At 46.1% G+C, this 137,389-nt stretch overlaps 6 protein-coding genes and 1 pseudogene across 11 annotated transcripts in view; 5 read left to right on the top strand and 2 right to left on the bottom strand.

The window, feature by feature from the left end:
- CDC42EP5 (CDC42 effector protein 5) overlaps positions 1-1,593 on the bottom strand; it is a 5,153-nt gene extending 3,560 nt beyond the window's left edge. The window contains exons 1-2 of one of the 4 annotated variants that reach the window (XM_086690677.1): positions 1,182-1,593; positions 795-952 (exon numbers count right to left, since the gene is read on the bottom strand). The gene's annotated coding sequence lies outside the window, so the exon portion shown is untranslated. The remainder of the gene's footprint in view (positions 1-794; positions 953-1,181) is intronic. The other 3 variants (XM_086690675.1, XM_086690676.1, XM_086690674.1) reach the window with 3 other exon arrangements.
- Positions 1,594-23,228: 21,635 nt separating this feature from the next.
- LOC112850916 (leukocyte immunoglobulin-like receptor subfamily B member 3) lies at positions 23,229-35,182 on the top strand. Of its 2 annotated transcripts, XM_086690681.1 has the most exons (14): positions 23,229-27,344; positions 27,445-29,536; positions 29,694-29,729; positions 29,912-30,196; positions 30,344-30,646; positions 30,871-31,167; positions 31,383-31,685; positions 32,003-32,053; positions 32,972-33,088; positions 33,419-33,461; positions 33,539-33,576; positions 33,761-33,813; positions 34,582-34,737; positions 34,816-35,182. In XM_086690681.1, the coding sequence occupies exons 2-14, from the start codon at positions 29,503-29,505 to the stop codon at positions 34,960-34,962; spliced, it is 1,863 nt and encodes a 620-aa protein (XP_086546807.1). In that variant the 5' UTR covers positions 23,229-27,344; positions 27,445-29,502; the 3' UTR covers positions 34,963-35,182. The 2 variants fall into 2 exon arrangements, with proteins under 2 accessions (XP_086546807.1, XP_086546808.1); XM_086690682.1 differs by lacking the exon at positions 23,229-27,344 and having other exon boundaries at positions 29,410-29,536; positions 33,758-33,813.
- Positions 35,183-43,917: 8,735 nt separating this feature from the next.
- Positions 43,918-55,489, top strand: LOC147573844 (leukocyte immunoglobulin-like receptor subfamily A member 6). Of its 2 annotated transcripts, XM_086690678.1 has the most exons (8): positions 43,918-47,400; positions 47,558-47,593; positions 47,782-48,066; positions 48,216-48,518; positions 48,743-49,039; positions 49,255-49,557; positions 54,526-54,576; positions 54,722-55,489. In XM_086690678.1, exons 1-8 carry the CDS (start codon positions 47,259-47,261, stop codon positions 54,865-54,867), a joined length of 1,563 nt encoding a protein of 520 aa, XP_086546804.1. In that variant the 5' UTR covers positions 43,918-47,258; the 3' UTR covers positions 54,868-55,489. The 2 variants fall into 2 exon arrangements, with proteins under 2 accessions (XP_086546804.1, XP_086546805.1); XM_086690679.1 differs by lacking the exon at positions 47,558-47,593.
- On the top strand, positions 49,609-51,982 carry LOC147573845 (leukocyte immunoglobulin-like receptor subfamily A member 6; annotated as a pseudogene).
- Positions 55,471-83,204, top strand: LOC112851134 (leukocyte immunoglobulin-like receptor subfamily A member 1). Its single transcript, XM_086688677.1, is given in 13 exon segments — positions 55,471-55,594; positions 59,302-59,424; positions 59,622-59,654; positions 60,428-60,718; positions 61,974-62,103; positions 62,105-62,253; positions 63,802-64,033; positions 74,577-74,614; positions 75,029-75,064; positions 77,976-78,260; positions 80,091-80,378; positions 82,783-82,953; positions 82,956-83,204. Coding segments are annotated over 12 exon segments (1,797 nt in total). The 5' UTR covers positions 55,471-55,594; positions 59,302-59,333; the 3' UTR covers positions 83,009-83,204.
- A 976-nt stretch (positions 83,205-84,180) lies between these two features.
- NCR1 (natural cytotoxicity triggering receptor 1) lies at positions 84,181-92,263 on the top strand. The gene is given in 9 exon segments (XM_025914678.2): positions 84,181-87,478; positions 87,562-87,597; positions 87,781-88,065; positions 89,833-90,111; positions 90,376-90,426; positions 91,627-91,674; positions 91,792-91,916; positions 91,919-91,967; positions 91,970-92,263. Coding segments are annotated over 9 exon segments (951 nt in total). The 5' UTR covers positions 84,181-87,444; the 3' UTR covers positions 92,014-92,263.
- Positions 92,264-104,378: 12,115 nt separating this feature from the next.
- Positions 104,379-119,123, bottom strand: LOC112850919 (NACHT, LRR and PYD domains-containing protein 2-like). Its single transcript, XM_086688678.1, is given in 8 exon segments — positions 104,379-104,775; positions 107,987-108,087; positions 108,089-108,155; positions 110,438-110,617; positions 110,936-111,106; positions 112,827-112,994; positions 115,552-115,722; positions 117,670-119,123. Coding segments are annotated over 8 exon segments (2,694 nt in total). The 5' UTR covers positions 119,109-119,123.
- Positions 119,124-137,389: the final 18,266 nt, after the last annotated feature.

The following is a 137,389-nucleotide window of genomic DNA, read 5'->3' on the forward strand; positions in this document are numbered from 1 at the left end:
GGCCACCCTGTTGCCCACAGACCCCTTTGGATGGGGCGGGTGGGTGTGTTATCCCCATGGAAAAAACAACGTCCGGAGATGCTCTAAAGTCCCGGGATTTCCTGCACCCTTGACCATATCTGTTTGCTTTGCTTTTTTTTTTTTTTTTTTTTTTTTTTCCATTCCAGACTGAGCGCAATGAATTAGAAATCATTTTCGAGCGCGGTCTCTTGGTGCTAGCTCTGAGGGCCTCGGGTAAGTGGCTCCAGCCTCGGTGTCCTCTTAAATAGAAGGCTCTAGTCTCCTTCTAGCAGAGCTGAGTGCTCGACACAATGAGATCATGCTCGGAAAAACTCCGTCAGCCGGCCAAGGCTCGTACAGAGCGCTGTTGTTTGGCCGAGTGCTGGCGCAAGGGTGGGAGCCCGGGGGCCCTGGCCCCGCGACTCGGCTGGGCCGCCCTCCTCCCGTCCCGCTGCGCCCCTGCAGGGCCGCAGCTGCAGCTGCAGGAGAGGACGGCACAGCTGGTTCACCTCCGTCCCCTCCAGCCCCAGCCCCGCCAAGACGGAAATAACCGCCCGCTCCAGACCCGGCCCGACCGGTTCTCGGCTCTGGGGGAGAGGTGGCCAGGCGGGTGGGGCCGAGGCGGGGCCGGGTCCGCGGGTGGGAGACACCTCCCCCCCCCTCCCACGCCTTGGGCTCGCCGCGCTTGCTGGGGCCACGTGGCTGCCGCCTGCGGTCCCTTCCCGCGTCTTGTCCCGCGTGCCCCCCGGACCTGAGCCGGGGCCCCGGGACCCCGGCTCCCCGCTGCCCCTTACCTCGTGGCCCTCGCGGAGTGGGGCAGGCGCGCTCTCGGGCTCCGACTGGGACGCCCCTCTCCTTGGTTCGGAGCCCGCCTCTGCCTCCGAGTCCCAAGTCCGCTCCTTCTTCCTTTTCCCTCCGGGCGGATCACACCTGGCAAAGTGTCATGCGGGACCTGGAGGGGGGGGTCCAGGACCCAGGCGTCCTCCTCCTCAGGACCCCTCCTCTCTCAGGTTCCAGGGGTCCTGCCTCCTACCTCTCTTACTCCTCAGACCCAGGAGTCCCAGGTCCCCCCCCCCCCCCCCCCCGGACCCTGGGGTCCAGGCCGCCGACCCTCCCTGCCTCAGACCCAAGGAGTCCGGGCCCCCACCCCTGGCAGGCCCTGGCCTCCGGTCCCTTCTTACCTGCACCGGGGACCGAAGTGTCAGCCCCTCTCGGGGGGCCATGGTAGGAGCCCAAACGGGCCGCGAAGTCACTGCCCAGTCCAGCCCAGTCCCTCTGGGGCAGAGAGGGTTAAGGCCCAGGCCCCTCCCCGCCTTCCTTATCCCCCAAAAGTTTTGCCTCTAGGATTTAAAGGACTAGAAAGCGGTGGTGGAAAAGCAGAGGCCTCCGGGCTGAGTGTGGGGGCGGGCCTGGGCCGGACCGGGTGCGCACAGAGGACACGCAGAAGGGGTGGGGGGATGGACAGGGCGCGCCCCCCTCCCAGCCCAGCCCCTCCTCCTGCCCAGCTTGGAATTTCCTGAAACTGGGGAAGTCTGGCTGTTTAGAAGAGTAATTTCTTCCAGATTGCAGCTGTTGGAGGAGTGTCTGTGGTGTGTGTGTGTGTGTGTGTGTGTGTGTGTGTGTAGAGGGAGGGCAGGAGAGAGGGAGGGAGAGGGAGGGAGAGGGAAAGAGAATGTGAGAGAATGAAACAGACAAGGTCCCTGAGCCCGCAGGAGCAGCTCTGACCCTGCTTTGGAGAGTTTCCTGGGCGAATGTCCCTGCCTGACACTGCTCACGGAAAGATCATTCCATGACTCTGAGCATTTGCACCTTTTGGTGACAAGAGGAGTCTCAGATTTGAATGTTGGGAAGATCCCCCCCCCCCAGGAGGCACGAGGGAGGGCCTTCCCAGGAGAGTGGAGTCCCCAGAGAGGAGGCTGGTTGGGAGGAGGCCCAGGGAGGAGGCTGTCTTAGTTGTGAGCTGGGGCTGGCGAAGAGAGTCAATGTCACAGGTAACAAGGAAGTGAAGCTTGAACAAAGCCTCCAAGGAGGGGCCGGTTGTAGAGCCGAGGAGAAGAGGAAGAGCTGGGGCTGGCGAAGAGAGTCAATGTCACAGGTAACAAGGAAGTGAAGCTTGAACAAAGCCTCCAAGGAGGGGCCGGTTGTAGAGCCGAGGAGAAGAGGAAGAGCACTCAGAGCAGGCTGGGAGCCCAGGTGAGCAGAGGAGGACCACAGGCAAAGAGCACTCTCTAAAATGCAGAGATCAGCTCAAAAGCCACTGGGAGCTTAGATTTTTGTCCTGGAGCCTGGGGTACTGAAGGGGTACCCCAGGATAGGATAGCAGGGTTGGATCCAGGGATTAGAAAGTTCCTGGAGGGTGGGCGCCGGGTGGCTCAGTCCGTTGAGCATCCCTCTTTGGCTCAGGTCATGATCTCACAGTTTGTGAGTTTGAGCCCGGCGGCGTGCTGACAGCTCACAGCCTGCTTGGGATTCTCTCTCCCTCTCTCTCTGTCTTTCCCAATTTTTATGCTCTCTCTCTCAAAAGAAATAAACTTAAAAATAAATAAAATAAAATTGCAGTCCTTAAAGCTCCCCGTCCCTTTGCCCTGCTTAAAAAAAATGAAAGAAAGAAAGAAGAAAGTTCCCTCTGGGATTCACAAGAGGAATGCTGCATTTCAAATCCAGCATTTTAGGGTGGATTTAGGGTGGATGGGGGGGGGGGGTTTACACAAAACTCAGTAACCAAGATAAATAATATAATTAAATATAGATTTTTAGCAAACACTTTTATTGGCGTTAAATCCACACCACATTAAAGGAACTATTTAAAAGTGATGTCTGGTACATCCCCAGTGTTATACAACCGCCACCTCTGTCCAGCTCCAAACCATTTTCATCACCCTCTAAAGGAAGCCCCTTATCCCTAAGCCAGTCCCTCCCTATTTCCCCACCTGCAGCTCCTACAGCCACCAGTCTGCTTTCTGTCTCTCTGGATTTGCTTGTTCAGGACGTCTCACAGACACTGAATCCTATGCTGTGTGGCCTTCTGTGTTCCACTTCTCTCACTGAGCATAGTGTCCTCAAGGTTCATCCACGCTGTAGCATGTGTTGGTGCTTAATTCATTTTATGGCTGAATGATATTCCATGGCACAGATAGACCACATTTTGCCTAAAATAAAGAACATTTTAATGCCCTATTTTGAAAATGGATGTATAAAATGAACAAAAAAAAAATCAAAACTTCAAAGAAAGACAGGATCAGGCTGGTGGAAAGCTTTTTTTGGGGTCCTGGGACAAAAGGAAAAAAATCAGTCACTCTGATCCCATCTTCATTTAAGATTTTGATATTTTGTTCATCACGGATGTGTTACTGATCCTTTTTGTTGCATTTATTCGTTTGTTGTGTTACAGCGTTGGTCAATCTTGGTTACTGAATCTTTGATGTTTCCTTAATTTTTTTTTTTTTTTTTTTTTTGGCAGTGTCCTTTTCCCGGCCCTGGCCAGGAAGCTGTGAGGCCGGGTGCAGGGACCCTGGAGAGGGACCTGAGTTGGAGCCAGGGCCACAAGAATGGAGAGGAAATTACAACGCAAAGGGATTCAGGCAGGTTCACTTGGACTTGAGAACCAAGAGGGATTTGCAGGAGAGAGAGAAGCAAGGATGGGAGTATTGTTTTTCCATTGATGGTGGAAAGAACCTCCACAACCTATATGGTTGACAACCACCGCATTCTTTTACTCCACGGTGTCTGTAGTTCAGAGTCCGGGTGGGTCCTTAGGCCTCTCAGGGCTGAAATCAAGATGTCGATATTGCGATCTTCTTCCAAGCTCTTCCAAGGTATTGGCTGAATTCAGTTCCTTGTGGCCACAGGACTGAGGTTCCTGGCTCTGACTAGCTGTCAGCTGGGGCCTGGTCTGCTCCTAGAAGCTGTCTGCCTCCTCATGCTTTCCATGAAGCTCCCCATGGCGGCAGTGAGTGGAATCCCTCTTAGGCTTCAAATCTCTTGGATTCCCCATTCTCTCCATCTCTCTCCTGCCTCTGGCCACAGAAAGTTCTCTGCTTCTAAGGGCTCATGTGATTAGATGGGCCTACCTGGGTAACACAGGTGTATCAGTCAGGGTTCTCCAGGGAACCAGGACATATCCTACGTGTATATACATACACACACGTACTAAGATATACAGGGATATGTGAGATGGAGATTGGATTGGAGAAGGTCATCAAAACCTTACTAGTCAAAGTTTATTTCTCTCTCTACAAATAGGATGTGTTCATGTATTGTTGTGTAACTAAAAATTACATTGAAAACAAAATAGTAGCAAATGTATCCAAACCAAACAAAGAAGATATATAAGATACCTACATAGTTAAGATATATATAAAATATTAATTTCTACTGATTACTAGGGAATACGGTTAACAAATCATATATATATATGATTAGTTGCAATATATATATGATTAGTTACAATATATATATATATATTAGTTGCATATATATATGATTAGTTACAATATATATGATTATTTACTATATATATATATATATATATATATATATATATATATATACACACACACCATATATATATGATTTGTTGCAAGGAATTGGGTTTTGTGCTTGTAGGGCTGGCAGGACACAAATCCACAGGACTGACTGGAAGCTCTGTCGGTCAGGAGAAGATGGAGCAGAATTCCTTTTCCCTCAGAGAAACCTTTATTTTGCTCAACTGATTGGATGAGACCCCTCCCCCCGCCATGTTCTCTCCTTTACTTAGAGTAAAGTGACTGTAGACATTTAACCACATCTACAAAATGTTTCCATAGCAACACCTGGGTTAGTGTTTGACTAAATAACCAGGTGCTGTAGACTGGCCAAGTGGACACAAGATTCACCATCACACCAGGATAATCTATTTTAAGGTCTGTAAGTTACTTTAATCGTATCTGCAAAGTCCCTTTGCTCTGTGATCAACATATTCGTGAGTTTCGGGCATTCATGCCTGGACATCTTGAGAAGTGCATTTTGTCTACCTCAACAACTCTCAGAAAGCAGGTCCTGGGGGATGATGAGGCCACCATCAAGGTGGAGAACAGGGCGTGGGAGTGAGACAGGCTGGGGGTTGTACCCAGGAAAGCAGGAAGCAAGGTGAGTTTATGGGCCACTGACCTGCACAGTCGCTTGGGGCCCTGTGCTCAGAAGTGCTGTGCACTTGGTTTAATGATCTCCTGTGACTATCTTGAAATTATTAACAATCTTGAACAAGGGACCCCACATTTTCATTTGCAATGCACCCCCCTACCCCAATTGTGTAGCTGGTTCTGGGGTGAAGTGCAGGAAGAGCAGAGGCTTGGGACAAAGCATCCGAGAAGTGTGACATTGGAGGGCTAGCAAGAAGGAAAGAAACTTGCTTGGACAAGGTCCTGGCAGCAGCCAGAGAAAGAGGGGGAGAGAGATGGGATCCAGATGCTCAGGGAAGTCAAACAGTCTCTCACCGCAGTCTCAAAAGCAGGCCAACGTGATAAGAAGATTCACTGGATTCAGTAACAACCCAGAGACCTGATAATGGCCTGGGTGAGCAGCTGGGGGGCTGGCAACGGAAGCCAGATTGCCCTGGGTGGGGGAGGAGGCAGAGAGGAGGTGCATACCCCAGGAGTCTGGCAGTGACAGGAACGGGGGAGAGATAAGAGTCAGATAGGGGTCAGAAAAAGAGTATTGTTTCTTTGGTTGCTTTGGGTACATTTGCTACTATTTTGTTTTGTTGTTAATGTAATTTTTAGTTACATGAACAATACATGAACACATCTGTTTGTAAAGATCGAGAAATAGACCTCAACTAATAAGGTTTCGATGGCATTCTCCAATCCAGTCTCCATCTTGTGTATCCCCTGAAATTAATTTGGGGTGTACACCTCCCAAATCGTCTGGGTTCTTGCAAACACATAGACCATCATTTTCCACCTTCGTCCTATGCCATTTGGAGCCAGATCATTCTTTGTCACGGGTGGGCTGTCCTGTGCATGTGGGATGCGCAGCCCCATCCCCTAGCCCCCACCCACTGGATACCAGTAGCACCCCTGCCTCCCCTCAAATGTCCCCTGTAGGGGTGATATTGCCTCTTGTTGAGTACTGCTGATCGAGATGGTGCTCAAAGAAAACACTGAAAAGAATTTTTTTAACGTTTATTTATTTTTGAGAGACAGAGGATGAGTGGGGGAGGGGGAGAGAGAGAGAGACAGACAGACAGACAGACAGAATATGAAGCAGGCTCCAGGTTCTGAGCTGTCAGCACAGAGCCTGACGTGGGGCTTGAACTCATGAACTGCAAGATCATGACCTGAGCTGAAATCATGAGTCAGAGGCTTAACCGGCTGAACCACCAGTCGCCTCTATTTTTTTTGTTTTTAAAAGTAATCTCTATGCCCAATGTGGGGCTTGAACTCATGACCTGGAGATTAAGCATCTCATGCTTTACTGACTGAGCCAGGCAAGTGCCCCTACATACATATTTCAAAAGGAGGCTTGAGCTTATTTCCGCATTTTGAAAATGATGTACAACAACAACGATAATAATAATAACAGCAGCTAACATCTATCGAGTGCTTAGAATCTTCTGGAAACTGCTCTAAGCCCTCTGTGTATGTAACCTCATTTAATTCTTGCAATAGAATTGTGTGTTTGGTGGGTGGTGGAGGTTGATATTATTATCCTCATATTACAAATAAGGAAACTGAGGCACACAACAGAAAGGTGTTTTAAAATTCATTTTAAAATTCATTTTAATTTTTAGGTAACTTAGCTAATGCAGCTGTTAAGGTGTGCAGGTGGTATTTTAATTCAGGCAGGCTGACCCTGACAGGGAAGGAGTGATGAAAAATACAAGAGAGGGTATGTTCTACGATGGAGAGGACCCCCAGGAGCAAGGAAGACAGGGATCTGTCCAACAGAACTTTCTGGAATGATGGGAATGTCCTGTTATCTGCTTTATACAATATGGTAGCCACATGTGGCTGCTGAGCTCTTGAAATGTGGCTAGTGGAACCAAAGAACTGAAATTTAAAATTTACTTAATTTTACTTAATTAAAAAAATGTTAATGTCTATTTTTGAGAGGGGGGAGGGGCAGAGAGAGAGGGAGATGCAGAATTTGAAAGCAGGCTCCAGGCTCTGAGCAGCACATGAGGAAATGGAGGCCAGGGGAGTCAGAGGCCATAAGGGTGCAGTGGCCAATGCACGAGCTATGGGGGTTTCTCCACCAGCTCAGGGATGTGAACAGGGGAGGTTGAGGTGCAGGGTAGCCCAAGGTCAGGTTTTGCCACCAGAAGGGATTTCCAGCACCCAAAAGGACTTTGAAACACCCCCATCTAGGTTCAGAGGGAGAGGAGAGAGGCCCAGAGAGGAGAGACAGAGAGAGAATGAGAGAGACAGAGACAGAGACAGAGAGACAGAAGCACACATAAAGAGAAAGAGAGAAATCTATATCAGAGAGAAGAGGCCCCAGAAAGATGGAGACAGAGAGGGAGGCAGAAGAGAGGGGGTGAGGACCATGCCAGCAGAGGGAGCCCCAGGAGAAACCATGGCACCAGGAGTGGTCTGCAACCAGTCTGCCTGCTTCCCAGGACAGCCTTGTTCTGTCTCTGGAGTGCCCTGTCATGAGTCTCAGCTCCTTCCTCCTTCCCACTGAGCCATCTCCCAGTGCCTGTATCTCCCATGCAACTAAGACCATGTACAATTCCTTACTCCTCTGCCCCACCCAGGGAAAGGTCCTGGGATTCCACTGCAGGAGCAACTCTTCTGGTATCAGTGGAACATCTGAGGCAGGAGGGAAGGGCCAAACTCCTGGCCAAGTACTCTGAGCCTCTGGAGTGGTAGAGGGGATTCCTCAGATCCTTCCTGCCTTGGTGCTAAATGTGAGCAGGTGGGATTGTGGTAAAAGCCCATTCACTGGCATCATACAGGCTTGGCTCACTGGCATCATACAGGCTTGGCTTTGGGCCCCATTTCCACCAACTCTTGCCCGAGTGACCCCATGCTGGTCACTTTCAGCTCTTGGCCTCAGTGTCTTTACCTGTATCAGTTGTCAGCGGTTCTAACAGTAATCTATCAAAGAGCATCCATCATTCCTGAACACAGGCAGTTTATCAGGCTGTGTCTAGGCACATAATGACTAGGGTGATGATGATGATGATGATGATGATGATGATGATGGTAATAACAACTCTCATTCCTGCATGAGAGCTAACTCTATGTCAGGCACCTTACTCCACACACCACATATAAAACTGTTTAGTTTCTTACCAAAACCCTGTGAAATAGATCCTAGCATCATCCTCATTGTATACATGACAACACAGAGGCATGGGGGTGACTCTCCCTAAGTCATGTAGTTAATGAGACAGACCTACGGTCAAATCCCAGGCTACCCGGCTCCAGATCTTTCCCACTTAGCTGAACTTCTTGTCTCCTGTGAAAGCAGAGTATAACAATCTCTGACCATCAGTCAATCTTCTGAACATTCCTGCGAAGCAGGCACCCATCTTACAGAAAAGCAGAGGGAGCCTCAGAGAGGTGAAATGATATTCCCAAGGACACAGCTAGCAAGAGGCAGCTCTACGTTTTGAACCCAGTTTGCTGTACCCCCAAGTCTGTTATCCTTTGGCCATGCTCAAAAGTCGGTACCCTGAACTTGGTCTGGTAAGGGATCTTCTGCGGTAATGAGCTTGAGGTAACATTAATGCTGAGTGTGGGGCTAACATTCTGAGCTTCTGAATTCTGTCTCTGTTCAGGATGCACGGATTGCCAAGGGGGTCTGAGTTAATGTCAAATACTGACATCCCCCTGTATTTTTGCAACTTACTCTTAAGTTCTGACTGAATATTTTTATTTGACTCCTGCGTGGAGACTATATAGGAGGACCAAAGATAGGGGCTCAGTAAGCCAAGCTTGCCAACCGAGGTATCAGAATATGGCAAATTTGTGCCCCCCGCCCCATAGACTGGCCATGGTGCTGAAACGTGCCCAATAGGGAAGTCCCGATCAGCACCATGGACAGCAAAGACAGAACCCACCCACTGGAGGTTGGGTCCTGATGGGTGAAATAGGGAGGATGCTTATACACAGGTCCAGGGTGCTGGGGACACCCAAAGAAGGAGACAGAAATTTGCAGGAGAGAGGGAAGCTCAACATGTAGATGCGGATCACATTGACCACAGAATGCTGTCGTCTGGGGAACATAATTTCTACTCTACACTGGGGCAGGCAGAGAGACAGCAATAAAGAAAGTACTCTGGACTTTGGTCGTAATGTTGTCTTTTCTGGATACGTGTACAATCTGAGTACATGCACCCATAAAGTGTCAAGGCTGTTCTGCCTGCTTTACAAACAAACATTAATTACATCATAGCTGTTTCTTCCTGTTGCAAGAAAGTTCATATAGTATAGAATTGACCATTAACCATTTAAAAGTGTACAATTCGGTGGCATTTGTGCAGCTGTCACCTCTAATTAGTTTCAGGGTGTTTTCATCATCTCAAAAGGAAGCCCTGTTCCCACTGTTATCAGTCAGAGTTTGTCCCAGAAACAGAACCAAATAAGATGTGTGTATATATATAAACAGCTTTATTATAAGGAATTGGCTTATGCCATTATGGAGGCTAGTAATTCCACAATGTGAAGGGTGGACTGGCGGGCTGGAGACTCAGGAAGTCTGATGTTCAGGTCCAAAGGCTGTCCGCTGGCAAAATTCCTTCTTGCTCAGAGGAGATCAGTTTTTGTTCTATTAACTGATTGGATGAGACCCACTCACATTATGGAGAGCAACCTGCTTTACTCAAAGTTCATCAAATAATTTTTTTTTATTTCAAGTTTTTATTTAAATTTTAGTTAGATAACATATATGGTAAAATTGGTTTCAGGAGTGGAATTCAGTGACTCATCACTTCCATACAACACCCAGAGCTCATCAAAAGTACCCTCCTTAATCCCCATCACTCATCCAGCCCATCTCCCACCCACCTCCATCTATTAACCCTCAGTTTCTTCTCTACTGTTAAGAGTCTCTTATGGTCTGCTTCCCTCTCTCATTGCCCCCCTTCCCCTATGTTCATCTGTTTTGTTTCTTAAATTCCACATATGAGTGAAATCATATGGTATTTGTCTCTCTCTCACTGACATATTTTACTTAGCATAATGCTTTCTAGCTCCACCCATGTTGTTGCAAATGGCAAGATTTCATTCTTTTTGATGGCTGAGTAATATTCCATTGGGTATATACACCACATTTTCTTTATCCATTCATCATTCGATGGAAAATTACCAAATAAATGTTAAAGCATCCAAAAACACCCTCACAGAAACATCCAGAATAATGTTTTACTACACATCCGACCATGGGCCCAGCTAAGTTGACACACAAAATTAACTATCACAAAGTCCTTTGTCAACTTGCCACCCATATGCATCTCAAACTATAATTAATCTCCAGATAAACATGATGATGGGGTCATACTTCCACCAGGTATGATGCAACCACCCTTCATACAGCTGGAAACACACCAACCCTTTCCTCAGAATAGGATCAAAGTCCTTGGGTGATATTCACTCTTTTCCTTGTATCTCATAACTCATTACTATGGCGTAAAGTTGATAGTACTTAAATAAATACAATGATATAAACTAATACATTTTATGTTAGATGTTAAGAGACAGGAGAGGGAAGAAAACAGAAAACAAAGATACGTATAAAGATATAATATAATATAATAATATAACTTAAAATTAGGAGGAAATGCTGATGACAATTGCAGGCTTCATGTCTGTAACTGGTCCCGTGGTCATACCTGGTATCTATAACTACCTTTTCCACCACCCATTCCATATTTTCTTTGTCCTGGGTAAACACCTCAACTGGTTGTGGTTCTTTGCCTGGTATGATGATTCAAATCTACCCTGCTGAAGGGACTGGGCTGTTTAGTAGTCCTGTCTGGATTAAATTGTTGTGATTTCTCATTGATCTTATTCACAGGGCAGGTGGAACTAAGAGACACCCTAAGGGATCTGCTGTGTTCCAGACATACTCTTTCTCACCTCTGTCACAACAGAGCAGCAATCCAGTCTCCCGTTGGTAATCAATAATTCCTTTCTGTGCCTGTGGATTCAGAGTAAGGAGGAGCCCAAAGTGGCCTGGAGGCATTCTTCGCTTCCAGGTCAATAGAATCATGGTCGCATCTCCTAGTGGACACATTTGGAATAAGAGCTTTAGGCCAGCAAAGCGTTAAGGTCACAGGAAGGAAAGCATAAGGCAGGAAGGAACAGTTTAGCTAGTGTGTCACTAGGAATAATAGTGTCATTCCCATTTGTAGCCCTCGATTGCTGGAGTCTTGAATCCTGGCTACTGGAGAAACAGAACCATACATTAGACACTGATTCAGAGCATATACAGCGTCCTGGAAAACAATGCCTCAGCCCTGTGATGTATTGCCATTTAGCTGATGCCGTAGCTGAATCTTCAAAGGCCTTTCCAGCATTCTATCAAGCCAGATGCTTCAGGATGGTGGGGAACGTGGTAAGACCAGTGAATTCCTTTTTTTCCTCTTTATTGCACAGCTTTTTACTATTGCTGGAGTTAATAGTCTTTTTTTTTTTTTTTTTAGTAATTTATTGTCATGTTAGCTAACATACAGTGTACACAATGTAGTCTTGGCTTTGGGAGTAGATTCCCGTGATTCATCACATACATACAACACCCACTGCTCATCCCAACAAGTGCCCTCCTCAATGCCCATCTCCCATTTTCTCCACCCCAAGCCCCCACCCTCATAAACCCTCAGTTTGTTCTCTGTACTTAAGAGTCTCTTATGGTTTCCCTCCCTCTCTGTTTTTATCTTATTTTTCCTTCCCTTCTCCTATGGTCCTCGAGCACGAGGCCATTGCCACACCTCTTTGACTGTGAAGTGAGTTCCTTGGTCAGATGCAAGGATAGCATGATAGAAGTCAAGACATTCTGTAAGTCCACCAATGGTAGTTTCGACAGAAGCATTGTGTGCATGGAAGGCAAATTTGAATCCAGAGTAAGGCTCTACTGAAGTAAGGACAAAATACAGCCCCTTCCATGATGGGAGAGTCTCAGTGCAATCATCTTGCCACCAGGTGGCTGGCTGATCACCCTGAGGAATGATTCCCTATCAGTGTTGGTCTCTGCTGCTGGCAGATTGGGCACTCAGCAATGACCAAAACCAGGTCAGCTTTATTGAGTGTCAGTCCCTGTTCCTGAGCCCATGCACAACCCTCATTCCTGCCACTGTGGCCACTTTGTTCATGCACCCAATGACAGGGGTGGCTGGGGAAAGAGGCTGACTGGTATCCACAGAATGGGGCATCCCATCCACGTGATTATCAAAATTCTCCTCCACTGAGGTCACTCTTTTGTGAGCATTCAGATGGGACACAATTATCTTCATGGTCTTTTTTCTTTGCCCCTACTTCTTCCCTAGGCTTCTTTGTCACCAATTTCCTAACTGTGTTGCTTCCAAGTGCCCGACCATCCAGCCAAACCATTGGCCACAGCCCACGAATTGGTATATAATCCTATTTCTGGTCATTTCCCTTTCCAAGCACAGTAGACAACCACGTGCACTGCTCAAAATTCTGTCCACTGGGAGGATTTCCTTCACCATGTCCTTCAGGGGTGTCCCAGGGAGGGGCTACAGTGGTGCAGCATCCACTTTCAGGTGCTGCACGCATATTGTGCAAGACCATCGTTAAACATGTCCAAGCTTTCCCGTCCTCTGTAAGCTGATCATACGGAGCGCCCCACGAGCATAAGTGCAGGCTGTGAGACAGATAGTGTAGCAGGAGTGGAGACCGTGTGCATCTGGGCCACTTCTTCATGTAACTTGCTCTGCCTGTGGGGCCGCTGGACCTCTCTCTCTCTTCATCTTTCTCTCAATTGATCCATCACTGCCAATAGCTATGAATAGCCTTCAGTAATCTGAATATCCCACACGTGTTTTTCTGAGATCATGTCGAACCCCCATGCAGACACTGTCTCTGTATTTACAGTTGAAATGATAATCACTTCCCAGCAAGGAGGTGACCTTGCTAAGTGTCCCAAGCTTAAAAAAATTTTCTTTTAAATGTTTATTTGTTTTTGAAAGAGAGAGAGAGAGACAGAGACAGAGTGTGACTGGGAAAGGGGCAGAGAGAGAGACATACACAGAATCCAAATTGGGCTCCAGGCTCTCAGCTGTCAACACAGACCCCAATGCGGGGCTTAAACTTGTGAACTGTGAGATCATGACCTGAGCCGAAGTTGGATGCTTAACCAACTGAGCCACCCAGGCACCCCTCTCATTGTGGTTTGATTTGTATTTCCCGGATGATGAGTGATATTGAGCATTTTTTTCATATGTTGGTTGGTCATCTGGATGTCTTCTTTGGAGAAGTGTCTATTCATGTCTTTTGCCCATTTCTTCAGTGGACTATTTGTTTTTTGGGTGTTGAGTTTGGTAAGTTCTCTATAGATTTTGGATACTAACCCTTTATCTGATATGTCATTTGCAAATATCTTCTCCCATTCTGTCTGTTGCCTTTCAGTTTTGCTGATTGTTTCCTTCGCTCTGCAGAAGCTTTTTATTTTGACGAGGTCCCAGTAGTTCCTTTTTGCTTTTGTTTCCCTTGCCTCCGGAGACATGTTGAGTAAGAAGTTGCTGCGGCATAAGAAAGTGGTCCAGGTTCATTCTTCTGCATGTCGCTGTCCAGTTTTCCCAGCACCACTTGCTGAAGAGACTGTCTTTTTCCATTGGATATTCTTTCCTGCTTTGTCAAAATTAGTTGGCCATATACTTGTGGGTCCATTTCTGGGCTCTCCATTCCGTTCCATTGATCTATGTGTCTGTTTTTTGTGCCAGTACCATACTGTCTTTGATGATTACAGCTTTGTAATACATCTTGAAGTCCAGAATTGTGATGCCTCCAGGTTTGGTTTTCTTTTTCAACATTCCTTTGGCCATTCAGAGTCTTTTCTAGTTCCATACAAATTTTAGGATTGTTTGTTCTAGCTCTGTGAAGAATGATGGTGTTATTTTGATAGGGATTGCATTGAATATGTAGATTGCTTGGGATAGTATTGGCATTTTAACAATATTTGTTCTTCCTATCCAGGAGCATGGAATCTTTTTCCATTTTTTTGTGTCTTCTTCAATTTCTTTCATTAGCTTTCTATAGTTTTCAGTGTATAGATTTTTCACTCTTTGGTTGGATTTATTCCTAGGTATTTTATGGTTTTTGGTGCAATTGTAAATGGTATCGATGCCTTGATTTCTCTTTCTGTTGCTTCATTACTGGTTTATAGGAATGCAACCAATTTCTGTGCGTTGATTTTATATCCTGCAACATTGCTGAATTCATGGATCCATTCTAGCAGGGTTTGTGTGTGTGTGTGTGTGTGTGTGTGTGTGTAATCTTTTGGCTTTTCCATAAAGAGTATCATGTCATCTGCAAAGAGTGAAAGTTTGACTTCCTCCTGGCTGATTTGGATGCCTTTTATTTCTTTGTGTTGTCTGATTGCAGAGGCTAAGACTTCCAATACTATGCTGAATAACAGTGGTGAGAGCGGACATCCCTGTCTTGTTCCTGATCCCAGGGGGGAAAGCTCTCAGTTTTTCCCCATTGAGGAAGATATTAGCAGTGGGTCTTTCCTATATGGCTTTTATGATCTTGAGGTATGATCCTTCTTTCTTGAGGGTTTTTTTTTTTTTATCAAGAAAGGATGCTGTATTTTGTCAAATGCTTTCTCTGCATCTATTGAGAGGATCATATGGTTCTTGTCCTTTCTTTTATTGATGTGATGAATCACATTGATTGTTTTGCGGATATTGAACCAGTCCTGCATCTGACGTATAAATCCCACTTGGTTGTGGTGAATAATTTTTTTAATGTATTGTTGGACCCAGTTGGCTAATATCTTGTTGAGGATTTTTGCATCCATGTTTATCAGGGAAACTGGTCTATAGTTCTCCTTTTTAGTGGGGTCTCTGTCTGGTTTTGGAATCAAGGTAATTCTGGCTTCATAGAAAGACTTTGGAAGTTTTCCTTCCATTTCTATTTTTTTTTGAGCAGCTTCTAGACAATAGGTGTTAACTCTTCCTTAAATGTTTGGTAGAATTACCCTGGAAAGCCATCTGGCTCTGGACTCTTGTTTTTTGGGAGATTTCTGATTACTAATTCGATTTCTTTCCTGGTTATGGGTCTGTTCAAATTTTCTGTTTCTTCCTGTTTCAGTTTTGGTAGTTTATATGTTTCTAGGAATTTGTCCATTTTTTCCAGATTGCCCATTTTATTGGCGTATAATTGCTCATAATATTCTCTCATTACTGTTTTTATTTCTGCTGTGTTGGTTGTGATCTCTCCTCTTTCATTCTTGATTTTATTTATTTGGGTCCTTCCTTTTTTCTTTTTGATCAAACTAGCTAGGGATTTATCAATTTTCTTAATTATTTCAAAGACCTAGCTTCTGGTTTCATTGATCTGTTCTACTGTTGTTGTTGGTTTTTTTAATAGCATTGATTTCTGCTCTGATCTTTATTATTTCCTGTCTTCTGCCTGTGTTGGGCTTTATTTTCTGTACTTTCTCCAGCTCTTTAAGGTGTAAGGTTAGGTTGTGTATCTGAGACCTTTCTTCATTCTTTAGGAAGGCCTGGATTGCTATATATTTCACTCATGACTGCCTTTGCAGAGGTTTTGGGCTGTAGTGTTATCATTTTCATTGGCTTCTATGTGCTTTTTAATTTCCTCTTTAACTTCTTGGTTATCCCATTCATTCTTTAGTAAGATGGTCATTAGTCTCCAAGTATTTGTTATCTTTCCACATTTTTTCTTGTGGTTGATTTCAAGTTTCATAGCATTGTGGTCTGAAAATATGCATGGTATAATCTCGATCTTTTTGTACTTGTCGAGGGCTTATTTGTATGTGATCAATTTGGAGACTGTTCCGTATGCACTGGAGAAGAATGTGTATTCCGTTGCTTTAGGATGAAATGTTCTGAATATATCTGTTAAGTCCATCCAGTCCAGTGTGTCTTTCAAAGCCATTGTTTCCTTGTTGATTTTCTGTTTAGATGATCTGTCCATTTCTGTAAGTGGGATGTTGAAGCCCTCTACCATTATGGTATTATTATCAATGAGTTTCTTTATGTTTGTGATCAGTTGATTTATATATTTGGGTGCTGTCACATTTGGAGCATAAATGTTTAAAATTGATAGATCTTCTTGGTGGACAGACCCCTGAATTATAATATCAAAAATATAATTTTTTGTCAAATTGGTTTCCAGTGCTTACCCAACAGGTGCTCTCCTCAATGCCCATCACCCACTTTCCCCTCTCCCTCATCCCGCATCAACCCTGTTTGTTCTCAGTATTTTTTTAATGTTTATTTTTGAGAGAGAGAGAGAGAGAGACCATGAGCAGGGGAGGAACAGAGAGAGAGGGAGACACAGAATCTGAAGCAGGCTCCAGGCTCTGAGCTGTTAGCACAGAGCCCTATGCGGGGCTCAAACTCACAGACCGCGAGATCATGACCTGAGCTGAAGTTGGATGCTTAACCGACTGAGACACCCAGGTGCCCCTGTTCCCAGTATTTAAGAGTCTCTTATGGTTTGCCTCCCTCCCTCTCTGTAACTTTTTTCCCCTACCCCTACCCCTTCCCCATGGTCTTCTGTTAAGTTTCTCAGGATCCACATATGAGTGAAAACATATGGTATCTGTCTTTCTCTGCCTGACTTATTTCACTTAGCATAATACCCCCCAGTACCATCCACGTTGCTGCAAATGGCCAGATTTCATTCTTTCTCATTGCGAAGTAGTATTCCACTGTATATATAAACCACATCTTCTTTATCCATTTGTCAGTTGATGGGCATTTAGGTTCTTTCCATAATTTGGCTATTGTTGAAAGTGCTGCTGTAAACATTGGGGTACAGTGGAGGTTCTTCAAAACAAATTTTTTCTTGGCAACGAGAAAGAATGAAATCTGGCCATTTGCAGCAACGTGGATGGAACTGGGGGGTATTATGCTAAGTGAAATAAGTCAGGTAGAGGAAGGCAGATACCATATGTTTTCACTCATGTGGATCCTGAGAAACTTAACGGAAGACCATGGTGGAGGGGAAGAGGAAAAAAAAGTTACAGGGAGGGAGGGAGGCATAAGAGACTCTTAAGTACTGAGGACAAACTGAGGGTTGATGGGGGGTGAGGGAGAGGGGAAAGTGGGTGATGGGCACTGAGGAGGGCACCTATTGGGATGAGCACTGGGTGTTGTATGGAAACCAATTTGACAATAAATTACATTTAATATTAAAAAAAGGGGCGCCTGGGTGGCGCAGTCGGTTAAGCGGCCGACTTCAGCCAGGTCACGATCTCGCGGTCCGTGAGTTCGAGCCCCGCGTCGGGCTCTGGGCTGATGGCTCAGAGCCTGGAGCCGGCTTCCGATTCTGTGTCTCCCTCTCTCTCTGCCCCTCCCCCGTTCATGCTCTGTCTCTCTCTGTCCCTCTCTGTCCCAAAAATAAATAAACGTTGAAAAAAAAAATTAAAAAAAAATAAAGAAAAAAAGAAAAGAAAAAAGGAAAATGTTTGAAAATTTTAAGAAATGAATACAATGAAAGAGAATAAAATGAAATGATGGAAGTAAAAAAATAGAATTTGAAAAATTTACAAAAAAGTAAAAAACATAGTAGAAAAAAATTAAAGAAAAATATTTTTAGTAGAAGTGGAAAATAAAAATAAATTTTTTCTCTTTCTGTATTGAAGAATAAGAAAAGAAAAAAAATTGAATAGATGGACCAGCAAACAGACTGAAGTACGATTGAAATTACATCAGTTTCCCCTAGAAGTTGAACTATGAAGCACTTTGTAGTCCATAAACTAAGCAGGTGGAGAGACTCGTGTTGTTCCTGAAGAGCGCGGTTGGCAGTTGGGCAGGGCTTCGTGTAATGGCTCGGTTCTCCACTAGATGGCGCTGCTTAGCTTACTGGGGTAGATGTTGCGGCGCACCTAGGCGTGTGTGCGCATGCGCGGAGGGGCAAAAATGGCGTCACCCAGGTAGCGGGTCTCTTGTATCAGAACTCTGTTCTCTCCGGCCAGCAATGGCGCACTCATCCTCTGTGTCCGGCTTCGGTCCACTCCCCGCTTCCACACTGTCCGTGAGCAAGCTGTCAGGTTGCCAGGCAGCTCCTCCCTCCTGAATTTTATCTCAGACGCGGCTGTTTCCCGCCGGTCACTTCTGAGGGACTGCGTCTTTGTCCCCCCTCAGACCTTCTGCGGGAGGGTCTCACCTGCCGGCCGCCCCAGGAACGTTCTCGAGACTGTGCTGCTGCCAACGCCCATAGACCGCAGCCGGGTGCCAGCCCGCCCCAGAAAAAGTTCATGGGGGCATGTAGCAGCAGTGTTTCAGGGATTCTGGAAAATCACAACTCACATCTGGCGCCAGGCTTCACCCCCCAACGGCCCTGTTCCAGCACCAGCGAATGTGGTTGTTCTCCAGGATCCGCTGGGACCTTTGCCCGTGGGGATTCCTCCCAGAAGGGGAACCGCCTCCCGTGTGGCCCGAGGTCCTCACTCTGCTCCTGGGGATTCGCCCCTCCCATCAGAGCTCCACCAGGTATGCAGCTGCGGAGCTTTGGACTCTGCGCTCCCCCTGTTTACAGAGTTTAATGGAATTTAAACCCTCTCCTTCTCCTTTCTCCCTTTTTTGTTCAGTCCCTTGCATACACTTTCTTTTCTCTCCAGCCGCTTTCGGGCGTTGGGGGTGGGGGGATGCTTCCTGTACTCTCCCCCGACTCCGTCCTCTCTCTACAAGCACAAACAGCTCCCTGCCCTCGGTGACTTTCTCCCCCAGTTCAGCTCTCCGCGCCATGTACCTGCTGAATTCTGTGATTCAGGCTGTGCAGATTGTTGTGTTAATCCTCGGATCAGTTTTCTAGGTGTGCAGGATGGTTCAGTGTTGATCTGGCTGTATTTCAGGGTTGCACAAAAACCTTCCATGCTGTTCCGCCATCTTGCCGTCCTCCTCCCCCCCCCCCCCCCCCAACTTCACAAGAGACACTTCAGGATAGAGAACAAACAGAGTTGATGGAGGGAAGTGGGTGGGGGATGGGCTAGGTGGGTAATGGGTACTGAGGAGGGCACTTGTGATGAGCTTTCTTCTTCCTCTTAACGTCACTTAATTCCTATAATATCAATTTATGCTTGGCATTTAGCTGTAACTTAAATAATTTTCCCTCATCACCTTCAATCTGGAATCCATAAAACAGGTTATCTCTTTACCTTATGTTGTCCTGTTGCTTTAAAACTTTCCACCATGGGACTAATCCTGGTTCCTACATTAGACTTATTTGTGTAATTGTTTTATTAATTGGGCTTTCTCAGTGACACCAGATCTTCCATGAGGGCAGAGAATATATCCACTTTACTCAACATTATCTCTTCATTTGGTGGCTGTGGGTTGACATGTTTCGCTATTTCTGAAATGGACAGGAGTAAGACTTACTGAATGGTGAATGGGTGAATAGATCAGTAAGAAGACGTCTTGGGCTAGTTATGGTGAGGAATCTTGAGCAATTAGAGAAGCAGTCATGTCACTGGGGGGAGAAACCTCATGGAATTTTCTAGTTCTTGAATTAGTGTTAGTGATTCTAAAAGCAGCGCCTAAGGCAAATATGTTAGTGCAGGTAGTTTCTTTGGCATCAAGGATGATGGGGCACCTGAATGGCTTAGTCAGTTAAACGTACAACTTCAGCTCAGGTCATGATCTCATGGTTCGTGGGTTCGAGCCCCATGTCAGTCCCTGTGCTGATAGCTCAGAGCCTGGAACCTGCTTCAGGTTCTGTGTCTCCCTCTCACACACACTCTCTTTCTCTCTCTCAAAAAAATAAACAAACATTTAAAAATAATAAAAATAAGTAAAGAAAGAATGAGATGGGGCCTCCTGCCTCAGCATGTTATTGGGTTCTATCAGCTCTTAAAGAAACTTTCACAGGGGCACCTGGCTGGCTCAGGTGGAGGAGCATGTGACTCTCAATCTTGAGGTCATGAGTTTGAGCCCCACGTTGGGTGTAGAGATTACTTAAAAAAAAGAAAGAGAGAGAAAGAAAGCACGTATTCCTATCATTTCTTACTATTTTGTACTGTTGGATTCCTATTTTGCAACATCACTGTCCAGATTAGACATATATTTACAATTCTTGCATTTCCACAAATTTTTCATTGCATTCTATGAGCCCGGAAACCAGGCTGGTTGCCAACAAAAACCAAGGGGGTGGGTATTAAAACACTTAGAATGGACTCTAGCCATTTTTTCTTGTTTTTTTTTTTTTTTTTTACTGAAATTTTTTGCATTGCAAGACCTTGCCCTCACATGAATTATGGTGGTTCTACTCTGGTGGGGATATCAAGTGGAAAACAGAGTTGGAAAGGTGGGATGAGCCAGTTTTTTGAAGAATTTGAGGAGCAGGGAGAATTTGAGTGCGTAATTCTTAGGGAATTGGACAGCAAGGATGTGGGTGAGGAGGGCAAGATATTGAGCAAGAGTGCACAGCTAGAAGTGAAGTGACCTGGAAAGCCCTAGAGACCCAATGGTGAAAGTCACCCAGCAGTAAAAAATATCAAATGTGTTAGCTGTTATGAAATTAATTTGTAGGAACCAACAGCTTTCATACACACCAATAAATCCCAACTTTACCCTAAAGACCAATGACAGTGAGATAAGAAAATTCTAAGGAATGGATGTTTTACGCCATGTGCATAACTTGAAGCACACACAAATATATACCTTTCAGACATTTCTGAATGGTACCAAAAATTGACTTGCACAAAGAGAGACGTGCCTTTATCACTGGATGGAATGACTGGGCGTGGTAAGGGTTTGAGTTCTCTGTAAGCAAATTTATAAATGTGACTGAGTCCCCAAAATATACCCAGGAGCTCTCCTCAAACTAAGCAAGTTGATACGAAAGTTCACACAGATAAACGAAAACGGAAGAAGAGCTAGGAAAAAAGCAAAGTGCAGGCATGGACGTAGGAGTGGGCTGGCTCAACCAAAGTGACCACGTGATTAAAACAAGTTGCTGTCGACACAGTAATAGACAGAAAAAAGCAACATGATATAAAGTTCAGATGTAGACTCCAGGGCATATGGAAATTTAGTATGTGATAGATACTAACGAGATGGTATATCAACTCACTGGGGCAAAGATGGGATTGGGCAGAAAGGAATGAAATTAGACCCATAGGTCGCACGGTACACAGATAAAACTCCAGATAAAACAGAGATCTAAATGCAAACTAGGCGGCACCTGGGTGTCTCAGTCGATGAAGCATCAGACTCTTGATTTCTGTTCCGGTCATGATTCCAGGGTCGTGTGGGCTGCACGCTGACAGCACAGAGCCTGCTTGGGATTCTCTCTCTCCCTCTCTGCCTCTCCCATGCTCACGTACTTTCTCTCACTCTCTCTCTCTCTCTCTCTTTCAAAATAAATAACAAACATAAAAAAAAAACCCTAAACATAAAATAGGTGAACAAATGACCCACAAAAGCATGTGAAGTAAACATGACTTTCAAGATGTAATTCAGTTATATGCCAATTCTCAATAAAGCTGAGAAAAATAAAAAAGAAATATTAAAAAAAATAAAATATAACTCAAAATGCAGATGTAGTGCCAAGAAAATAATGGAAATAGAACTACATAAAAATAAACTTATCTTAGGGCACCTGGGTGGCTCAGTAGGTTAAGTGTCTGACTTCGGCTCAGGTCATGATCTCACGGCTTGTGGGTTCAAGCCCCGCATCGGGCTCTGTGCTGACAGCTCAGAGGCTGGAGCCTGCTTCAGATTCTGTGTCTCCCTCTCTCTCTTCCCCTCCCCTGCTTGTGCTCCATCTCTGTCTCTCTCAAAAATAAATAAACATTAAGAAAACTTTTTAATTAAAATAAACTTCTTTTCATGACACAAAAAATAAGAAAAAGTCAAAACATAGGTGGAAAATCAAATATCTATAACATATATCAAAGATTCTGCGTATATTTATATGTATATGCATACACATGTATATGAACATTATAGATATAGATGTCAATTATTGAAGAAAAATAGACACATGGCAAACTATGTGAATAGGAAATTAATAAAAAAGATTAAAATGGCACTTACTATGATGAGCACTGGGTAATGTATAGTAGTGTTGAATCACTATATTGTATACCTGAGACTAGTATAACACTGTATGTTAACTATTATGGAATTTTTTAAAATACCAAAATAAAAATAAAAATAACTTAAAAATAATAAATAATAAAAATAAATATTCAGGATATTTCACAACAACAAAAGGAATAATCCAATGCCTGTGAAAATGAACACTCTTTTACAGCACAAAAATTAAAAAAAAAAAGAAAATGGCACTTTAACACAAAAGTCTGTTCAGATTTACTTCTATAAAAAATGCAAATTTAAACTAAGCCGAAATGTTATTTTTTTCTATTTGGCAAAAAATAGAAACTTGCCAAGTTGGTTTTACAAATCTGAGAAGGAACAGAAATGCTTTCATATTGTTGGTAGGAATGCAAAATTGAACCCAGACCCTCAAAGTTCTATATCTTTGGGAAATAACAATTTCCTTAAAATAAAGGGATTGCTTTTTTGTGGAAAAAGAAATTGGACAGTTCACATTTAGGGGAAATTGTCATTATTTACCAAAACACCATATGCAAATTACGCTTTTGCCCAGGAAATGCCCTCCAAAATATGAGAAGATATATCCCAAGGTTACTAATTGAAGCATTATTTGTACTGGTGAACTAGTGGGAAATCAAGCTAGATAAACTGAAAAGGTAAAAGACAACAGAAAATTATCTTCTTTTTTTTTTTTAGAGTATAGTTGACCCAGAACGTTACATTAGTGTCTGGTGCACAAGAGAGTGATTCAACTCCTCTGTATGATAGGCTGTGTTCATCACAAGTGTAGCTGCCCTCTGTCACCACATGATGCCATCACAACATCATTGACCAGATTCCCTACGTTGTACCTTTTATTCTATGACTTACTTGTTCCACAGCTGGAAGCCTGTGCCTCCCTCTCCCCTTCACCCCTTTTGCCCACCCCCCACCCCCATTCCCTTCCCCTCTGGCAACCACCAGTTTGTTTTCTGTATTTATAGATCTGATTCTGCTTTTTGTCTGTTTGCTTATTCATTTCTTTTGGGTTGTGTTTTTTTTTTTGATTCTGCATATACGTGAAAGCATATGGCATTTGGCTTTCTCTATCTGACTTATTTTACTTTGCACAATACACTCTAGGTCCAACCATGTTGTGGCAAATGGTAAGATTTCATCCTTTTCATGGCTGAGTAACATCCCATTGTGTGTATCTGTCTATGTACACATCACAGCTTCCTTATCCATGATTGGGTTGCTTCCATATCTTGGCCTTTGTAGATAATGCTGCAGTAAACATAGGGATGAATATGTCTTTTCAAATTAGTGTTTTTATTTTCTTTGGGCAGATACCCAGGAGCGGAATCACTGGATCATATGGTAATTCTATTTTAACTTTTTGAGGAACCTCCATACTGTTTTTCACGTGACTGCACGAGTTTGCCTTCCCACCAACAGTGCGTGAGGATTCCTTTTTCTCTGCATCATCGCCAACGTTTGTTGTTTCTTGTGTTGTTGATTTTAGCCATTCTGACAGGTGTGAGGTGGTATCTCATTGTGGTTTGGATCTGTGTTTCCCTGATGATGAGTGACATGGAGCATTTTTTCATGTGTCGGTTGGCCATCTGGATGTCGTCTTTGGAAAAGTGTCTACCCATGTCTTCTGCCCATTTTAATCAGATTATTTGTGTTTTTGGTGTTGAATTGTGTAAATTCTTTTTTTTCCCCAATATATGAAATTTATTGTCAGATTGGTTTCCATACAACACCCAGTGCTCATCCCAAAAGGTGCCCTCCTCAATACCCATCACCTGCCCTCCCCTCCCTCCCACCCCCCATCAGCCCTCAGTTTGTTTATATATCTTGGATATTAACCCTTTATCAGACACATTATTTGCAAATATCTTTTCCCATTCAGTAGGTTGCCTTTTTATTTTGTTGATGGTTTCTTTTGCTATGAGAGCTTGTTACTGTGATGTGGTCCCAACAATTTAATTTTCCTCTTGCCTGAGGAGACATAGCTAGAAAAATGTTGTTATGGCCAATTTTAGAGAAATGACTGCTTGCGTTCTCTTCTAGGATTTTTATGGTTTCAGGTCTCACAATGAGGTCTTTAATTCATTTTGAGTGTATTTTTGTGCATGGTGTTAAGAAAGTGGTCCAATTTCACCCTTTTGCAAGAAAGTTATCTTTACATAAAGCGGATTTTAGGGTGAACTATTAAATGAAAAGAACATACTAGTAAAGAGAAGAAAAAATGGCGCTGTAAGAACATCAGATATCAATATGAAGATATGGGGGAATCAGAAAGCCCAGATGCCGCTGCTTATTGTAGAATATTAGGAGGGGCCCCTGGGTGGCTCAGTCCATTAAGTGGCCGACTCTTGATTTTGACTCAGGTCATGATCTCATGCATGGTTCATGAGTTCAAGCCCCACATGAGGCTCTGTGCTGACAGTGTAGAACCTGCTTGGGTTCCTCTCTCTCCCTCTCTCTCTCTCTCTCTCTCTCACTCACTGCCCCTACCCTGCTTGGGCTCTCTCTCAAAAATAAATAAATACACATTTTTAAAAAGAAAGAAATACCAGGAGCTCCAGCTATGTTTCATAGGCATTTGAAAACAGTGAAATCCACAATATTATTTATATAAAAATGAATACCTCTGGGAGAAGAGAAGGCATTTGCTTCAGCGTGATGGTCAGTGGCTGACAGAATCAACTGGTGGAAATTTCATGGTGGAACGTGATAGGTACCTAGTCTCAAACTAGCTCCCCACAAATCAGTGACTGATTACAAAGGGCTAATGGCAGCTTCACTGTGGACAAACCTGGGGGGTGCCAAAGTTAAGCAAGTTCCGAAAGCAAAAATCCCCACTAAGAGAAAATGAGGACAATGTCGCTGGAGTGGTACTCCACCCCAAAATGTACAGCCCGAATCTAAATGTGAGGTGCCGTCGGACAAACTAATTCTTTTGTATGCACCATGGTTTCTTCCTCTGCAGAGCCTACCCCTCCTCATCAGCCCTCAGTCTTCTCCACTCACCACCCCAGCCATGACCAGCAGCTGCGAGGAAAGGTACTCAACGTCTACCACCAAAGTGCAGGGGGAGCCGGTCACCTGGGCAGGAACCACAAACCTTCTGACTGTCCAGCTCCGAACCTGGCTCCGGGCACTCTTCACTTGGTGGCACATTTGGACAGCGCCTGCAATGCACAACTGTGTGCTTATGACAGGTAGAAATGGTTACCTGAGAAAGGAGAAGTCCACATCACATTTGGGACCACTATAGGGACTGACAAATGGGGAAATAGCTGTTCTGCTTCCTGTAAAATTTCAGTGTCAAAATGTGGACAGAGGTGGAGGGTAATGATGCCTACTCATGCACCCTCTTGCTCAGCGTGGCCTTCCAGGCTCTGTCCCCTGGCCCCTCCACACAGCCCGGGGCCGGCAGGAAAGTCACTGAGGTTGTGAAACTCACTGCTGTACTCTGTGGGGAAGGAAAGTGAGTCATATTTATGATATCACTTTGTACTTTTAGAACGAGCCTTGAATTCCACTTTATTTATTTATTTTTTTAACATTTTTATTTATTTTTAAGAGACCCAGAGAGACAGAGCATGAACAGGGGGAGTGCAGACAGAAAGGGAGACATAGAATCCAAAGCAGGGTCCAGGCTCCGAGCTGTCAGCACAGAGCCTGACGTGGGGCTCGAACCCACAAACCGTGAGATCATGACCTGAGCCGAAGTCAGACGCTTAACTGACTGAGCCACCCAGGCGCCCCCTTGAATTCTACTTTAAAATTCCCCTCAAATTTATCTTCTTGGTGGTGTGTTACCAATTTACTATTCATTCACAAATAGTCTTAAACTAAGCATTGGCGATCAACTAAGCAAATATTATCCAAGCATTAATAATGTGTTTGCTGTATAAATGTTCACTTATTATCTTTCACGTGCTGGAGCACAGTGTGAGGTCTGCTGATGATTCAGCACTGAGAAGATGTGGCTTAGAATTCCGTGGCGGGGGTGGGGTGGGGCGCCTGCGTGGCTCAGTCGGTTAAGCATCCGCTTCGGCTCAGGTCACGATCTCACAGTCCACAGTCTGTGGGTTTGAGCCTTGCATCAGGCTCTGTGCTGACAGCTCGGAGCCTGGACCCTGCTTTGGATTCTGTGACTCCCTCTCTCTGACTCTCCTCTACTCGTGCTCTGTCTCTCTCTCTCAAAAATAAATAAAGATTACCAAAAATTTAAAAACCAAGATTTCCATGGGGCAATTTGTTGCTGAATTCCTTTTGTTTGTCTACAGAGTCATTATAACAAATTCTGAGATGCACCCCCTACCCTGTCAGGGACAATTATTTACGAGGCAGGGAGAGACAATCTATGTGTGAATAGCATAAAACCGGTTTGAAGTGCAAAAGTAGTCACTTCCATGAAAGTCCTAGACACCAGGTGAGATTATATTGGATCTGTAGGTGAAGGGGAGCCTAGCGGGGAGGGATTCAGGAGACGGTTAGGCCGAGATAGGAGTGGAGACTCACCAAGAGAGGCAGATTCAGATCTGGTATCTACCCTGAAATGGGAAGTAACAGAGTAAGAATTTCTGCATAGGAGAAATGGGGATGAAGAGCTCTTTCCAGGAGAATCTGTTTCTCCAGAGAGGAGGAAGTTAGGACCCGCGCCTCATGCACATTCACGTTTTGGAACGTGTGTTGGAAGTTGAGAGCGGACGGTATCTCCATGCCCTGTGTGCAGGCTTTTCAGTTTCTGAGCGTTTTGTCTCCCCTCACTTACGAACAATGCCATTGCCTTCTTTACTGGTAAAATAGTAACCTCTAGTCTCCTGCGGATTTTTTTTTTTTTCCTAAAAATACGTTGTTGACCTTACCATTTGGTTATAAATATTCAATTACTTCTGGAGACCCCCAAACTACTGATGTCTGAGTGGGCCAGTGAGAGTAAAGGCATAAAGAGGAGGTGTGATTAGTGGGTCCCTGAACCCACCCTTGTAGTTAGTTTTCTAGTTCTGGAATCTTTAGGCGGCACAGATATCCTCAACAGCGGGCAGTGGTTTTCTGACACGTGGAGTAAGAGATTTGGCAAAGGAAAGGCCATGTGGGAGGCTCTGGAAACACGTCTCCCTACCGAAATAGTGGAACGAAGGTAATTCTGCACTCTTTAAAAAAAAATATTTATTTATTTTTGGGGGGAAAGCACAAGCGGGGGAGGGGCAGAGGATCTGAAGCGGGCTCTGTGCTGACAGGCTGACAGCAGTGAGCCCAACATGGGGCTCGAACTCATGAACTGCGAGATCATGACCTGAGCTGAAATCCGACGCTCAACCACCTGAGCCACCCAGGGACCCCAGTAATTCTGCACTCTTGAAGAGATTGCACAGATTTGCACCGCTATCGAGGACTCAAAAAGATACAGAGGTAGGTGTCTCAGACATCCCCACTCAACTTGCCTACTTGGTTTTCAGGGAAGGCACAGACGGGCCTTGGAGAAGCAGGCTCTTGTGTGTCAGGTCATTCCAGTTTCCACTTCTACTCCATCTGAAGGCCCATAGAAAAAAACCACCAATCCCCTTGGCACCTGCTGTGCAGCTCCTGATTGGTGGGTTTATTTTCTTGGCTCTTTCTGTAAAAGCCATCAGGTTCAGTATGCGGTTAGCCATCAGGGCCAGTTATACGCTGTCACTGTCCACATTCGGGGCCACGTTATGTCTCCAGCCCTGTGTTATCAAGGCTGTGGGGACTGTGACTGCCCCTGCATTGCACAAGATATCACACAGGAACGCACCGTGCTGATTGGATCTGTGAAACAGGAAGTAGCAACTCTTCTAGGTGCTTTGTAAGAGTGTGGGAAAGAAATCTCCCCAAATCTCAGGTTCCTGCTGCCTCGGTGAAATCTCTAGGAGCACAGCTGCCTGAGGCATGTTGAGATACCCCACCCAAGGTGAAGACTCATTGCTCCGTCTCATCCTCCTGCTAAGGAGACAAAAATTCACTCCCTAGTGGGCCAACTTGGGAACGTGGAGACAACATACAGCTCCCTGGGCTTGCGACCTCCACCCACTTACTGCGTGTCTTGAGAGGCTGTTGGCTTTGAGTGGTGAGAAACAAGAGAAACCCTTGCAGTGGGCCCTGGCCTGAGTTGCATGACTCAAGACATGCAGTGGGGTTTGGAGCACCTGTGGCAGATGAGGTCAACATCCTTCAGCAGAGAACTATATGGATGAAAGAGGGCATAGATATTAGAGATTTTGGAACCACACTATGCCATTTCTGTAGAGAACTAGTCTCCTTTGTGAAAGACCTTCTGGGGTGCTCCTGGACTCCAGTAGACACAGAATGTCTGGACATGAGTCATCATAAAGGTCCTAATGAGTGAAAGAAGGAGGCAGGGGGTCAGAGCCAAAGAAGTGACCCCAGAGCAGGTGGAGTGATGTGATGTCCTGAAGATGGCAGGGAAGATGTGAATGGATTCACTCCTGGGGCCTCTAGAAGGAACACAGTCTGGGGCACCTGGGTGGCACAGTCGGTTGGGCATCTGACTTTGGCTCAGGTCATGACTCACAGCTCGTGAGTTCAGGTCCCACGTCGCGTTCTGTGCTGACAGCTCAGAGCCTGGAGCCTGCTTCTGATTCTGTGTCTCCCTCTTTCTCTGCCCCTCCTCTGCTCACTCGCTCTCTCTCTCTCTCTCTCTCTCTCTCTCTCAAAAATATACATTAAAAAAATAAGGAGCACAGCCTGAGGACCCCCAGATTTTAGCTCAGGTGTGTCCATTTTGGACTTCAACCCTCCAAAACTGTACCATTGTAAATCTTCACAGTTTTGCCCACTAACTTGTAGTGACTGGTTATGGTAAAAACACAACAGGAAAATAATACACCAGATACTCCGTTTTAAAATATGTTTCTTTTTTAGTCTGGGGGTTTTGTTTCGGTAGTCTGAGCTCTGCAAACTAGTTTGAATCAGTCCTGTCCTGCGATGTATTTCTGGGCCAGATACATTGCAAATACTTAACAAATACGTGTTGAAGCTTGGGTCACGAGGGGGTAGCAGGCCAGGAAGACAACAGTTTATGGATCAGGTGAGGCCTCGGATGTGGTCGAAACATCTGCAAAGCCTGCTGCCTTCTCCAGCCTCAGCCCTGGGGAAATGACGGCCAGGCTGTTCCCCTTCCTGCCTGGCTGCTGATGTGACAACCCCATGACCAGGCAGACCAGCCTCCGAGTGGCCACACCCTGTGCTTCTGCCTGTCCTTTGGGCACCAAGGCCCCTCCATTTGCACAGCAGGGACAGAGGCAGGAGACGCCATGACCCCCACCCTCACGACCCTGCTTCTCCTCGGTAAGATCTCAGGAGGGGAGAGGACGCCCTAGTCTGGGAGGAACCTGCGTCACAGCCAGGCCCTGGGCTGTTAGAGACCCCAAGCACAGGAAGCTCGTGGGAAGGAGAGGTTCTGCTCAGGATTTGGGGCAACCCTCTCACAGGAACTCTTTTCCAGGGCTGAGTGTGGGACCCAGGACCCGAGCGCAGGCAGGTGAGTGTGTCCCCAGGTGTTCCATCCCACCTCCTCACTGGGGACGGGGGTCACCCACCAGGCAGCGGGGAATGGAGAACAGCAGTTCTGGGCAGATGGAGAGGGGACGTCTGGGGGTTTGGGGCTGAGCTGGGAACTGGGGATGGGGAAGGTCTTGTGACCCAGCCTCTGTTTCCTTCCAGGGACCCTCCCTGCACCCTCCCTCTGGGCTGAGCCAGGCTCTGTGGTCCCTTGGGGTAGCACTGTGACCATCTGGTGTCAGGGAATCCTGGAGGCCCACGAGTTCCATCTGGATAAAGATGGACACCCAATGCCCTGGGACAGACGGAAGCCACTGGAGCCTGGGAACAAAGCCAAGTTCTCCATCAGATACATGACAGAGCAGTATGCAGGCCGATATCACTGTTCCTGTCAAAGCCCCACTGGCTCCTCAGAGGGCAGTGACCCCCTGGAGCTGGTGGTGACAGGTGCGAGCCCCCTCAGGGTCCCCACCCCAGGCTCTGCCCTCAGGGAGGGGGTCTGCTCCCAGAGCGTCTCCCTCTCACAGTCCAGCCCTGGGGATACTGTGGGGGGGATCTGGGTCCTATTTAATGTGTCCCTTCCTCCTCTCCTAGGTTCCCATGCCAAACCCCGTCTCTCAGCCCTGCCCAACCCCATGGTGACTTCAGGAGGGAAGGTGACCCTCCAGTGCACCTCATGGACGGAATTCCATAGGTTCGTCCTGATGAAGGAAGGAGAACCCAGACCCGTCTGGACCCTGGACTCCCAGCAACCCACCAGTGGACAGTTCCAGGCCCTGTTTCCTGTGGGCCCTGTGACCCCCAGCGCCAGGTGGACATTCAGATGCCATGGCTATTTCAACAACACTCCCCAGTTGTGGTCATACCCCAGTGACCCCCTAGAACTGCTGGTCTCAGGTGAGGGAGTCTGATTTTTGTTGCATCCGTGTTTTGACCACCAGACAGGTTATGGAGGCTCTGCTCCCAGGGGAGCCCCAGATCAGAGGGTGGGGTGAGGGGGACACGGGATCTCACAGGTCAGAGACACAGAATGTGAGAGACACTGAGACCTGGGGGTCAGGACAGGAGAAGAGAGGTTTGGGGAGAATCTGCTCCTCAATCCATGACTGGTTGTCTCCCAGGTATGTCCAGGAAGCCCTCCCTCCTGACCCAGCAGAGCCCCGTCGTGACCCCTGGACAGAGGCTGACCCTCCAGTGTCGCTCTAACGTCGGCTATGACAGATTCGCTCTGTACAAGGAGGCGGCACATGACCTTCCCCAGCACCTTAGCCGGCAGCCCCAGGCTGGGCTCTCGGGGGCCGACGTCCCCCTGGGCCCAGTGAACAGCTCCCACGGGGGCCGGTACATGTGCTATGGTGGACACAACCTCTCCTCCGAGTGGTCGGCCCCCAGTGACCCCCTGGACATCCTGGTCACAGGTGAGGGGACACGGGTTCAGTCAGGGCCCCAGACTCTGCACAGGCCCTGCTGGGGGTGTCCCAGGTGGTGGTGGCTGGGATCAGGGGTGTGGGGTCCCCAGGGAGGGAGAGAGACAGAGAGATGGGATGGGGAAGGGGAGAGACTCAGAGGACAGACAGACAGACTCAGTTCAGAGCAAGGATGGACAGCCCCTCACCTGCCTTCCTCTCTCTAGGACAGCTCTCCTACACACCCTCCCTCTCAGTGCAGCCAGGACCCACGGTGGCCTCAGGGGAGAACGTGACCCTGCTGTGTCAGTCCTGGAGCTTTGTGGACACTTTCCTTCTGTCCAAGGAGGGGGCAGCCGACCCTCCCCTGCGTCTTAGATCAAAGTACCGAGCTGGGCATTACCAGGCCAAATTCTCCATGAATCCTGTGACCTCAGCCCAAGGGGGGACCTACAGGTGCTACGGCTCATATAATACCTGCCCCCACCTGTTGTCACACCCCAGTGACCCCCTGGAGCTCCAGGTCTCAGGTGAGGGGCCCCAGCCCTGTCCCTCTGTGTCCCAATGTTGTCTTCAGGGCCCTGTGCCCAAGAGAGCCCTGGGCTGAGACATAATGGAAGGGGCTCAGGGGAAGTGTCACCCTAGGGGTCTGCCCCTCAGAGCACAGGAGGGAAACACGCCCCTCCCTCCCTCCCTGCCCCTTTCCTTGTCCCCGTCACCACAATTCTCCAGGTGGAGGAGGAGGGCCCTGGGGGCCGCAGGGCACATGAGGGAGAAGACTGTAAGCAGAGACAGGGTCTTGAAGGGAAACTCCAGCCCCCTCCTCTACTACTGTCTTTCCCCCCAGGATCCTCTGGAGAGTCCGGCCCCCCAGCCACAGATCCCAGCTCAACAGCTGGTGAGTCACAGTGGCTTCTGTCCAGGGCTTTCCTTCCCGTGTTTCAGAGATGCCAGGGTGGCCACCAGGCTCCAGGGGCTCTGAGGCCAGGGGGAGGAGGGCTGGGATGGTCATGGCAGAGGGAGAGGGTGGGGGCCCAGCTGGGGAAGAGGCAGCCCCCTCTGCCCACCCCCCACCCTCCCTGACCCCAGGAGCCTTTGCGGGCAAGTGAAGGTCTCTGTCAGGAGGAGGCGGGTGGGTCCATGGGAGCAGGGGTTGGTTACACCGTCAGTTCAGACACCTCTGGAGACACTGGCTAGGACACGCCCCTCCCCTGCCTGGGCCTCAGTTTCCCCAGGTGTAAAGGAGAGAGTCGTGGCCCAGATTAGATTTCCCCTCAGTTCTGGCCGTGGCTCCGGCCCCCTTCCGGGGGGAGAGGAGGGCTCACGGGGAAGCCCCTCCGGGTCGGGATTCTATGGGGACCTGGCCCTCTGCAGCAGTGGGATGACCCTGGAGGGGGAGGGGCGGGAGGACAATGGCTGGGGGCCTTCAGGTAGTGAGGGGAATCTGGAAGGACCCTCGGCCCCAGACGAAGACGCTGGGACAGACCCGCCTGCAGATGAGGAGCCCAGAGCCCCAAGCTGGTGTCGGCCTGGGGGGGGGCAGCATGAGGAGAGCGCAGGGAACCCACAGCCCGGGTTCCAGTCCCAGCCCTGCCGCCTCCACGCTGGGCCACCTGGGACACGTGATCAGCCTCCGTGTGCCTCACTTTCCTGTCTGTGGAGTGGGGGGGGGGGGGGGGGGGGGGCGGCAGTCCCCTGCTGCGTGACCCTTGACAGGGTCAGAGGTGAATGCCCAGAGCCCAGCACGTGCCTGGCACACAGCAGGCGCCCAGTTAAATGGCATCACTGGCTCCTTCACGGTGTGGCTCTGCCCAAGGTCCCAACCGGTACCTGTACGTCCTCATCGGGGCCGCGGGGGCCTTCGTCCTGCTGCTCTGCCTCCTCGTCGTCCTCCTCGTCCGTCGCCGGCGTCAGGGCAAAGGCAGGAAGCCGGGTGAGAAGGGACGGGGGTGACCAGCCCCAGGGGGTGGTGGCTCTCCCGCGGGTGGATGGAGAGTGGCTCAGGGCGCCAGCCAGAGGGAAACCAGACGCGGGAAAGGCCAGCGTGGAAAGACACTTCTGCAGAGTCTCACGTCGGAGAGGCTAGAAAGAAAACACCTAAGGTCGGCACCCATGTGCCAATTGGAGGTGTTTTCTTCTCTTCCGTCTCGGGAGATGTTGAAACACGGGCAATATGTGTGAAGGGTTCCTTTCCTCTGGGATCACGTGGCGGGGGTCCGTAACCTCCCAGCCCAGGGGGAGGCTGATTCCCAACTTCCTGCAGGGGCCGCAGACCCAGAGCCCCAGGACAGAGGCCTGCAGGACAGGTAACTCGTGCCCGCAGACCCCCGGGCCCCCACCCGCCTGCCCGTCTGTGCCCCCTAACACCCCATCTCCTCCCCAGCTCCGGGCCAGCTGCCGCCACCCAGGAGGAGACCCTCTGTGAGAGGAGTGGGGCCGCCCCGGGGGGTGGGGGCTGGGAGGGGCTGGGGGCTGGGAGTGAGGACGGCGTTCCTGCACGTGTGGCCTCGGCCCCTCACCCGCCACTGGAGCCCCTGGACCGCGGGGTGGGGTGTGAGCCCAGGGGACCTTGCCAAGAGCTACGCCCCCCTTTCTGCCCCAGCAGATGCCGCCGTGCAAGACGCACAGCCCGAGGAGGGGGTGGAGCTGGACCAGCGGGTGAGACCCCTGCTCCCGTGCAGACCCCGAGGGCCCTCCTGGTGCCAAACGTAAACCAACGGACACTCCTGTGTCCTCACACCACCCGGTCGTGGCGGTGTCCCACGGGTGCCCTCTCCCTCCTTGGGCACCCCGGGGCCTCTTGCCGTGACCTCGCGGGGCCTCCCACGTGCCCCCCTTGACTGGTCCTCACCCGCCGTCGGACTTCCGGTTGTTGGGGTGCTCGCCCGGGTCTCAAGAGGGTGCGTGAAGAAAGGAATCACCCGCAGGTCTCTAGGCCCCATTCGTTCATTTGCCCGGCAAATGTGCACGGAGAGCCCACCGTTTACCAGGCCCCACCTAGTGCTGCAGGCACGACAGTGAGCAAACCTGACCCACGCTCGGCGAGCTCACCTTGTGGGCGACAGACCGTATGCGAGGAAGTGGGCAGTGTCCTGGAGTGCAAAGTGTGGCTGGGGAAAATAAGGCAGGAGGTGAGGGTAGCAGGCGCAAAGGTCCTTAGGCGGCAACATGCGTTTTCGGGAAGGTGGGGGTGGCGGCCATGTGGTTGGAGCCAAATGAGCAAGGAACAGTGTCAGGAACAGATTCAGAGCCGTAGGAAGCACCCAGATGCCCCAAGGCTCAGGAAGTCCCTGAGGAGTCCACCAGGAGATTGACCTAAGCTGCCTAAAAGTTCGAAAGCATCACTCTGGCAACAGTGTGGAAAATTCACCGAGGCTGTCCAGTGGAATCAAGGAGACGAATCTCCCCCTCACTGTCTGTCCCCAGCAGGACGCGGAGGATGGAGACCCCCAAGGAACGACGTATGCCCAGGTGAGCCACTCAAGATCAAGACTCAGTCGGGGACCGGCCACTTCTCCTTCCCCCCTGTGGGGGGGATTGCCGGACACAGAAGCAGAGGAAGACAGGCAGTTGGACAGTCAGGTGGGTCCTCTCTTCTCCAGGCTCCCAGGCTCGCCCCACCCCAACCACACACCTCCCCTCTCCCTCCGCCCACTGCAGGCTGCCGCATCTGACGCCCCCCCAGATGTGACCTACGCCCAGCTGAACCGCTTGACGCTCAGACGGGAGACGAGTGCACCCCATTCCTCCCGAGCCGGGGAGCCTCCAGCAGAGCCCAGCGTGTATGCTGCTCTGGCCATCCGCTAGCCCAGGAAGGACCCACAGCCCACACTCCAGGGAGGGGACCGCGGGGACCCCAGGAGGCGCAGGAGCTGCCCACGGAGGCCGCCTAATGGCCCCAGCCAGCCTGGACTCCTAACATAGACCAGTAAGAACTCCTGGGACCCTCTGGGAGTGACCGGATTCTGCCATCAAAGATAGCTAGAGCCCCTACATTTTGGAAATAAAGCAACAGACTTCTCGATAATCCGTGAGTGAAATAAGAAAACCAAAATGGAAATGGGAGAATGCTTACGCTGAATAATGCAAATGTTACACATCAGACCTATGGCGCAGGAAAATTAGCAACCAGGAACGAACGTATTAGAAAAGAAAAAGCCTAAAATTAACAACTCAGGCAACAAGAAATGTTGGCGAGGATGCGGAGAATGAGGTTCTCTTTGGCATTGCTGGTGGGAATGCAAACTGGTGCAGCCACTCTGGAAAACAGTATGGAGGCTTCCTTAAAAAACTAAAAATAGAACTAACCTATGACCCAGCAATTGTACTAGTTAGGTATTTAGCCGAGGGACAGAGGTATGCTGTTTCAAAGGGACACATGCACCCCAATGTTTACAGCAGCACTATCAACAATAGCCAAAGTATGTAAAGAGCCCAAACGTCCATTGATAGATGAATGGATAAAGAAGATGTGGGGTGGGTGTGTGTGTGTGTGTGTGTGTGTGTGTGTGTGTGTGTATAATGGAGTATTACTCGGAAATCAAAAAAGAATGAAATCTTGCCATTTGCAACTATGTGGATGGAACTGGAGGGTATTATGCTAAGTAAAATTAGTGGGTCAGAGAAAGACAAATATATTATTTCACTGATGTGGAATTTTAAGATACAAAACAGATGAACATGAAGGGAAGCAAAAATAATAATAAACAGGGAGGGGGAAAAACCATAAGAGACTCTTAAATACAGGGAACAAACTGAGGGTTGCTGGCGGGGAGGAGGTGGGGGGCTAAATGGGCAAGGGACATTAAGGAGGACACTTGTTGGGATGAGCACTGGGTGTTATATGTAAGTGATGAATCACTAAATTCTATTCCTGAAATCATTTTTACACTATATGTTAACTAACTTGGATGTAATTTTTTAAGAAGAAGAAGAAAGGAAAAGAAAAAAGCCTAAAAAGTCAATGATCCAAGTTATCATACCAAGAATTTAGAGGAGGAAAGAAGCAAATTATTCCAAATGAAGGAAATCATAGTGATAAGAGTAGCTACTAATGAGGACGAACAAAAAATAAAGAAGAATCAATAAAGCCCAAAGTGTTCATTTTTTAAAACAATCACATTTATAAATCCTAGTCAAAATGGCCAAGAGTGGGGGGCACCCATTATCATTTTCAGGAGGGCATCACATCCTACAGACTTTAAATCAGTAATAGAACATGATGATCGATTGTATGCCAATATATTAGAAAATGTAGATGAAATGAACACAATCCCCAAAAATACAAGTTTCCAAAATGATGAAGGATAAGTAGAAAATATGTATCACCTTATGTATACATTAAATGCATTGACTCTGTGATCAAAAATCACCCCCCAACTGAAGTGTGAGGAAACTGACAGAAATGGAGAGCAGATTGGTGGCTGTCAGGTCTGGGGGTGCAGAAATGGTGAAGTGTTGGTCAAGATTATAGGTATAAGATTAAGAGATATATAGTTAGTTCTAAGATTATACATTCTGGGGATCTAATGTACAGCATGGTGACCATAGCTATACTGTATCATCTTGAATGCGGCAAAGAGAGTAGATCTAAGATGTTCTCATCATATAAAAAAGGCAGCTATGTTATGGGATGGAAGTGTTAGCTAATGCCATAGTGATAATCATCTTGTAATATATACATGTGTCCGTTGAGGAGGCTTCATTGGCAATTTCCTCCAAACACTTACAAAACACACACACACCAGAATTACACAAGCCTTTCTTGAGAATAATAAAAAAAAAAAAAAAGGAAGTAATATTTTATCAGGCTAGGAAAATATTGACACCAAAGCCTGGAAAGGAATTTATAGAATGGGAAAGGCACGGAACGATGTCTCACATAAACTTAGATGTAAATCTCTACACAAAACATTCACAAATAAGATTCAGCAGTATATAAAAAGGACAATACATCATGACCATACTGGATTTTGCAGGGGAGAGGAAGAACAGAATAGCTTAAAGTATTAAAAATCAATCAATATAATCCAATACATTAACAGAATAAGTTAAAAAAAAAATGACCATCTCACAAACTAGTGGTTGCCAGAGGGGAAGAGGGTGGGGATGGGTGAAGCAAATGAAAGAGCTTAAGGGGCGCCTGGGTGGCGCAGTCGGTTAAGCGTCCGACTTCAGCCAGGTCACTATCTCGCGGTCCGTGAGTTCGAGCCCCGTGTCAGGCTCTGGGCTGATGGCTCGGAACCTGGAGCCTGTTTCCGATTTTGTGTCTCCCTCTCTCTCTGCCCCTCCCCCGTTCATGCTCTGTCTCTCTCTGTCCCAAAAATAAATAAAAAAAACCGTTGAAAAAAAAAATGAAAGAGCTTAAAAGGCATAAACTTCGAGCTAGAAAATAAACGAGCCACAGGGATGAAAAATACAGCATAGGGAATATAGTCAATAATATTGTAAAAATTTTGTTTCTGACACTAAATAACTACACTTTATATAGTGAGCATTTCATAATGCATGTAATTGTTGAATCACTATACTATTCACCTGAACCTAATATATCAATGTAGATGATTGTACTTTAGTTAAAAATTTAAAAATGAAGAAATCTCAACAGGTGCAGACAAAGCTTTTGATAAAATACACCAACAATTCATCATGAAAATAAAAACTCATCAGATATAAAAGGTTGTTTCTTAGAACTTACAGAGGCATATTTAGCAATCACCACTTAGCCAATCATTTTTAAAGGTGAGAACTCAAAGTCCTCTCTCTGATTGGAAATGATGCAAGTATGTTTCCTATGACCATTTGTATTCAGCATGGCATTGAATTTATTTAATTGGAGGTACCAACCAATTAAATGAAGCAAAACAAAGTGATAAGCACTGAAATGGATAAGAATAATAATTGTATTGCTTCAAGATTACACAGGTGTGTGCACAGAAGATAAAAAATAATATAAAGATGTATTATCCAAATTAAAAAGTTTCCTTGCCATTTGCAGTGACGTGGAGGGAGTTAGAATGCATTATGCTAAGTGAAATAAGGCAATCAGAGAAGACAAATATCATATGATTTCCCTCATATGTGAAATTTAAGAAAGAAAACAGATGAACATATAGGAAATAGAGGGAGAGAGAAGAGAGGGAAACAAACCATAAAGACTCTTTAGAGAACAAACAGGGTTGATGGAGGGAGGTGGGTGGGGGATGGGCTAGATGGGTGATGGGTATTAAGGAGGACACTTGTTGGGATGACCACTGGGTGTTGTACGTAGGTGATGAATCACTAAATTCTACTCCTGAAAACAAGATTGCACTGTATGTTAACTAAATTTTTTTTTTTAATTCCAGATTTACTGGATACATGGTCAATATTTAGAAATCAGTTGCATTCAGAGTTCCAGTTCTGGATGAAGATAGAGTAGGTGGATGCCCCCCTATTTCTTTATACTGGTGAGACTGATTATTTACTTCTGACCTCCAGAATTATAATAAATTTATGTTATCTTAAGATACCAAGTTTGTGGTCATTTATGACAACAGCAATTAGAAACTAATACAACCACTTAAATTTTCTTTTGATTAATGTTTGCATAGTACATTTTTCATTCTTCTACTTTTTTATGTTTTTATTTATTTTTTGAGAGAGAGAAATAGAATGTGAGTGGGGGAGGGACAGAGAGAGAGAAGGAAACACAGAATCTGAAGCAGGTTCCAGGCTCTGCAGTGTCAGCACAGACCACGATGTGGGACTTGAACTCACAAACTCTGAAATCATGACCTGAGCTGAAGTCAGATGCTCAACTAATTGAGCCACTCAGGCACCCCTCTTCTACCTTTTCATGTGGTTACATTACATAAAATTCACCATTTTAACCATCACTAAAGCATATAATTCAGTGGCATGAAGTATATTTACCATCTTAGATAATCATCACCACTATCCATTTCCAGAACACTGTTATTATACCAAATGGAAACTCCCTACACATTAAATAATTACTCCCATGTCCCTTTGCCACCAGCCCTTGTCAATCTCTGTTCCAATTCCTATGTCTGTGACTTTGTCTACTTAGTACATCTAAGTGGAATCATACAATATGCGACTTTTTGTGTCTGGATTTTTTACTTAGCACAATGTTTTCAAGATTCATCCACATTGTTCATTCTTTTGCTTTTCACCCATTTACACCATTATATTTGAAGTGAATTTCTTATAGACTGCAAATAGAGTTTTGCTTATCGTTGTTTTTCTTTTTTTAATTTTTTTTTCAACGTTTATTTATTTTTGGGACAGAGAGAGACAGAGCATGAACGGGGGAGGGGCAGAGAGAGAGGGAGACACAGAATCGGAAACAGGCTCCAGGCTCTGAGCCATCAGCCCAGAGCCCGACGCGGGGCTCGGACTCACGGACCGCGAGATCGTGACCTGGCTGAAGTCGGACGCTTAACCGACTGCACCACCCAGGCGCCCCTGTTTTTCTTTTTTTAATCTTTAATTAATTTTTTTTTTAATTTACATCTAAGTTAGTTAACATATAGTGCAACAATGATTTCAGGAGTAGATTCCTTAAAGCCTCTTACTCATTTAGCCCATCCCCCCATCCCACAACCCCTCCAGTAACCCTCTGTTTGTTCTCCATATCTAAGAGTCTCTTATGTTTTGTCCCTCTCCCAGTGTTTATATTGGGAAGCAAAACTAATATAGTTGTTTTTCTTAAGCCCATCTTAAAATCTTTGTCTTTTAAGTGTTGTATTTAGATCATTTACATATAGTGTAATTCCTGATAAGATTGTTATTAGATTTCCCATTTTATTTTTGTTTGTCCCCTCTTTTGTTTGTTCTTCTATTTTTCCTCTTCTGCCTTTAAAAATATTTTATTGACATTTTAACAATATTTATTCTTCTAATCCATGATCATGGAGTGTTTTTCCATTTCTTTGTATTTTCTTCAATTTCCTTCATAAGCTTTCTATAGTTTTCAGCATACAGATCTTTTACATCTTTGTTTAGGTTTATTCCTAGGTATTTTATGGTTCTTAGTGCAGTTGTGAATGGGATCGGTTTCTTTATTTCTCTTTCCGTTGCTTTATTATTGGTGTATAAAAATGCAACTGATTTCTTTACATTAATTTTCTACCCTGCGACTTTGCTGAATTCATGTATCAGTTCTAGCATACTTTTGGTGGAGTCTGTCAGGTTTCCCATGTGCAGTATCATGTCGTCTGCAAAAAGTGAAAGTTTGACTTCATCTTTGCCAATTTTGATGCCTTTGATTTCCTTTTCTTGTCTGTTTGCTGATGCTCGCACTTCCAACAGTATGTTAAGCAACAGCAGTGACAGTGGACATCCCTGTTGTGTTCCTGATCTCAGGGGGAAAGCTCTCAGTTTTTCCCCATTGAGGATGATATTAGCTGTGGGCTTTTCATAAATGGCTTTTATGATGTTCCTTCTATGTTCCTTCTATCTCGACTTTCTCGAAGGTTTTTATTAAGAAAGGATGCTGTATTTTGTCAAATGCTTTTTCTGCATCAATTGACAGGATCATATGGTTCTTTTCTTTTATTAATGTGATGTATCACATTGATTGATGTGAGAGTATTGAGGCAACCCTGCAGCCCAGAAATGAATCCCGCTTGATCATGGTGAATAATTCCTTTTATATGGTGTTGAATTCGATTTGCTAGTATCTTGTTGAGAATTTTTGCATCCGTATTCATCAGGGATATTGGCCTGTAGTTCTCTTTCTTTGCTGGATCTCTGTCTGGTTTGGGAATCAAAGTAATGCTGGCCTCATAGTATGAGTCTGGAAGCTTTCCTTCCCTTTCTATTTTTTGGAACAGCCTGAGAAGGATAGGTATTATCTCTGCTTTAAATGTCTGGTAGAATTCCCCAGGGAAGCCATCTGGTCCAGGACTTATTTGTTGGGAGATTTTTGATAACTGATTCCATTTCTTCACTGGTTATGCATCTGTTCAAATTTTCTATTTCTTCCCTTTGAGTTTTGGAAGTGTGTGGCATTCAATGCAATAGCAATCAAAATTGCACCAGCATTCTTCTCAAAGCTAGAACAAGCGATCCTAAAATTTGTATGGAATTACAAAAGACCCCGAATAGCTAAAGTATTATTAAATTTAAAAAGTTTTTAATGTTTATTTATTTTTGCAGAGAGAGAGACAGACAGAGCATGAGTGGGGGAGGGGCAGAGAGAGAGGGAGACACAGAATCTGAAACAGGCCCCAGGCTCTGAGCTGTCAGCACAGAGCCTGATGCTCGAACTCACAGACAGCGAGATCATGACCTGAGCCGAAGTCAGACCCTCAACCAACTGAGCCACACAGGTGCCCCACCAAAGTAATATTGAAGAAGAAAACCAAAGTGGGAGGCATCACAATCCCAGACTTTAGCCTCTACTACAAAGCTGTAATCATCAAGACAGTATGGTGTTGGCACAAAAACAGACACATAGACCAATGGAATAGAATAGAGACCCCAGATTTGGACCCACAAATATATGGCCAACTAATCTTTGACAAAGCAGGAAAGAGTATCCAATGGAAAAAAGACAGACTCTCTAACAAATGGTGCTGGGAGAACTGGACAGCAACATGCAGAAGAATGAAACTAGACCACTTTCTTACACCATTCACAAAAATAAACTCAAAATGGATGAAAGACCTGAATGTGAAACAGGAAACCATTAAAACCCTAGAGGAGAAAGCAGGAAAAAACCTCTTTGACTTCAGCCGCAGCAATTTCTTACTCGACGCATCTCCAAAGGCAAGGGAATTAAAAGCAAAAATGAACTATTGGGACTGCATCAAGATAAAAAGCTTCTGCACTGCAAAGGAAACAATCAACAAAACTAAAAGGCAACTGACAGAATGGGAAAAGACATTTGCCAATGACATATCAGATAAAGGGCTAGTATCCAAAATCTATAAGGAACTCACCAAACTCCACACCTTAAAAACAAAAAATCCAGTGAAGAAATGGTCAGAAGACATGAATAGACACTTTTCTAAAGAAGACATCCAGATGGCCAACAGACACATGAAAAGAAGATCAACGTCACTCCTCATCAGGGAAATACAAATCAAAACCACACTGAGATAACACCTTACGCTGGTCAGAGTGGCTAAAATGAACAAATCAGGAGACTATAGATGTTGGCGAGGATGTGGAGAAACAGGAACCCTCTTCCACAGTTGGTGGGAATGCAAACTGGTACAGCTGCTCTGGAAAACAGTGTGGAGCTTCCTCAAAAAATTAAAAATAGATCTACCCTATGACCCAGCAATAGCACTGCTAGGAATTTACCCAAGGGATATAGGAGTGCTGATGCATAGGGGCACTTCTACCCCAATGTTTATAGCAGCACTTTCAACAATAGCCAAATTATGGGAAGAGCCCAAATGCCCATCAACTGACAAATGGATAAAGAAGATGTGGTTTATGTATACAATGGAATACTACTTAGCAATGAGAAAGAATGAAATCCGGCCATTTGCGGCAACGTGGATGGAACTGGGGGGTATTATGCTAAGTGAAATAAGTCAGGCAGAGAAAGATAGATAACGTATGTTTTCACTCATATGTGGATCCTGAGAAACTTAACAGAAGACCATGGGGGGAGGGGGAGGGGGGAAAATGTTACAGAGAGGGAAGGAGGCAAACCGTAAGAGACTCTTAAATACTGAGAACAAAGCGAGAGCTGATGGAGGGTGGGGGAGTGGGGAAAATGGGTGATGGGCATTGAGGAGGGCACCTGTTGGGATGAGCACTGGGTGTTGTATGGAAACCAATTTGACAATAAATTATATTTAATATATAAAAAAGAAAGTAGGGGTAGAAGGGACATACCTCAAGATCATAAAGGCCATATGCAAAAGACACACAACTAATATCATCCTCAATGAGGAAAAACTGAGAAATTTCCCACTATGAACTCCACCACGAAATATCAAGACACAGATGTCATGGGTATACTGTGCACACCAGCAGTCTCCTGTTCTGTCTCCATCTCTGCAAAATTCCCAGCCAGTGACCCCTTGGATGGCTGCCCAATATCCTCCTCACTGCTCTCCTTCCAGAACTCACCATATCCACCAGACTCCCTGTTCCCCAAGTACTTCAGTCTGTGCATTGCATCTGACAAAGTGTCCTCAACATTGTTTTCCAATTTTATATTCTGCTCTTCATCTGTGTCTTCTCAATGATGGTAAAAATAGTTTGAGACTGTTCCATCTAGTCTTTTTTTAAAAGTTAAATTCAAGTTAATTAACATACAGTGCCATTTTGGTTTCAGGAGAGGAACCCAGTGATTCATCTCTTACATATGACACCCAGTGCTCATCCGAAAAGTGCCCTTCTTAATACCCATCACCCACTCAGCCCATTACCCCACCCACCTCCCCTCCAGCAACCTTAAGTTTGTTCTTGGTTTTTAACAGTCTCATGGTTTGCCTCCCTCTGTTTTTGTCTTGTTTTTCCTTCCCTTTTGCCATGTTCATCTGTTGTCTTTTTAAAATTTCACATATGGGGCGCCTGGGTGGCGCAGTCGGTTAAGCGTCCGACTTCAGCCAGGTCACGATCTCGCGGTCCGTGAGTTCGAGCCCCGCGTCGGGCTCTGGGCTGATGGCTCAGAGCCTGGAGCCTGTTTCTGATTCTGTGTCTCCCTCTCTCTCTGCCCCTCCCCCGTTCATGCTCTGTCTCTCTCTGTCCCAAAAATAAAAAAAATAAACGTTAAAAAAAAAAAAATTAAAATTTCACATATGAGTGAAATTATTTGATATCTGTCTTTCTCGGACTGACATAATTCACTTCGCGTAATGCTCTCTAGTTCCATCCACATTGTGGCAAATGGCAAGATTTAATTTTTTTTGTTCCCTGAGTAGTATTCCATTGAGTACATCTTTATCCATTCTTCTGTCAGTGGATATTTGGACTCTTTCCATACTTTGGCTATTGTTGATAGTACTGCTAGAAACATTGGGGTTACATGTGCCCCTTTGAATCAGCATTTTTGTATCCTTTGATTAAATACCTATTAATGCAATTGCTGGGTTGTAGGGTAGTTCTATTTTTAATTTTTTGAGGAACCTCTACACTGTTCTCCAGAGTGGCCACACTGGTTTGCATTCCCACCAGCAGTGCACCAGGGTTCCCTTTTCTCCACATCCTCTACAACATTTATTATTTCCTGAGTTGTTAATTTTAGGCATTCAGACAGGTGTGAGATGGTATCTCATTGTGGTTTTGATTTGTATTTTCTTGATGATGAGTGATGTTGAGCATCTTTTCATGTGTCTGTTGGCCATCTGGATGTCTTCTTTGGAGAAGTGTCTATTCATGTCTTCTGCCCATTTCTTCACTGGAGTATTTGTTTTTTGGGTGTTGAGTTTGAGAAGTTCTTTACAGATTTTGGATATGAGCCATTTATCCAATATGTCATTTGAGAATTTCTTCTTCCATTCTGTCAGTTGCCTTTTAGTTTTGTTGATTGTTTGCTTTGCTGTGCAGAAGCTTTTTATATTGATGAGGTCCCAATAGTTCATTTTTGCTTTTATTTCCCTTGCCTCTGGAGAAATGTTCAATAAGAAGTGGCTGCATCCTAGGTCAAAGAAGTTGCTGTCTATTTTCTCCTGTAGAATTTTGATGGTTTCCTGTCTCACATTTAAGTCTTTCATCCATTTTCAATCTATTTTTGTGTATGGGGTAAGAAAGGGTCCAGGTTCATTCTTCTGTACGTCGCTGTCCAGTTGTCCTAACACCATTTGCTGAAGAAACTGTCTTTTTCCATTGGATATTCTTCCCTGCTTTGTCAAAATTAGTTGGCCATATACTTGTGGGTCCATTTCTGAGCTCTCCATTACATTTCATTGATCTATGTGTCTGTTTTTTTTGTGCCAGTACCATACTGTCTTGATGATTACAGCTTTGTAATACATCTTGAAGTCCAGAATTGTGATGCCTCCAGGTTTGGTTTTCTTTTTCAACATTCCTTTGGCCATTCAGTCTTTTCTGTTTCCACACAAATTTTAGAACTCTTTATTGTAGCTCTGTGAAGAATGCTGGTATTATTTTGATAGGGTTGCATTAAATGAGTAGATTGCTTTGGGCAGTATGAACATTTTAACAATATTTGTTCTTCCAATCCATGAACATGGAATAATTTTCTATTTCTTTGTTTCCTCTTCAATTTTTTCATAAGCTTTCTATAGTTAAGCAAACAGATCTTTTTATGTCTTTGCTTAGGTTCCTTTCTAGATATCTTAAGGGTTTTGGTGCAATTTCTAAATGGGATCAATTCCTTGATATCTCTTTTTGCTGCTTCATTATTGGTGTAAAGAAATGCAGCTGATTTCTGTAGATTGATTTTATATCCTGCACTTTGCAGATGACATGATAGTCTTCATGGAAAACCTGAAAGTCTCCACCAAAAACAGCTAGAACTGATCTATAGGTTTTTACCTCCAACGTATTCACTAATGCATTTCTAAATTTATGTATCTTCTATAATATAATCTCTGTTATGGCTTCAAAACTTCAGTTTTCTTCTCTACTCTTTCAGATGTGTAACATGGATAACATAATGAGTTTCCTATATTCTTACTGTTCTATAATCTCAGCTATGATAAATGACTTATAGAGAGTCTGACGTCCATTCATATTGTACACTCACCTCCACACACCTATTTCCAGAGACAGTTGCTCCCAGGGCTGTCTTGAAGCTGTAAGGGGTGGATAGTCATGGAAACCTTGTCCTGTGGCCTCCACTCTCCCAACATAGCATCTGATGAGGGAAATTTGGGCAGTGATGGCTCCCATAGGAGCCACACATTCACACATGCACTGACACCCATGTGGGGCTCCAACGAAAGGAAGCACTTTACACACAGACAGAGGGAACATGGCTCAGTGCTGACCTTGGGCTGGATCAGTGGGCAGAGACATGTCAGGTCCCACTCCACACATGGTGGAAGGTCATGAAGCTTCCACAGTCACCCAGAAAGCACATGCCCTTCCTGCCTGTGAACACCTGGCTGCCCCTCCTGGCCACACAGAGGCAGAAATCAAATTGGATGACCCCCAGCTGGATCCCAGGGACTGGTGGTCACTTGGCTTTAGCCTCTTTTTCTCTTGTGGTCCTGTCAATTCTAGAAACGTTTGTTTCCCCTTTCTTGCAGTTGACGGATGCCAGCTATGTCAGAAACATCATAAATAGCATTTCTCCACGTTAGAGGCAGATGGGTTCTCTAGAGAGGGTGTATCCCTGGTCCAACCTGACTGTGGGGCCCAACACCTGGTCCTCTCCTGTCCCAACCACACCTCTCTTATTCAGGTTGGGAAACTAACAATGATTGATTCTGCCATGTTCCGGGTACCCCTGACCCCACACCCATTGTGAGGAGTGGGGTTCAGGACAAAGTGCTACAGACCAGGTCCCTCTGGTAAGGTCACATGGGCAGCAGATGATGGAGTAATATTTACATTAGAATTAGCTTTGTCCCCCAGATCAGGGCACTCACCCATGCATTGTCCCCTACATCTTGCATGCAGGGCCCCAGAATGGGAAGGAGGACTCTGCCCCAGACACAAGGGGCACTGAGAGACAGGAGGGACTCATGGGCATGTTCCCAGGAAGTGGAGGTGGATGATGACACAGGAAAATAGAGAAGTCCATGAAGGCTGTGACAGAAAGAAAGCCCACACTCTAAGGCCAGGAGAGGGCTGTGTTTCCTTCCCTATTTCCCTGTATTTCTCCTCTGTGTTCATTGCCATGGTGACCTTGACCTGAATCATGCAGAAATGCCACAGGTATGTCTGCACTGACATGAGGCCACAGAAGATCTAGAACCCTCGTCACCTACAGCATCTCCAGAGCCTGGGAACCCCATGTGTGGTGGCACCCCCAGGATGTGGTGAGAATGACGGAGAACCCATAGGGGAGTCTCTGGGAGGGAAGGACGTGCCCTGGTCTCCTCACCTAGACAGGGCATCTCAGGAAAACTCGGGGTCCACTTACTGCACCTTCATGGACACCAGAGCCACCCCCTGGGGACAGGCTGTTCTCCTTCCTGTGGGGCTGCTGACGTGACAACCCCATGACCAGGCGGACCAGCCCCCAAGTGGCCACACCCTGTGCTTCTGTCTGTCCTGCGGGCACTGAGATCCCTCCATCTGCACAACCAGGGACAGAGGCAGGAGACGCCATGACCCCCACCCTCACAGCCCTGCTTCTCCTCGGTGAGATCTCAGGAGGGGAGGGGATGCCCTAGTCTGGGAGGGACCCGCGTCACAGCCAGGCCCTGGGGTTTCAGAGACCCCAGGCACAGGAGGCTCATGGGGAGGAGGGGTTCTGCTCAGGATTTGGGGCCATCCTCTCACAGGAACTCTCTTCCAGGGCTGAGTGTGGGCCCCAGGACCCGAGGGCAGGCAGGTAAGTGTGTCCCTAGGGGTCCCTAGGAGCATGTCCCCTCCTCACTGGAGACAGGGGTCACCCACCAGGCAGCTGCAAATGGAGAACAGCAGTTCTGGGCGGATGGAGAGGGGACGTCTGGGGGATTGGGTCTGAGCTGAGAACTGGGGGTGGGGAAGGTCTTGTGATTTTGCCCTGTTTCCTTCCAGGGACCCTCCCCAAACCCACCATCTGGGCTGAGCCAGGCCTTGTGGTCCCCTGGGGGACACCTGTGACCATCTGCTGTCAGGGGACTCAGGAGTCCCAAGTGTTCCTTCTGGATGAAGAGGGAAGATTAGGGCTTCGGGATGTTCATTTCCCAAAGAAGCCTGGGAACATGGCCAAGTTCTCCATCACACACATGACAGATAGACATGCAGGACGGTATCACTGTTCCTATCGAAGCCCCGCTGGCTTGTCAGAGCGCAGTGACCCCCTGGAGCTGGTGGTGACAGGTGCGAGCCCCCTCAGGGTCCCCGCCCCAGGCTCTGCCCTCAGGGAGGGGGTCTCCTCCCAGCGTGTCTCCCCTCACAGTCCAGCCCTGGGGGTGTTGTGGGGGGTGGAATCTGAGCCCCATTTAACACGCCCCCTCCTCCTCTCCTAGGATTCCATGGCAAACCCCATCTCTCAGCCCTGCCCAGCCCCGTCGTGACCTCAGGAGGGAAGGTGACCCTCCAGTGCACCTCATGGACGGGATTCCATAGGTTCGTCCTGATGAAGGAAGGAGAACCCAGACCCACCTGGACCCTGGACTCCCAGCAACCCACCAGTGGACAGTTCCAGGCCCTGTTTCCTGTGGGCCCTGTGACCCCCAGTGCCAGGTGGACGTTCAGATGCCATGGCTATTTCAACAACACTCCCCAGTTGTGGTCACAGCCCAGTGACCCCCTGGAGCTCCTGGTCTCAGGTGAGGGAAGCTGATTTTTGTTGCATCCGTGTTTTGACCACCAGACAGGTTATGGAGGCTCTGCTCCCAGGGGAGCCCCAGATCAGAGGGTGGGGTGAGGGGGACACGGGATCTCACAGGTCAGAGACACAGAATGTGAGAGACACTGAGACCTGGGGGTCAGGACAGGAGAAGAGAGGTTTGGGGAGAATCTGCTCCTCAATCCACGACTGGTTGTCTCCCAGGTATGTCCAGGAAGCCCTCCCTCCTGACCCAGCAGAGCCCCATCGTGACCCCTGGACAGAGGCTGACCCTCCAGTGTCGCTCTGACGTCGGCTATGACAGATTCGCTCTGTACAAGGAGGCGGCACGTGACCTTCCCCAGCACCTTAGCCGGCAGCCCCAGGCTGGGCTCTCGGGGGCCGACTTCCCCCTGGGCCCAGTGAGCAGCTCCCACGGGGGCCGGTACACGTGCTATGGTGGACACAACCTCTCCTCCGAGTGGTCGGCCCCCAGTGACCCCCTGGACATCCTGGTCACAGGTGAGGGGACACGGGTTCAGTCAGGGCCCCTGACTCTGCACAGGCCCTGCTGGGGGTGTCCCAGGTGGTGGTGGCTGGGGTCAGGGGTGTGGGGTCCCCAGGGAGGGAGAGAGACAGAGAGATGGGATGGGGAAGGGGAGAGACTCAGAGGACAGACAGACAGACTCAGTTCAGAGCAAGGATGGACAGCCCCTCACCTGCCTTCCTCTCTCTAGGACAGCTCTCCTACACACCCTCCCTCTCAGTGCAGCCAGGACCCACGGTGGCCTCAGGAGAGAACGTGACCCTGCTGTGTCAGTTCTGGAGCTCTGTGAACACTTTCTTTCTGTCCAAGGAGGGGGCAGCCGACCCTCCTCTGCGTCTTAGATCAAAGTACCGAGCTGGGCATTACCAGGCCAGATTCTCCATGAATCCTGTGACCTTAGCCCAGGGGGGGACCTACAGGTGCTACGGCTCATATAGCAACTTCCCCTACCTGTTGTCACACCCCAGTGATGCCCTGGAGCTCCTGGTCTCAGGTGAGGGAGTCTGATTTTTGTTCCATCCGTGTTTTGACCACCAGACAGGTTATGGAGGCTCTGCTCCCAGAGGAGCCCCAGATCAGAGGGTGGGGGGAGGAGACATGGGGATCTCACAGATCAGAGAGACAGAATGTGAGAGATACTGAGACCTGGGGGCCAGGATAGGAGAAGAGACGTTTGGGGAGAATCTGCTCCTCAATCCACGACTGGTTGTCTCCCAAGTGTGTCCAGGAAGCCCCCCCTCCTGACCCAGCAGAGCCCTTTCTTGACCCCTGGACAGAGGCTGACCTTCCAGTGTTGCCCTGATGTCGGCTATGACAGATTCTCTCTGTACAAGGAGGGGGCACGTGACCTTCCCCAGCACCTTAGCCTGCAGTCCCAGGCTGGGCTCTCGGGGGCCGACTTCCTCCTGGGCCCAGTGAGTGGCTCCCACGGGGGCCGGTACACATGCTATGGTGGACACAACCTCTCCTCCGAGTGGTCGGCCCCCAGTGACCCCTGGACATCCTGGTCACAGGTGAGGGGACACGGGTTCAGTCAGGGCCCCTGACTCTGCACAGGCCCTGCTGGGGGTGTCCCAGGTGTTGGTGGCTGGGATCAGGGGTGTGGGGTCCCCAGGGAGGGAGAGAGACAGAGAGACAGGGGATGGAGAAGGGGAGAGACTCAGAGGACAGACAGACAGACTCAGTTCAGAGCAAGGATGGATAGCCCCTCACCTGCCTTCCTCTCTCCAGGACAGCTCCCCTCCACACCCTCCCTCTCAGTGCAGCCAGGACCCATGGTGGCCTCAGGGGAGAATGTGACCCTGCTGTGTCAGTCCTGGAGCTCTGTGGACACTTTCCTTCTGTCCAAGGAGGAGGCACCCGATCCCCCCCTGCGTCTTAGATCAGAGTACCGAGCTGGGCATTACCAGGCCAAATTCTCCATGAATCCTGTGACCTCAGCCCAGGGGGGGACCTACAGGTGCTACGGCTCATACAGCACCTCCCCCTACCTGTTGTCACACCCCAGTAACCCTGGAGCTCCAGGTCTCAGGTGAAGGGTCCCCAACCCTGTCCTTACTGACTCCATCAGCTCAGGGCCCAACCCTCAGGAAAACCTGACAGTGACAAATAAAAGGTTCAGGGGACTCCGTAGAGTAGGGTCCAGCCCAGGAGAGGTTGGAAAGAGCAGGGATCTCCACCCAGGCTCCCCCATCCTTCAGTCTCAGCAGAGATGAGAGGTAGGGTGTGGGTGAGGGGTGGGTGAAGGATCCTGAGTAGACAGAGGCCTCCTACTCTCTTCCTGATGCCTCCATATCAGAATCTGAACTGTGGTGTCAAGCCCCATGGACTCTCCCCTAGAGGGAAGTCTCTATACCTGTGGGCTCTGCTCTGCTGCCCCCTATGCTTACCTGGGGGCCTCACTGCCACTGGGTGCACACCTGATACCAGGTTCAAAGCTTTTCAACCTTATTCGTAAAAATGGTGTCAATTCATAGCTTGTTTTAAGAATTGGTTAACTACTTTAATACCACAAAGTAAGTTGTCTGAATAATAGTTAAGTATGCCTAACGGAGCTATTGGTTTGGGCATATTTTTATGTGCCGTTAACTCACTATGCACTCTCTGACTTCCCATTGCTGTTTTTTTTTTCCTAATTAATTTATTTATTGGGACACCTGGGTGGCTCAATCAGTTGAGTGTCCAAATTCAGCACAGGTCATGATCTCGTGGTTCGTGGGTGTGAGCCCCACATTGGGCTCTGTGCTGATGGCTCAGAGCCTGGAACGTGCTCTGGATTCTGTCTCTCCCCCTCTCTCTGCCCCTCCCCTGCTTGCACTCTGTCTCTCCTTCTGTCTCAAAAATAAATAAACATTAAAAATATTTTTTAATTCAAGTTAGTTAACACACTACGTAGTATTGGCTCAGTAGCAGAACCCAGTGATGTATCACTTAAAATCATTCTCTATTTTTATCTTATTTTCCTTCCCTTCCCCTATGTTCATCTGTTGTCTGTCTTAAGTTTCACATGTGAGTGAAATTATATGATATTTGTTTTTCTCTGACTGACTTATTTAGCCTTAGCATAACACACTCCAGCTCCATCCACATTGTTGCAAATGGCAAGATTTTATTCTTTTCCATCACAGAGTAGTATTCTGTGTGTGTGTGTGTGTGTGTGTGTGTGTGTGTGTGTGTGTGTATCCTACACACACACATACACACCACATCTTCTTTATCCATTCATCAGAAAATGGACATTGGGCTTTTTGCATAATTTGGCTATTGTTGATAGTGCTGCTATAAACCTTGGAGTGCATGTGCCCCTTTGAATCAACATTTTTCTATTCTTTGGATAACACCTACAATTACAATTTCTGGGTCTAACATACTTCTATTTTTAGTTTTTTGAGGACCCTCCATACTGTTTTCCAGAGTGGGTACAACAGTTTGCATCCCCACCAGCAGTGTAAAGGGTTCCCCCTTCTCCCCATCCTGGCCAACATCTGTTGTTTCCTGAGGTGTTAACATTAGCAATTCTGACAGGTGTGAGGTGGTTATCATTCTGGTTTTGATTTATATTTCTCTGAAATGAGAGATGTTGAGGATCTTTTCATGTGCCTGTTAGCCATCTGGATGTCTTCTTTGGAAAATTGCCTATTCATGGTTTCTGCCCATTTCTTCACTGGATTATTTGGTTTCGTGGGATTGAGTGTGATGCGTTCTTTATAGATTTTAGATACTATTCTTTATCTGATATATCATTTGAAAATACTTCTCCCAGTCCATTGGTTGCCTTTTAGTTTTGTTGACTGCTTCCTTCATTGTGCAGAAGCTTTTCATCTTGATGAGGTCCTTACAGTTCATTTTTGTTTTCGTTTCCCTTGCCTCCAGACATGTCTAGTAAGAAGTTGCTGTGGCGAAGGTCAAAGAGGCTACTTCCTGTGGGATCCTCTGGGATTTTGATGGTTTCCTGTCTTATCTTTAGGTCTTTTATTCATTTTGAATTTATTTATCTGTATGGTGTAAGAAAGTGGTCCAGTTTCATTCTTCTGCATGTAGCTGTCCAGTTTTCCCAGCACCATTTGCTGAAAAGACTGTCTCTTTTGCATTGGATACTCTTTCCTATATTGTTGCAGATTAGTTGGCCATAAATGTGTCAGTCCATTACTGGGTTCAACTGATCTATGTGTCTGTTTCTGTGCCAGTACCATACTGTCTTGTTGATTATAGCTTTGTAGTACAGCTAGAAGTCCAGAATTGTGATGCCTCCTGCTTTGGTTTCTTTTTCAACATTACTTTCAGTATTTGGGGTCTGTAATTTTTGTCTCTCTCTCTCTTTTTTTTTTTTTTTTTTGCTATTTTGATTTTCATATTAAAATGAGGTAATAGCTTTTCATGATTTCCTTGTCTTTGTGTTCACTCGATATTATAATTCCACTGAACTTCTCTGTTCCTTGAAGTTGAAAACCATACATAGGGACTTCCTCAGTTTGACTCTGTGAGATAGTGGGAGCAAAGTTTGTCTTTGACAATGTAAATAAAATGATTAGCTATCCTTACTGGAAACATCACCAGATTTCTAGAGTTTGTCCCAAAACACCAAGATGATGATGGAGCCTCCCATTATGGGCATGCCTCCCTGAATTGTCTCCATTCACCAAGCCTGAGACCAGGTGTTCCTGTCGTCTTCCTGCCCCCAGGCCACAGTCATGACTGAAGTTCTGTTGAGGAACAGACAGACCACACCTCTCTGTCTCTCCCTTTCTCTAGACAGGAAGATCTATATATCCATACAAATACCGTGATTATGTATTCATTTATCTATAATATTTCTGTTAATATAAATATATATGGTTATATATGTATATACAAATGATCTATGAATATATAACACATACATCTATATCTATATCTATATCTATATCTATATCTATATCTATATCTATATATACATACATACAGATATTCATCTTCATGGCCATGCTCTTCATTCAAATTTTTTTTTTTTCAACATTTATTTATTTTTGGGACAGAGAGAGACAGAGCATGAACGGGGGAGGGGCAGAGAGAGAGGCAGACACAGAATCGGAAACAGGCTCCAGGCTCCGAGCCATCAGCCCAGAGCCTGAGGCGGGGCTCGAACTCACGGACCGCGAGATCGTGACCTGGCTGAAGTTGGACGCTTAACCGACTGTGCCACCCAGGCGCCCCAGCCATGCTCTTCATTCAATAGCTTTTCACAATAGGATCTCCCTGCCTAGACCCACACACAAGCCAGGAATAATGGTGTTTATGTGACCCAGTAAATGAACATCACCTTTAAGAAATACATACTAATGTGTTTTGTATAGATGTGTGCACCTATCTATGTGTATATCTACCAACCAGTGTGGGCATTTCTAATTATATGAAAAATGAATTAATGAAAGCACACGAGGATGTAAAGTTCCAGGTACAGATTAAAATGCAGTTCCAGAAAGATGGGAGCTGGCTGAGATGGAGGGAAGGAGACCCTGCCCCGGAATATCCGGTCCCTCTGTGCTCCTAACCTTCAGGAGCCCCTGATACCAACCCCTCATCCATGGATGCTGGATCCTTGGCTGTTGAATAAATGGGAACTCTCAGCTGTGGGGACACGAGCACATGGGGTTTTGTATCCCAGACTGAACAGGGGACATATAAGGACACAATTATTTCTGTGTTGGGAGGATATTTTTCTCCCCAACCCTGAGCTCCTAGGGCACAGGTAGCATCTACTCCAGAGTGACTCATAAGCAAAGTCTGAATTCAAAGAAGACATGGAGATGGAAGAAATCCAATGAGTATGCCAAAGGAAACCCCATTACTGCAGAGAAGGGGTTGTTCAGGAACTGTATAAAAACTATGTAATGAGGAAATGAGGGATATAGAACACAGAGTCAGAAGACAGGCTGGACAGTGGTCTCAGGCTCCTGAGCATCTACTTCTATTTTCCCCACAGTAGCAGCTGACACCATCAGCCCACCCCAAAACAAGTCAGACCCCCACATTGGTGAGTAGAAGAAAATCTCAGTTTTGGGTCTGGCATGGAGGGTAAAGTCCTATCAAGGGGAGGTGGGTGACTTTGGTGGGCATCCAGGATCCGGGGTGATTTGGCTCTCCCCTGACCTCTGTAACCTCTTGGTCCTCATTCCTAGCCTCCAACTCCAGAGATTACATGCTGGAGAATCTCATCCGCATGGGTGTGGCAGGCTTGGTCCTGGTGGTCCTCGGGATTCTGCTATTTCAGCCTCGACACAGCCACAGAAGAACCCCAGATGCAACCAGGAGACAAACACAATGAGAAAATGGAGGCAACCCACCATTCTGTGTGGCAGAGCTCTGGGAATGAACCTAATGGTCCAGGGGGTTCTGGAAGAAAATCTGCAGCTTTGCCGGCAGAACTGTCTGCTGAGAAACTGCCTGGGCTGTTGCCTGGCCAGGACTCTTCGTCCATGAACTGTGGTACTTTCCCTCCTGCCATTGATGGATTCTCTTCACTGCCACCCTGTCTTTTTTCATCCCTGTGACAGGAGGGTACATCTCACACTGGTTTAGGTTCATACCTTCCTACAGTGTCATGTTCTGGTCCACTTTACTGGGATACATTTTCCTTTATTTTCAATTTTCACATTCCCTAATGTGTGCTGTCTACTTCCATTCCTTCAGCACCAAACAAAATATCTGTTTTAATAAGCGAGTAAGTGGGTGAAAATCAGATCCACTTTGTGACAGAGAAATCCAAAACCAATGCCTTAACTCCCTCTGGACTCATAAAGCTCTTTGCTCCTCATCCAATGATTCCTGGGGTATTTTCCAGAAATACCCGCAGTTGGACTGAGCACAGGGTTGTCTGAAGTGACAGCCTGGTGTTGTGCCGCTACACTGGTTCACGAAATAATCATTTTTTAGAAAGCTGCTTCCCATGGCGTTTGCCCATTTCTTCAGTGTAAACACGCCCTTCATGGCCAACATCAAGATGTCATGTGAATGCACTGTGTGCCCAGCATGGACACAGTCATCTTTCACAGGTGAGTGTGATCCAGCTGTGGGACACCTCACTGGTAACCCCAGCATGTACGTATGCTTTCTTCTATTTGTAAGATCCTTGGATTTACTACCTCAGTGTAATGCCACAGTTTCAGTGAATTGTAATCTCCATTCCTAGTACATTCACATGAGAGGCAAGAGAACACAATTGCAAAATCGATTGTTGGAGAAAATACTGTGTACTTAGAATTCCAATACATTACTGGTAGGAGTATAAATTGTTCCATTCAATTTGGGGAGTAGATCAGATTCACCTGGTCAAAGGAAGAGACACAGCTCTGTCCCACAACTCTATGCCCTAGAGGAAACCGTGTGCATATGCATGCTGATATATGCATGAGAATATTGACAAGGGTGTCATTTAGTGTAGATAAAACCATACAAACAAATCAACAGTTTCAAACACCACATTAAATAAATGAAAGAAAACATCAAGAAGCCTGTATGTAGGATTATTCCATCACATACTTAATGTCAAGAAGAGACCACAGTTATTATTTAAGCAGGCATGACTAACTTCAGCCCTATAAAGAATGGAAGGAAAAGCTTCCTATGCAACCCATTATGGTGGTAACCATATAAATGCCTGAGCTTCATATAGGTCTGTCCTTAAGAGTCTGCCTGTTCCACCTCACTACCTCCCCCTCTGACCTATCCAAGCACTTTCCTGAGCAGCTGGCTCAGCTGGACCATCACTCCCAGCTCATTTGTGGACTGTCTTTCCCTCAGTCTCAGTAATTTTAGGGCAGGCAGCTGTGTTCAGGGATGCTGGCATATGGGGACAGGGTCTCTGCACTCCATTCCCAGCAGAAACTTACTGGAGGCTTGACCTTGAAAACAGAGGCAGATTCACTCAGCCTTAGTGTTGTCATGAAAAGTGGAAATGATATTTTGGTGGTGGAGAGTTTCTGACACAAGGAAATCTCCGATGACAGGCTTTTGAAATAATTTATGCTCCACAGACAGTAGTCCTTCCTTTATTGACCTTCCTTGTGGAGAAGAGAAAAAAATTAGGGCCCCTTGAAGAGAGGCTCCCATTCCTTCCTGGGCTTTCCTTGCAGCAAGTTTCCAGATGTGCTGGTCCCTTTCTATGGCAGTGATCATGTGACCCTCCACACCTATGGAAAGAGGGATGCTCTGAGCTCCAGAATAACCAGGTTCTCTGAGGTCCCAGAACAAGACAGTAGACCCCAATCAATAACTGTGGGCATTGTAAATGCCGTGAACAAAACAGCTCTGGGAGACTGTAGAGTCCACTTAGGAAGTTTTAGTGACACAGCAGAACAGAAAGACTGAGAATAGTCTTATAAGAAAGGAAGGACAATGTCGTCATCAAATTTAGTTGCTTTGATTCAGTGAGCCACAATAGTTGGAAACAAGGATTATCAGAAAATTTTGGGATGATATCTATGTTTCTGAAAAAGGAAGAGTTCAGCAGGCTGATGAACAATATCTAAGTTGTCCAGCTACAGAAACAGCAAGATACCAGATTATTTTTCAGACTTTTTTTGTGATATTTTAAAGATTCAATAAAAGCTGTACTGATGAGAGGAAAAAAAGAAAATAATTTCATTTACAATGACATAAAAATAATAAAATAGTTGGGAATAAATTTAACCCAAAAGGTGAAAGAGCTGCGCTCTGGAAACTGTGAGACTTTGATGAAAAAAAATGAAGATGAAAACACATGGAAAGATATCCCATGTTCATGGACTGGAAGAATATTATTGTTCAGATGCCTATATATCACCCATATTACCCAGATGTCCATGTTAGCCAGATGTCTATAATAATGAGAATGGATAAATACATGTTGATATATTTATGCAAGAAATCTTATATTGCAATCCAATGAAATAGAGCTAAAAAAATCATTATGTGTACTGATGCATAGGGGCACTTGTACCCCAATGTTCATAGCAGCACTCTCAACAATAGCCAAATTATGGAAAGAGCCTAAATGTCCATCAACTGATGAATGGATAAAGAAATTGTGGTTTATATACACAATGGAGTACTACGTGGCAATGAGAAAAAATGAAATATGGCCTTTTGTAGCAACGTGGATGGAACTGGAGAGTGTGATGCTAAGTGAAATAAGCCATACAGAGAAAGATACCATATGGTTTCACTCTTATGTGGATCCTGAGAAACTTAAGAGAAACCCATGGGGGAGGGGAACAAAAAAAAAAAAAAAGAGGTTAGAGTGGGAGAGAGCCAAAGCATAAGAGACTGTTGAGAACTGAGAACAAACTAAGGGTTGATGGGGGGTGGGAGGGAGGAGAGGGTGGGTGATGGGTACTGAGGAGGGCACCTTTTGGGATGAGCACTGGGTGTTGTATGGAAACCAATTTGACGATAAATTTCATATATAAATTAAAAAAATATATATAAAAAAAATAAAAAAAAATAAAATAAAATACTGTGGGTTCAGAGAAAAAAAAAATCATTATGTGTATATCATAGCAATATAAACTGAAGTACAAAAAAGATAGATGCGAAGCTGGTAATTTAAAAAATTTGAAAGAATTATGTATTTGGGTGCATATATGTATGTATGTGTGTGAAAATATATATGTTTACATTTATTACAATTACATATTTTACAAAGAGAGATAAGTGCCTTAAAACCATATTCAAAATTACATATTTTACAAGGAGAGGTAAGTGCCTTAAAACTGTATTTCCAACAAATATCAAGATATGAAGTTAAAGGAGGATAGGGGATAAGGGAAAATATGTAGATGGATTAGGTTATGTGGTCATTGCAACCTTCTTGTTTTAAGTTGGAGAGTGTTGCTGTTTTGGGTTTTTGATCATAAAATGTTTTAGGGTGAGTTTTTTGACATTCTTAATTGGCTATTAGAAAGTGAATTTCCTATAGCATCATGTTAATGGATATTTATATATTTATATAAAATTTACAGAGAGATATAGATAGATGAATCTCTGAGTTTGGATTTCTGGGTCATAAGATGAATTTCAGATAAAACCATAAGATCCAGAATTTACATGCATTATTCTTTGCTAATAAAGTGAAACTCTATGACTCTAAATAACTGCATATTCCTTCTACAGGGAAATTAAATAATTTTTGACAAGTATTAGCTCAATACTAAAAATATCAGTTTAGAACATCGTTTTGATTTATACAGTGTAATTATTTTTTTAATTTTTTTTTATTTTAATGTTTATTTATTTTTGGGACAGAGTGAGAGAAAGAGTGCAAGCAGGGGAGGGACAGACAGAGGATGACACAGAATCTGAAGCAGGTTCCAGGCTCTGAGCTGTCAGCACAGAGCCTGACGCGGAGCTAGAGCTCACGAACCGTGAGATCATGACCTGAGCCAAAGTCGGACACTTAACCGACTGAGCCACCCAGGGGCCCTAATTCTTTTTATGATACTATCTACTACAAATGTTGCACATTACATATGAAGGTTTTGCAGCTTAGATTTTTTTAAAAAAACTGTCATTTCATCATTCTGAGTATGAGGGATTGTGTCTGTGTTTCAAGTCTGACCACAGTAAATGATGCGACACAACAGCTCTGAACAATTTCCAGGAAGCCTGGCTTTACCCTAAGCTGAACCACCCCACCCCATCCCACCCACCCCCCCCCCCCCGCCCTGCACCACCCATAGGCAAAGCAAAAAGAGCCTGTATGCATCACCTTTCCTTATTGCAGTCAACTTATAAACATGAGCTGGGCCCCATTTCATGGCATCCTGTGTACTTCTCAACTTTGCTGGGTCACCGCTCAGCAGAAGCAGCGCCATACCACCCATAGTCATCAGCCTGGCATGTCTTGGTGAGTCCTGGAAGGGGAGGAAGGGAGGGGACGCTATGGTGGAACTATTGGCCTGGAAGGCTGGGCATCCCCACAGCAGACTGCTCCCTTGGAGGCAAGGTGGACCTTGATGGTAAGGCTCAGGCCAGGCAGGGGAAAGAGTGGGAGGCCAAGTCTTCTATGGAGATGAACCACCTATCATGAGTCTTTCTTTCCAGAGTTCTTCATCCAAAGGATCTGGGCACAAGTGGGTGAGTCTTTTCCTCCAAAACTTGGGTTGCCATGCACTCAGGATAAGAGTATCCCTATAACAGGAGGGCAGATGGCACAGGAGGCTGGGTGATGGGTTGACTGCAGGAGGCCTTATGGAAGAATCTCTTGTGAAATAGAAAGTGGGGGCCCAGGGAAACCTTAGTCTTAGTTCTGGTCCAGAGACCCTTCCTAGACTCTCTTCCTTGGCTGAGCCATGCTCTAAAGCCATCTGGAAGACACTGCTGCTCAGAGCTGAGATGTCTGGGAGAAGCCATCTGTAGAGCAGGGGATGCAAAAGGTGACAGGAACAACAGAATGAGGACAAGACAGCCACTAAAGCTCCTCAGCACGCCCATGAGAGTAGGAGCCCCATGCTGCTGCTCACATTGTTCCATGGCAGAGGTACAAAATCCACATGCCAGAACCCCTGGAATTCCAGCATGTTCTGACATGGCTCTGTCGTGTAACATGCCTCATGTGTTCGTTGACGTGGCATTCACATAGGTCATTACTCTCCTCTTCAGTGTCTACTTTGTCTTCTTTTATGTAACAAACTTCACACTATCAACACCTACTAAGAGCCCACTATTCAGTGCTCACTCAGAATTCTCGGTCAACAGGTTACTTGTAAGAGATGCCGTGTCTCTGTGGTGTGGGGTCTTTGTGTGGCATGGGCACCCTTGGATTGGAAAGGAGCCTTAGAGACATGGAAGGAGGGGGAGCCTCTGAGCTTAGGGAGAGGAGACCAATGCTGTGCTTCCTTCTTCCCCAGGTGGTCCTCCTGTGCTGTGCTCCTCTCTGTCTGCCTGGCCAAGCCCAGTGGTTCCTCAAGGACAATGTGTGACTCTTCAGTGTCACTCTCATTGCAGGTTTGGCATGTTCAGACTGTACAAGGTCACTGGTGCCCTCATTCCTGAACTCCACAGCATAATGTTGCAGGACAGCTTCCTCACTGGCCCTGTAACCCCAGCACATGCAGGAATTTACAGATGTCGTGGATCCTACCTTGGCTCCTCCTCTGTGTGGTCACCACCCAGTGACCCCCTGTTGATTGTGGTCACAGGTCAGAGAGTGCTTCTCTAGAGGAACTATTTCCTGACCTGATCTTCCTAATCTCAGAGTTTCCTGGTGGGAGTGTCAGTCAGGTCCAATTATAACAATAGGGGCTGCTCCAAGGGCATTTAATGTATGTGGGCAGAATAATGGCCCCCAATGATGTCTACACCATAATACTCCAAATCTATGAATAGTTCAAGGCCAATTAAGGTTGAATATGGAATGAAGGTCATTAAGCAGATGACCTGGAGATGGAGAGATTATCCTGGATTATCCAGGCGGATTTACTGTAATTATAAGGGTAGAAGGAAGCAGGAGAATGAGCTTCAGAGTCATGCAGCATGAAAAAGACTCCACCAGCCATTGCTAGCTCTGACGTTGGAGGAAGGGGTCATAAGACAAAGAATACAGGCAGCTCCTAGGAGCTGGAAAAGACACAGGAGCAGATTCTCTCCTTGAGCCTTCAGAAGGAAACAGTCCTCTCCACGCTGTCCTTGATCCCAGCCCATAAGACCCATGTTGGACTTCTGACATCCAGAACTATAAGACAACAGATTGGTGCTCTTTTGAGCCATTATGTTTGTAGCAATTTATTACAGCAACAACAGGTAACCAATAAAGATACCTAGGTGAGGAACAAATTAGGAAACCAAACAGGGAAAGTGAAGCTACTCCCAGCGATAGGTAAGGGCAGGATGTTGATGCCACCACTAGACTGCAGTGACATAATGGGGGGAGTGTTCCCAAAGCCAGACTCAGGGGTGCCCTGTGGAAGCTGGGGCCTTGGAGAAGTCACAGACATGGCAGAAGATGTGCCCATCCCCACTAGGCACACGCTTGGTAGGCACTGGGAGTTACTGTGGTACCTGCTTTACTGCTTAATTCCTGTCCCCTACCAGGGATTCCAACTCGTCAAACAGAGCAGGGACTGGTCTGATAAAAGAGCCTGGAAATGCGGCCTGCAGTGTCATTCTCCCACCCCCATCACACAAAGCAGAAAAGGGGTCTGTGGGAAACAGGGGCAACAGTTAATGTGTCAAGGATGAGAACAGTGGTAATGGAATCTGGTGCTGTTTCTTCTGATGGAGAAACAGAGCAAAGGAGGGGCAGACACAGAGGGTGACATGCAGACAGAAAAAGACACAGAGACACAAAGAAGGAGGCGAAAGACAGACACAGGGGCACCCTCACTCATTTAGGGTCCCAGGGAATGGGGTGAGGCAGGGTCGCTCTTTGTAAACTTACAATGTCCATGTTCTTAGGGGTCTACAGAAAACCTTCCCTCTCAGCTCAGCCAGGTCCCCTGGTGAAATCAGAAGGGAACATGACCTTGCATTGTCGCTCAGAGATCCAGTTTGAAAGCTTCGTTCTTCACAGTGAGGAGCTATCCAAGGCAGCCCCATCGTGAGGGTTCCCATGCCAACTTCATCATGGGTCCTGTGACAGCTGCCCATGCAGGGACCTACAGGTGCTTCGGTTTTCTGAATCACTCCTTCTATGAGTGGTCTACCCCCAGCGACCTCCTGGACATCATGATCACAGGTGAGAATGTCCTGCTCCCATCCTCTTTGGGATACAGACAGGGTGTTCTAAGACTTGGAAGCCCCGGGTGGTGATGAGGGACACGCACATGGGTTTTTATGCAGAGAGATAGCCTTGGCAAGAGCTACACCTAGAGAGACAATGACAGAAGGGTGACAGTACAAACCATTAGTTATAACATAAAGGACAGATAAGGGGCAGAAATAGGGAGTCAGTAGTGGAGACAAAGAGTGAAGGAAGGGACACAGATGGGTACATTCACATCAGAGACAGGTGCCCTTCCACTCTGACTTTGTTCAGAAACCTGGGACAGTTTAGAAAGTGGTTTCCAGTTAATCTCCACACCCTCTTCTCTACCAGGAGAACCTAAAGACACACCACGTATATGACCAAGTTTTGAGGCCAGGTTGGCCTTTCTCAGGCTGATTCCCCATGGGCCCTGGGTCCTCTCCTCATGTGGCACCCACAGGTGTGGTATTCCCTCCTACATGACTTCATCCCATGTAGTTGAACCACAATGTGACCCTGGATACTATGGTCCCAGGTGGAGGAGACAGTCACTAGCTCCTATATGTGGTATGTTTTATGGGTTCCCAAAGCTGTTTCTTGGGCCAATGTTCAAGGTTGCTCGAGATGCTACAGGATTACTGAGGTCAAAGCCCACAGAAAGATGCATTCAGGGAGAAAGCAGAGTCAATGTACATCAATGGCCATATAAAGTCTTTCATGTAAAGAGACACAGAAATGCAATGTGTACATGTGCACACACACACACACACACACACACACAGAATGGAGGGGAGACAGAGACAGACAGATTGATAGACAGACACTGGTTCAGTGACACATAAAACAGAAGAAAGAAAAAGGGATAGAGAAGTAGACATAAAGATGGAGGGGACAGATAAAAGCCCTAAAAGACAGAGACCTGAGCGGGAGCACAAAGATAGAGAAAGACGATAATGTGGGGTAGATAACAGAGATCCCAAAAGAGAACTAGGGATATAGAAGCATAGAAAGTCACCAAGACGGTGGTAATAGAGACAGGTAGATAGATGATAGATAGATAGATAGATAGATAGATAGATGATAGAAAGATAGATAGATAGATAGATAGATGATAGATAATAGATAATAAACAGATGGTAGATAGAAGATAGATAGATAATGCAGAAAGAGACAAGATGAAATAAGAGACTCATGAAAGAAAAAGACAGATCAAACCGACAGATCCCACAGAGGCAGAGAGAGTAAACCAACACAAAAAGGGGAAAGATGGAGGAAGGCAAGAACAGAAAATAGAGAGGTGGACACGAGGGGACAAAGTGGACATTAGGCTCTGGGAACAGGGAAAGAGAATTCTCAGTCCAGGTGTGAAGTACACTGTGAGCAAGGGAAAGCCTCTCTAACTGAACTGCCTCCATTTCCTCCACGTCTACATAAGAAACTTTCTCTCTGGGCCCAGCTGGGTGCCATGCTGAGTTCAGGAGAGAACATGACCCTGTCCTGCTGCTCAGAGAGCAACTTGGACGTGTACCATCTACCCAGGGATGGGCAGCTCCGTGGGCACCAGCTGGCTGAGGGGCAGAGGCACGATGGTGCATCCTGGGCCCACTTCCTTCTGGGTCCCGCAAAACCAGCCCTGGGTGGGACCTACATATGCCATGGCTCTTTCAACTCCTCTCCCTGTGAATGGTCAGGCCCAAGTGACCTACTGTACCTTTCTGTCACAGGTGAGGAAGCACACAACCTGCTCTGTGCCCAGTGATTCAGGATATATCTGAAGGCTATATGTGAAGGGTGTCCTACTGATAATGGGAGGATGCTTAGGAGTTCTGGAGAGAGAGAAACATAGATAAAGAAACAGGGAAGGAGAGACTGAGGACTCACCTCCAGCCTCCTCCTGTGCATCTTGCACAGAGACCCACACTGGGGGGTCTGTGTACAGAGGAAGATGGAAAGGGGTCAAGGCGGGCCCAGGAGGGGGAGAAAAGGGGCTCAGTTTGGGGATATCATAGCTTGCATTGGCCCCTCACCACTACTCATTTCCCAGGAGCCCCTCCTGACCTCCCACCCACAGAGAGATCTCCAAGGTGGTATAGGTGCCTTTGCCTTTGGGGAAAGATCAAGAAACCTCCTCTTAAGTGGAGGCCCCTTTCATCCCCAACCTCTCCCGTTTTCTCTCTGCATCTTGAAGTCTCAGGGATTCAGTCCCCAGGGATTATGGGGAGGGGTCCCAAGAGCTCCCAGGAACTCAGCGTTAGATGGCAATGAGCTTCAGTGGGTAGAATATGGGCAACTCCACATCCCCACCTCTCTCCTGACTTGTCTTCTAGGAAACCTGTCAAGTAGTTGCCTTCCATACAGAGAACCAAACTCCAAAACTGGTAAGTGAAGGATCTCTTTTATCCTTGTTTGTAGACAAAGAGAAGCTTTGGGTTTGAGTGTTGGCTCAGCCACCTTCCAGCTCTGTGATCTTGGGCTCATTACCATGCCTTTCTGATCCCCAGACTCTACAATGGCAGAAGGGGTTGGGGTCAGCATGAGGCCAGTGAGGACTCTTAAACTCTAATTTTCTGCAGCAGAGACCTCCTCCAAAAGAAGAGAGTGAAAATAAACCTGATCCGCTTGCCAGGAATAACGCCATACCTGCTCTTTCCCCATTCCTAAGTAGAGATGAGAATCTGTTGCGACCGGCGCAACAAACACTGAGATCAGGGTCCTGAGGGTAGAAGAATGTAAGAAAAAAAGAGAGAAGAGAAAGTTTGGGAACAAGAGGATCCCCTGGGCTGATGGCCCAAGTGACGGCTTTATTGTTGCTATACATAATCTTTTATAATATAAGACTCTTATGGATCAGGTCATTCTAAGAATAATCAGGTTTCACATGATCACTGCCAGCCAAAACATTTAGTTCTGTGTACCTTGTGAACTTTCTGAACGGGTCACAAGACCTTGTTGATAGATTGCTAGCAAAACACAGTTCCCATGTTTGTTTCTATCTGACTCCGGGTAGATAAAGGGAGGTAGCATTCCTGCCAACACCTGCAGACCACGGGCTTCAGGAATTAACTTTCTCAGCCTTGACAAGGCTTTCGTATGCCCTTGAAAATGGGGGAATGGGAGGGGGAACCACCAGGTTGGCTGAGTCAACAAGGAACCGTTGCTCGACCCGGTCTCAGCCTGGCACTGGAGCCCGGTCTCCCACATGAATGGCAGGGGGAACCACCGGGTTGGCTGAGTCGACAGGGAGCCTTTGCTCGACCCGGTCTCAGCCTGGCACTGGGGCCCGGCCCCCCACAAGAATCATGGGATCTTGGAGGAGAGAAAGGAAGAGAACAGCTGGTGGGGGTAGGTAGTGCTTAGAGAAGTTCCATTTGCCAAGAAATGAGCTTCTGTCTGTCAGGATGCAACACGGATATGCTTAGTAGAGTGAGGGAGAACTCAGAACCCAGTCTCTCACCCATACATGTGATTCCTTCATTTATTTGTTCATGCACTGTTCCAGTGCACATGTATGTCCATGTGCTGGATATGCCATAGGTAGTCATTTCTTATTGGTGCTATAACAAATTTCCACAAGCTCAGTACATTAAAACAACACAGTTTTTTTTTTTTTTTTTAGAAAGAGAGAGAGAGGGAGAGAGAGAGAGAGTGAGTGAGCACGAACAGGAGAGAGGGACACAGAGGGACCAAAGCGGGCTCTGCACTGAAAGCAGAGAGACCAATGTGGGGCTTGAACTCACAAACCGTGAGATCATGACCTGAGCCCAAATCAAGAGTTGGATGCTTAATCAACTGAGCCACCCATGCGCCCCAAAACAACACAGTTGATAAAATGATCTCATAGTTCTAGAGTTCATAGTTCTGAAATGGGTCTCATGAGGCTGAAACCAAGATGGCAGCAGGCTGTGTGCCTTCTGGAGGCTCTGGGGGACAATCCATTTCCTTGCCTTTCCAGCTTTTAGAGCCTGCCCATGTTCCTCTGCTCATGGTCCCTTTCCTCCATCTTCAAAGCCAACAATGATTGGTCAAGTCTAACTCACATTGAACCACTTAGACCCCCCCGCTTCCTTCATCACATCTCCTTCTCTATTAAGGACTCTTGTGATTACATTGGGGCCATCCAGATAATCTGGGATAACCTCTCAATTTTAAAGCCAGTGGATTAGCAACCTTAATTACATCTGCAACCGTAGTTCCTCCTTGTCATGTAACATGACACAATTGCAAGTTATGGGAATTAGCACATGGAACTTTTGAGGGATGCATTCTTCTGTCTACTACCAATAGTAAACAGGATACCTTGGGAATGCATCTTGGGAAGCTGGTATTGCAGCTTAAGTGGAAGGGCAGAAAATGAGAACATGAATGGATGAATGATCAGTTGTGAGGAAACTATACATGAAAATTTAAATAAAGTGATAGAGGGGCGCCTGGGTGGCGCAGTCGGTTAAGCGTCCGACTTCAGCCAGGTCACGATCTCGCTGTCCATGAGTTCGAGCCCCGCGTCAGGCTCTGGGCTGATGGCTCAGAGCCTGGAGCCTGTTTCCGGTTCTGTGTCTCCCTCTCTCTCTGCCCCTCCCCCGTTCATGCTCTGTCTCTCTCTGTCCCAAAAATAAATAAACGTTGGAAAAAAATAAATAAAGTGATAGATAGTGCTTTGTGGATGGTTTAGAGTGAGTGGCAGAGATTCTCTCAATTTTGGGCAGTATTAGGTCATGACCTTAATGACAAGAAGTGTTTAATTCTTTGAAGATTGTTGGAAAGATATCCCAGAGCTATCACCCAAGAAGACACTAAGGTGAGAATAATCTTATGCTCAAGGAAGAGTCTAAATGCTGCAGGGGAGGTGGAGAGAATGACAAGATCAATGGAAGGAGACAGAGAGGAACCAGATTGTATAAAGGAGCTGAGTAAGAACAAGGAATGTGTGCTACATGTTCAGTCCCATTGCAAATCGTCTAAGCATCTACTGGGAATCCATATATGATTAATAGTGACTTATATGAAAATGGGTTGTAAGGCGTATAACTGGGAACCGAGAGACCACAGAAAATGCAATTGCCACCCTCCTGGTGAAATGTGGTGCCAAGTTAGACACCAAATGAATGAAGTAGATAAATACAAGACATGTTCTTGAGGTAGAACCATTTGGAGGAGGTTCTGTTGGATCTGGTTTTTCCTAGTTGCTTGCTCTTGGACTCATTCATTCCTTTGTGCAATTAATTTTCACTGCAACTAAACCTATACTAGTCAGGAGAGAGGAATCATGCGGAGGGAAGTGTGTACAAATGAGGATGCTTAGTGTAACAGTATAGTATACCAGAAAGACAAAGGCACTTGGCTTCAAATAGTCATTTTTCTACTTCTGTATGATAAGCTCATTTATCTTCTATTTTATCCACAATAAAATGAGGTTAAATCTCCCCGTTTTAGGTTCTCTGTGTGGACGAGGTCAGGACAAAAACGTGAAAGCATTTCACATGCTTCTGCAACAGAGAAAGTGCTGTATACATGATGTAAATTGCCCCACTCCATTCCGCTCACCTCAAACCTCTACCTCACCCCTGCTTCCAGTCATCTGTGAACATATGATAGATCCCTTGGAGGTGAATACCAATACCCTTTTGAGTCAGTTCAAATCTTAGAGACAGGAACAAGCACTATTTAATTTAGAGTGCTTAATTAAGAGTCAACTTTCCTCTTAATTCCCAAAAGGACTGGTTTTGTTGGGACATTGAATGGACAACAACAAAATATGTTCAGGAATAGCTGGTAGAGAGGATCAGACGAGCAGTAACCTAATATATGACTCATGAGACTACGCAAAGCAAACACATCGCACTGTGCAGCCCTTGCTCACCCATTTTGTTATCATTTCCTGCCTGTACAACATAAAATAACTCTACTTACTTTGACTTTGGTTTCAACTTTTTCTTTTGTTAAAGAATTTAGTCTTTCTTTTGTTAAAGAACGTTGTTCGATTCAGGGTTGAGGTAGAGATACTGTAGGTATTTTTCCAACAATCAATAAATGGGAGGCAATCAATAAAGGAGAGCTACTGTGATTTTCTCCTTAGATTCACATCTTCCTGCAGGTAACCCCAGACACTTACATGTTCTGGCTGGGCCCTTTAGTGGCCATCGTCTTCCTCACCATCCTTCTTTTTTTCCTCACTCATCGCTGGTGCCATGCCACAAAGAGTGAGTCTTGGGAAGAAGAGGCCAGTTTCCATCTAAGCAGAGCAGGGAGCTAGGATGAGAGTGCTCAGGTGTGAGTTCTCTGTTTGCAGGCTGATGTCTGGTTCAAGGCAGGAGCCACAGAGGTCAGGTTTTCTAGAGAGAACACCAGTGCCCTCCATCCTTATCAATGGAATGGAAATAGGGAGATATTAATGGGATGGGTCTGTGAACCTTTCAAGAGGTAGAATTTTTTTTTTAATGTTTATTGATCTTTGAGAGACAGAGAGAGAGAGAGAGAGAGAGAGAGAGAGAGAGAGCATGAGCGGGGGAGGGGCAGAGACAGAGGGAGACATAGAATCTGAAGCAGGCTCCAGGCTCTGAGCTGTCAGCACAGAGCCCAATGCTGGGTTCAAAGTCACGAAATGTGAGACCATGACCTGAGCTGAAGTTGGACGCTCAACTGACTGAGCCACCCAGGCGCCCCTAGAGAGGTAGAATTTCTGACTCTACTTTTTGGTAGTAATTCCAGGCAATACTGCACCTCTCTGGTTCCATCCATGTTGCTGCAAATGGCATGATTTCATTCTTTCTCATTGCCAGGTAGTATTCCATTGTGTATGCTGAGTGAAATAAGTCAGTCAGAGAAGGACAGATATCATATGTTTTCACTCATATGTGGATCTTGAGAAACTTAACAGAAGTCCATGGGAGAAGGGAAGGGGAAAAACTAGTTACAAACAGAGAGAGAGGGAAGCAAACCACAAGAGACTCTTAAATACAGAGAACAAACTGAGGGTGGATGGGGGAGTGGAGGAGAGGAGAAAATGGGTGATGGGCGTTGAGGACGGCACTTGTTGGGATGAACACTGGGTATTTTTTGTAAGCCAATTTGACAATAAATTATATTTAAAAAAATACTGCACCTCTGTGCATGGGTATCTGTATCTATTAAATGAGGACCCAGAAATGCCCTTCCACGTGTTTTTGATGACTTCTATTCCCTACAGATGCTGCTATAATGAACAGAGAGCCTGAGGTGGACAGAATGGTGAGTAGGGAGGTAGTTCCTCCTCAGCTCACCCTCTTCAGTGCAGTCTCACTTCCTCCTACTGCCCACAAGTGTGTGCACACCGTCCTTCCCATTTCCCATTATGCAGGATCCTCCAGCAGAAGACGCACAGGAGGTGACATACACAGAGTTGGGTCATTGCATTTTCACACAGCAAAAAACCACCCCCACTTCCCAGGGGCCCAAGGAACACTCGAGTGATGCCAGTGTATACATGGAATTTGTAAGGCCAATCAAGGCTTGAATCCTATGCCTGAGCACACCCAGAAAGACCCTGAGGAGGCTTTAGACCCATGGACGCCATAGCTCTTTCTGAAACCTCGCTTGACAACTCCGTCCTAACAACAAATTATGTCTTCAGATTCATCTCACCCTAAGATGAGATAAAAACCTCAGGACCCCCTAGAAAACATTCGTAGGATTGTTGTCCTTGTTATTCTCATCTCTACCATCTATTCCCTAAGTTCTCTGCCCTGCTCTGTGCTATGGTTGTGCTATGGTAAAGGGTAGGAGCTGATCCCTATTGATTTTGACTTTGGCTTCCTTGCTGTCTGGCTCCATTGGACCCTGTCAATAGAGACCTCCCTGTAATTATGCTGAGTCAATTTCTTACTTAGTGCTATCTTTAACTGCTACCATTTATATAACTCCACCTTAAAGTGAATTATCTACATACTGCCAAAATCAAGAATTATGATATTAAGAATTCTCCAGGACCATTTGCCTGTGACAGGACCAAATATCTTACCCATGAATTAAGACATGATGTATAGTGTGAAGTAATGTGTCCCCAGGCTAAGACTATAAATAATTTTGTTCTTCATTGTTTACAGGGTAAACAACTGTATTGCTCTCACAGGCTAAAATGTGAAACACACTAGGGGGTCAGAGATGTGTTGTTGTTTTTTTTTATGTTGATGGTCTTTTCTCATTACAGAAAAGACATTCATTCTTTGTATAAAAGTTGGAAAATAGATACAGAAAAAAGAAAAATCACCAATAAATTTATCATCAGATAATCATTTTAAACACTTGTTGCTTTAATTTTGGCTTAAAGTACTCATGTGTGTGGTTCGACAGAATTTTACGCATTTGCACCTTTGCAACCACCACCTATGCCAAAATGTAGAATATTCTTAACACCCCAGAAAACTTTCTTGGCCCTTTTTGTGGGTAAGTTCTGACTTCCGTTACTATGCTACTATAAACAAATAAACAAAGCTACCATCTATCTACTATTAATCATCTTTCTTCCTGGCTATTACTGAATTTCACCTACATGGAACCATATACTATGTATTTTTGTGACTGGCACCTTTTCGTTCAACATTATATGTTTGATATTTCATCACATCTTTGCATGTGAAAAATTATTTTCCATCCTGTGTAAGAATCCATTGTGTGACTATGTCACAATTATGTATCTAGTTGTGGTGAGTGTCCCAAACTCTGATGCCTTAATTTCTTGCACTCTTATGTCCTTCCAGAACCATCCAGATAGATCTACCCAATCTTACTGGAATCCGGGAAGCCATGCTGGGGCAGGCCCAGGCATCCTCAAGTGAGAGATACTGGAAGCTCTGGTGGCCAGAGAGCACCTGGCTGGTGTCCCCAGCATGGAGTCTGGCTCTCGCCCATCACCTTTGCAGCTAACTCCTTCAGGACACATTAGGGAGTACCACGCACCCCATGTCTCAATTTAGTATAGACGATTGCCCCCAAGGCTCAATCAAGGAAATCCAGTAGCAGGATGTGGATCTATCAGGATAATTCTGGAAAGAACAAAACAGTGCAAGAAATTAAGACATCAGAGTTTGGGAGGCTCAGCAATATTTTGGATGCAGAACTAGCATCAAAGTTAACCTTGTTAGAGAACAACAGTGAAAATGACAGGTTTCTGTGCAGCAATGACAGGAATTCACTTTTTTTTTTTAATTTTTTTTTTTTAACATTTATTTATTTTTGGGACAGAGAGAGACAGAGCATGAACGGGGGAGGGGCAGAGAGAGAGGGAGACACAGAATCGGAAACAGGCTCCAGGCTCCGAGCCATCAGCCCAGAGCCCGACGCGGGGCTCGAACTCACGGACCGCGAGATCGTGACCTGGCTGAAGTCGGACGTTTAACCGACTGCGCCACCCAGGCGCCCCAGGAATTCACATTTTTGAGCACCTCTTCAACAAAATCTGTTTCACATATATTTCTTCAATGAATCTTTCTGTAAAATTTATCAGGGCTCCTTGTTATCTGCACTTTGCTAAGTAGTGAAATTCAAAGAGATTAAGTACCTTGTCAAAGGTCACACAACATGGCATGTTTGTTGACCATGATGGGGCCCCAAAAAGAAGACCCCTGAACCCAACCACTGTCTGGTGAAACCACCTCCTGTAAACATATATCATACCTTAGATTTAGGGGATTGGTCCAGGTATGGACTATAAGACACACTTGGGTTTTGGAACCAGGGGAGACCTTGGGCTTGGCTCAAAAATATTTCCAGGAAGTCAGATATTTTTGTTCAGCACATGTTGCAGGGAAACCAAAGCTATTATTGAGAAAGGAAGTTGTTCAGCTTTCTCTATCATCAACAGTTTGTAGAGGGACCTGAACAAGGATGAGAGGACCTAACAGACAGACAGCACCCGTGCATGGGTCAGTTCTGTGGGGCTCCTGGTTTCTGCACAACAGAGGTGTACAATAGCCAAGGAAGGAAAGTAAGTGTATTAGGTCCTACTGAGATCTACAAGGGGAGGCATGGGGGAGTTACCTGGAACTCCTCAGAGACTGGGGCATGGACCCATAGCAATCACATGGACAACTGAGGTTTTCCACAACCTCAGTTTGAACACAAGGTTTCAGCTTGGATGCTAGGGTTAAGGCAAGAATTTGGAAAAGAGTTTAAGTCTCCATGTGACTTCTCTTACAGTGTTATGAATGAATATGTGAAGGCAAATCCTTCTCCCAGACCACAATGTCCTCTTTCTCAGTAGAGAAGTAAGAAGCTCCTTCCAGGGCACCAGGGAGGCAAAAAAAAAAAAAAAAAAAAGGTGTTTAGGGATAAGTTTGATTCTGAGAACAAGTTGGCTGTTGAGATCCCAGGGAAGAGAAGATTAAAGAAAGGTTTTGGGGATTTGTGCCTAGAAAGATGTTCTAGAGACCTTCCCACTGGAATGATCTAGGTTCTGTGACCCTAAGTGGGGTCTACATTCTGTAGAACCTGAATTCCTCAAGGAAAGGATGCTGTGGAATGCATGAAGTTCAGTAATGTCCCAAAGCAAGTTCTGGTTCCTCAGCCCATACATGCCAGCAGACAACACAGGACACTGGTTCTCAGCTGGGGCAACGTGGCTGTGTCCACACATGGACCGTTATAATAGTGTCTGGAGACATTTTTAGTTGTCACGACTGTGGAGGGGGTTCTACTGGCATCTAGTGGACAGAAGCCAGGGATGCTTGTCAACATCCTGCAATGCCCAGGATGGTGCTCCCTGCCCCCCACCCCCACACACACAGCAGAGAATCACTATCTAACCCTGTCAATAATGTTAAAGTTGAAAAAAAAAAACAAAATCTTGTCTAGGATGCAATGCTGGTCACCATTTCCAAAAACTAGCTGAAAAATGTGCCATGAACCCCTGGAAAATGTGTTATACCCTGAGATAAACTCATTTTTTACAGCAACAAAGCCATGTTTTATTAGACAGTGACTGTGTGTGTGTGTGTGTGTGTGTGTATAGTAACATTTCCATGTACCCTCTGATATACAATATCAAATATTTCACATATCAGAATATACTAAGAAAAGTAGGTTTTGCCATTTCTCAAATCATATCCCTCATCTCTTTTCAGTTCCGCATTTCCCTCAAGAGTAAGTTCTATTGTGGAGGGCACCTGTTGGGATGAACGCTGGGTGTTGTATGGAAACCAATTTGACAATAAATTTCATATTAAAAAATAAAATAATTTTTTAAAAAAGAGTAAGTTCTGACTTCTGTCGCTATGTTACTACAGACAAATAAGCAAATTCACCATCTGTCTATCACTGGAATATAATGTGTTTGTCATGTTCATTTTGTCCCAGGATGAAGTGACCAAGTAACCCTAGCATCTCCCCTGGAGGGTCCAAAACATGCTTCAGAGATGGATATTTTTTGGAGGTTTAGCATTTAGATTTTGCTTTGTGCTTTCTTAGGTGCAGTGTCTTTGGCAAAGTCACTTCTCTTAAAGACTCATTTTCACTATTTTTAAAATCTTCAGTGGTGTCTTCCAAAAGATGGGAGAGGCCCAGGACACTTGGTGTATTGAAAGGCAAGAGTGATGTATTACAGTTAAAATGAAGTGTACATGGTAGAGAATTTGATTTGGAATATTTGGCTTCCCATCCTTGAAGAATTAGTGATGCCAGGAGTCTACAGCTAACTACAGCTAGTCTACATCTAACTATCTATATACCCCACAATCTGTATCTAGATATATAGATAGATGGAGATATGGATATACAGATAAGTATAGGCATAGGAGTTTCTTTCTTTACAGATGATGAATAGCTCCTGAAAAGATTCCCCTACATGCTGGCATTGAGAAAATCCCAGTGCAAGAGTATACTCTCTTGCTAGTCAAGCCCAAGTGGATATACTCAGTCCCTGAATTCCAGAGAAGGTACATGGGTCCATAACAGGCAAGGCCACATGGCTGTTGACTAATGGTCCAATGGAGAAGAACCTCTGTCTCTATGGCACCATCTTACATCCTGCCCCAGAGCCTTCCACTTGGTTGTGGGATCTGGTTTGAATAAGGATTTGAGCCCATTAGACATTGGTCAAGGAAAACACTCACTTCTCATGGGAAACTTAAACAGGACGTTTGGTCTCCTTCAGACCCCACCCGAGAGCTATCCAGAGCTAAGTTCTTTAGGAAGGAACCATTACTTGTGAGGCAATAGATGTAGAAATTCTCTGACAAGGAACTCTTACCTCATACTTCCTACTGATTTATCTTACTGTTTTATAAGGATCTGTCATTCTGCTAATGTGCCCCAACAAGAGACTAACTGGGCTGAGGTTCTGACAGAATCATGGCCCCCAGAGACACCATCCATCTCTGTCTCGGTGAGTCCTGTAATGCAAGTGGGTCAGGGGGGGAAGATGTCCCAAAACTGTCCATGTCCTCTTACTATGAGGACTCAGTGACTTTAATGGCGGCCAAGGAGATTCTGGCCTCCTTAGTAGAGAGTTGGGCCTTGTTCAGATGTCTGTAACTGTGTCTGCTCAAGTCCAAGTGGCTTGTGGGGCCTGTTCAACCCACATCATGCTGTCTAGAGATCCATGGTGGGTCCAGAGTTCCTATAGATGAGAGCCTTGTGGCCTGGAATCTAGGAGGTAAAACTAAAAGATGAACCTGAAAACTATCCTTTCTGTGGGGGAAAAAAATTGACAGCCTGCATGTCATTAGTCAGCATGAATTGGAACAAGGACTACTGTTGAAACTGGAAAACTGATCTTTTGTGAATCTTTCTCTTCCAGTGCTCTGTCTGAGCCAGAAGCTTTGGGCACAGGAAGGTAAGTGTTCCCCTAAATCTTTCCCAGACACCTTCTACTTTGGAACAGAAGGGTTGAAAAGACAGTCAAAAGCCCAAATGAATTCCAATTTTATTCCCCATTTAAGCCATCTCTGCTGTGCCCCCCTCTCCAGACCCCTCAAAAGCATCATACTCAGCCCTGGGTTTAGTGATTGCTTCCATGAGGCTGTCTGTTCCATATCTAAGACATGTATTTCACTGAATGTTCACAACTGCAAGGGTGAGGAAGTTGGGAGCCATCAGTGATTGCCCAGTATCTGTCCCTATGTCAGACCTACTTGTTTTCACAACCTGATTCTCTCCACTCTCTCCACTTTGCTTCACTCAGCAAGATGTTGCCTTAGTCCTTTCCTCCTGTGCAGTCTGTGTACTAGTATGAAGTAGCTCTCCATTACAACTGTATATTCAGTCACCTCTGTTACTGCCTTGGATGGAATCCCATGTCTATCCATGTCTTTTCTCTTCCAGTTCCTTCTAAAGACTGTAGTCTGAATTACTTGTGTGTTTAAAACACAAGTATGTTTATCACCTTCATAGAACCCATCAGGGGTCTAACTTCAGATAAACCTACTGACGTGGCCATGGCCGTGGCTCCCTAGCTGTGCTGGGCTGCTTCTGCTCCCCCAAGCCCATTTTCCATTCTCCCACCGAGTCTCTGCTCCTCAGTCACTCTGACCTTGTTTTCATGTGTCCCATACTTATTTGTACTTTATTATCCAGGACCTTCTCCTGTTGTTCCTGTGATCCACAATGCTCCTAACCTGTCTGTCCACATCGCCTAGCCTACTCATCCTCATGTATCAGCTGAACCCTCACATCTGTTATCAGATTTCCAAGATCTGTGTCTCTGTATTGCAGACTGTGTGTCATGACCTGTGATTATATACTTGCCTATTTTTTTAATGTTTATTTTTGAGAGAGAAACAGAGCACAATGGGAGAGGAGCAGAGAGACAGGGAGACACAGAATCCGAAGCCTCCAGGCTCTGGGCTGTCAGCACAGAGCCCGACGCAGGGCTTGAACTCACAGACTGCGAGATCGTGACCTGAGCTGAAGTCGGACGCTCAACCAACTGAACCACCCAGGTGCCCCTACACTTGTCTATTTTTAAAAGTAGTACCTGACACTTCCCATATTATCATTCCCCTAAAGGTCTTAACCAGGTTGTTTAGGTCAGGGTTTCCCAACCTCAGTCCTATCGACAGTTGGGAGCAGGTGTTGTTTGGAGGGAAGTCCTGTGCATTGTAAGATCCCTGGCCTTTACCCAGAAGATGCCAACAGTGCCTTCTGCCCCCATGTGACAACCAAAAATGTCCCTAGGCATTACCGAATTGTCCCCTGGGAGGCAAAATTGCCTCCTGTTGCGAACCACTGGTTTAGGTCATTATATTAAATAAACATTGTATCTGCATTAATGGAGATATCCATGATCTCTTCATCTGTTTTGGAAGAACAAAAGCATGGAGGTATTGGTGAGTGAATACTATTAAATAAAAGGAAGTCCTGCAATTTTTGGTAAATACAGTCAACACCTTCCACAGCCACCTGTAGCAAGTTGGTCTTCCTTCACAGCAATCCTCATGAGAATGGCAAATTCCCTTTCTACCCCCCCGCCCCTCCTCACAGAGCTGCAGTTGAGCACACCACTATCAGGTCTAAAAGAGATGATACATCTTGATAAAGGAACCAGCAGGCTTGGAGTTGTTCATGAGGGTTGCCATGGCAACGGAACACCAAACAGACTTTGTGGCAGACTAGTGGTTGCTAAGGGCTGTGGGAAGGTAGAGTGGGGAGTGACCTCTTGGTGTATACAGAGTCTCCTTCGGGTTGATAAAAATGCAAGCAGATAGAGGTGATGATTGGACAACACTGTGAATGCGCCAAATGCCACCGAATCATACACTTTAAAAATGGTTAATTGTATGTTATGTGAACTTCACCTCAAAAAGAAAATGAACATATGAAAAGGAAGGGGTTCAGTTCCTCAAAAGGCTAAACATAGAATTATCACGTGATCTACCAATTCCACTCCTACATATACAACCAAAGGAATTGAAAACAGGAACTTGAACAGAGATTTGTACACCAATGATCACAGCAGCATTATTCACAATAGCAAAAGATAGAAACAATCCAAATATTCATTGGCATGAGTGGATAATCAAAATGTGGTCTACACATACAAGGGAATGTGACTTAGCCATCAAAAAGAAGGGTATTCTGACACGTAGTACACATGCATGAACCTCGAAGATATTATGATAAGTGCAATACACCAGACATGGGAAAACAAATACTGTATTTGATACAGGGTACCTTAAATGGGCAAATTCATAGACAGGAAGTAGATCAGATGTGGAAAGAGGAATGGGGAGTTATTGCCTAATAGTTACAGAGTTTCTGTTTGGAGTCATGAAAAAATTCTGAAAATAGAGGTCATGGTTGTGCAATATGATGAATGTAATTAATTCCATTGAACTGTACACTTAAAAAATGGTCGAGGGGCACCTGGGTGGCCCCGTGCATTGAGCAGCTGACTCGATTTCAGCTCAGGTCATGATCCCAGGGTCATGGGATTGAGCCCCGGGTTGGGCTCCATGATGAGCATGAAGCCTCCTTGGGATTCTCTTTCTCTCTCCTTCTGCCCCTCTGCCCCACTCGTGCTCTCACTTTCTCTAAAATAAAAAAAAAATTAATGGTTGAAATGGTGAATTTTATGTTATATATATTTTGCTACAATTGAAATATACCCAAAAAAAAGAAAAGATTTTAAAAAGGAAGGAATCCTGGGTCTTTCAGACCTTAACTTATTTGCATTTCCCCCACAGAGAAGAAAAGCACTATAGTTTCTCCATGGCCGGCACCTGACTCTGGGCTCTATTTTCTTCCAGGGTATTTTCCCATTCCTATTATATCTGCCACACCTGGTTCTATGATTCCCTGGAATGAGTCTGTGAAGATCCTGTGTTGGGGGACTCCTGAGTCTTACTTGTACCAACTGGAAATCCTGAGAAACTCCACATTTGAGGTGGTAGAGAAGAAATTGGGATTTCAGGAGAAGGCTGAATTCCTCATTAGCCACATGAATACCAACACTGCAGGGCGTTATCAGTGCCAATATAGGAAAGAGTACAAATTATCAGAGCACAGCAAAATCCTGGAGCTGGTGGTGACAGGTGAGGACACATCCAGCGTCTCCAGTCCTTGGGTGTTGTTTCTTTCTTATTCTTTCAAAGGCTTTACTTTTAGAACAGTTTGGGTTTACAGAAAAGTTGAGAAGATAAGACAAAGGCATTTCCATAGACCTGTCACCCACTCTCCCCTGCTGTTAACATCTTCCATTAGTACGGACTTTTCTTCCTATTAACGAACCAATATGGATAACTTAGCATGCACTGAAGTCCTCAGTTTATTTAGATTTCCTTAGCTTTTATCCAGAGTCCTTCATCTGTCCCAGGATCCTATCCCACGCTGCATAGAGTTATCATGTCTGCTTAGGTTCCCCTTGGATGTGGAAGTTTTAAGGAGTGCCGGTCAGGTATTTTGTAGAATGTCCCAATATTGGAAGTTGTCTGGAAGTTGCTGGGGTCATTGGATCACTGTGAGGGAGACCACAGAAGCACAGTGACATTCTCACCACATCACACTGAGGGTACATACCATGCAAATGAATATGGCTGTTGATGCTGAGATTGAGCACCTGGCTGAGGTGGCATAGGCAGGTTTCTCTCCCAACCCTTTCCATATGGAAGGAAATCACTATATGCAGCCTGTACCTGAGGCAGGTGAGATAGTTATGCTCCCTGCATGAACCCAGCCCTTGGTTCTAAGCCCTCTCTCTCTTCAAGGTGGCTGGACCCTGTGCTTCTAGAAGCATCTTTTTTCTAGAAGAGTCCACCCTGAATTTCTACCTGCTGACATTCTTTTTACATAATGTCGACTCTCTCTGTCCCTGACATATCTCCTCAAACTCTTTGGATACTATCCGCCCTTTTCCTTAACATGTGGCTTGTGATATTGTGATTTATAGTAAGAACTATATATATGGTCTTCATTCCTGTTCCCGGCACAGAGCTCCTAAATCCCTTGGAATTTCCTGAGTTATATGAATGACAAAGATGTTTTGCTATTCCTAACAACCCCCTTTTGACCACTGCTGAGGTTATGTCAAAGAGATAACTTTTGGACTACCTCCAAGGAGAGGAGAGGGGCTGGAGATTGAATCAATCACCAATGGCCAAAGGTTCAATCAATCATGCCTATGTAATGAAGCCTCCATAAGAACCCAAAAGGAGAGAATCCAGGTTGGTAAGCACAAGGAAGTACTGGTAGAGCAGGGCACAAGGATATGGCACCTGGGCCTTATTTATCTCTACCATTTGGCTGTCCCTGATTTCATCCTTTAGAATAAACCAGTGATCTAGTGGGTAAACTGATTTCCTGAGTCCTATAAGCCATTCTAGCAAATTAAGCGAACCCAAGGAAGGAGTTCTGGGAACTTCTGATTTATAGCCATTCCGTCAGAAGCACAGGTGACAGCAAGGGCTTGTGATTGGCATCTGAAGTGGGGGTGGTCTCATAGGACTGAGCTCCTAACCTATGGGATCTGACGTTATCTCCAGGGAGATAATGTCAGAATTAAGTTGAATTATGGGATGCCCAGCGGGTGTCTCAGAATTTCTTGGTGGTGTGGGGGAAAGCCCCACAGGTTGTAATTGGGAACAGAATCATGTGGGTCTTGTGGCTTTAGAAACAAGATCTCTATCTCTTGAAAATGGTATCTCACCCAAGTCTCACAGGCTGCTTGTTTGCTCAGCCCCGTCTGCAATAATTTGGGACAGAGTATATGTCCTGGGGCAGGAAAATGGGAAGTTCCCAGCTCCCATTCCTTTGAATCAAGGAATATCAGCATCTTGCCTTCCCTTAGGATGGACCCAACATGAGTGTTGAGGATAAAGGGAAAAGGATGAAAAATCTTGCTAATAGCTCACTCTCTTTTCTTTAAGGCTTGTACGACAAACCCTCCCTCTCAGCAGTGCAGGGCATGGTGGTGATGCTGGGCGAGAATATTTCCCTGCAGTGCAGCTCAACAGACATCCCATTTGATAGATTTTCACTGACCAAAGAAGGAGGAGCCACCCTGTCACAGCACCAAAGTGGGGTACACCAAGGCAACTTTATTCTAGGCCCTGTGAACCACAACTTCTCAGGGAACTACAGGTGCTATGGTTGGTACAGTGGCAGCCCTTATGTGTGGTCAGCCCCCAGTGATGCCCTGGGGCTTGTGGTCACAGGTAGGTGCACCCCAGTCCAGCCCTGAATCCTCCTCTTGGGGCCTTGGCATTAGGCAGGAATATGGAAGGTACACTGAGAAAAAACAGTGGGGTAGTAGAGGGCCATTAAGCAGAGGACTGTGAAGACAAAAAAAGACTTTCATCCACACCCCATTCAACATTCACATCCTCTCCGAGAGTTCTGTAGACAGTGCCCTTTAAAAACGTGGTCTGGGGGCACTTGGGTGGCTCAGTCAGTTGAGTGTCTGACTTCGGCTCAGGTCATGATCTCACAGTTCATGAGTTTGAGCTCCGAGTCTGGCTCTGTGCTGACATCTCAGAGCCTGGAGCCTGCTAAGGATTCTGTGTCTCCCTCTCTCTCTTTCTGCCCCTCTCCCGCTCATGCCCTCTCTCTCTCTCTCTCTCTCAAAAATAAATAAACATTAAAGAACAATTAAAAAAAAAAAACATGTGGTCTGTTGAGAATGGAGAGTCCAACGTTTAGAATCATGTTAAGGGGTGTGGTTGAGACATAGATCCCAGACACCACCTTAGACTGACCCACTTCTCTTTTTTCATATGCTTAGCTGCATCTGGGAACCCTTAAACTGACCTTCAGTACTAGACTCCACTCTGAGTGATTGGCTAGAAACTCTAGCATAAGCCCAATTATTATACTGTTTGCATCACTCAGCTCAGCGAGAGAAGACAAGTTCGAGCAAAAGAAAGTAACTGCAGACTGCTGAGTGGGGCGACCGCATTCATCTTCTGTGGCCACTTTGTCCGATCACTCCACAAGCTGAGCAGATACAGTAGTCATGGCTCTGTAAGATCATACAGGCTAGAGTGCTCTTTTCATTTAACAGTGCATGGATAGTTGGGCATCGATGGAGGAGGAGTGAATCTATTTGTCTTTTTCTTTAGAGTAGTCACCTTGTCTTGTTTCAAAAATCATCTGTCCCAGTGTCGGGATGATACTATCTTGTATTATCTTCTAATCTGAAAATCCAAATCCGTTTGAAATTAATTTCTGTATTTATTAATGTCTACTTATTTTTGAGAGAGGGACAGGGAGAGCACGAGAGGGGGAGGGGCAGAGAGAGAAGGGGACAGAGGATTTGAAGCAGACCCTGATCTGACAGCGGGGCTTGACCTCACGAACCATGAAATCATGACCTGAGCTAAAGTCGGACTTAACCGACTGAGCCACCCAGGTGCCCCTAATTCCTGTATTTTAACCAGAGAGAGTTACTACAATTTATGAGCATTGTAATCTCACAGTACTTTATTAATTTAATTCCTGGCACATAGGCCTATGAAGCCCATATAACAAATGAAGAAAAATTTTTTAAAGTTTCAGAGAACAGCAATGTCTAGTGAACAGTCACACAAGAGTGGAGATAAATTTTGCCAAAGATTATCTGAAGACTTTCTCCTAGCTACTTCCCAGATACCAACCATACCATATCCTTTGTCACGCATGGAAGAGGAACACAAATTGTTATGTGGGGTGAGGAAAGTGTAGAGAAAATGTACTATTCTGAATACATGAATGTGTTGCAAGGCTGTGGGTTTTTAAATTTAATTTATTTATTTAAATTCAAGGTAGTTAACATACATTGTAGTCTTGGCTTCAGGAGTAGAACCCAATGATTCATCACTTACATATGATACCCAATACTCATCCCAACAAGCGTTCTCCTTAATGTCTATCACCCATTTGGCTCACCACCCCACCCCACAACCTCCTCTCCAGCAACACTCAGGTTGTTTTCTGTATCTAAGAGTCTCTTATAGTTTGCCTCCTCTCTGTTTTTATCTTATTTTTCCTTTCCTTCCTATATGTTCATCTTTTGTGTTTCTTAAATTCCATATATGAATGAAATCATACGATATTTGTCTTTCTCTGATGGACTCATTTCGCTTAGCATAATACACTTTGGTTGGATCTATGTTGTTGCAAATGGCAAGATTTCATTCTTTTTTATCACTGAGTAATATTCTATTGTATATATATACCACATCTTTGTATCCATTCACCAGTCAATGGGCATTTGGGCTCTTTCCATACTTTGGCTATTATTGATTGTGCTTCTATAAACATTGGGGTGCATGTAGGGGATATAGCTCAGGAGCAGAACATTTGACTGCAAGGCTTTGACTAGACTTTGAGGGAAATTACTACATGAAGAGGGATTCAAGAGCCAACACAACATCCCCATAATCACCTCCTTTCCTGTTCACAAGATGCCCCTTGGATCCAGGCTCACAGACTAAGTATGGCACTCGTGAATGCATGAGCTTATTGAGGGTGGGGGTTTAGTGGAAGCACAAACAGGGAAATGAGCTCCTTTTCAGGGCTCTGTGTTGGGATGAAATGGAACATGACCAATGATTGCTCATCTCCTTTGAATTATGTCCACAGATATAATGAACCAAGATTACACAATGGAGAATTTGATCCGAATGGGCGTGGCAGGACTGGTCCTTGTGGCTCTCTTGGCCATAGTCATTGGAAATTGGCACAGCCATAAGGTTCCAAACAAGGAAGACTGGCCAGATTTTCCTGAACTGAGCCGGAGTAAACACAAATGTCAGACTGGACCTTTGGACAAAGCCTGGAGAGACACCAGGTAGCCACCTGTCACTGAAAGAGAAATGAGTCAGCACTTGTGGAGCCCTGGGAGAACATAAGGGAGAAAGAGGCACTGACAATTTTGGATCCATTTTCAAACCAATCCAATCGTATTTTTTTATATGTATCTAATACAGTTGTATACCACTTTTCTAGATTTGGTGATAAAATCCTCGGTACAGTCTTGTCTGTGATAAAAATTATTCAAAGTATTCCTAGTTCTCAATCCTGACTTTTTTTCCAGCCTCTACAGAAGGTCTGGCTCAAGACTTTAATCTGTCTTGAATTTATCAGCCAAACCAGGTACCCTTACATCCTCCTAGGTAAGACTTTAACATTCAGAATGCTATTAATTATTAATACCACCAATTAATTATTAATACTGTCCATTCAACATACCATATTTCCCATGACATGAGTGCTTCTAGTTTTCCCTACGATGACATTTGCGTATTAACACATGCTTTCCCTGTTGTTAAAAAGACTTTCCTGTTCTTATGAAACTAACATTTCAAGATGTCTCATGCCTCCAATGCAAAGTTGATAGACTTGTGAAAACAGCCCCAACAAGCATCTCCTCTGGGTTATCTCAGTCCTTTGAGCTGCTTAGTCTATCAAATCATCTCTTTGTAGTATCTATCGTGAGGTATGCAAAACATAAAATACTGGAAATATTTATTGAGATTATGAACAAATAAGTTGATGAAGGACATGTTAGATATTGGGCTAGATAAAATCATGAGGAAGTGCCACAGTTTCAGAGGAAGGCTAATCAGAGACTTTACATCAGAGCCAGGATTTGGACCTGAGAGATGCAATGAGATTTGATTCCACAGAGAGATAGGATCAACCTCACACACTTGGTTGTGTCCACACCAGGGCCTTGGCGTGGAAAAGCATACTGTAAACCTGGGAATAAAAAGACCCTCCCCTCCTAGAAAAAGACTACGTTGTCTGGTAGCCATGATGACAAAAAGCCGCCGGAACCAGTTTTTCACCCATCAGCAATGACCACTCCCCTCAATGAAAAACGGCCTGGTGATTCAACCAATCAGCTCCTTGCTTCTAAATGTCAGCCAATCAGAAACGGATTTACTTCAGTAACTGCACCTGTGAGTGACAGCCAACCCTTCAGAAGGGAAACAAAAATAATATAAAAACAGGGAGGGGGACAAAACATAAGAGACTCTTAAATACAGAGAACAAAGAGTTACTGGAGGGATTGTGGGAGCAGGGATGGGCTAAATAAGTAAGGGGCATTAGGGAATCTACTCCTGAAATCATTGTTTCACTACATGCTAACTAATTTGGATGTAAATTTTAAAAAATAAAAAAATAAAATAAAATAAAGTCCCCCTTCAATAAACATCTTTTACAGATGATGCCAATCCACAAGAGGCCCTGAGAATCCATATTTCCCAAAAACCCTGTAGGCTCTGCTCAGAGATTCAGAGGCATCATGTCTAGCCAGCATAACTCCCTTAACAGAGTAAAAATAAATTCTGCTTTGCCTTTTTTATTCCAGGCACTGAATGGTGAGTGCATTTGCCTTTGATAGTTCATATATTGGGCTGATTTAGGTTAAATGGAAGGCGTGGCTTGGGGAAAAGAGCATGAGGACTTACGTTTCATGACCTTCACCTCTATGTTGGGCTTTATGTTAGTCATTTCATTTACAAAAGCTTACTACAGCCCTGTGAATTTTATTTTAATCAATCCATGTGTCACATGAACAAACAGAGGCTTAGAGATGATATGATTTGAAGGGCGCCTGGCCGGCTCAGCAGTGGAGTGTGCAACACTTGATCTCAGGGTTGTGAGTTTGAGCCCCATATTGGGTGTAGAGATTACTTAAAAATGAAACGTACTGCACACTACTGAACTGTATACTTAGACTTGGTGAAGATGGTGAATTTCATGTTATGTATTTTTTTTGCTACAATAAAAAAGTAGTTAAAATGGTAAAATTTGGTTATGTATATTTTACCACAATTTGCAAAAAGTTGACCCATAAATGACCAGCAATAAAATATTGCAAACTTCGTGAAGAAACAAAGAACCCTCAACATATAAGGGGAGAACTAGCACGCCAAAACACTTGAAATATAGAACTGTCATTATGCATGTGTAAATTATTAAAATAGTAAGTAGAGAGGAAACCCATCAGGAAACTGAGGCTAGACCCATTCTCTAAAGTCCAGATCCCACCCCAACTAGGGCCATGCCATGGAGATGTTAGCCTGATCCTCTCTGCTGCCAGCAGGTTGACTTCAATCCCAGGGAGTTCCCGCCAACTTTGAAAATAATTTCAAAGGAACATGTTATCAGGCAACCAGCCTCTTGAAGAGAATCTAGAAATCTCTGAAGCAAGGGGTAGCAGAACTTTCACAATTCCAAGAGAACTACTTCTCTACCCCTGGTCACTTTGTCCCCAAAGGATGACCACCTCTTTCCTGACGCAGGGACCCATTCATCAGGAGCCTTACCTTCATGCTATGGATGGACTTTAGGCTGACAATGATGAGCAAATTAAGATGTATCGTGGAAGAGAGGTGAGACAAGATGCCCTCTTGGCCTAGAGACATCTTTGTCATCTATAGATGAGCCTGCCTCATTGTCTCCTGTGGGCTAGCAACCACTGCCCTCCCTCTCCCATGCTTTGATATCTAAACGTTTCCACAAGCCAAGAGTGACTTAAAAACAAAAAACCCATAGCACATAGCCAGGTTTCTCACATGCATAGGCTGTGTCCTCTCTCTAGAAATGTGGTCAATGTAAACATTCCGGTAGGTGGCCCTTGGTCCCCACCCACTGCTTCTTCTGCGCTCATTCTTCCTGTAAGTCTATCGAGGCTAAGTTCCCTAAATGATGCGACACAGGAAGTCAGCTGGAAGAGCCCCCAACTGTGTCCTTGGCGAATCCTCTATGGGAAGACAAGACAGTGGCAATCCAGTACATGACCTTTTCACAGGGAGAGCTACCGATTGTAGGTCAGAATCTGCCCAAGAATGGATGTGCGAGCTACCATGTCAATCAACAGTGATCATCTCGCTTGATCTTTTCTTTACCCAAGAGAAAGATGTTACAGGCACACGAGGACAGTGCCTTTCCTCCAAACGTTATAAGGATATTTTGGTGGAGACCATCTAGGCAGGGGAGCATGGGTGAACGTTGGCTGGCTAGAGAAGACAGGTCCTGGAATTTGGAGCTGAGGACTGGAGGCCACAGAAAAGAATGGAATAGAAATCCTGTCATTTGCAACCACAGGAATGAACCCAGAGGACGCCATGCTAAGTGAGATAAGTCAGACACACAAGGACAAACACTACTGACACCACTTATATGAGGGCGAAACTGTCCTACATTTTGACTTAGGTGTCGGTTACATGACCGTATACGTTGATCACCACTCATACAGAACTGAACAGGAAAAGAGTGGATTTTGCTATATATAAATAAGAAAGGGAATGGAATATGTTCAACCACAAAATCAAGAAATAAGAACAAAAGATACCAGATTGAGAGAGATCTCCTCATAGAACGTAAGGCACGACATAAATTGGCATAACATTTCATTTTCGAATATCGTTTAGACCTTTGGAGGGAAAAATATGAACACATTTTGAATTTCAAAACATGTGAAAATGTTAAATATTTTAATATTTAATTTCTGCTTTATAACAGACTAAAGGAATATACTCATGTAAAAAACAGGACATTTTCATTTAAAAAACAGCATTTTGTTGAAACATCGTAATGAAACTTTGGAGAAGATAGTGTTATCATTCCATTCTGATGACACCAATGAACTTTCCCAAGCACATGCACAACAAACAGAGGGGAGCCAAGGCTAAGCACATATTTTAAAAAACTTTCTTTTAATGTTGATTTATTTTTGAGAGAGAGACAGATAGACAGACAGAGCATGAGCGGGGGCAGAGCAGAGAGAGAGGGAGACACAGAATCTGAAGCAGGCTCCAGGCTCTGAGCTGTCAGCACAGAGCCCGACGCGGGGCTAGAACCCACGGACTGTGACATCATGACTGAGCCAAAGTTGGACGCTCAACCGACTGAGCTACCCAGGTGCCCCTAAACACATATTTTTTAAATGATTCTAAGGTTTCTTCTCTGTACATCGTCTTCTGCCTTCCCTGGGTGTAATGTCCACATTTCAGATTTTAGAAGTGGGCCCTGAAACGAATGAGTTTCAGGTGGGGCACACAACTGTCAGAGGATCTGGTTAGACCACAGATATGATCAGATGTGTCTTTATACCTCATGGTCAGAGGTAGAGGGAAAACCGTGAACCTTCTCTTGTTTAAAAAAAAAAAAAAAAAAAAGGTCAGGTGAAAGCCCCATGGCAATTAGTGCTAAGCTTTACCCACCACATCCTGTGGCATCTTCCTGGCCTGCTGGCCTCCATCTCCACATTCGCCTGGAAGAATCTAGGCTATGACCTCCACATTCACTGCCCTGCTCTGCCTTGGTGAGTTCTCTCCTGAGAGGGAGACACAATCCTGGGGTCTGGACATGGGTGGGGTGGCATGGCTCACTGTTCCTGTCTTCCAGGGCTGTATCTGAGCCAGACCATCGGCGCCCAGACACGTGAGTCCCTCCGTCAGAGCCCCAGGGTCTCTTTTCTGGGCTCAGGCTAAGTATCCACCTACAAGCAACCGGAGGAGGGGACAGGGGCTCTGGTTTGCTAGGAAGGCTTGAGGCCAGCAACCGGGTGGAAATGTGGGTGGGAAGGGGCTTTATGTAGAACTCCTGCCTCTGATTCCCTTACAGAGATTCTCTCAAAACCCATCATCTGGGCCAAGCCCAATTTCATGATTCCGAAGGGAAGGCCAGCAAAGATCTTATGCCGGGGGTTTCCTGAGGCCACTGAGTACCAGCTGTATTTCGAGGGACACCTCTCTGCCCGGCAGAGCCCAAGACAGCCTGGAATAAGGAACATAGTCTCATTCCCCATCTCAGCCATGACCCTGCTCACTGCAGGGCAATACAGGTGCATTTACCGAAGCGGGGAGCTCTGGTCAAATCCTAGTGACCCTCTGGACCTGGTGGTAACAGGTAAATGTCCCATCCTCTATCTGTGGTCATCCCCCCAGCCTGAATCCCGGGGAGGGTCATCATTTATTAATCTCCTTTAGTGTCATCCAAACCTCACTCCTTGGTTATCTGTGGTCTAGGAGCGGATTTGTCATAGGTCAGGCTCTCCAGGTGAGATGTTCTGAGATGGATGTTTGCATGTATCTGGGGAGTATCCTCGAAAGTGACCCCTGTGATGAAAAGTGAGGGAAACAGGCTGGACAGGAGGCGAAGGTGGACCCTGGGGTGGTTTCACCCGACATCTCAGCCAAACCAATGTGGAACTCCGGACCCGGGATGGTCCTTCCTAGCAGTCTCGAACTGAGGCTAGGGGCTCTGTACCCACCAGGGTCAACCAGGGAGTGGATGAGAACCCCTCCTATGGGGGTTCCATGCAAACATCTGCTTTTGTGGCACTTGATTTCTAGCGGGAGAAGACAGACCATGAGTCAAGTTTAGGGTAAATCTATCAATTATAAGCACATGAGGAGGAAATAACGGTATGGAAAAAGACCAGATAGAACGGAGTTGGGAGGGAAGGCTGTCTCAGTTAAGGAAGCTGAGGGATGCCATTCTCCCACTTAAGCAGGTATCAGAATCACTTGCAGGGTTCGTGATAACACAGACGGCTTTAGTGCACCCATGTGCACCAAAGCCCTATTCACAGTGGCCAAAAGGTAGCAACAACCCCAGTGTCTATTGACCGAGGAACAGATAAACAAAATGTGGTCTATACACACAACGAAATATTGTTTGGCCTTAAAAAGGAAGGAAATTCTGACACCTGCTACAATATGGATGAACCTTGAGGATATTACGCTCGGTGAGATAAGACAGTCACACACGGACAAATACTGTCTGGTTCCACTTCCGTATAGGACCCAGGATGGTCAAATACATAGAGACAGAAAGCAGAATGGTGGCTGTCAGGGGCTGGGGGACGGGGATGGGGAGATGGTATTTAATAACGGGGACAGAGTTTCAGATTTGCAAGATGAAAAGATTTCTGAAGACCGATGGTGAGGATGCCTACACAAAGCAATGTGAATGTGCTTAGTGCCACTGAACTGTACCCTTAAAAATGGTTAAGATGTGGGAGGGGCGCCTAGGTGGCTCAATCGGTTGAGTGTCCGACTTCGACTCAGGTCATGATCTCATGGTTCGTGGGTTCTAAGCCCTGCACGGAGCTCTGTGCTGACAGCTCAGAGCCTGGAGCCTGTTTTGGATTCTGTGTCTCTCTTGCTCTCTGCCCCTCCTCTGCTTGCACTCTGCCACTTTGTCTCTCAAAAATAAATAAGTATCAAAAAAAAATTTTTTTAATGGTTAAGGTGGTAAATGCTATGTTATGTGTATTTTATAACAATTGAAAACAATAATAGTTTTTAAAAACAAAGATGGCTGCCCTACCCCTGAGTTTCTGATGCAGCGGGTCTGGGGTGGAGCCTGGTAATCTGCATTTCTAAAAAAAAAGCTTCCAGGCGATGCTGATGTCACTGAACCCAAGGATCTCTAACTCAGAACCACTGACGTGGGGCAATTCCCAGAGAGAGATTCATATTAATGCTCCTGAAAGCTGGAGGAGGGAGTGTCTCAGTCTTGAAGGGAGACATCGGGGAGGGTGTGCCCATGACCAGAACAGAAGAGAGAGAGATTGCAGCGAGTGACGTCCCAGTCTTAAGGCGAAGGGGGGATGGGAGATATGGGAAGCGGGATAATGACTTTTAACCTACCTGTCTCCTTCTCCCACAGAAATGTATGACACACCCACCCTCTCTGTTCATCCCAGGCCTGAGGTGAGCTCAGGAGATAATGTGACCTTCTATTGCCGTCTAGAGACTGCAACAAACATGTTCTTTCTGCTCAAGGAGGGAAGATCCAGCCGCCCACAGCCCAGATACGGGAACACCCAGGTGGGGTTCCCCGTGGGCCCTGTGAGCACAGCCCACAGAGGGACATACAGATGCTTTGGCTCTTATAACAACCACGCCTGGTCTTTCCCCAGTGAGCCTGTGAAGCTCCTGGTCACAGGTGAGGAAGCTCTCAAATTTCCCCCACGTGCTCTTTGGAACCCCGAGTGAACCCCAACCAGAGACGAGGAAGGCAGCTAAGGGACAGGTGGGAAGATTTAGAGTGTCCTCCCACCAATGCCCTCATCCACATGCATTTTCCGGAGGCTCTGTCGATTGTTCCTGAGGAAGAAGGCCAGAGGGATGGGGGGAGGGTACAGAGACCAGGTGGGCAGGCCAGAGGAAACCCCAAACCCTTACTTGCTTTCTTCATTTCCGTTACCAGAAGATGCTGGGGACACCAGCCTTGCACCCACAGAACACACCTCTTTTTCTGGTAAGTAACAAGTACTTGTAAACTTCAAGGAGGGGGGCGCCTGAGTGGCTCAGTCGGTTGAGCGTCTGACTTCGGCTCAGGTCATGATCTCATGGTCCGTGAGTTGGAGCCCCGAGTCGGGCTCTGTGCTGACAGCTTGGAGTCTGGAGCCTGCTTCAGATTCTGTGTCTCCCTCTCTCTGCCCCTTTCTTTTTTTTTTTTTAATTTTTTTTTTCAACATTTATTTATTTTTGGGACAGAGAGAGACAGAGCATGAACGGGGGAGGGGCAGACAGAGAGGGAGACACAGAATCGGAAACAGGCTCCAGGCTCTGAGCCATCAGCCCAGAGCCCGACGCGGGGCTCGAACTCACGGACCGCGAGATCGTGACCTGGCTGAAGTCGGACGCTTAACCGACTGCGCCACCCAGGCGCCCCTCTCTGCCCCTTTCCCATTCATGCTCTGTATCTCAAAAACTGAATGAACGTTAAAAAAAAAAAATGTAAACTTGGAGGAGAGGAGGGATCAAAGCCTCCCAGTGACAGCACAAACATGGCGTTCACCCAAAATATCCATTGACTGCACAGCACTTGCCGTGACCTGCAGCACCAGCGGTCGAGCAGACAAGCATCCTTGCTTTCATCCCAGCGGGAGACAGACCATAAGTCAAAGTCAGATAAAGAAGCCAATCACATAGCACACGAGGAGCAAACAGTGGTGTGGACGACAGACAAAGAACAAATGGGGTTATAGTGACTTGGGGGGGCGTGGGCAGATGGCAATATTGAATAGAGTTGTCTGAATCAGCCTCACAGAGCAAATATCTGAGAGAGCTGAGGGCGTTGGTCCTGTGGCTATGCAGAGAAAGAACATTCCAGAGAGAGGGATCAGCCACTGTGTTTACCCCAAGACAGTGAGATGGCCAGTGGGATGAGGAACGAGAAGCCATGTTGATCGACTTAATGAGGGAACTGAGGCTCAGACATAAGACATGCCTTGCTCAAAGTCCTGGGGCTGAATTCCCCCCTCAGGGTTCACCTGCCCCTTGGCTCTTCCTCTCTACCTGCCAGATGAATCCACGAGGACCAGAAGCATGGGGTGGGGACCTAGAAAGGCTGCAGAGGGCCATGGGGTCCTTCTGAGGGCAGGAGAGGCTGGGACTGAAGGGGTCAGTACCATCTCTCTCTTGCCCCCTTCTTCACTCTCCTTGTCATCCGCAGACTTTTGGGACCCCCACCTGCTAACCACGAACACAGCAGTCCAGCAAGGTAGGCAAGCAGAGGGGGGCTGCAGGCTGTGAAAGAGTGTGATCTGGAAAGGACATGAGGGACAGAGATGAGGTGAGGCGGTGTTTGACAGTGTCCACTCTGTTTTTCTGCCCCCAGACCCTGCCCTCTGGAATCACACTGCCCAGAATCTCCTTCGGATGGGTCTGGCTTTCCTGGTCCTGGTGGTTATTGGGTACCTCCTGACTGAAGGCTGGCTTTGCAGGAAGAGAATACAACAGGAACTTCAAGGAACAGGGCTTCAAGTCAGGAACACAGGAGAAGGTTCGGAACACAGTGACTGCTGGGCAAATAACCAAGGGATGGGCTGGCCACAGGTAGAGCTGAAAGCTGACCTTGACCTTGGGCTGTGTGAGCTCTGTGTTGTGCCCGGGGAGGGGGGTTCACCGCAAGACAGCTGCGTTGGGTTCGGAGAAACTTCCTGGGGGAGGCGGGAGGCAGATGTCAAATTTCTCCCGCAGACAGATTGCACTGTCTCTTCTGGGCTTTAAGCATTTTTGTGCCTGCCTAATGCAAAGCAAAGTTTTAACCTCGCTGGCCTTCCCCAAAAATATCTCCTTCGTTAACAGCATGGCCATGGAGTATTTCTTTCCTACTTTGGTCTTTATCCATATTTCTTCTTTCCTTTGCTGCAACATGTCATTGAAGACATTTAACAACCAGTACAGAATAAGCATTTATGAGCTGGACCAGTAGCCAGAGAGGCAACTGCTGGCCGACAGAGATGTGGACTGTGAACAAATGGTCCAGCCATCTGAGTGTGTATCCTGGCTGGGTGTCAGCCTTGCCCCAACTCCTCTGCCCCTACGCCACCACAAGGTTCTGTCTTCTTCACTTCTTTATCCATACTTTGCCTTGTTCCTCAGGGCTCCTCCAGAAAAGTCCCCCAAACCCTCCAGTTTGACTTAAGATATCTCTCCCATGCCCCCAAAGCACCTATTTTTATCTAGAACAGCACTGAGACTGTCACACTGCATACGTATCCATTTTCCTGTCTCTACACTCAACTTGCATGAATTAAGTCCGTGTCAGGTTTGACGGCTGTGCTCACAGCTCCCGCACAAAGAGAGTTCTCAGGAAATGTGCGTCAGATCAATGGATATATAAGTGAGGCTATGGCACAAGCTCAGAACTTGAGATTCCTGATTACGGTCCTTGAAATGCTGTCCAGACCCTTTGTTCCTTGAGAATTTCTACTTGACCAACCCATTAATATAAACATTTTATGGATCCCTGTCCCCCCTCAAGATTCTGACACCTCACATGGGTCAAATCCATTCTCTAAATCTTGAGTTTTCTGTTATATATCAGAGAACTTTATTTCCAACCTCAAAAGGGTAACATGCATATTTAATGAGATAAAGAATATCAAGAAACCCAGCATAGGCTCTGAAACATGTAAGTTAACTCAACATGTGGTAACCCTTATCATTCCCAACTACAGGAGTTGAAAATAGCACCAACTGCTATCTCACTACCAGTGGACAAATATTGAACGTTCTTTATTTTTGTTGTTGTTCCTCATCTGCTGGGTGTGAAGGTCCAAGAATTTCTGTTGATGCTGAATCATAGACTTCATCCCAAGACGTGATGGACTTGAGTGGAGTATGTTTGTGATAGTCCAAATATTTCATATTCTGATGGCAGGAAACCTACAATTTCAAGGGGGGGGGGGTGTCATGTGTCAGGTGGAAGAATTTTGGGTCTCCAGATATAAATGCAGGGGCTTGAGAGCCTCCTTAGAGGAATGGAGGGCTCTCTTCCACACAAAGCTGTTCTCCCCACTGCTCCAAGGCGAAATCTTCCAAAACTGGTGAAGAGCACAAAGCCAAATGGCTAAGTAGAGCATTACTCTTTTTTTTTTTTTAATTTTTTTTTCAACGTTTATTTATTTTTGGGACAGAGAGAGACAGAGCATGAACGGGGGAGGGGCAGAGAGAGAGGGAGACACAGAATCGGAAACAGGCTCCAGTCTCTGAGCCATCAGCCCAGAGCCTGACGCGGGGCTCGAACTCACGGACCGCGAGATCGTGACCTGGCTGAAGTCGGACGCTTAACCGACTGCGCCACCCAGGCGCCCCCACAGGTGCTAGATCTTAAGGAAAGTGAGTAAATGCAGTGAAAGGGGATATGAAGAAATATGGGATGCCAATGGCGCCTCTTTCTGTGCAGAATTCCAAGACCTAGAGGGGTCCCTGGGTGGCTCAGATGGTTAAGCATCTGACTTCAGCTCAGGTCATGATCTCACGGTTCATGGATTCAAGCCCCACATCGGGCTCCATGCTGGCAGTGTAGAGCCTGCTTGGGATTCTCTCTCTCTCTCTCTCTCTCTCTCGCTCCCTTTGTTTCTGGCCCTCAGCCAGTCGCACTTTCAATCAATCAATCCATCAATCAATAAGTAAATAAATTCAATGACATAGAGACATTGAACAAGGTGTATAGATGAGGAAAGGATTATGCAGGAGAAAACAAAACCACAGAGAAACAGACAACAGAAAAGTTGAGAATATCACCTCTTTCTGGGCTTGACAACCAGGAAGATGACTAAAACAAATCCTGGTAACCCAGAGAGAGGCCCAGTGATGGGTGATGGGTACTGGTCCTAAGATGGTTAATATTCGGCACTTTTGGTATTTCTTGGGATGGCCTAGGTTATTCTGGGCTCTTTAGGTTCCAATATTAACTTTAGGATGCCGGCTTTCACAAAAGACCAGCCCAGGGTTGTGCGTGAGATTGTACTAAAGCTACAGATCAATTTAGGGAGAATTATCATCTCTTCAGTCTTCCAATCCGTGCAAGCCCGAACCCTAAATGTGTTATATTTTGCCGTGTACTTACAGGTTCCCTGATTTCTCTGAATAATATCATGTAGTCCTCTAGGTACAGAATGTGCACATCTTCTGTTAGATATCCACCAGATTATGTGCTTGGCTATATCACCTCCAGATCCCCTAGTTACGTGACTTTTATTTTGTAAGCAGTATAATTCTTTAAATAATCTTGCCAACATTGCTGCTGGTACTATAATATTTCATGAAAACACAGGTGTTTCTTCCTTTTTCTTGTCTTTCATATGTATCATATTTTACTATAGAATGTTTTAGTGTTGCTATCTTTAATATCTGGAAGAAAACATATTTAAAGGATGGTATGATGAGTAAATGTGTTAACAGCTTAAATAAATAAATAAAGAGCCATAGCACTGCTAGGAATTTACCCAAGGGATACAGGAGTGCTGATGCGTAGGGGCACTTGTACCCCAATGTTTACAGCAGCACTTTGAACAATACAGAGAGGGGAGGAGGCAAACCATAAGAGACCCTTAAATACTGAGAACGAGATGAGGGTTGATGGGGGGCGGGGGAGAGGGGAAAGAGGGTGATGGGCATTGAGGAGGTCAGCTGTTGGCATGAGCACTGGGTGTTGTATGGAAACCAATATGACAATAAATTATATTTTAAAAGATGGGGAATGATGAAAAAAAATAAATTAATAAAACCTGGGTTCCTAAGCCAAGCTATGTCCTCTCTGTTTCCACCTTCCATTTGCCAAAAGGAAAAACAGTATCTCCTTGTTAGCAATGTCATCAGGACGTGGTGCCACCCCAGGGATACGTCAGTCCCCCCCGGGGCCCAACTATTCCAACCCTGAGTTAGGAATGAGAGCTCAAGCTTCAGAACACAGACGGTTACGTGGGGAAGCGTCCACCCCCTCTACTCTTACTGGCCCGTGGCTCTAAAGACCAGCGCTCTGCTTAGCCTCTCGCACTCAGGTGTCAACCCTCTGAGAGCTGGTTTCTCCACCCCCACACTTCCGCTGAAGCTGTTGTTGTGAAGAAAAAACCAAAAACGCTCTTGGGCCTTGTGGAACTTGCGGTGGATGCCTCTCAGCTCACCTTTGCTCCTCTGCCAGTTGTATGACCAGTTCCTCCTTGAAACAGTCACTTCACTGACCTCTTCTGCTCCTTTTTCTTTTTTTAAATTTTTTTTTTCAACGTTTTTATTTATTTTTGGGACAGAGAGAGACAGAGCATGAACGGGGGAGGGGCAGAGAGAGAGGGAGACACAGAATCGGAAACAGGCTCCAGGCTCTGAGCCATCAGCCCAGAGCCCGACGCGGGGCTCGAACTCACGGACCGCGAGATCGTGACCTGGCTGAAGTCGGACGCTTAACCGACTGCGCCACCCAGGGGCCCCAGTTCACAGTCGCTTTTCTATACCTATGCTTGTGCCCTGCTCACTGCCGAAAGAAGTGCTACACAAATCAGCAGGTAATGATACATTTATGATTCATGAGTTTATTGGTGGAGATATATAGACTTTTATTATTTCTCCTAACAACTGTCCTTTCTGACAGTCAGTTTGCCTTTTGGAATTCTGATCAGGTAAAGAGCTCTTACACATAAATATTTTTAAAAGATTGCCTTATAGATTTTAAGAGTGTTCCATGCCCATATTATATGTTATATATTATATGTATAATTCTTTAGTTATATTCAAGTCACGGTATTTTTCTGATATATGTTATACTGCAACTTGCACCTTGATTTATGAGTCATAGTCGGTAAATGCCGTTTTGTGTTTTGTGTTTTGGGTTTTTTGCTAAATGCTTTTGACCTCTATATTCCTATAATCCATTTAAAAGCCCTTGGAAACTCCAACACACAATGTCCTCAATATTTCTGTCAAGCACCTTTATGTTTAGATTAGCTATTTCCTTACATACGCACATACCATACCTGCATCGAAATCAGATGTTCACACGGTGGTAGTTGTTTAAGGTAACAATGTAACTGTTATATAAATCGCTACCTAACGTTGTGGATAGTGTGAAACACCAGGACGGTCACCTGCCTGCAAGTCAGACACCCACCAGGACATCTCGGCTTGCACATGCACGTCTGAGACCCCCAAATGCAGCATGTTAGGGGCACCTCTCAACCTCTGCACCCCTCTAATCCGGGGCCAGATGATCCTGTGCTGTGGGGGGATTCCCTAAATCAGCTCAGCTGCCATAATAAAATACCACAGATTGGGTGGTTTAAGAACAGAAACTTATTTCCTTGTAGGCCTGAGACTGGGAAGTCCCAGATTGAGGTGCTGGCCAACATAAGGGCCCCTTCCTGCTGGGGAGATGGCCTTTGCTTGGTGTGGGCACAGGGAGACAGAGATCTCTCCCTTCCCGTTCTGATAAGACCGGCACTCCTGTCAGGTTAGAAGCCCATCATTATGGTCTCATTTCACCTTCATGATCTCCTAAAAACCCTAGCCCCAAATGCAGTCCCATGGGGATTAGGGCTTCAACTTATACCTCCGGGGGAGAGGGGGCACAGTTCAGTCCGTAGCAGTGACTGTCCTGAGCATTATGTTTAGCTGGATCCATGGCCTCTATCCACTAGATGCCAGGGGCAGCCCCCTACCCGCGACTCTGGATAATGCCAATGTCCCTTTGGGGACAAAACTACCCCTAGTTAAGAAACTCAGGCCCAGAAGGATATAAACAGGGTGGTGGGAGGACCGGGGCGGGGGGGGGGGGGGAGCTGCATGAGCTCCGGCCAGGAGACAGCTGGTAACCACCCCCCCACCTCCAGGCAGAGGGAACAGTGCATGCGGAATGAAGGAAGCATGCTTGGGAAAATAGTGGGCGCCCAGCGTGGCTGCAGGAAGTGAGCTCGGGGAAGGGGGTGATGAAGTCAGCAGGGCCAGATAGAGGACTTTTAAACTTCCTTCTTTGTAAATATCTCAATCTATGCATCGTTTCCAGCTTTGATTTATCTCTTCTCATTGACATGAGACCTATGGCTAGACTTCTACAATACAGAGATGTCTGACTCAGCTGAGTCTGGAGAATTGCCTTGGAGTGCAACCCTGCATCTGTTCCAGATTGAATGGTCCAAGGTGGTTCTTACTTTCTGGCAGAGAATCATCTAAGCCAGTGTTTCTCAACCTCAACACTACTGATATTTGGGGCCAGATCATTCTTTGTTATAGGGGTAGGGAGTACTGACCCTGTGCACGACAGAATGTTTAACAGCATCTTAGCCTCTACTCGCCAGACACCAGTAGAACCCTCTTCCCCAAGGGTGACAGCCAGAAAGTGTCTCTGGACATTGATGGGGTGGGAGAAGAATCACCCCAAGGTGAGAACCACGGGAGCTAGAGAGAGATCCGGGAGGTTAGCCTGGGCGTCAGAGCAGGACTTTGGCAAGCTCTGAGAGAGTCTGAGTGAGAACCCCAGTGGGCAGAGATGTAGGAAGGGATATTGGGCAGTGGATCTGATGGAGAGAGCCCAGCCCAGCTCTGTCCCAGTGAGTTCCACTCACCCATCACCATAGCTGTCTGCTCTTGGGGTCCTGAGCTATGCAGGGGCCTCTGCCTCTTCAGGAAGAAGGGCATTTCCCTAGTCTGTCTGCATCCATCCTGAAGGGGTGCATTGTACCTGTGCTCTGCATACTGCGGGTTTCTCCCTACCCAAGTGTGAGGGCTACAACTTTAGTTTAGGTTGCAGTGTTCCACCTCTGGCTCCTCCCTGGGTCTGTGATGGAATGCTCCAACTCTGGCTCCCCCTTGGGTCTATGATGGAATGATCTACTTCTGGCTCACCCCCTTGGCCCATGGTGGAATGTTCCACCTCTGGCTCCCTCCTGGGTCTGTGATGGAATGTTCCACTTTTGGTTCCCCCCTTCATCTATGATGGGATGATCCACTTCTGGCTCCCCGCCTTATTCGAACGTTCTACTTCTGGCTCACCGCCCTGGTCTGTTGTGGAACATTCCACTTCTGGCTCCCCCCGCCTTGTCTGTCGTGGAACATTCCACTTCTGTCTTCCCCCCTTGTCCATTGTGGAACATTCCACTACTGGCTCTCCCCCCCCCCCCCCCCCCCCCCCGTCTGTTGTGGAATGTTCCACTTCTGGCCCCCCCCCTATGTCGTGGAACATTCCATTTCTGGCTTCCCCCCCTTGTCCTAAGATAGACTGTTCCACTTCTGGCTCTCCCTCCCCATTCTGTTTAGGGTGGAAGGTTCCATTTCTGCCTCCTTCCTCTGTCCATGATGGAATGTTCCACTTCTAGCTCCCCACTTAACCTATGGTGGAATGTTCCACTTCTGGCCCCCCCTTGGTCTATGATGGAATGTTCCACCTCTAGCTGCCCCCTAGGTCTGTGATGGAATGTTCCACTTTTAGCTCCTCCCCTTGGCCCATGATGAAATATTCCACTTCTGGCTCCCCCCCTTAGCTAGTGATGGAATGTTCCACTTTGGGTCCTCTCTCTCTCTCTCTCTCTCACTCTCCCTCCCTCCCTCCCCCCCCATGATGGATTGTTCCACTTCTGTCTCCCCCTGCCCAGGTCTATGATGGGTTGTTCCACTTTTGGGTCCACCCTGGTCTGTCATAGAACATTCTACTTCTGGTTATCCCCCTTGTCTGTTGTGTAACATTCCACTTCTGGCTCCACCAGCACCCCCTCCCCATCTATCATGGAATGTTCCACTGGCTGTCCTAAGATAGACTGTTCCACTTCTGGTTCTCCCTCCCCACCCTGTCTATGGTGGAATGTTCCATTTCTAGCTCCCCCATGGGTATGTGATGGAATATTCCACTTCTGGCTACCCCCCCAGGTCTGTGATGGAATGTTCCACTTCTGACAACCCCTCCCCAGGTCTGTGATGGAATGTCCCACTTTTAGCTCCTCCCCTTGGCCCATAATGGAATGTTCCACTGGCTCTTCCCTTGTCCAAAGATAGACTGTTCCACTTCTGAATGTTTCTCCCCACCCTGTCTATGGTGGAATGTTCCATTTCTGGCTCCCCCCTGGGTCTGTGATGGAATGTTCCACCTCTGGCTCCCCCCTGGGTCTATGATGGAATGATCCACTTCTGGCTCACCCCCTTTGCCCATGGTGGAATGTTCCACCTCTGGCTCCCTCCTGGGTTTATGATGGAATATTCCACTTCGGGTTCTCCCCTACCCCTTGTGTCTATGATGGGTTGTTCCACTTCTGGATTTCTCCCCCCTTAGCTCATGATGGAATGTTCCACTTCTGGCTACCCTCCCCCCGAGTCTGTGATGGATTGTCCCACTTTTAGCTCCTCCCCTTGGCCCATTATGGAATGGTCCACTTCTGGCTCCCCCCCTTAGCTCATGAAGGAATGTTCCACTTCTTGCTCCCCTGGGTCTATGATGGAATGTTCCAGCTCTAGCTGCCTGTGGGTGTATGGTTGAATGTTCCACCTCTTGCCGTCCCCTGGGTCTGCGATGGAATGTTCCACCTCTTGCTGTCCCCTGGCTGGGTCTGTGATGGGATGTTCCACTTCTGCCCCCCCCCTTGATGCATGATGGAATGTTCCACCTCTGCCCCCCTCCCAGGGTCTATCATGGATTGACCCAGACACGTGGCATTCTTAGACAACCTGTTTGCAATCATGAAATTGGGATGAGCTGAAAAAGAAGGTCTAGCAAGTGTCTGGGAAGGAGGATCAAACCCTGAATCTTCCTGAGGATTCAGCTTTCCACGCCAAATTCTGCACTGAGTCTTTTTATAGGAGAAGTGAGCTTCTAACCCACATCTGTCTTTCCCAGCCACTCCGTGCTAAGCAAGAAGAGGGTCAACAAAGCGTGCGGTTGGGGATGGGACTGACCCTCCGACGCCGGCATCCTCCGCTGGGACTCAGCGCTGGAAGAGAAGCCCAGGTGAGATCACCCCACACCTGCAGGGTGTCTGTCCTTTCCCGGGCACAGGATGGTCCTGCACTTTCTGTCTGGATTCCCCAGGCTCTGCAGGCTTGGAGGGTAGGAGGGGCAAGGCTCAGCCCAGAGGCCCGCTGGCGCCTGCAGAGCTGAGCTAGTGAGGGGCTGAGGCTGGGGGCGGGGGTCTGCTGGAGGCACAGGTGTGGGTAGTGCCCCCCCCCCACACACACACACCTGCTGTCTGGAAGATAGAGAAGGAAGGGTAGAGTCCTCCTCCTTGGTGTTTTTACCCAGCGTGGTGCAGTGCCCTGAGGACCTCAGATCAGCCAGGAGGCCTGGCGGGCTGTCCTCTGCTGCGGGGGTTTGAACCTCAGAAAGATGGAGTGAGTTTTTCTATCATTATTGAAGAATCATTGACGACGTTTGATTAGCTTCAGGTGTGCAACACTGGGCTTCAATTCTATGCACTTCGATGCCCACTGCGAGTGTAGCTACCATCTGTCAATTTCTGTTACTGCAATATTGTTGATCATATTCCCTCTGCTGGACTTTTCATCCCTGTGACTTATTTTGTGACTCTAAGTTTGTACCTCTTAAACCCCTTCACCTATGCTGATCATCCCCCCTCCCCCACCTCTCCTCTGGCAACCACCTGTTTATTCTCTGTGTTTATGGGTGTTTCTGGTTTTTTGGTTTTTTTTGGTTTTGTTTTATGGGGCTCTCGTGTGTGTCGTAGGATGGTTAGCAGAACTCCAACTGCTGCTAAATTGTACACTTTTGGTTTTTTTGTTTTTTTGTTTATTTTTGAGAGAGAGCACGAGAAGAGAGAGAGAAGGAGAAGGAGACACAGAATCCAAAGCAGACTCCAGGCTCTGATCTGCACAGAGCCCGATGTGGGGCTCGATCCCATAAACTCTGAGACCATGACCTGAGCCGAAGTTGGACGCATAAGCTGAGCCACCCAGGTGCCCCTAAATTGCACACTTTTAAGCGATGACAGTGGTAAATTTGATATGTGTATTTTATCACCAAAAGTCTACAGACATTGCGAAGTATCTCCTGGTTGAGGACACTTAGTCTGTAGTAATGAATGCAGAGCCCGTAGAAGGTCTCAATTTTAGCACAACTGAAATTTTGAGCGGCTCATTCTTTGTTGCAGGGGCTGTCCCGTGCCTTGTAAATGTCCAGCAGCATCCCCGGGCTCTGCCCACTAGATGCCAGGAGCACCCTCTAGTTGTGACAATAAAAATATCTGCAAACGTTGCCCAATGACCCATGGGTGGCAAAGCCACTCCTGAGAACCACTAAAATTTTATGCTGTTTGACCCCCAAATCCTTAAAAGACTTTTAAATTTCTGCACAAAGGAAGCTAAACTTTACAATGTAGCGAACATTGGTTTCAAGCCTGTCTGCTTCTTAGATGCTATGTCATAGTGGACCGTTGAATCCACCGTGTTTATTTACAAATAGGTAAGATAATAGGACCTTTTGGGGGGCGTTTGGAGGGCTGCAGCAACGTTTCAGTAAAAAACGTATTTTAAATACCCGATATCCAACACAGGGTCTGAGCCAGATGTGTTCAGTCGACCAGCTGCCACAATGTATCTTTTTTTTTTTTTTTTTAAAGGCCCTGTATCCAAGTGGAAACTTGGATTCTGACTCAGCACTGCCTCCAATAACTTGATCACTTATCCTGAGCCCGCTGCAAATCCTCCACGGCCTCTTTCCCTGAAATCCTTGTCTGTCCACACCCCAGTAAACACAGTTATGCAGAAGCCTTGTAAACTGGTATCTGCTGGGTGGAACACCCAATACTACAGCAGCCTTGAACACTGGAGCAGATTTATCTTGATAAGATGGTCATGCCAAATAGTTAAAACAACAAACACAACCAAACAACAACAAAAAAACAGGTCCTTCCTGGTACCACTGAGTTGCTAAATTAAGCCACTGCTGTTTCCACCCTTGAGATAGTAAGAAGAATCCTGTGTTAATTTGTGGACTTTAACTTCTGGCTGACTAGTTCTCTTTCAACGAACTGCTGTGATGCTTAACCCACAACACAGCCCAGAGAAAAATGCACAAGAGAGATTAAAAGATGACACGAGGAGACGATCTAGAACTTGGAAGGGGGACAATACACAAAGAGATAAAGGGGCTGAGCTGAGGTTTTTTTCCCCCCAAATTCTGAATCCCTACAGCATAAAACAAATAAAAAGTAGGAAATGAAATCCCTATCAAAAACATCAGTGTGCATGGGGCGCCTGGGAGACTCCGTCGGTGAAGCGTCTGACTTCAGCTCGGGTCATGATCTCACAGCTTGTGGGTGCAAACCCTGCGTCGGACTCTGTGCTGTCATCACGGAGCCTGCTTGGTATTCTCTCTCTCTCCCTCTCTTTCTTCCCCTTCCTGCTTGTGCTCTGTCTCAAGAATTAATAAATATTTTTTAAAGTTTTTAAAAAGAAATCAGTGTGCAGACAGGAGATCATCTCGACAACAGCCAGGATGAGAGGAATAATCACCTACAAAGTACCGGCAATTAGCAGAAATCCCAAAACCCACAATAAAGGACAAAGCATTGAATGGTACCTCCAAAATGCTGAGGGACAACACCTGTCAGCTTTCAATTATATGGCAGGCAATCATTCTTCAAGAATGAGGCTTTAGAAAGACCTTTTTGTCTCCCCTAAAAATTTGGGATTTTTTAATAGATCCATCACGTGAAAATGTCAGGGAAGAAAACTTCACCAAAATGTTATCCTAAATCCAAAGGAAGCAGTTCTGTGTTATTTAAGCTCTCTGCTTAAGTCACCAACTGTAGGTCACTGTTTTTGTAACATCCCCATATCAGTGTTGTCATTCCTTAGAGATATGTGATTGGACTACTTTAAGTTTGGTAGAAAAATCAAATGAGGATATAGATCACCCACTTTTGTCAGTGCCTGGGGATTAGTGCTAAATGGTGATTCTGCATTTTTTTTTCAAGAAAGTTCGAAAGTGGCCTTTGCACCCTGTCTGTGAGTTATCAGCAATAGGGATGTGGTAACAGGGAAAGCTGTGGTTTCTAATGCAATGTGTCTGATTACACACAGACACACACAATCACTGAAAGGTTAAAAACAATGATGTGGCCAGATTTGTACTTCATAAGTATTAGTATAGATTAGAACAGGGGTTGGCAAACTATGGCCCATAGGCCAAATCTGGCCCCTTGCCTATTTTTATAAATAAAGTTTTATTGGAACACAGCCATGCCCATTTATTTATGAATTGTCTATGGCTGTTTTCACAACAATAGCAAAGTGGAATCGTTGTGAGAGTGACCTAACATTTTAGCTATCGGGCTTTTTACAGAAAAAGTTCTGGCTTACAATATCCTAAAACTGACTAAGGAGGGTACATACCACACTGATCATGTAGACCCATCAGGCACCTATTAAATTTGGCCAAGAGAGGAGCCTGGGTGGCTCAGTTCGTTAAGCATCTGACTCTAATAAAAATATTCTTCCAATTAAAAAAAAAAAAAACGTCTGACTCTTGGTTTCAGGTCAGGTCATGATCTCGCGGTTCATGAGTTCGAGCCCTGCATCAGTCTGTGTGCTGGCACAGAGCCTGCTTGGGATTCTCTCTCTCCCTCCCTCCCTCTCTCTCTCTGCCCCTCCCCTGCTTGTGCTCTCTCTCTCTCTCAAGATGAACATTAAACAATTTTTAATTTGGCCAAGAAATACCTGAGCGAGGGCAGAAAAATGAAAGAAACCAACATAACCATCGGTGAACTAGTAATATTTCTTCCTAGACAAAGTATACCAAGTATAAAGTTAAGTCTAAGTTAGGTTTCGGGCATATAAGTACAACCTCAAAGTTCTTTGCCTTTTATTATACTTGTGTCCTTGTGAGATAGACATTGTGACATAAAGTTGGTATGTGACTTGTGCAGAATTTACTCTGAAACCAGAGAGGGAAAGCCAGCACTAAATTGTACCTATTTGACCCAGTGATTAACATTTGACCCTCTGGTCATTCATGGTGGGTCTTAGAGCTCTCAGATCACCCCCTTTAAGACACGTAGTCATTAAGAAGGATCTCAGGGTATTAAAGACAAAGTCACACCATGGAGATCTGGCGGTTCTGACATCACTTCTTTCGATTGTCAGATTTGGATTGCTGTCTTTTACATCCTTCGGTAGCTTCTGGACTTCCATGCTAGATTCATCCATCTCCAACCTGAGTATCTTTAAGGGGCCGTTATTCTGTTTTAAAGCCTCAAAGAGCATCATTATTCCGCTCTGCCCCAAGGTATTCCAGCTCAGGTCCAGAGTTTCCAGCCTCTGGGCGCTGACTACCACCAGTGCAAGACCCTGACAACAGGAGGGGGTGATGGAGCAGCCACAGAGCCTGTGGGGAAAAAGCACAGAGACCCAGTCAGTACTCACTTAGAACCTACCGTGTTGCTAGATGCACTTGTTTTGCTGGCTGGGGACCTAGTAGTGAAGATAGGAGAGAAAAAAATTAGTTTCTTCATGGAGCTTCTTTTAGTGACATCAGACTTCCCTCAGAACGTGGAAGACAGTGGATGGTGGTAGAGAAGCCACGTTAGCAGGATTAGGGTCATCTAGGCCAGAGAAGCGTTCGGTAGCTTTATGGTGGTTGGTGAATCCCTCTTTGGGAAGATGATAGGAGAAAAAAAGTAAAAGAAGGACAGTGGGCCATTATGGTGAGTGGGGGACCTAAGCCACTGATACAATTTCACTGTAGCTGAAATGCCAAGCTGGGGGAGGGTCTTGTAGACTCCTGGAAAAACCTTCAGATTTGACCTGCAGTGGCACAGGGAAGGAGCTTTTGGGTCTTTTGAAACAGCTGCCCGTGGTCTGGCTTGAAGCTTGACAGGTACTTCAGGGAGACGGGTTGAGAACAAACTTCAGGAGATCAAGGACCATCTCAGGGATCGTGCCACACTTCACGGGAGAGTTGGTGGCCTCGATGCGAACGTTAAGCAGTGGAGGCGTCGATGGTCATGTGCTAGGTGTCTGGAAGGAGGGGTCTCAAAATGAACGTGAGGTGCGAAAGGAAAGCAGATGAAGAAGAGGACAGAAGCCTTCTAGTTGGTGAAGAGATGGACTGTTTTCTCCTAGACTTTCCAGTGAATCAGTTATACTCAGTAAGGCGTGGTATGTGAACATCGCCTCCGTTCCTCGCCTCCTTGTTCTAGAGCTCTTCCTAGGCTAAAAGATGCGTTTGCCAGTGGGAAACAGAGGGTGGGACCCTTTGTGGTTGATACGGTTCATGCTAGCTTATGAAGAGCCCAGGGGGGCTGACTCAAGCCAGACTGCCCCCTCAGCCGCGTACCCTTGAGCTCTGTACCCTCTGCACGTCTATGCCCCACATCGCTAACCATCCTTCTGCTGCCCCGGGTGCTGTAACAGGCACTGCAGATACAAGAAATAAATTGCATCCCCCTCGGAAATAAAACTCACAATGGATAAATGGATTAACACATTGTGGTAGATCCCTACAGTGGGATATTGTTCCGCCATATAAAGGAATGAAGGATTTATACCTGCTCCAGTGTAGATCAGTCTTGAAAATATCATACTCACTGAAAGAAGCCCAACACGAAAAGCTACTTACTGTATGTAGGACTCTGTTTATACGAAATATGCCGAATTGTATGTGGATAGCAAGATAGGTATAGAATGGAGACAGAAAATAGATGTGTGGTCACCAGGGGCCAAGAGCTCTGGAGTCCCCATTTGGGGTGACAAAACAGATAATAAGTATAGCAAAAGCCACCAACTTATGCACTTTTAAATGGCGGATTTTATATTGTGTGAATTTTCAATTTAACAAATTATAAGGGCAGCTGGGTGGCTCAGTCAGCTAAGCATCCAATTCTTGATTTTGGCTCAGGTCACGATCTCACAGTTCATGAGTTCAAGCCCCATGTCAGGCTCTGAGCTAAAAGCGCAAAGCCTGCTTGGGATTCTCTCTCTGCCCCTCCCCTACCCACACATATGCACAAACTCCGTGCCTGACAAAAATACACATTTTTACTGAATTTTTTTTTTTTTTTAAACGTTTATTTATTTTTGGGACAGAGAGAGACAGAGCATGAACGGGGGAGGGGCAGAGAGAGAGGGAGACACAGAATCGGAAACAGGCTCCAGGCTCTGAGCCATCAGCCCAGAGCCCGACGCGGGGCTCGAACTCACGGAGCGCGAGATCGTGACCTGGCTGAAGTCGGACGCTCAACCGACTGCGCCACCCAGGCGCCCCAAAAATACACATTTTTAAAGAGACTTATAGACCCAGTGACTGGGAAAATGGCACAATTTATAGAGAACAGAGTGTACCATGGTAGGATAATCAGGAGATCTGGAATGATCGAAACTAGTTTGTTGCCCCCTATGATAGCCAAACTAAGAAGTGAAATGTTAGCAGATATCTCTGCAAATTGAAGGGTCTGAGTGCTCGACCCAGAACGAAGGAAACCAAAGAGTAAGAACAAAGACTTTGCACAGTGGGAAGGAGCTGGGTGTGTTCTGGGAACTGAAAAGTCAGTTGAAGATGCGCCCCTAGCTGGGGAGAAAAGCCTGAGATGAAGGTAGACAGAAAGAGCCTTGGTCACAGGGAACACTCTGAGATTCTGTAATAAATATGGATTCACGCGCCTGCTGCGTGAAACTTTATCGCGAAGTTGATGAGCCCACAAAGTAACTCCATAAATGCGTTAGGTGTGAAATTGTGAGGAGGAATCCTATAGAATCATGCATCCCATAAAGGGGAAATTGGAACATCGGACGTCACTGCCAATGAGTATCAGATGGCATCTGAACCCCATTTTGAGGTCAGAGCCCCTGTTCAATACCTCGGCTAGGATGCCAGGTCCTCGTTCCATGATCAAAAAAAGATCAACCCTAACCTGTGGACACTGGATTTGCTTGTTCAGCATCTTCCCCAACGTCTCATTCAAGGGAGCTCAAACTTCGTGGACACTGGAATCGTCTGGAATACCTCTGAAGACTTGGATGCCGGGTTCCACTTGCCCTAAATTTCATCAGTTTTGGGAGGCAGCCTGACCATCAGGAATTTTAGGAGTTCTCCAGCACAGCCAAGACGTCAAACAGAATCACCCTGTGTTCCAGTGTACTTTCTCATCTCCGCAAGGGCAGGGAAGCTGTTACATGACCCAGATTCTCTTTCCAATAGGGTTCTAGTTGCAAAGTACTTTGCATCAGTGAGATGCAATTGACCGAGACGTGGGAGGGAGAAGGTGCTGTGGAGCCTACCGTCCCGTCGATGGAGTCACCGCCTTTCCTGGGGGCAGTATCCATCCATGGTCCCCTGGTCACCGAGTTGAGGCAGGCCCACTGTGTCCTGCTCACTGGATCCTGCTCACACAGAAGCCGTGTGCCCCTGAAGCCCTCTCTACTGGGGGCTGTCCACACCTCTAGCCTACTCTTCCAGGCCCTCTGAGTGACTGTCAATACAGGTAAACCGGGTGCTTAGGATTTCTGCAGGGATTTGCCTCCTAAATTGGAGGAGAGAGACTATTGCAGGAAGATTATGCATCTCCACAGCACCTTAGAAAACGAGCCAGAGTACCTACCCGAGACATCTTGGGTTACAATTTGGCTTCTTCAAGGCCTCGCAGAGATACCACGATCCCATAGCTATGGGGCTGAACCCCAGATGCAAGTTTGTTAAGCTGGGAGTCTTCCTGGAGCAGCTTTGAGAGGTGTCTACGGCCACGTCTGGTTATGTTGCAACGTGATAACCTGCAGAGACCGTTGGATTCTTCTGACTTAACGCCCTGCAGAGTGGTTGTTCCTTCCAACAGCACACACCTTCCACTGTGAGCTACAGACTTTCAGGCAGACCTGCGCGTGAAAACGTGCACGTGAAATCATTACATCATGCCCACCCTGCCTGAGTGTTAGAGGGTTCAACTGACCTTTGTCTGCCACCTTTTATTATGCAGACACAGACATACGCTTAAGATACAGATGTTCCTAGAACAGCAGCATGTCCTATAGGTCAAGAGCTTAGGCTCTAGGGTCAGAGAGACCCAAGACTGAATCTGAGGTCCCATTCATTTTCTGCGTGGTTAGGCCACCAGGGTTCTACTCTTGCTGTAGAGAGACAGAGAGATTTTATTTCATGGCTTGTGTTTAAATCATCCCAACAGGACTGTGGTGTACCAAAAGCTCAAGTTTCCCGATAGCTAGTGACTGGGTTTATCGTTTAAACTCTGTAGACTTTCCTACAAGCTTAGGCTTCTACAAAGCCCTCTGACTAGGAGGCCAGACCACACAGAAGGATGACCACATGGTACATTTAGACAGGTGGGTCTGTAATCAACCGTCCCAGCCCTGTGCCCCAACCATGGCATAATTGCAACCGCGGCCACAGACCCTGAAGTTCAGGGATGATAACTAGACCAAAAGACACCATGCTTTGTAGTATGTGAAATCCTAAAGTCATTGGTGAACCCAAGAAGTTTAGGCAGGGGAACTCAAACAAAATATAAGATTGAGTTTTGTAGGCTAAGTGGAGGCTTGGTCCAACATCAACTCTACGTATTTAAACCAATGATCTTTGCCATTTCAGTTTCTAGAGGGGGCTTTTTACCTACCACATAGATGTGACCACAGGCAAGCTAAGTGGCTAAGTGTTGGTTTTCCAATTAGTAAATCTGAAATAAAGGTAACTATCTCATGGGTTGTAAGAATTTTTTAAAAATCTTTGTAAAATTTAGTAAAGTCCCTCGCACACAGTGAGTGCTTAATGAGCACTGGACATCTTTTATTTAAAATTTGACATTTATTTATTTTTGAGAGACAGCACAAGCAGGAGAGGGGCAGAGAAAGAGACACACCCACACACACACAGAATCCAAAGCAGGCTCCGGGCTCTGAGCTGTCAGCACAGAGCCCGACACGGGGCTCAAACTCACGAACCGTGAGATCATGACCTGAGCCAAAGTAGGATGCTTAACTGACTGCACAACCCAGGCGCCTCTGGACATTTTTTGTTTAGATGCCTAAGCCAACTCTAAAGACATGATGTCCGGGGCACCTGGGTGGCTCAGTCGGTTGAGTGTCTGACTTCAGCTCAGGTCATGATCTCACAGTCCGTGAGTTTGAGCCTCGCGTCAGGCTCTGTGCCTGGAGCCTGCTTCGGGTTCTGTGTCTCCCTGTCTCTCTGCCCCTCCCCTGCTCGTGCTCTGTCTCTCTGTCTCTCAAAAATAAAGATTAAAAAAAAATTTTTAAGTTAAAAAAAATAAAGACATGATGTCACTACATAGACAGCCTTGTAGAATTTTCTGTTCTTCCTATGTCCTACCTAAACAGTGTTCATTAGATCTTTTCATTTTCTTTATATGCCACTATAAGCCGAAAACTTGTTTTCTCTTTTTAGTCTTAAATGACTGGAGCACATCTGGATTAAAGGAGAGCCTAGATTAATCCAGCTAGAAGCCATAAGGCTAATGGGTAGACAGAAGTGAATGTTACCCTAACTATGCTTCTAATGGGAACAGGTATCCCATGCTGGGATTATTCCCATATAACAAGGGTCAGCAAATTACAGCCCATGGGTCAAATCCAGCCCACCACCTGTTTCTGGTGAATAAGGTTTTAGTGTAACACAACCACACTTCATTTCCTTACATGTTCAACTCAGCAATGGCACAGCTGAATACTTGCAAGAGAGACCCTATGGCCCATAAAGTCTAAAATCTTTGCCATCTAGCCATTTGCAGGAAAGAAAGTATTGAACCCTACCACGTAACTCAACCCCTTCACAGTTGTAGGAACAAGTAGGTCATGTGGACTTTAAAAACCTACACACAACATCAGACCCGAGAACCAACTGTCTATCCCAAATTTCCGACATAGGAAGAGGTCAGAAGGTAAGCCCTGCTCTGAAAGGCATGCGAATATTCCTATCTGTTTCTACCTGTCCTTTCCCTAATGTGTACCAGGGTCTCGCCAATTTCATTCACGTAGAATCATCAAGTGCTCTCCTATCTGTCCTACCTGAATGCAGGTGCGCACACACACAGACTTAAACCAGGTTCTGTAGTTGACAGGGTGACTCAGACCCCCACCATAAAAGTTTCACCCCACCATCCCCAAGGTTGTTGTTGGCCAAGCGCAGGTACGTCAGCGCCTGGTTGACGATCAAAGCAGAAGAGAGCTCCTCGCAACAGGCTTCTGTAAGATGACAGTTTTCTAACCTGCAAAAGCACCGCACAAGTAGCAAGACCGTGAGAACATTTCCAAAGCCCAGCCTTCTTGGCTGACATCCCTTCTTGTTAATTCAGCACCCCCTATAACATGTGCTCATGATCAAAGCCCGAAGGACCAGGAATGGGAGAAGGGCAAGAAAGATGCTTGAATTGTCCACCTGGGACCAAAACTGGGAGCTAGGGGGTCTATGTCAGGGGGAAGTCCCATATGGGTCGCCCAGCAAATCCAGGTGTTACCAGTGCTGTTCCCTATGTGGCCCCAGACCTAGTGTGGAGATGCTCCATGGGAACAGAGGCAGCACTTACGACAGCCTCTGCAGGATGCACTTGGGGTGTCTCAGAGTCTTGCACAGCAACCTGGCACTCTCATCCAGGAGCTCATTTGCTGTGAGGTTCAGGCATGTGACGGACTGGTTGACTTCAAGGGCTGAGAAGAAATAAGCCCACTGCTGAGTGGTGTCAGAACAGGATCCCAGCCTGTGAGATAAATGGGGGAAAGCCATTCTTCTGGGAGGACAGAGAGGCCACATCAGCTTACTATGCTTCCCTGAAGACTATACTGGATTTCCATTTCATTCTTCTCCAATATGTGCCCAACCCTGACCTGAATTAGTACTGAGAATTGATCTCCTTTGCTTCTTCAAATGTCGCCATTGCCATTTGATCAACATCCAACCTCATGTAAGAGAAAAAAATCTATAATACAATTAGGCATGAAGTTTCACTAACGTGGCCTGTTACTGCTCAAACTCTGCCTTTTTTTTTAAATATGAAATTTATTGTCAAATTGGTTTCCATACAACACCCAGTGCTCATCCCAAAAGGTGAAACTGCCTTTTTAAAAAAAAAAAAAAAATTAACGTTTATTATTGAGAGACAGAGCACGAGCGGGGGAGGGGCAGAGAGAGATGAGACACAGAATCGGAAGCAGGCTCCACGCTCCAAGCTGTCAGCACAGGGCCCGAGGCGGGGCTCCAACTCACAAACCGCAAGATCATGACCTGAGCCAAGGTCAGACGCTTAACCAACTGAGCCACCCAGGCGCCCCATAGGGAGTTCTTAAAATTAGTACCTTTCTGGCCTCAGAGATTAGCCTATAATGAAGAGGTTATAAATTTGCTTAAGTCATTGGAATACAGACAGGGTGGAATGTGAAGGGTCTCAAATCCTGTGAGCCTAGGGGCGCCTGGGTGGCGCAGTCGGTTAAGCGTCCGACTTCAGCCAGGTCACGATCTCGCAGTCCGTGAGTTCGAGGCCCGCGTCGGGCTCTGGGCTGATGGCTCAGAGCCTGGAGCCTGTTTCCGATTCTGTGTCTCCCTCTCTCTCTGCCCCTCCCCCGTTCATGCTCTGTCTCTCTCTGTCCCAAAAATAAATAAACGTTGAAAAATCCTGTGAGCTAACTGGGAGATTCTGATTCAGACATTTGCCGAGGTTTAGTGTACCCACTTAGAAACATCACTTATCAAAACTTTAGAGTAACATTTTTTTTCTAATTAAATGAGGAACAACATCAAAAATCATCCATATGGAAAGAGCTACCCTTTGTGTCTGCCCCCTGTGCAAAGCAGGTCATATTCCCGCTTCAGTTTTATGGATGAGGAAACAGCTCAGAATCCTAGAGGTAAAAAATGGTATTTGGAAGGGAGCTCAAATCCAAAAACAAAACAAAACAAACCTGTGCTGATAGCCTGTACCTCAGGCTGCCACCCAACTAAACCAAAGGAAGGAAAAATGGTTCCCTAGGTGGGTGATGATCATCAGAGTGCTCACGGGGGGGGGTGGGGGGGGGTGGGGGGGGCGGTCTCTGAGGAATTGCTCAAATCAGTGAAATACCAGCGGCCAGGATACTTGATGCTTCTGTGGTGTTGCTGAGTGGTCAGTTGGGGTTGATGGTTGCTCTGAATCCTACCATGTAGGCAACCTGGAGTCTAAGATACCATGTCCCTGAGCCAGAGGACAGCGTAGAGTTCTGGGTGTTTCTTTGCCCTCGGGGCTCGTTATTCGATGCACAAGACGAGCTAGCTGGAGAAAAAAGAATGTGGATGGGGTTTCTGCCTCTGTCCGAGACTACGTCCCCTGTTTAACGTGGCATCCGATCCGAGTAGGTCTGTCTCCTTTCCCGTTCATCCAGAGGCACGGGGTAGCTAGCGCACGGCATCAGATGACCGCTGAGAAAAGCAAGGACCGGGAGACCGGCCTCAGATACTGCAGGTTACATCTGGAATGTTTCAGTGGCTCACACAACAGCAGCAGCAGCTTGTCACTGTGGCCACCACCTTCCAGGACCAGGTAGGTCAGAGTCTTCTTACCAATGACAGCTAGACACAAGTTCCGATAAGCATCGGCAGGGGAGACCTTTTTGATCCTAGGGAAGAACAAAAAGGGGTTCCGTCTTGAGTGCTGTGGACACAGAGAGGTGAGCAGTCTCGGGCTCACGGTGGACGGGGGAAGATGGTCAGGAAAGCGGACGAGGAGAGCGAGTCAACAGAGTGATGGCTGGAAAGAAGAAAAGCAAGGACGGCTGAAGGGGTCAGTCACCGTTGTCTTAGTTCATGCTGATGAAATGCGCTCTCCTTGTGTTTCTGTGTCCTGCCATGTGTCTCCTTCAGCTCACAGCCTTCTTCCCCTCACCCTCCAGGTCTACTGACCTTCCCTAGCCAGAATAAAGGCTTTCTGACTGCCACTCCCGTGGCCGTTTCCATTTCCACAAAGCTGTTTCCACTAAGGCTACAGCACGTTATGGTTTATGAGTTAGAAAACAAACTAGACTCCCTGAGGGTATGGGCCATGAAGAGTCACCCGATGCTTGCCACATCGGCTAAAGTTAACGAGTCGGGAGACAGCAGACATTGGCAAGGATGCCGAGAAAGGGGAGCCCTCGTGCACTGCTGGTGGGAATGCAAACCGATGCAGCCACTCCGGAGAACAGTATGGAGGTTCCTCGAGAAGTTAAAAATAGAACCACCCTACGACCCAGCAATTGAACTGTTAGGTACTTATCCAAAGGATACAAACATGCTGATTCCAAGGGGCACCTGCACCCCCGTGTTTATAGCAGCGCTGTCAACAATAGCCAAATCATGGATTGTGGAATGTTAAATAGGATTACAAGAAATCTTAAATGGAGTAGAATATGAATTTCCTCTAATCCAACTGTGGACTTCAAGAAACAATTCAGCACTAAAAAAAAAAAAAAGGTAAGATTTTTTGTTTCTGGCATCTGGACTCTATGCCACCTTCTTCAGAGTAAGAATTAATCAACCTGGTGTTATACATCATGAAATCTAGCTCCTAAGTTATCCTGTGTGCACAGCAGGAAATAACTGGGGGAAATTTTTCTTTCAGGACCTCTTTCTGAGGCATGATTAATGAATCCTAATTTGACACGGACTCAACACCCACCACGACTGCCTCTTCTACCCTGTAATTGCAGATCTTCATTTACACTTATATTTTTAGAGGTTCTTCTCCCGTTTTTGTACCTCCAAACCTGGCACTCCATCCCCCTGTTGTAAAACACTCCCTAAACCCACAACTGGTCTAATAACGCATGACCCTTCACGTTTAGATAACGAACATTCCCATCAGCCTATCCAAAAGAGGCCTCAAAATGAAATTTTCAGCACCGAGTGCCAGAGTAAGGCGGATGCCGGCTGTTCAGGACCTCTGCTTACATTGTCCAAAACTCTTAGTGGAACAGGTTATGGGTGCCATCTAATTCTTGTTTTCTCATGTAAAGCCTTATAAAACCAGACCCATGTAAACTTTCAAGGCCATACAGAAGAAACTAACATCTTTCCAGGCACCAACCTAGGTCAGATCACTTTGAACACACAAGTCCCGTGGCATTCTGAGAAAAGCAAGCTACCGATCTCCTGACATCGGCAGGTACGGTCAACTGATGCTTGCCAGAGCTATTCCTTCCAAGTATATAGCACATTTCGGGTGGCTTAAGTAAACTTTCTAAGGCATGTTGGTTTGGAGAAGGGGATGGTAGGGAGTTTCAGCAGTGTAGCGGTCTGTAATTTTGAACACAACTTCTAAAGTTTATCACTTGCACATGTATTGGTTTTAAAGGATACCCTAACAGTCACCTGCCCAGGCGGCCCCATCATGATTTACTTGTGCCCCAACCTACCTCACTACCTGGACTTTCTCAATCCCATCCCACATACCAGTTATAAATTCACCATTGCCCTATCAACGCTTCCTTATTCACATTATTTAAAACTGTTTCTCCCAAGAGGGAGGGAGCCAAACCGTAAGAGACTCTTAAAAACTGAGAACTGGGGCGCCTGGGTGGCGCAGTCGGTTAAGCGTCCGACTTCAGCCAGGTCACGATCTCGCGGTCCGTGAGTTCGAGCCCCGCATCAGGCTCTGGGCTGATGGCTCAGAGCCTGGAGCCTGTTTCCGATTCTGTGTCTCCCTCTCTCTCTGCTCCTCCCCCGTTCATGCTCTGTCTCTCTCTGTCCCAAAAATAAATAAACGTTGAAAAAAAAAAAATTTAAAAAAAACTGAGAACTGAGGGTTGATGGGGGGTGGGAGGGAGGGGGGGGGAGGTGACAGGTATTGAGGAGGGCACCTGTTGGGATGAGCACTGAGTGTTGTATGGAAACCAATTTGACAATAAATTTCATATTTAAAAAAAAAAAACAACTGTTTCCCCCAATTTCCACCCGGGTCTCCTTCTGACATGCATGTACCTATATTTCCTATAGGAGAGTTTCAACCATGCCCATAGCAGATGTATGGAAACCTCCAAACACTTGGCCAAGTTTCATGAAAATAACTCAAGGTAACATACAATTCTTTCACTAGGAGCCATGTCAATATGTTGTATTCTGGGCACCCGGTTAGTCAGCCTGGTCAGGCATCCAGACTGCTGCCACATTAAAAATGCCTGGGGATTAGTTTCTACTCACACCACTTTCTGGAGATGACAGGTGACACGGGTTATTCGCTCACAAAGAATCCTCACGGAGGAGGAACTCAAGAAGCTTTGGCTCACATCCAAGAAGCACAGGCTCTTGTTTGAACTGAACACCAAGCAGAGATCCGCCCAGAGCTGGAGAGAGAGGTGGTCATACTGTGACCTAGAAGGAAGGGACGGACAAGAGCGTCTGTTGAAAACCACGTATGGCAGCATTTTCAACAATAGCCAAATTATGGAAAGAGCCCACATTGTCCGTCAACCGACAAATGTGGTTTATATATACAATGGAATACTACCTGGCAATGAGAAAGAATGAAATCCGGCCATTTGCAGCAACGTGGATGGAACTGGAGGGTATTATGCTAAGTGAAATAAGTCAGAAAAATACAGACAGCATATGTTTTCACTCACATGTGGATCTTGAGAAACGTAAGACCATGGGGGAAGGGAAGGGGAAAATAGTTACAAACAGAGAGGAAGGGAGACAAACCGTAAGAGACTTAAATACAGAGAACAAACTGAGGGTTGATGGGAGTGGGGGAGAGGGGAAAGTGGGCGATGGGCATTGAGGCAGACACCTGTTGGGATGAGCACTGGGTATTGTATGGAAGCCGATCTGACAATAAATTATATTTAAAAGAAAAAACAGGGGCGCCTGGGTGGCGCAGTCGGTTAAGCGTCCGACTTCAGCCAGGTCACGATCTCACGGTCCGTGGGTTCGAGCCCCGCGTCGGGCTCTGTGCTGACCACTCAGAGCCTGGAGCCTGTTTCAGATTCTCTGTCTCCCTCTCTGACCCTCCCCTGTTCATGCTCTGTCTCTCCCTATCTCAAAAATAAATAAAACGTTAAAAAAAATTTATTAAAAAAAAATGAGTAGAGGATCTGAAAAGACATTTTTCCAAAGAAGACATTCAGACGCCCAACAGGCACATGAAATGATGCTCAACATCACTCATCATCATGGAAACGCATCTTGCATCTGTCAGAATGGCTGGACTCAAAAGACAAGAAAAAAAAAGTGTTGGCGAGGATATGGAGAAAAGGGAATCCTCTCGCCCTGTTGGTGGGAACGTAAATTGGCACAGCCACCATGGAAAATGTCTGGAGGTTCCTCCAAACCTTAAAAACAGAACTACACTATGATCCAGGAATCCTATTTCTGGCTATTTTGCCGGAGAGAATGAAATCACTATCTGGAAAAGATATCTGCCCTCCCACGTTCATGGCACCATTATTTACAATACTCAAAATAGGGAAGCAACCTAAGTGTCCACTGATGGATGAATGAAGAAAATGTGTGTGTACGCGACAGAATATTACGCAGCAACAAAAAAAAAAAAAAAAAAGGAAATTTTGCCATTTGTGACAACATGGATGGATCTCGGGAGCGTTACGCTAAGTGAAGTAAGCCTGGCAAGGCAGAAAGACAAATACTGAATGGTCTCACTTACACATGGAACCTTAAAGAAACAAACACGAACTCCTAGAACAGATTGGTGGTTGCCAGAGGCAGGATGTGGATGAAATGGGTCAAAGTGGTCAAAAAGTACAAACTTCCAGACAGAAGTCCTGAGGGTGTGATGTATGGTATGGCGGCTCTAGTTTGAGAAAAAGAGAATCGTTGGGGCGCCTGGGTGGCTCAGTTGGGTGAGCGTCCGACTTGGGCTCAGGTCATGATCTCCCAGTTCCTGGGTTCGAGACCCATGTGGGGCTCTGCGTTGGCAGCTCAGAGCCTGGAGCCTGCTTCGGATTGTGTGTGTGTCTCTCTCTCTGCCCCCCTCCCCACTCACAGTCTCTCACGGTCTCAAAAATAACCATTAAAAATTTTAATTAAAAAAATTTTTAAAAACAATTGTTCAGGAAAATACGTGAAATATCCAGATGGTCTAGGGATACCCTGAACCTGGTCCCATTAACACTAAGGTTCCATTCCCAACCTGAACATCACGACCTGCACCTTGAGTGGCAAGCCGGCAGGAGAAATTGTGGCCAGAAGCCCGTTCTGACCCTCAGCCACACGGAGCGGAAGTCGGCCCCGTTCCGGGTGCCGCAGGGTGGGAGGCTGAGGGCGGGGGCAATTCACAAAGTGAACCGTGAGGCTCCTTACCCGGCAGCCTGGGCCTCGGACCCCGACGCGGTGTCGTCGTCCAGGAACACGCCCTTTTCCACCCGCAGACGCAGTTTCTGCAGCCGTTCGCAATGCTTGAGGCAGAAGGATGCGTGCGCGAGGTCCGTGGGGTCTTTCAAGTGCAGGGACACTTCCGTGACCGGGGCCACGGCTTCCTTCACCAGCGGTTCGTCCTGCGATTCGTAGAGACGGCACAAGGTCTCCCTCGTGTCCGTCACCGAGGAGAAGGGGCCGTTCTCGGGGGACCTCACGGTGCACGCCAGCAGCTCGTGCTTGAGCTCCGTGGACACCGGGCAGCCGAAGGCGGCCCCCAGCTCCCTGACCCGGTCTTCGTTGGCGAGGCCGAACAAGAAGCGCCCCACGTGGGCCAGGTGAGGGTTCCGGCGCCCTTCCTCCTGGGAGAGCAGCCTCCGCACCCCGCGAGCGCCCCAGCCGGGGTCGCCCTCGCCGCCGCCCAGGACGTAGAGCGCGGCCGCCAGGAGGTGCTGCAGGCTCAGGTGCAGGAAGCGGTAGCAGCCCGCGCACTCGCCGCTCTGCTGCAGGAGGCTCCGGTCCACGAAGGGGCGCAGGTCGGCCTCGCGCACGCCCAGTCCGCGCAGGTCCCGGGGCTCAAACAGCGAGGTCTGCGTCCACACGCCCTCGGCCGCCAGGAGGCACAGGGCGCGCAGCGGGGCCCGGGGGCGCGGGCGCGGGCGCGGGCGGCTGCCCGGCGCGGGCGCGAACCCGCTGCACAGGAAGCGCAGCAGCAGCGACGTGGCGGTGCGGCACGTACGGCCCGAGTGGTCGCCCTCGTCCGCGGGCAGCCGCAGGCAGGCGCCCAGCATCCAGCACACGGCGGGCGCCGAGCCCAGGCGGAGCAGCGCCGCGTTGCTTCTCATCAGCTGCCAAGCGCGCCGCGCCTGAGCCTCGCCTCCCAGCTGTCGCCGCAGATACGCCCTGCGCTCCGGCTCCGACAGCCCCTCGACCTCCACCAGGAGCGGCTGCTCCACCACCAGCCGCAGCTCCCCCAGGGCCTCGGGCCGCGTGGTCACCAGGAGCGTGGCCGCGGGGAGCAGCTTCCTCTTGAGCAGGCCCCCCAGGAGCACGGGCGCCGGCCGCCGCGCGGTCCAGTCGCCGCCCAGGTCGCGCGCCAGCGCCGCGGCGGGCACGCGCAGCTCCTCGAAAGCGTCGACGACCAGCAGGAGCGTCCGCGCCCGCGCGAGCAGCCGCGGAAGGGCCCGGCGCGGGCCCGGGGCGCTGTCGGCCAGCAGCTCCGCCAGGGTGCACGGCCCCCTGCGGCTGAGCGCCTTGCAGCTGAGGTAGAGGGCGGCGGGGCGGGCGCGGGCCTGGCCGGCCTGCGTCCAGTCCAGCATGCACTTCTTGGCCAGCGTGGTCTTCCCGACGCCCGCGGCACCGTGGAGCACCACCGTCTGTGGCATTAGCTCTGTGGACGTCCTGGCGTTCAAGAGGGATAGGAACCCTTGGCTTCTCTGGGTCACATGGTCGTGAACGTCGTCGTCATCTCCTGGCCAAGGAGTGTCCTTCTGGATGGAGGATTTCTCCACCGCGTTCCTGTCTCGCTCCTCTGCACCCGTAAGGCTATGCGAGGAGACAACGTTGGGGTGCCAGGGATTCAACTCAACTTGAAAACACACTTTGTAAAGGACCAGAAATGAGGACTATCAAGAATAGGCGCGTTACCTTGGGCTACCAGACAGTATTGACCCTCTGGCTCCTGTAACCTGCCAGTCCCCCCCATCCCTTTTTTTATGTTTTTTTTTTTTTTTTTTTTAATGTTTATTTACTTTTGAGAGAGAGAGTGCACACAAGTGAGCAGGAAAGGGGCAGAGAGCAAGGGAGACACAGAATCGGAAGCAGTCTCCAGGCTCGGAGCTGTCAGCACAGAGCCTGATGTGGGGCTGAAACACATGAACCGTGAGATCATAACCTGAGTGGAAGTCGAATGCTTACCTGAGCCACTTCGGTGCCCCTAGAAGAATTTTTTAAATGTTTTTGTTTATTTTTGAGAGAGAGAGACAGAGCATGAGCAGGGGAGAGGCAGAGAGAGAGGGAGACACAGAATCCGAAGCAGGCTCCACGCTCTGAGCTGTCAGCACAAAGCCCGACATGGGGCTTGAACCCATGAACCGTGAGATCATGACCTGAGCTGAGCTGAAGTCAGACGCTTAACCAACTGGGCCACCCAAGTGCCCCATCCCAGGGCCCAATTTAAGGTGTCATTCACTTGATTCACCCTTGTGCTGACCCTGGCAAAGACTTACTACCAACTAGAGCAGATGATAGGAAACTGGTAGAAGGTAAACAAAGGACCCAGGAGACAGAACCACGAGCTCACTGGTGACTCACAAGGTCAACGTCTTCCAGTGCAAAGCAGTAGGGACAAACCAGTCTTCCATAAATGGTGCTGCATCAATTAGATAGCCACATAAAAAGTAAACTCGGATCCCTACATCACAGCACACAACTAATTTGAGATCAATTATAATCTCAATTTGTGAGCAGCAAGTCCATAAAGCTCATAAGAAGAAAAATAAAAACTGTCCCCACTGGGGAGAAGATATTTGCAAATGACATCTCAGATCAAGGGTTAGTATCCAAAATCTGTAGAGAACTTCTCAAACTCAACACCCAAAAAACAAATAATCCAGTGAAGAAATGGGCAAAAGACACGAATAGACACTTTTCCAAAGAAGACATCCGGATGGCCAACAGGCACATAAAAAGATGCTCAACGTCACTCCTCATCAGGGAAACACAAATCAAAACCACACTGAGGTATCACCTCATGCCGGTCAGAGTGGCTAAAATGAACAAATCAGGAAACTATAGATGCTGGAGAGGATGTGGAGAAACGGGAACCCTCTTGCACTGTTGGTGGGAATGCAAACTGGTGCAGCCGCTCTGGAGAACAGTGTGGAGGTTCCTCAAAAAATTAAAAATAGATCTACCCTATGACCCAGCAATAGCACTGCTAGGAATTTACCCAAGGGATACAGGAGTGCTCATGCCTAGGGGCACTTGTACCCCAATGTTTATAGCAGCACTTTCAACTGTAGCCAAATTATGGAAAGAGCCTAAATGTCCATCAACTGATGAATGGATAAAGAGTTTTGGTTTATATATACAATGGAATACTACTTGGCAGTGAGAAAGAATGAAATCTTGCCATTTGCAACAACATAGATGGAACTGGAGGATATATAATGCTAAGTGAAGTAAGTCATACAGAGAAAGACAGATACCATATGTTTTCACTCTTATGTGGATCCTGAGAAACTTAACAGAAGACCATGGGGAAGGGGAAAAAAGTTACAGAGAGGGAGGGAGGCAAACCATAAGAGACTCTTAAAATCTGAGAATAAACTGAGGGTTAATGGAGAGGTGGGAAGGAGGGGAAAGTGGGTGATGGGCATTGAGGAGATAACCTGTTGGGATGAGCACTGGGTGTTGTACGGAAACCAATTTGACAATAAATTTCATATTAAAAAAAAAAAGACATCCAGATGGCTAACAGACATGAAAAAATGCTCAACATCATCATCAGGGAAATACAAATCAAAACCACAATGAGATCCCACCTCACACCTGTCAGAATGGCTAACATTAACAACTCAGGCAGCAACAGATGTTGGCGAGGATGCAGAGAAAGAGGAACCCTTTTTCACTACTGGTGGGACTGCAAACTGGTGCAGCCACTCGGGAAAACAGTATGGAGGTTCCTCAAAAAATTAAAAATAGAACTACTCTACGACCCAGCAATTGCACTACTAGGCATTTATCCAAGGGATACAGATGTGCTGTTTCGAAGGGACACCTGCACCCCAATGTTTATAGCAGCACTATCAACAATAGCCAAAGTATGGAAAGAGCCCAAATGTCCATCAATGGATGAATGGATAAAGAAGATGTGGTATATATATACAACAGAGTATTACTCGGCAATCAAAAAGAATGAAATCTTGCCATTTGCAACTACGTGGATGGAACTAGAGTGTATTATGCTAAGTGAAATTAGCCAGTCAGAGAAAGACAAATATCATATGACTTCACTCATATGAGGAATTTAAGATACAAAACAGATGAACTTAAGGGAAACAAAAATAATAACAAGAAGGAAGACAAAACATAAAAGATTCTTAAATACGGAAAACAGGGTTGCTGGAGTGGTTGAGGGTGGAGGGGATGGGCTAAATGGGTAAAGGGCATAAGGGAGGACACTTGTTGGGATGAGCACTGGGTGTTATACATAGGGTTGAATCACTGGAATCTACTCCTAAAATCAGTAGAGCACTATCTGCTAACTAACTTGGATGTAAATTAAAAACTAAATAAATACATAAATAAATAAAAATAATGTAAATGAAGGGAAAAATAAACTTAAAATTTTTTTTAAAAAATTTATCTGGCACCACAAAAAAAAAAACAAGAACACAAAACACACACAAAAGCAAACAACAAGAAACACAACTATCCCCACTGCTTGGCAGTAATCAAGATAACGTAGTAGCCATAAAGGTAAAAACCGATAACCTGAATTTGATTTTGAATCGGGACCTTAGGTTCCTCCAAAGAAAGGAAGACAAAAGGCACAGAAGGCAAAAGGGCAGCTGCAAGCTACGAGCTGAGAGCATATGCACTCAAAGTACGGATATTTTGAAATCCCTATTTTCAGAAGGAATGTTAAGGCATGCAAGGAATTCCAGCAAGCATGTACTAAAACAAGGTAACACTTGGTGGAAAGAAAGCCGAAGACTGGAAAAGGCACCTCAAAGAAGAGAATGGCCAATAAGCACATTGAAAGGCATTCAACCTCAATAGACCTAAGGGAAATGCAAACGAAGACCCTAATGATAGCGATCGACCCCGCCCCCATCAGAATGGTTAAAATTAAGTGGGGGCGGGGGCGGCGGCGGCCTGGGTGGCTCAGTCGTTAAGCGGTTAAGCGTCTGACTTTGGCTCAGGTCATGATCTCGCACTCCGTGAGTTCAAGCGGCTCAGAACCTGGAGCCTGCTTCAGGTTCTCTGTCTCCCTCGCTCTCTGCCCCTACCCTGCTCGTTCTCGAGCTCTCCCAAAAATAAATAAACATTAAAAAAGGGGAGGGCACCTAGGGGTCTCAGTCGGTTGAGCAACCGACTTCAGCTCAGGTCATGACCTCACAGTTCTTGAGTTCAAGCCCCATGTCAGGGTTAAATTGAAAAAAAAAAAAAAAAAAAAACTTGTCCGAAGAGCCATCTGGTGAGTGGTCGCTTGGGTGTGTGACGACCAAGTGGATTATTCATATTAATTATGATGGTTAGCGTTGATTTGTATAAACAGCTAGAAACTTCTATGTACATACACACACACATGTAAACACGTTTTTAAAGATTAAGAGGAAGTTAGGGGCACCTGGGCAGCTCAGTCTGTTATGCGTCTGACTTGATTTCAGCTCAGGTCACGCTCTCATGGTTGTCAGTTCAAGCCCTGCGTCATGCTTGGGATTCTCTCTCTCCCTCCACCCACCCCTCTTCCCTGCTGGAGCTCCCTCTCTCCCTTTCTCTCTCTCTCGCTCTCTCGCTCTCTCGCTCTCTCCCTTTCTTTCTCTCAAGAAAAAAAATAAGAGGAAGTTAGCATAGCTTTTTGCCTTAGAAGTGACAGAATGAAACAAAGGGAAAACTAGGACTGCATTAAATGTTCACGCTATGAATGCAATCCCTGTATCTGGATAATTTCCTTTACATGTTTCTATGATCCCTGTCTTTTGAAGGAGTTATTATGATAATTAACATCTTAGTATTTCTATCTGTTAGGGACTATTTAAAAAATCACATTTAAGAGTGCCTGTGTGGCTCAGTCAGTTAAGCATCCAACTCTTGATTTCAGCTCAAGGTCAAGATCTCACAGTTTATGAGTTCAAGCCCTGCATTGGGCTCCACCTGGACAACAGTCTACTTGGGATTCTCTCTCTCTCTCTCTCTCTCTCTCTCTCCCTCCCTCCCTCCCTCTCCCTCTCCCTTTCTCTCTCTTTCTATCTTTCTCTCTCTTTTTCTTTCTCTCTCTCTCTTTCTTTCTCTCTCTTTCTCTCTCTCTCTTTCTCTCTCTTTCTTTCTCTCTCTCTCTCTCTTTCTCTTTCTCTCTTTCTCTCTCTCTTTCTCTCTCTTTCTTTCTCTCTCTCTCTCTTTCTCTCTTTCTTTCTCTTTCTCTCTCTTTCTCTTTCTCTCTCTCTCCTTCTCTCTCTCCCTCACTCCCTCTCCTCCCTCTCTCAAAAATAAATAAACTTAAACGTTTTTAAATCACATTTAAGCCTTGCAACAATCTGATCAGGTAAATTCTATTATCTGTGCTTTTTATGGTGCAGCTGAGGCATAGGGCAGTGGTGTCCCAAGTGTGGTGCTCAGACCAGCAGCATTGTCTGGGAACTTACGGAAAATGCAGATTCTGGGGCCCTATCCCAGACCTACCCATCAGGAAGTCTGGAGATGGGCCCAGGAATCTAGTTTAAGGGCGTCCAGGTGATTATGATAAATGCTAGTTTCAGGACCACCAGCCAAGGGAAGTCAGATCAAGGTCCACAAGAACACACCTGCTGAAGGTGAAACCCAGATCATCATGAGAAGGAGTTTAACTCAAGAACTGGTGTTCTCAGTCACTGATACACTGCCTGAACCACTTAATAAAAGCAAATCATCTCTACACCCTCAGGCATTAAATGGGCAACACTAGGGATGAGCCATTTAGTAAGTACACGGAGAAAGGGTAGAACACATCCAATCGTAAGTTAGATTAGGCAAATCTAAATTGTGTTTTGTGTCCCAAAACACAAAGGCTTGTAAGGGCTCATGATTGGTATGAAATATTTAATATAAAAATATTCAGACTAAAATGCCAAGTCAGAAAGAAGCCCCCAACAACTGTGCTTGAATGTCAAGGTCACAGATGATTTTATCTTTATGGTCTTGTTTTCAATGCTGTCTTTGATCATCATGCCTTTGGGGTTGGGGAGGGTTGTTAAGTTTTTATTTAAATTCCAGTTAAATGGGTGATGGGCGTTAAGGAGAGCGCTTCTGGGGATGCGCACGGGGTGTCCTATGTGAGAGACCAATCACTGGGCTCTATTCCTGAAGCCAAGACTATACTCTATGTTAACTAACTTGAGTTTAAATTTTTAAAAAATACATTCCAGCTAACATGCAATGTAATATTAGTTTCAGGTATACACTGTAGTGATTCAACACTTCCATCCATCACCCAGTGAGGTGTTGCTCCCATCATCAGGAGGTGTTTGGTTTTGCGGGAAAAGTCTTAGAAGGGGGTCACTGGGTCATAGTCAGGAAAGGAGAACACGCTGTATCGGTTACGTTTTTCAGCTAAGATCTGAAGGAAGCCACCTCAGGGAGGTAGCGAGGTTAGGACATTAGAAGCCAGACCCAAGAGACACAGGTGTAGAGGACATGGGGATGTGTATGGGTATTGATAGGGACCCAAGTGGGAGAATGGGACCCTCGGTTCCAGCTCTAAGTGCCCACAAGGTGAAGGGCGGGGTGAGGTTCCTTGACAAGCATACCAACGTGAGGGAAGATGAAGTCCGATGGAATTTTAGATGTAGACAGTGCGTTGGGAGGAAGAGATTTGTACCTAAAGACCAAACACACAGAAAAACAGTATGAGACGGGCAGGAAGTCAGCATCCAGTTCTATCCAGAGTGCCGCTTACAGATCAATAGCGTAGCTCTCGCGTAGCTGAAAGACCACCAGCTAGCTCACTCAGTAGACAAGGTAGCTCAGGACAGCAAAACTGTACCAGAGCCGTGTGGAAAGCAAGGTGAACACCCAAGCCTGAATGGTGCACAGACGAGGTTAGCTCCAGGGACCACCCAGGCGATGGTGCATAACATCTCGAGGGACAGAGTGGATGCAAACCGCGACAAAGTCAGAGAAGGAGGCAAGAGAGGAATTCCTGGTTTCATATGAATGCGTCAGAACACTTAAGACATGCACATTTAAGAACCCCATGACTGGGGAGTATCATAAGACTTCTGCTTCCCACACTGCCCCTGCTCAACTAACGGTGGATAGTGGGTCATTTAATTCCAGTTCCCATTGATACGCTCCAGCTTTGCGTGGAGCCCTGCGATGCCAGAAACACTGAGGCTCCTTTCCTGGGTCTGATGCCCTCTCATCAGGGCAGCAGACGCACCCTTGGTTACGTCTTTCTTTCTGGTGTTGCCACTGTGGACAATGGTTGCCTCCACCCAGAAGGAAAGGGTATGTGCACAGACGGAGAGAGGCAGCCTTAGAAGAAGGACAGCAAGAGGGTTGGTGGAGGAACCAAATCCCAGAGGTCTCCAGGTAGGGATCCTCAGCCTGGAGTGCAAGCATTTGTTTTAAACAGGGGTCAATGACTTCCGAGGAAGACCAGGCATTGATAAACTTGGAGCTGAGCCTGAATAGCCTGAGGGGCTCTGTCCTTGCAAAGTAAAAAGCAAGGTGCCCTTGGCAAGCAAGCAAGCCGGAGCCTGCCGCCTAGAACTACAGAATAATTAGATGCAGCCCATATAATTAGCAGTAGCCCTTTCCTTGATGCTCTGTCATTACAAGTATTGGGGGGGTGGATTACAAACCCGTAAATTCCATGAGCAGATGACTCTCCTTCTGTCTACATGACTGACACCACACCCATCTTTGGGGATCAAGGATACCATCCCATCTTACAGATGGAATACGGAGGCTCACAGGCAGGGGTGCCCTGCCACAACACAAGGGCACCGCATGTGGGCACGAGGGCACATTTGGGGGGGAGGGAGATGCTCTGACGATGGATTGTGGGGATGGTCGCACAACTCTAAGTCTGCTCAAACATTGCTCACTTAAAATGGGTGGGTTTTACAGGGTAATTTTCACCTCAGCAGAACACTTTAAAATAACATAAGAAAAACAGTATAGATGTAATCGCTGGCAGCTGTCTCCTCCCAATCTGTTTTCTCGTACTTAACAGAGGTTTCAGCTCGAGGACCTCAATAACCCTTCCAAAAAGCCTCAGGCTGCCCATGTAAGCTTGCAAAGTTCTGCGGTAGAGACTCAACCAAGCACTGCTGTTGACTTAAATGGGCACGAGACGTGGAATAAATCAATGACACTGTGGCGAACACAGCACAGTGCACGGACTTGTGGAGTCACCGTGGTGTACCCCTGAAAACAGTGCAACATCGTGGGTCAACTACCCTCAAAAAAAGAAACACAATACTGTAAATGGGAAGAAACCGAAACCAAAGGAACTGGTACTCACTTCTCTTAGGCTAGGGCTTACCTGCAGCCTGTGGATATTCATTGCAAACAAAATCTCCAAAAAGAATTAGTCTGCTGACTCCAGCTCCATGACCGACGGGCGGGACCCTGGGTGGGGGCACGTCTTCCTGCCCAGGGTAGAATGACTCCCACTATGATTACCAGTGGCTGGTTCTCAACCTTTAAAATGAGACTCACACCGAAATTACCTGGGCCCTATTTCAGGGATCCTAATTGAATTGGTCTGGGGCAGGCTTCAGGCAATCAGGAGCCTTCAAAATCTCCCCCAGGAAATTCTAATGCACAGTCTGTGTTCTAGACCATCTGGAATCGGGGTTTTCGACTTCCGCACCGTCAACACTTTGAGATGGACAATTGTTTACCGAGGGAACCGTCCTGTATGCTGTAGGATGTTTTGGCCTCCGCTCCCTCAATGTCAATAGCGCCTTCCAATTTTGACAACCAGAAATGTCTCCAAACATTGCCAAATGTCCCCTGAGGGGTGCAGTCACCCCTGGTTGAGAATCGCTGATGTAGCTGCAATTAGTCACCCCTTGCCATCATACCTAGCGTATTGAAATCCATCCACAGTCTACGTTAAATAAAATTTAAATATCCTAACAGTCAAGCTCATTTGTTCTATGGTTGATGGTATTGATTTGTGTTGACATTTCAATGTGAATTCATTTGATTTATTTTGTATTCAATCTCAGGTGTATTAATTTTGATGGAAGTACAATTAACATTTCAGTTTGACTGATGTTACTTACAGGATTATAACTGGCTGATCCAGGATTCAAATCAAAAGATAGTGTATAATGACTGTCAGTGCCTTGAACTATAAAACTAAGAACACTAGCTGGCTAGCTAACTAACCAAATGTGTACAGTTGTTTATTCACACACACACACACGCACACACACACACCTTTGAGTTCAGAAAAACAACTAGAAAGGCAGATAATCTCATATGTATCTATTCCTGGAATCATAGGTACCATGCGTTGGTCATTACATTTTTTCACTTAGTCACCCTATAATTCTTAGGGCTCTAACATCCTCACTTATAAATGAAGACAGTGAGACAGAACTGATAAGTAACATCCCCAAGTCGATGGGCAACAGGGGAGAAAGATAGATTTAAGCAGACTTCTGTTGGAATAAGTGAGTTTTGTGACGAGCAGACACAGACTAAAAAGGTGATTGAGTACATAAAAGAGGAACTATGTGTCCAGAGCAGTGGGTGAACTGATTAGAAGCCACAATAAAAACATAATTCAATAGAATGCCCAGTGCCATTAGAACCTGTCTGAGCCAGGCCATAAGTCCCTGCCAGTGGGCAGGCAGATGAATCTCCTGGACAACGCAGGACTGTGATCCTCAGAAGGAGAAATAGAACCCACCATGTAAGTCACCTGATTCCAAGTAGGCTCTCCAAACCCTGCCACTTGCCACAACATGGGTGGGCCTTGAGGGTCTCATGCTAAGTGAAGCAAGTCAGGCAGAGAAAGACAAACACTGCCAACAAAACCTGTCTGCCTCCTCCTCTGGGTTGAAACATTCAATTATCTTCTCGGTCCTTAGGGAAACTCCTTCTCTTCAGCCACAGGCATCTCAAAAATTACAATGTATGCACCATTTTTTTTTTAATTGTCTGATTGTCTGGGCCTAATTGGCCAGGCCCTCATGCTGCTACTGATACATGACAACCAAAGGGAAATCCTAGTGGATTATCCTAGTGGATATCCTAGTAAGAGCTGTTTCTGAAATTGAAGAACTGCGTATGATTCTACCGCTGTCTACAAAGGCCACAGAAGCAAATAAATGAAGAGCTGTTGACACGGGGGATATGGACCCGTCCTAGGGACTTTAGCAAGAGATGGCCAAGGTCAAAGGGAATATGAGACTCTGCGTGATGCAGCTGATTATAAACACAGAGGTATTTTAAATAGGTAAAGGCGATCCCTAAATAAATGGTAGAGAGTTTGGTGCCATAACATCAAGCATCGCAGCCCCAGCCCTCCAGGGCCCACCTCTGTTCTGAAGGCATAGAACCTTGAGGTAATACAGTGAATAGAAAAGTCACATTGACACAACACGCATGCACACACGCACGCATGTACGCACCCACACAAGCTCAGCCTCTCCTTGCTTATGACACCAGCCTCCACTCAGTAACTCAAGTAAAATCTGGGAGACATCTATCCTTATCTCTCTCTCTTATCAGCCCCAGAACCAACCATTCATTAAATGTGTTGTTTTTAGGGGCGCCTGGGTGGCTCAGGAGGTTAAGCTCTGACTCTTAATTTCAGCTCAGGTCATGATCTCATGGTTCATGAGATGGAGTCCTGCGCCCGGCTCTGCACTGACAGCAAAGAGCCTGCTTGGGGTTCCCTCTCCCTCACTCCCTCTCCCTCTTTGTCTCTCTCTCTCTCTCTCTCTCTCTCTCTCTCTGCCCCTCCCCAACTCATGTGAGCACATGCAATCTTTCTCTCAAAACAAATACATTAAACCTTAAAAAAAAAATCTGTGGGGGTGCTTGGGTGGCTCAGTTGGTTAAGCGACCAACTTCTGCTCAGGTCATGATCTCGCAGTTTGTGAGTTCGAGCCCCGTGTGGGGCTCTGTGCCAACAGCTCAGAGCCTGGAGCCCGTTTCAGATTCTGTGTCTCCCTCTCTCTCTGCCCCTCCCCTGCTCACGCTCTGTGTCTCTCTGTCTCTCAGTAATAAATAAACATTAAAAAAAATTTTTTTAATCTGTGGTTTTTAGACGGTATCAGCGAAAGCTATCACTATTTTTTTATTTATTGAAGTATAATTAATTTACAGTGTTATATTAGTTTCAGGTGTACAATATAATTATTGAACAATTCTATACATTACTCAGTACTCATCATGATAAGTGTGCTTTTAATCTCCTTTATCTATTTCACACATCCCACTACACTCCTCCCCTTGGCAATCACCAAATTGTTCTCTGTATTGAAGAATCTATTTTTTCAATTATTTTTTCGTTATTCATTTTTTTAATGTTTATTTATATCTGAGAGAGAGAGAAAGAACGAGCAAGGGAGGGGCAGAGAGAGACAGAGAGGGAGATAGAGAATCCAAAGCAGGCTCCAGGCTCCAAGCTGTCAGCACAGAGCCCGATGTGGGGTTCGAACCCACAAACTATGAGATCATGACCTGAACCGAAATTGGACGCTTAACTGACTGAGCCACCACCCAGGTGCCCCCATTTTTTTTTATTCCACATATAAGTGAGATCATACAGTATTTGTCTTTCTCTGACTGACTCATTTCACTCACCATAATGCTGTCTAGCTTCATCCATGTTGTTGCAAATGACAAGATCTCATTCTTTTTTGTGACTGCGTAATTTTCCGTTGGACATATATACCACATCTTCTTTATCCATTTATCAGTGGACACTTGGACTGTTTCCATAATTTGCCTATTGTAAATAATGCTGCAATAAACATAGAGTTCAGTACATCTCTTTGAATTAGTGTTTTTGTTTTCTTTGGGCAAATACCCAGCAGTGAAATTACTGTATCACATGGTAATTCTATTTTTATTTTTTGTGGAACCATCACACTGTTTTCCAGAGTGGCTATAGCAGTTTACATTCCCACCAACAATGCATGAGTGTTCCTTTTCCTCTGCATTCTCACCAACACTTGTTGTTTCTTGTGTTTTTTATTTTAGCCATTATGACACATGTGAGGTGATATCTCATCGTGTTTTTGATTTGCATTTTCCTGATGATAAGTGATGTTGAGCATCATTTCATGTGTCTGTCGACCATCTGGATGTCTTCTTTGGAAAAATGCCTGTTCATGTCTTCTGCCCATTTTTTTTACTGGATTATTTGTTTTTGAGTGTTGAATACACTAATTCTTTAAAGATGTTGGATACTAACCCCTAATCATATACGTTGTTGGCAAATATCTTCTCCCATTCAGTAGGTTGTCTTTTTGTTTTATTGATTGTTTTCTTTGCTGTGTGAAAGCTTTTTATCTTGATGAAGTCCCAATAGTTTATTTTGTTTTTGTTTCCCTTGCCTCTGGAGACATATGTAGAAAGATGTTGCTATAGCCAATGTCAAACAAATTACTGCCTATGTTTTCTTCTAGAAGTTTTTTTTTAATGTTTATTTTTGACAGAGAGAGAGAGAGAGAGAGAGAGAGAGAGCGCGCGTGCGCGCGCATGAGCGGGGGAGGGGCAGAGAGAGGGAGACACAGAATCTGAAGCAGGCTCCAGGCTCCAAGCTGTCAGCACAGAGCCCAATGCGGGACTCGAACTCACAGACTGCGAGATCGTGACCTAAGCCGAAGTAAGACGCTCAACCGACTGAGCCACCCAGGCGCCTCTTCTAGAATTTTTATGGTTTCAGGTCTCACATTTAGGTCTTTCATCTATTTTGAATTTATTTTTGTGCGTGGTATGAGAAAATGGTCCAATTTCATTCATTTGCATGTTGCTATCCAGTTTTCCCAATGCCATTTGTTTAAGAAACTGTCTTTTTCCTATTGGGTATTCTTGTCTCTGTCATATATTAATTGACCATGAAAGCAGGGGTTTATCTCTGGGCTCTCTATCCTGTTCCAATGATCTGTGTGCCTATTTCTGTACGAATACCATACTGTTTTTGTGATACCTCCAGTTTTGTTGTTCTTTTTCAAGATTGCTTTGACTATTTGGGGTCTTTTGTCATTCCATACAAATTTTTGGATTATTTATCCTAGTTCTATGAAAACTGCTGTTGGTATTTTGATAGGGATTTCATTGAATCCGTAGACTGCTTTGAGTAGTATGGACATTTTAATAATAATTCTTCCAACCCATGAGCATGGAATATCTTTCCATTTGTTCGTGTCATGGAATCTATCACTATTGATTCATTTAAAACAAGTATTCAATAACAGTGCGATGTTTGAGATTCATAGGGCTGATGAATGAGGCTCAAGCCTTATTCCCTAAATCCCGCCACAGGCCAGGTCATATGGGGTTAATGCTGTTTCTACGACAGACCACAATGTGTTCCAGCTTCCGCTGCTGTGATATCCACAACAGGAGCCTTGTTTCACTGCAATCACTCACCACGGCAGTGCCAGCATCAGCACCCTGCAGCCACGAGGGGCATGGGTACTCCATGGCAAAGCCAGCTTATCTGTTCATGTCCAGAACAGTCGATTTCATGGGATGGAGGCTAGGGGAGGACCACCTAGCATTTTCCATTCCCATGGGGGAAAAAGTCAGCACCACACCCCAGGAGGAATGCGAAAGTGGACTTGCCTGAATGTGAAATTGGTGTTAGATGCTGGTAAGTATAAATAAACCAGAGATGTGGGAGATTACCATGAAGGGGTGTGTGTCTTCCATGTATTTTTTGCATTGCTCCTGCCTTGTCTCTGTCTCCTGGACCACTACCCTTCTTTATTAAAAAAAGAGACTTGACTAAATTTCCAGTTGACTCTGAAGTCAAGGCTTATGAGGCATTTAATGTCGTATCTCAGTGATTTACCCTGACAGGTTACCAAAGTAAGAGATTATTCAGCTATGAAAGGATTCGACATCAATGGGTGGATAAAAGACCTTTGTACCCTCCACCTGAGAAGAGATCATACATGTCTAGTTGTCTGAAGAGTATTAGCATCATGTCAAGTGAAGCCATGATTTTGTCATCGTCGTGTTTGGAAAGGAGGTACGGTTAAAAGGTGTGCATTTGGAAACCAACGTGATGGGAAGCAGACTGGTGGCTAATTCAATTTAGCTAACCCTGAATGAAATTTCCTTGAATTTTCTTCCCTCTGTGGTTCTGGGTCAGGGATGACAACAGAAATTGACACAAGACATAGAAGGTGGAAGTGACCCTCAGGTGGTGAGTGTGGGAAGTGCAGTGTCTGTCATGGTGCAGCTCACAGATGTTTTATGGGATCTGCTGGCTCACCCATGGGTGTGAGCCCACCTTCATGCCCACTGGCACCTGCACCAGCACTACTGAAGGTCTATAGTGAAGAGCACCATGAATATCATTGACGTGGGAAGTGGTGATAGACAAATTGACACTGATTTTTTTTTTCAACGTTTATTTATTTTTTGGGACAGAGAGAGACAGAGCATGAACGGGGGAGGGGCAGAGAGAGAGGGAGACACAGAATCGGAAACAGGCTCCAGGCTCTGAGCCATCAGTCCAGAGCCTGACACGGGGCTCGAACTCCCGGACCGCGAGATCGTGACCTGGCTGAAGTCAGATGCTTAACCGACTGCGCCACCCAGGCGCCCCGACACTGATTTTCTTGAGGGTTCCAGTGTGTTCATGATCTGCCACACTCCACATGCAGCTTTTCCTGTCAACACCCATCCTGGCTGACCTTCAGTAGCATTAGAGTGATACCAGATGCATCTGCAACCACAACTACATACGTTCTAATTGTTGCCATAAAGCCCTGTGTCCCACATCTCTCTCGGTAGTCCTCATGTTCTGATGGAATCCTAACTGGAAAAGGCTTAGATCTACTGTATGATCACATGGATGACTACAAAACTGGGGGCAATAATCCAAGCTACCACCATTTTTGTGAGGACTAAATGCAGACCTGCTTCATGTAATCTACCTGTCTAGAATGAAATGAAAACTCCTAAAAGGTTGATTATAAATTATTTGAGGTTTTTTGCAAAGATAGCATCATGGAGGTATAATAGAAGATTAAAAAAATTTTTTTTGATGTTTATTCACTTTTGAGAGAGAGAGAGACAGAGTATGAGTGGAGGAGGGGCAGAGAGAGAGGGAGACACAGAATCCAGAGAAGGCTCTAGGCCCTGAGCTGTCAGCACAGAGCCCGACATGGGGCTTGAACCCACGAGTCGTGAGATCATGACCTGAGCTGAAGTTGGACGCTCAACCAACTGAGCCACCCAGGCACCTCATGGAGAAGATTTTAAATCACCCCTACATATTTGTCTAGGAGAAAAGATGACCTAGCTAGTCAAGGAGGTTCAGTCAGCGAGAACACTCAAGAACAAAGGTGTAACTTAACCTAATGTAAGTATCTTGTTTACGTTCAAAATCAACACCCATGGATAGATCAGTGTTGACATTGTGTTGGGAAGAGACAGAAGCAGAGTGTGAAGGGGAAATAATGATTATGCTACTGCCTGTCTAGAAAGTTCTTTTGGGGACCATTTACATACCTCATGATTGTAGCTCTTCAGGAACTCATTGCTACCCCTTTGTATCTTTGTATATATATCTTTGTATATGAAGAAGGGAATGCAGAATTAAGAAGCAAGGGCCATGAGTTCATGGTATCTCAAAGCAGGGCTTTGCCTAGAAATTATTTATTTCTTGTTCTTTATCTTGTGATTTTCTTACCCCTTGAATTGCATAGAAATATATAGAAATATTTAAATGTTGATATGGGATTTGGGAATAGGAAATAGGAATCAGATTAGACTGAGTGTAGTTTGAAGTTCAGATGATTAACGTCTTTGTGATGTCAGGCAATTCTGCAAGTCTCCTTTCCACCAAGGGGGGAAGAGAAAGAGGATATGGATTGTATTTTCTCCCTGTTGGGAGTGGGGTCACTCAAACTTCCTTGGGGTCTGTGTCACTTGCCAGAGAAGTCTGTTCCTCATAAGAGCAGCACTGCTGAGGCCAGGGGGGTCTCTGGGATGTAGGCACGTGTCTGTGGTTCTTCCCATCCTACTCTATCTTGGTGACTGGGAGAGAAGGGTCAGGGTACAAATGAAGTCTACAGGAGTGAAGCAAAATAAATTTACCCCCTTGTGTTTTCTGTGTTTGCCAACATCTCATCTCATCTGAGGAATGTGGGGAAATGTTTATCTTTAAACAGGAACGTGCGTGCCTTTCTTCTACATACTGTTTAAATCCATTACAAGTACTAACTCACTTAAAATACTCTTCTCCTGGGGCGCCTGGGCGGCTCAGTTGGTTGAGCATCTGACTTCGGTTCAGGTCATGATCTCATGGTTCGGTTCGTGAGCTCAAGCCCTACATGGGCTCACTGCTGTCAATGCAGAGCTCTCTTCGGATCCTCTGTCCCTCTATCTCATGGCTCATGCTCTCTCTCTCTCTCTCAAAAGTAAATAATAAAAGGGGCACCTGGGTGGTACAGTCGGTTAAGTGTCTGACTCTTGATCTCAGCTTAGGTCATGATCTCACGGTTCATGAGTTCCAGCCCTGCATCAGGCTCTGTGCTGATGGCATGGAGCCTGCTTGGGATTCTGTCTCTCTTTCTCTCTGCTCCTCCCCTGCAAAGTAAATAAATAAACTTTAAATAAATACATAAATAAAATACTCTTGTCCTATGAGGCAGGTGCTATTGTTATCACCATCTTACAAATAAGGAAACTGAGACACAGACGTTAGGTAACTCAACTGACTTTGCAGTCTAGAAGGGTTCAAAGGGATGAATGGCCCTCTGTGTACTGTGACCTGGAAGGCAGCTCTTGGGTTGATTCTTATATCTGAAGGTTCATGGCTTACCTCCTGTTACTAAAGGACTCTTGATAGATGTATATCAAGAGGCTCAGAGAAGTAACCAAATGCTGGAAGACCAACCCTTTTGATCCCTTGACCTCCTCCTTTTTAAAACCAGAGGTCACTTTCCTGTCCTTGGGTCTAGACCTAACCCATATGATGGCCACTAGCCATTTGTGGCTATTGAACACCAGAAATGTACGTGATCTAAACTGAAATGTGCTACGAGTGTGAAGTGCAGACCAGATTTCAGAGCCTTAGAACAAAATGTGGAATGTAAAATATCCCAATTATTGTATCCCAGTAGCCAATTACATTGACTACATGTTGAAATAATATTTTGGATATATTGGAAAATTAATATTGTAAATATTGTAAAAATTAATTTCACCTCATTCTTTTTCCTTGTTTTATTTAAAAAAGCTTTTTTAATGTTTTACTTATATTTAAGAGAGGGAGAGAGAGACAGAATGTGAGCAGGCAAGGGGCAGAGAGAGATGGAAACAGAATCGAAGCAGGCTCCAGGCTCTGAGTTGTCAACACAGAGCCTGATGTGGGGCTCGAACCCACAAACGTTGAGATCATGACCTGAGGTGAAGTCGGACGCTTAACTGATTGAGCCGCCCAGGTGCCCCGGTTCTTTTTCCTTTTTTAATGTGTCTATTAGAAAATTTAAAATTATACACATGGCTTATGTTGCATGTGTATTATATTATTTATTGTATTAAAATATTTTAATGTATTCTATTTAGTATATCATATATTGGTCTGGAGACTCTTCAGGCTTGAGCAGATAGATGAGAAAGTGAGATGTAGATACATATTTGTTCGAAAACAAAAACTTTGAACTCCAAAATTTTGAAATAATTACATATCTACAAAAATTAACATTGTCAGTGTAAAACTGATGAACTTGGCTATTGATGTACCTCTCGTATTTAACGTGCCACTTGTATTTAACATGAAATGTGGGTAGGTTTTAAAATACCTGGTGTGACAGAAAGGGGCGGCCATTCACAGCTGAAGGCTCTAAGCAGATCTTCTCAAGATTGGCTGCAATTACAATCATCTGGGGATCTTTCAAGAAGCCCGAAGTTTGGGCAGCCCCGATCCGATTCATAAATCAGAATCTCTGGGAACTTGATACTTTGAAATGATGCCCAGGGAGGTGGGTTATGCATGCGGTTGAGATCGAGGAACTCTGGTCTAGGAGAAAATGACACTGACACTCACCCTGAGGAAATGGCCACCTCTCAGTAACTGGGGTGGATGCAGCAAGTTCTCTGCAACGGGATTGGGTCCCAAGGTCCAATCACAGAGCTCAGGGCAGAAGGAGAAACTCTTTTAATAGGAGGCCTTCTGTACCCGCAGCCCTCACCGTGGGAGAGGAGTTCCTGGTGTTGGAAAGGTGAGTAACACCCCTGCCTCCTTACTTTATTCCACTGTTACATCTCTACAATAAAAATTCCTCCTCCCTTTCTTTGAATGTTTGGATGTCACCCCTCTAAAGGGTTATTGAGATTTCAAGTGAAACTCCTCTTTGTGCAAAAGTTTCTCTCTCCTGGGTTGAGTTTCTACAAGTAGCATTCTACAGCCATATCCCCGAGAATATCATGCATGTTTTTATTCATTACACTCTAGATGCTTATCTTACTATTCTCCTGAAATTGATTTTCTTAAGACCTTGTCTGCTAAACGCGAAGGATTTTTTTTTTTTTGGTCCCTTTCTGACAAGTCCCCGAAATGTCACTGAATCATTTTTCTATTAAATAGGTCCTCCTACAAATAAAATGCATGCTAATTAGAGACTGAGAGTTCAAGAGGCTCAACAGGAATCCCCCATTGCGTTGCAATGTAAATGCAACCAACTGAGTGTTTAGGTATATATATCCTATTTCCATATAAGATTCTCTTTTCTGCTGTAATTTTAAA

Source organism: Puma concolor, chromosome E2 (genome assembly GCF_028749965.1).
Source record: "Puma concolor isolate L17-30 chromosome E2, mPumCon1.1.hap2, whole genome shotgun sequence".
Taxonomy (NCBI): Eukaryota; Metazoa; Chordata; class Mammalia; order Carnivora; family Felidae; genus Puma; species Puma concolor.

Excerpts from the sequence above, each read along its gene's own strand:
- LOC147573844 (XM_086690678.1), top strand. The coding sequence starts at position 47,259 with ATGACCAGGCGGACCAGCCCCCAAGTGGCCACACCCTGTGCTTCTGTC. Across the intron at positions 48,519-48,742 it reads CCTGGAGCTCCTGGTCTCAG|GTATGTCCAGGAAGCCCTCC; the intron begins GTGAGGGAAGCT and ends GTTGTCTCCCAG. Across the intron at positions 49,558-54,525 it reads CCTGGAGCTCCTGGTCTCAG|TAGCAGCTGACACCATCAGC; the intron begins GTGAGGGAGTCT and ends TTTTCCCCACAG.
- LOC112850916 (XM_086690682.1), top strand. The coding sequence starts at position 29,503 with ATGACCCCCACCCTCACGACCCTGCTTCTCCTCG. Across the intron at positions 32,054-32,971 it reads AGATCCCAGCTCAACAGCTG|GTCCCAACCGGTACCTGTAC; the intron begins GTGAGTCACAGT and ends GCTCTGCCCAAG. Across the intron at positions 33,577-33,757 it reads CACCCAGGAGGAGACCCTCT|CAGATGCCGCCGTGCAAGAC; the intron begins GTGAGAGGAGTG and ends TTTCTGCCCCAG.